Raw genomic sequence first — 141,225 nt, 5'->3', positions numbered from 1 at the left:
ATAGCTATTAGGTTTCCATACATTTTGCAGTGAATTACTAGCGGCATCATGAATGTCCTCTGATATCAGTGGACACACTGTACAAATGTCCTGTACCCAGTGTAATGTAAATGCACATATAAATTGTTTATGCAAACTATTATATAACATAAACCGATCTCAAAACTGACAAGACCTTGGTAAAACAATACATAACACCCAAATTATAATAAAGGATATAATATATTGGGTAAAGTGCAAAAATCCCATTGTATTAATTTATAAACAATTTCTGTTAAGAAGCCTTCTATGGCTTTTGCTCCAAAATGTTAAATATATCATTTTAAATGTATTGGAATAACTAAAATAACTAAAAGGTCTGCAAAAAATGTAAATAGTACACATGCTTGAAAAAAAAAATGCTTTGTTACTGTCCACCACTGACAATATAACAACAAAATCACTCATATATTTTTGCATAGCTTTCTATGGCTAGGTCAGTCAAGCAGTCAACACACAGGCATAACTCAAAATGGTTATGTTTTTGCGAATGTTGAAATGTTTGTCCTAAATGCAAAACTTTAGGTAAGTGAGCATTAATGTTTGGAAGTTACAAAATATTTTGAACCATGTTCACAGCAGCCTTCACATCCCAAGTCAGTCTTCCACTACTGCAGATGGTGGTACATGGAAAACAGACACAACATGAGCAAGGGTGACGAGAATAGTAGCAATGTGTAGGTTACCCACACATGTTGAGACATAGAGCACATACAAGCCACTGACACACACACACACACACACACACACAATCCCCAAATACCATGTATGGCACAAATAATTTATTCTACAAAATACATTCTTGCATTTTAAGATCCCAGAATATAAGGAGTGACCCACACAATAGGTCCAGATGACTGGGATCATTGTGTTGAATGTCTTCCAGTCTTTCAACTTTACTTTGTTAATTTGTAAACATCTGTCGAACAACAGGGCTCATAAATACAGGGCAGGGAATCCCTTTGTGAGTGTTTCCTTCAGTTAAGAGAAGCACTACTGCTGCCCTGCAGTCTGCTAAACAAACATCTCCTACAAGCAGGATAAATCACCTGTGACCGGGCGCTATTAAACCAACACAGGAGTGCAGGTTTACATGACTCTAATGGGCCCTAAGCCCATGCTTCAGATGTTCATTACCCTTAAAGCAGTGGGTTGGGCACTGGTAGCTCAGTGGTTTTCAACTTGTGATTGTAAGGGTGCCAGTTCAATCCCCTCCACTTCCAAGTTACCACTGTTGGGACCCTGAGCAAGACCCTTAACCCTCAATTGCTCAAAGTTGTACTCAGCCATGATTGTTAGTCGCTTTGGATAAAAGCATCAGCTAAATGCCATAAATGTAAATATTAAAGCAACAACATGTGGCTTTTAACAAAGCAGTGGATTCTAGAAACCCGTACAAGGTTCCACCGCTATCTCATGAACACTGGATATTAAGGATATTAACTAAGCATATTAACTAATATTAACATGTTTCTTGAGCTCTCAGAAACTAATACATTAAATAAACCTGAAAAAAGAAAATGGTGCCAAACCATATTTTTGAAGGCCTTTGACTTTTTTTTAATGCCAGTACATTTGGATTTAGATGTTGCTATACAAAACTGGTTGAAATTTTATGCAGAATAGGAAACCAGAGCAGAACTTAATGGTAAACACTATGCATTAGATATAAGATATAAAATGTTTTCCTGAACTAATATTGCAAAAACCTATAAAAAATGTTTTACCTCATTTAAAATAGTAAAATGTAATTGGTTTGGCTTTTTATTATGATTAATTTGAAACTAAAACACTTCATTTAATTAAGTATGGACCATACCACATGTCAGGGTGCTGAGCTACTGAAAGAAGTGAGAAATGAAAGATCACATTAGTAGATGATTAAAACCCCCACTGTGAGCCACCGTGAATGGGTAATGATTGCCTACATTAAAGTCACAAGATTTCATGCCACATGCTTGGTAAACATTTACTCTGTTTAGCATATCCAGGTTGCACCAAAGCTGTGCTTCACTTATTGTTTCAGAGAAACAATCTGACAAGCTGCTGCTTTAGGTATCAATCTCAGTCAGGCTAGTCAGATAAATAAGTTAGAAAATAGAATTATTTAATTCAGCAATTATGGTTCAAATGGACCTATTGTACTACATTCAAAGTAGTGTAGCATTTGTTTTGTTGGTATTTAAAATATGTTGGCTTTAAAAGTCTGTCTATTTGAAACAGAATTGTGCTGTGTGACTGAACACAGCAGTTTCTCACTTAGTGAAACACAAAAAAACAACAACAACAAAAAAAAAAACATCAAGGTTCACATCACATACACTGTGAGCCGAACCAAAGGTTTGCTGAACTAGAACGATTACATCACTAATTACAATCATGTAGGTTGTGTGTTGAACTATGACAGTATCGATGGCTATGTTACATCCCATACATCTTGCCACTGTGTTTGAGAAGACTCACATAAGCAAGCCGCCACTGAATAAGGTAATGCAACACACTATCGTATAGGCAACCCATTCCACTCAACAGCATGGGCTGGGCTGGATTGCTGACGAGAGGCTTATCAGCATTTTAACAACAGGTGTGAGCATACAACAGCAGGTGTGTCTAACTTGACCACTATTTACTGGAATTCCAAGACATATAAAACATTGCAGACAAATGACAACAAGGCATGCTGCATGTGGGATGTGTGCCTCTCTTCCTCCGGTCTTCTGTTCTGATTTAAATGTTTGGCATCCAAGCATTAAAGCTTAGCCAATACAAAGAATACGAGCTATTTTCGCATAGGTAACTTCTGAATCTGAACCATCACTTAGAAGTAAATTTCAAATAAGTGAGGCTTTGCAAATGCAGTGATCAAACAGAGTGAGGCTATCCAGCAGCATCTAGGACTATACAGAGTTCCTGTTCCTGTTTTCCTTAGAATTTGGTCATGTTTTGTTACTAATCCCTAAAAGGTTTATTTTACCTGTGTAACAAAACAACAATTTTATATATATGGGAAGCCAAATACTACTGCACAAGCTGCATACCCATCCTGCCACAAGACAGTTTCTGAGTTACAGGACATGTAGTAATATTGAACACCTCATAATAATCTCCAGCACATGACTCTGCCACATGGTCTGACACTCAACCTGTCAATCAGACCATCAGGAAAGATCCTGCTGTCTTTGCCAATGAGAATTTCTGTGTTGCCTCCAGATTATGGACAGCACATGACACATATAGGACTGACATCTGAAGTCCAATCTAAACAGTCTTTTTGTAGATCAGAATATATAACTAACCAAATGGGGAACAACAAGTGCAACTTCAGCAATAAACACTCACTGTCCCGCTTAAATTCTATTGAGTACTGTAATGTTTCTTAAACATTAAGTAAGAGTACCTTTATTCACTGCATCAAGATATATTCCACGCTCTCTCTTTTTCGCTTAGTGGGTCCTGTTGTTAAAGGGCCAGCGTCCACTAAGCCACTGAGTGGGCCAGCCTCTTGCGCCCCCCCTCACAGTGCAGGGTTGAGAAACTGCTGAATGTGCTTCTAAGGCAAGGAGCACTTCCCCTGTATGCAGCTAAAATGAGATCAATCCTGCATATTTTTGTCCCAGGATTTTCTCACACTGAAAAGGATACTGTACACGTACATTTACACCGATGTGGACACACCACAATTGCAACACTGCAATGCATTCAGTCATATTCAGCTCACAAAAGGCAAAAGTAAAAAAGCCTTCGCACAGCACTACGCTAAAAAAACAATATTCAGCTATCAGCTATTTTTGTAGTTGAAGTGGTAAAGACAAGTACCTGTCTGTATTGCGGCAAGCATTGTACCCCCATGGCGTAGCAAACTTGCGTCTGACAGTGACCACCTCTTGACCCTGATTTGCTTCGCAGCTGTACTTGCAGCAGTTGCCCATTTTTACAGACTCTCCACCTCTGAACCTGCCCCCAGCAGTGCTCAGCGCTCTCCTCCCTTCTCTTGCTCTGAGGCCACCCCACAGTGCCAGAACAGGACACTCGATCCTCTGACTCTGCACTCAGATGCCAATGCAGGAATCTGGGGGGTGGGGTGGGGGAATGGGGGTGTATAGTGCCTGCTCACAGGGGGGATGGAGCCACCACCTCCTGCTGTCCCGCAGCGTGACATTAGCCACCAACTTTATCCGCCTTTCAATCCCTTCCTTTGTGTCTCCATTTCCAGGCAGAGCTGAGTGCATCACAGCACAATACAGCTCACAGTTAGGGGTGGCCAATATGACAGTACGTTAGTGCTATCGCAATATATATGCTTTTCTTAGCATATTGCCAGTATCAGTCCTTCTATAAACACTGACCAAATTAATGTTTCATTAACCAACTAAAGAGATCCTGTAAACGACATACAGCAGTGTCTAAAATTGCTGTTAAAACTATTGCATCCTAACTAGTAGCTGTTGGATATATGTCCCATATACATATTTTCTTTATTCTAGCATTCTATTATTATCTACTATTATTCTATTATTATCTGTTTAACTCTTTTATTTATTCGATGTGATTTTTACATCTTCAATATTTTTTTTTTATTTTGGTAAAGACAGTGAATTTTTTACATATACATACATATAGCATTTTTTCCATAATGTACTACTACACTACTGATTTACTGGTACACCGCACCAGTGTTGAAGCAAACCTCTGAATAACTACATATTGTCACACATTATGAAAATGCTAAAATGACATTATGCTTTTAATACATCATCCACTTGCAGCATCAGTCAGTATTCACCATCAGCACCAGGCATGGAGTACTTAGAATGTTTCTGGATAACCACATAGACGACCATAAGTGTTCCAGTCATGTATATGCATGGAAAAGGACCACATATTCATCTTTGCTCAGCAGATTTTTCAGGCTTTCCAATACAGGGAAGAATAATGTGAGCATGTGTGTGGAGCATGTGGTATAATGCTTTCTTTGTGTCCCATTCTCACAGGTGGTAACAGCAAGAGGAAGCATACACAGAAATGTCTATAAAGGTCTGGATTTGGGGGCAAAATATTGTGCAAAAGATTGAGAAGGCGACAGCTATTGGTAGTGAGGTGAAGGGGACTCACTTTGAAACAGAACAAGGCTATTTACCATCCTTTGAGAATAAGAAATGCTGAATGGATGAAAGAAAATGAAGAGGGCAAGAAAACTCCCATAACAGTCTTATCTCTAAAGCAAGTAATCTTAGGGTTTGGACAGCTCTGACAGTAATAGATCAACTGTATTAGCAGGCCAAAACACAGCTAAAATAGCTGAAAAGCTAGTGACCTTACAGGCGATGGAAAAAGAAATATCTCATATTTATTTCAGCATGTGCTTGCCAAGTGTTCGTGTCTTGTTTGGCAGCATAACCCCAGGATAAAGGGAAATCAAGACTATTCTGACAGTGGGAAAAATCAGTTTAGCTTCAATCACAAGTTGAAGCTGCCATGTCCTGTAAAAGAAACACAAACCCCATAAATCTGCTGTATTGAGACACTCACTTGCACTTCATAAATGCTATTAAACACATGTGGCCTTGTAGGCTAAAAAACAAGAAAAATCCAGATTTCTTTCCCAGGATACTGATGTGTGTCCTGTTCTCAGGGTATATACTGTGAAAATAGAGACAAGTAATTACAAATTATTTTAATATTTGTGCTCAACACAATATCTAAAATTTAGATTGTATAAATGTTTTAATATGTGGAGTATAACAGCTCTGATTTACGAGGCCTTTATTATAGCATTCAGAAAAATGGGAACAAAGTCTCTTACACAGCTCTCATACTCCCTATATGGTAGCAATCAAGTAAAATCCAGCTACTGAGACTTTGCTTATGAAATGAAATGAACAGACAATAGTACTCAGTGGATTTCTCCCACTCACAGCCCACAGAGGCCAGGGCACGCATAAATATGCATGCAGCGCTCTTAGAAGTTAGCTGCAATGATTAAGATGCACTACTATCAAATACAGCATAATGTACATTTCAGATTATTTCATTCTCTCAGACTGGCTGTAACTGGCCTAGCTTTTGAACAGAGGGGTGGTGATGGTTGAGTGCTGTACTTGTGAGGAAACTGCTGACCGTATTAGTATAAAAATACTTTGTATTAAGCGTGCACAATTGATTGTTTGTTAATCTTTTTAAATTGTATGGTGAGAGTATCCTGACCAATGTCATGTTTTGATTAATCATGGCATTAACATGATCCAGCTAAGCAAAATAATACAGCACTATTGAGCCACAACACATCAGGGGCTCAGCAGTGGATATTAATATAGTGAAGACTCCTCATGTATTAAATGTAAACATGTATTACCTCTTTACTGATATACACTGCAGTCTAGGAATTTTGAAGAGTGACCAATTTTATTGTTATGGATCATATCTCCAGCACACGCATATGATCACAAAAAAAAAACAAACAAACAAACAAACATGATTTTTTAAATAAAATTGCTTTAGCCCTTTTTAAGCATAGCCATTTACCAAACCCTTTGTTGTAAAAAACAAAAAAAAACAAAAAAAACATTCTAGCCAGGTAGCCAAAGACCTTACAATATGCTGGGTAACTCTGGCAGACTTGTAATACAGCCATTTTTCTGTTCCACTTTTACTGTGCCCTTTTTGCCCTAATTCATCCCAATTCATGTTCAACATGATTCTAGTGAGGTGAACGACTGGGCCAGTGATGAACTATACACTTTCAGCCCTCACAAACTTCATGGTTGCTTTAGCAGCATGGCTGGGGTCACCGTCTTACTGCAAAGTGAAGCACCATCGGATGAGTCTGGAGATGTTTGAGTGGAACCAGGCAATTAAAATACTTCTGTTTACTTCTGATTTTATCTAGCTCCTGTTACTGCCAAACATGACCAGTAAAAACAAGTGAGCCAGTTTTGCTAACATGTGCACACCAGTATGTTTCACATATGGGATGGTATGCTTTATTCTCCACTTTCATAATATGCAAAATGAACAAAGCTAGTGGTCAATCAATATGCCTAATGCAAATGCTGATATTTAAAGAGCAGGGAGGCTGGTGGTCGATATAACATTGTTATTGTTGTTTTGTTTGTTTATCATCAATTATTATATCGTTTTATACAACCATTTAAAAATAATAACAAATGAGACACACATTTTCTGAACTTAAACGAACATTAATTTAACACTGTTACTGTCTGTATTTTCTACTTGCTTAAGTAGATCTGATCAGCGCACTATCTGAAGTGTACTTATTTAACATTTTTTAAAAATATATCAACTAAATAAAATATCCAGAGGAAATCAAAAATCTAAGCTTTGTTATAAACCTTCAGCCAATGCCAGGAAAACAATCTCAATTATTTCAAAATGGCATTTAATCTGCTGACTAATTAATCGGTTGACCACTATTTCAAGCCACTGAAAGAACAGATGTTGATATAAGTTATTAGCATAAACTTTCCAGTTGGAGTTTGTGCTGTTATTGTCCAAACCCCTTGCCAGGATGATGTCTAAAATGACTTTGAGCATTGTTGCTTAGTAACAGGATTGGATGTCAGTACCCTGGACAATCTGGACATCACCTAAGAGACTGCTGCTGCTAATTGCTACACTATCAAAAGTGGGTTGGGGTATATAATTAGTTCAAACCATTCTTCTGACTTCTAATGCTTGCTTCTCCTGTCAATGCATTAGAATGACCCACAAAGAGAGCTGTTGCCATTTAGAAGAAAACCTTAAACCTAATGGTGAGATAATGATTGTGTTAACAGAAACACTCCCAATCTAGGTGCTCACAGCAGAACACGGCCTGAAGTTGACCCAAAATTCAGACCATGCAAGGGGGTCCAAACAGTGAATCAGTGAGAGCTGCTCACAAAGCTCAAATCTCAGTAAAAATCCAATAAAAATCCATAAAGAGCAAAGAATCCATACATTGAACAAATTTCCTGACAGCACCAAGAAAACTATATATATCTGTCTTAGACTGAACAATTAAATACAGAGCCATGGTAGGAGTCTGTTTCAAGCACAAACTTGGTTTGTTTGTTTTTATCACACAACAAAGCTGCATTTGCTGCTTTCTTCCTTTGCAGTATTTGGCTTGGTTCCACAGTCAAATTGTACAGACATCATAGCAGGACCTGGGACAGCTGGAATTCCTGAAGACTAAAAATATGATACCTCAATTTACACTGCGGTTCAGTCTGACTATTACACAAAATCCTGAGTTTCTAATATTCCTCTAAACAAATCCACCTCATTCTTTAATCCTCTTTCAGCTACAATGAATTCTCTTCTGAAAGAGGAGGAACATCAGCAGCAGGAAGCACCTCACCTAGGAAGACGCTGCTCATTTCAAGGATATCCTCAAGCACTGCACACACAGTAAAAGGTTCACATGTACTTCTCTTTTTGTTGTCTCTCGCCATCTCTTTGTGTTCCCCTTTCTCACTCGCACTCTCCCTCAAACAGGCAATAAGACAAAGTTATTTAGAAATCATAAAGATTTCAGAAGTTTATCTTGCATCATCTGATTTCACAGAAAAGCAGATAAAATGTTTTCTATATCTTAAAATTCGAACTACACTAATGCACCACAAAATGTTCATTTCTGTATTCCCCAGTGAAGAAAACAATTCCCCTTTGATGCCAATTCTAGTTAATTATTAACTAAACCAGAGGATGACTCTGTGGTTTTCTTCCCTAGTGTTAGACAGTATACAGTTGAGTGGGTGAATTTATTATGACATTGGCGCAAATGAACCAATAGAGAGGTGTACAATATATCAACATTCCAGAACAGATCATTTATTTATTAATTGCAGTTTGCTCTGTTTCAAAGATTAATGTGGCCATCTACAATGTGATTCTGTTTCTTGGGATGTGCTTGCTGATTGAACAATGCCTTTCTCTCATTAAAACCACTTCTACCATACCTGACCTGCTTCTGTGGTTAGCGTTACATGACATAGCCAAGCAACATGTTTCCCCTTCTATTCTTCTCACTTGAGTTAACCATTGCCTAAGTTATTTTGCACATAAATGACCTTTGGACCAATATATTATTTCAGTTAGGCCTAAAGTATACCTACACTGATGTTGTCCACAATCATAATGAGTCAATGAATTTTTGCATTCATTTACTGTTACCAACAGTCAATTAGCAATTTAAGCTTTAAGCGTTGACAAAATGCAAATGACAGCACATTAGATCAATTCATTTAACCAATAATACATGATATGCATGCTTCTAGGACTAAACCTGTGTAACTATATGCTTTGTTTGTATCTTTGTATACTTGTATTTATATACATTAAATTTCATTTTTGATCTTGTTCAGGGCATGTTTGTAAATTAAGTATATGTCTCAAGCTGGTTTCCTTTTCATAAAAATTTGGATCATATGCATTGTTTAAAATGTAGATAATCACTGAAATTGTCTTAGTTTCTTTGTTATATTTTATTTAAGATACTACATAAAGTTAACTAATTTTTATCTTTGGATTTTCAGTAGAGACTTATTCAATTATTCAGCCACCACTTCTTTCTGAAAGCCAAAAGATCTCTCCCTCAAAGCTCACAAAACCAATCGCACAATATCAAAATTATAAAATAATTTACTACATTTAGTACAGTTGAAACTTCACTATAATTTACAGAGTGTATTTTCTTTTTCATCTAATTATTCTGTAATCAGTGATCTAAATCTAAAACCTTCAACAGTTTAATTGTCAACATCAAATCCTTAAACAGTACAAGTCATATCATGACCAAAGTGGTTGCAGCTCAGAATTCTCTCTCTCTGTGCGACTTGTCCAAAGAGCAGAATAGCCTGTCAGCCCAATGAAGCCAGTCAAGTCAGTCGAACAGGCACCAGCCAGCATAGAGTGCTTGCAACCAGATAAAGGATAAACAAGGCAATCACTTTTAGCACCACTGCACCCACATCTCTATTCACCTGCTCTAGTAGTGTTGACTCAAACAACTACCTTGTGTAACAGGATGTTTTTGTTTGACCAACAAGAGGAGCACGACTATTCAAAGTATAAACAATATCCTATGTATACCTTTATGTGAACAAGGTCTCCAGGACTATATATGGGAATAGCACTCCATTAACAATCTACATTTGGGTTAAAGAATACTTCCCACAGGTCTTCCTAAGCTATCTACACATAAACTGACTCTTTTAAGGCCAACACCTCTCTATTAAACAACTGGTCTATAGCACAGGGTTCAGTTAATGCCTCAAATAAAGGAAAAATTAAGATCCCAGGCCACCAAACAGACATTCCTGCAATATTTTTTGCTCATTTGTCCAAGGGATTTGAGCATTCTCTGTGATCTAAAGAAGATGAAAACCATCTGTGGTACACCAAGAGATGTAAGGTCTTAAAACACAGGAGCAAATACAAACACACACACACACACACAGAACTCAAAGTAAAGCAGCACAGTGCAATACGAGCATATAGTGTGTCCATAATAAACAACATTGATAGAATCTTTTATAAGAAAGTTGCACTGCAGGTGGAAAGACCCATCTATTCAATGCACAATTAGTAAATGTGCAATTCAAGTTATATGAATATTCTGGGTCTCATTTCATTCACATATTTATGAATAATCTAAGAGAAAACTTCACCTTCATGATGTACTGAAAGATGCACTGAAAACAAACCAATTGAAGACCAGATCACCAAACATTATTTACCATTTAGTACTGAATTAGTCAAACACCAAGTAGCCTATAAATGACCTTGATAGCAAGAATCATAAGCAACCTATAGATTACAAAATTATGAAACTGGAGTTTACATAGGCAAAATACATAGATTATATAAACACTGAAAATCGCGTGACGCTTGCATTGTAATAAACCTAAACGATGGAATCAAATGGGTGTGCACGCCACTGGAACAGAATTTAAAGTACTCTAGAATTAGCTTCTGTCAATGAGAGAAATCGTTTAGCCTACTCCATGTTCCATCTCTAATGACGAGCGAAACAATCTGACCCACAACTAGCCCTCCTATTAACGTTGAGGTAAGCCGTGTTGCGAAGAATAAGGTGACAGGCATCTCATATCGGAGATAGACCAGTGCAAGCCAAGTTCACTTACTCTATAAAGAAACTCGCTCCTTCCTTAGTGAAACCCTCCTCCCAGCCTTTTGGCAGATCTAGCGTAGGGGACAGAAAGGCGTACGTTAAAAAAAAACCCCAAAAAAAACCAAAAAAACTTTTGTTTCGTTATGCCTTACCTAAAGCCGACCAAGACGATACTAACGCTAAACTAGTTCGACAAAACACAATTACCAGACTTTTTCATTTGGACATACCTGAACGTATCATATGTCCAGAATTAACAGGCTCACCGGTCCGTGGGTGAAGCCAAGTAGTGGTGCGTTTTTCATCGCTGGCAGGAAAACAAACCACCTGTTAGCGATGTAAATGCCTCAAACATGTACACACGGAATATGGGCGATGTTTCCACTTTGAAGTGGACAACACATAGTCTACACTCACTCTATGAAAAACACCCTGCCATCTCGACACACCCCGTAGGTCCAATTTTCAGGTAAAGTGTCCCGCCGGAGCGGCGCCGCCATTATTCCAGCGGAAAGTGGTGGTTAGCGCGTATTCCCTCTCTATCCTCCTGGGAACAGTTTCACAGATAGACGCTTCAGAAGAAGGAAATTAAAGGGGAGGGTTACATTCGTCTCTCAGGTTGTCGCTCCGCCGACAGAAAATAAATCAGCACAAACCCTAACAGTCTCGGATCTGGACTGAATTCACACGCCTGACACTTTAAAATATTTTTAAGCAATTGAAACACATCATCCAAACAGTTGTGTATCGTAAACAAACAAACAAAAAAGATTTGCTTAGAAATGCTTAACTAAAACAAACAGCGAGATAGGCAGATACGCGAAAATAGACTTTATAGTCAATTCTGCATTAATCCTAAATCCACATCTATCTCTATTAGGCGTTGATAATTTATCAAAAGGGCCAAGGGATTATCTGTTACTGGAACCTGTGGGGAAGACTTTTTAGAGCAGGCCTTAAAACAGGATAAAACTGATTATTTATAGGGTGATGAGTTAACAGCATTATACTGCCTTTTGAACGTAATATAACATTTGATATATTGTTTTTATTGCTGTAATAAATGCTGTAAATTTACAATATTAATTTAACAGCATGAGGCAGTGTTGCTATACTTTCCTCAATGCTCCTGCAAGCATTTCACTGCGATGTATATTTTTGTGTTTCTCTGGTGATCAGAATTTAAGCAAACCTATAGGCATAGTTTTGCGTGGTTTTTTGGGTGGGGGGTGGGGGAGGGTGCGTTAGTAATTACTGCTCAAACTAATAATATAATATGTTAGGTTTGGAGGTGTGTGTCCCCTAAAGTTGAAATGAAATCTATGCCACTGAGTATACCCATGTACGTATTTTTATTTATTTATTTTTTTGAAATTTAGTTTTACCACCATTCCCAACTATCAAAAAAAAAAAAGAAGAAGAAGAAGAAAGATGCAATTGCTATTGTCTGCTCATTAAAAGTTGCAGTTGCTACTGACCCAACTATAATTTGTTTATTGCTTGTAGGCCTTCATCTCATTGATCTCTCTCGCCTGTTTTTTGCAGGTAAAGGATAAACAATGAGTGAGTGTCATGCACCCATGTAGCATGTAGGTTTACATACAAAGTTTAAACACAAATATTCACAAATACTACGTAAGCAAATGCTCATCTACACAAAAATTAGGGCCAACATTCCACAGCCCATAGATATATAGATTTTGTTTGTTTGTTTGTTTGTTTTTGCTGGACAATTACAGGGTTAATCACATTTCAAGTGAAATGTAACAACATGGTCTTATATGTTTTTCTGGCTCTAAATATACATAGACAGAGAAATGTAGAGAGGTTGGACTGAATAATGAATCCACATGAGAAAGGACTTAGAGTCCTTTATTATGTAATTCAATACATGATAAAGCACCTGTCTAACTCAGCTATAAAGGAGGTCTGACAATCTCAAACTCTTTTATGCAGGAATTTTCAAAGCATTATGAGACAATTACAGATCCAAAAAGACCAAACAGTTAGTACCTGAATTGCAGATGCATCAGACACAGATACTACCAATATGTAATGTGCAAGAGGAACAGTATTCATGAAAATATATGCCAGAGCACAGAGAAGCTATTGTTGTAAGTCAAATCTCACCAACACCAAAATCTCACCAAAGGCTACATGGACATTTAGCAACAGGGCTGTTGCTAAATACCACAAAAGTACAGACTCAGAAATTACAATGAAATTGAACAAGTCCATCAGTGAGGCAGTCTCAACAAAAGCTTTGTAATTCAAATCTCATAAAGCTAGAATCAATGGCAGATTGCTATTTTAAACCACTTATATTCAATTATTTCCAAGGCTAACATATAAATCACATCATGATATAGAACCATATAGCACAGCATGTTTTTTTTTTCCTTCCAAGTCATATTTTCTCTTTTTCCCTACATCTGGATATTTGGAGAAAGTCAAATAATGCAGGTAACCCATAATGTCTGTTGCCAACTGATAAAGTGGCCCTAAACTATTGGACCTACAATGATTTGTGGAGTCATGGCTTTGGAGCCACTAATACTGATGATTGCTCTGTATGTAATGTACACATAACAGCTAAGGAATAGTGAGGCTATTATAGGATCAGATTCACCCTTCCTTGCTCATTGATGAACAAATTCAGGAGTCAGTTGCCTTCCCAGTTCCCAAGCATCATTGCATATTTATGGACCAAGAAAAGCAGATTACCATCTCCAACCCTCAAAGAACTGGAACTTTTGCTTAAGCATACTCAGTTCAAAGCTTGTGTGGCAGAAATCCTAAAAGAATTGAAAGTGATCTTAAGGCAACTAACTGGTGAACCCAGACTGTGAGCATATTTCCCAGAGACTATAAACTGGCCCAGCTGAGAACAGTGTGGTCTGCTGTTGTAGTAAACTGGCCTAGGCTCCATGTGGTTCCCACCCATCAGATCAGCCATAACAAAGCTTCAAAGTACCCAGATCAGTTCTGATCACTCAGGTGTAGTGCAGTTCACATGGCCTGTTGGACTCTCTTGCGGAGGACCATACAACACTGGCAGCTCCTTTCAGCTCATGGGACAGGTTGGAGAGTCAGAGCTGGCACCAGCTCACTGAACAAGGTCCTATCTGAAATAAGAGCTAAACAACAAATCAGTGGTCACCTTGACTCAGTCAGCAGAGTTAGGATATTAGGACATGCATATTTTTTTGTGCAAATGATAAAAGCGCTGAAGGAATTCATGTGTCCATCCTATATGTTTGTGTTCATTTGTGTTTGTCTGACTCTCTATCTTTTCAGGTTGACAAGTTGACAGTTGAGGTTTATGTGTAGGCCTGTTTATGAGTACCTCTGCAGTTCTGAATATCTCGGTAATCCCTGTTAAGTGCCATAATATGATGTGACAGAACATGCCAAAGTCAAGAAGTGATACAATTTCCTGGGCCATATCTAGACTGAAACACACACACACACACACACACACACACATATATATATATATATATATATATATATATATATATATATATATATATATATATAAAAGCAAAAGATGCAGCAATAGAGTGTACAGAAACTGAAAGAGCCTCTGGCAAAGTACATCAGGAATCCTGTATCTGCTCCGGGTATTTGCTCCACCTCCTCACTACTACATCTGGTACAGCCCCTACCCACCCAGCACGCAGTGACTACCACAGCATCCATCACCCTTTGGTGGACCAAAGCTCAGCAACCCCCAGTCACAAGACTAAAACCTTGTTGTGCCTTTATGGCTTTATGGGAAGTTGTGCAGAACATGCAAAACAGATTTGTGTGTCCTCCATCACTTAAAGAAGTGCAGTCTTATGCAGAGCTTGATAGAATTCTATGTCCTTTGCTCTGATTAAGTGCCATGTCTGAATAAATGCTCAATAAAATTAGCAATGTCTACTTTCATCAAGATCAATATATTGTTCTCTTATATGCATATATCTATCGATCAATACATCTAAATTAAAATTTAATATACTTCATACTGCTCAAAAATGTATTCTGAGCTTGGCAGATATATAGACTAGATTTGATGGAACTAGTTACACAGTTATACAAACATCATACAGGCCTCCAAACCAGTGTACATTAGCCCACTGTTTTCTTTTTAAACATACTGCCACCATGAACAATAATGAACAGTTCTGCTGGTTACATTTATAGTAAGATTGGATGATACTATTGATTTCCTTTTTGGTCTGATACTAAGTAGTACCAACGCTAGTATTCAAATACCACTGCTGACACCAATACTTTAAAATGTCTTCTTGTCTACATAAAATGTTGATATTTTGTCATTTGTGCATGCATGCATTCACACACACTCTTTTCCTACTTAATTAGATGATCATAAAACCATGCAATTGTTCAACCATGTTTAATTATATTGTTGTTCCTCATATCCACTATACTAATAAAATATTTTAACATCTTATATCACCAGACAGAATGCTCCTGAATACGGCGTCTCAAAACCAGGGGCGAGGGTAAAATGAGATTATAAGGTAAACATTCAATTTTGTTAAAAATAAACACATTGAATAGATATTTCTTTGAAAGGATTGAATCTCAAATGGATCAGATGTGTCGATACTCGAGTAGGCTATCGATCCCTAGTTTATAGTTTACAAAAAGCAGGCCTTCATAGACAGCACAGTGTTAATATTCCCACATAGTACTTATGTCATTGTAAAAATGAATTGGCCTATGTGTGGGGTATTTCCTCTTAATGCAGTGTGATCCATTTATATGCTTTAAGAGTTTAGCCAAAATGTTTTGTTTCTTATTTACCTCATCTAAGTTCATTTTCCATCAATTTTCAGATCTTTTTGTCACTCAGGGAGATTACAAACTAAATCTGTTCTTGCGCCTTGCTCAAATATGAGAGTTCTACTTGGGGGGAAAAAACATAAGTTATCTAATGCACAATCTATAAAGCAAGAGGCGTGCCGATTGTTATAACAAAGGAAGTATTCTATTATGGCTCCAATGCTTTCATTTACACTGCAGCAATGATACTGGTGGGTGAGGTTGTTCAGAGATGGTAAAAGTTTATGTCTTCACACTGAAATTTATGCCGGTACACGGCCACCTCCAAAGCCATCTTAACTCAGCACTATTTTTTTCCATTCTAAAAAGGGGTTCCATATTTTTACTTAAAAGTAAACATTCGATATGCCATACTCATCGTTTTCTGTGTTCATTTGAATCCAACTCCAAGAAAACTATCACTATCGTTTCTGCTAGTGTTATAAAACTAGAAAACTTTATCAGCTGTGAAAAAGCTGTGAGCTGTCATCTGTTTTTGAAACCTATGGAGAAGGTAAACTGCCAATTACTTTTTAAAAATACGACATTCACCTATAGCAAAATGTTCATTTAATCTATGCTATACAAATGTGTTGTGTCAGGTTAATGACAAGATCACTTTTGCACGTGAACATTATAATCTGAGAAGAACCTGGCTGCCTTTAGGGAATTTAAAGGACTGTTGTGCAGGAGAGACAAAATCCCAAAGCGAGGCCAGTGAACTTTCTATTTGGCAATATAGCACAAGGCTGGATCACACATACAATTGCATTTCCAAGTCTCCACATGCCCAATCTCCCTATCCTCACAGAAAGATTTCAGGGAGCCCAGTCCTTCATCGAAACAGCACAAAGATCAGGATGCAGCCTGACTGCAGGTCTATCACAGGAAGGGTTGCAACCACCAGAGCTGTGACTAATAGCAACATTGGCAGAAGAATATATATCCCAGGATGACCCTAATAAAACACAGAGCCAGCAGTTCACCATCTTGCAAAGCCCTGCAGAGGTCTATTACATCAACACAGGCAGTGAGTAGATACAATCCCTTCCCCTGCAAGACTCAAACTAGTTCAACTGAATGCACAGTCTTTAAAAATACATTACTGAACAAATCTCACATACTGCTTAATGTTCTCTGCTTTTGTATCATACTTTTATTTTCCTTAGCAATATGACTGAAATAACACAAATGATTGAAATAACACAAAAGCGTGGTGAAGAATTATGCTTTATGTCATGCAACAAGGTACCACATGGATACTATTGAAGGTTATAATTTAACTAGTATATTATGTGCATCAATAACTGATAAACACATTCCGCAGATTGGTGACATAGTTACATGAACAAAGTCCACTGAAATCAGTCATGTAAAAGGAACTCATAAATTCTTAAGGACCTGTAAGACAAGCGTTGGTCACATACATTTACACACAAATAATTGGAATCAATGGCGCCCTCTTCTGCAACCTGTACTTCATCACACAAAATTAGAAATATAAGTAGAAACTGCAGATCTAAGATGGTTAAACAGTTCAAGGAAAATTTGTTTATTAATTTCCCCCCAAAACAGATGACATTTATTTGCTAGAAATTGTTATGAATAAAGTCTAAAGGATCCAAATTATATTTAGATTTATAAGTTAATTTTATATTAACTTTTATTTTGAAATGTCTTGAAAATAGTCACAAAGAGAAAAATGAATTAAAAAAATAATTTACAGAATAATCATTTCCCAAATAAATGTGCCATAGCACCTCATAGAATTCAGAGTCTGAAACAAAAAGGTTAACCTTACATATGTTAGTCAATATGGCATAAAATATCGATGAGTAGGTAATGGTTAGGTGTGATTTTATTTACACACAACCAAAGAAACATGTACATAGATTAAGCCTTTGTTGTCTTAAACTAAAAAGGACATTCTATTGATAAAAACACAATGCCAGTGCGTTTGCCTGTGCATATAACAATATGGTCATGCAACTACCATTACAAGCAAGCAAACAAACTACTTATATATCTCTAAAGATTCATGATTCCAGGTAACTGCAGTGTACTGTAGTAAAAGATATAGATATTCTAAATTGTAGTGAAGCACACAAGGTTCCCAGAGACATATTTCACACATATCGGACATATCAGATATATATGGATTGTACTTGTTTTCCATCACATCCTTTAGATGTAGGATCGGATTGAGATCTCAGAAAAATGGAGCCAAAGTCAATACCTTTAACTCTATGTCATGTTCATGAAACCATGCCTGAACAATTTTTGCATAGCAGCAGGGCACTTTATCCACTGCCATTAAAGAATACCTTAGGAATGAAGGCGTGTACTTGGTCTACAGTAAATGTCTAGGTAGGTGTTATGTGTCAAAGTAACATTCACATGAATGCCAGGATCCAAGATTTCCCAGAAGAACATTGCCAAAGGTATGAAATTACCTCTGTCAGCTTGCCTTTTTTCCATAGTGCATCCTGGTGCCATTTCTTCCCCATGAGCACCTGGCCATCCACATGATGTACAAGAGAACGCGATTCATCAGGCCAGGCCGCCTTCTTCCGTTGCTTCATGGTATAGTTCTGATTCTTACTTGCCCAATTGAGGTGCTTTCAGCAGTGGCAGGTCAACATGGGGACTATAACTGGACTGGCCACACAGTCCCATATGCAGTGTGCTCTGACACCTTTCTATCATACGCAGCCATTAACCTTTTCAGCAATTTGTGCTAGTTGATCTTCTGTGTTATCAGACCAGATGGGCTAGCATTCAGTCCCTCAGCCTTGCGTTTCCCAGGTTGGCCCTGCTTGGACTTCTTTTAAAACTACTAACCACTGCATACTGGAAATACTCAAAAGGACCAACTACTTTGGAGGAGCTCTGACCTAGTTGTCTAGACATCACAATTTGGCCTTTGTCAGTTTCTCAGATCCTTACAATTGGATATTTTCAAGAACTGTTTATTTGCTGCCTAATGTTTCCCACCCCTTGACAGGTGCCACCATGATGAGATAATCAATATGTCAGTAGACAATACCAGTGTATATATACACTGATTTAATAAATATTTATATCATATACACGATTATCTCTCATATATATATATATATATATATCTCAAGATGGCTATGCAGAAAAAGAAAGGTTTTTAAATATTATTTTTTCATGCAATTGCAGCCTAGTGGGATAATTGTTGACTATTTCACTGAACAGATGAGTTGCTGGTAGGAGAGGAAGCACCCCCTGTGGGTCCAGAGGGGGTGTCTCAGTTTACCTGCACCACTTTTGTACTGCACTCACAAAGGCTGCTGACTGTCTTATTGCATCAGGCAGTCTGAGCAGTGTAATTGAGACTCCAGAGACCACACCCCCACCCCCCTCCTCAGATTCAGGAATCGGCAGATGAGTAATAGAGGCTGAGTTGACGACCCCCCCCCCCCCCCTTCTGCCCCTGCTGCAATCGCCTGCAATCCTTTCAGCGCCACCAAACGCTATACTCTGTTGCCTGGCGACAAGATGCACTAGCACCACAGCTGCCCTAGGAGGTACGGACTCTGCAACATTCATACACATACTTATGTATACACCAAAAAATTCTTGCTTGTTCTCTGAACAATTACAGATCATAATACAGTTGTGTAAGCCTAACCATGGGATGGACTTGTCCATTTATTATATTCAGGTAAAGCCTTTTTATCACAATGTTTGCAAAGGTAGGCAATGCAACAAAAGGAATTTGTTTGTGTACACATCCCTCCCAGAGAGAAAACTCCACTGGGTTAGTCAGACCATGAATATAGTTTCATAATCAGCCTTAAAGATTGCATACGATGTTGCTTCGCTTTACACCATACAGTATGTGCTTCCACTGAGGTGTTGAGAGTAGATGCTAATTGATTTCTCCTCAGGGGAGAGAGTTTCATCATGCCTTGTTTTTAACCCCTCTCTTACACAGGCTCCTCTCACAGGACTACTCAGCCTACTACATGAAAGTGACGAGCAAAATGTACTATGGAAAGCATACAAATTAAGTGTCAGAAAATGTGGAGTGTAGAAATGGCTTCAAATTTTACAAAACCAATTTTATTTTACTTCCCCACACCCCAACACCAATTGCCTTCCTTTGCAAGTCCATCAAAAACAAACAAACAAACAAAAAAAGTATTCTGTATTGCAAATATTAAAGAAACAACAACAAAAAACCTCTCTACTATATGTTCAATTAACAGTTATGATTAAACAGCTGTCACATTGTCATCATCATTGCTGATCAATAAGGCACTGTAAAGAAAATATTCAAAGGACATACGAGGTTGAAAAAAATGTGTTTGGAACACAGTACTGACGTATGGCTGTTAAGATGGTGGAAAAGTACAGACTAGAAAATTACACATTCCAGTATTTCTGTCAAAGTATTTAGAGTATTTCAGTGTAAAAGTATTGTCAGAACAATTCTTCCAGAAAATTAGGAGATTGAGGAATGGTTATTGTTTAATGTTCTTTGCTGATAGGCTGAGACATTTTTCCTATGTGACAGATTGAAACAGTATCCAATGGCCTGCTCAGCTTCCATAATTCTCCTTTGGAAGCGGTCCCTGTCCCGAGCATACTCCTCCCATGGCCCCTTACGAGATGCTTGAAGGGCATAGGACCAGGCCCACATCTTGTGAACCTGCACAACTGGAGAGAATCTTACCTGGAAGAAACATGGTTAGAGTGAATCACCACCATAAATGCACAAAAATAATATAATTTTTGTGGTTTTCAATAATCATTACCAATTAATATAATATTAATTCAATATGTGTAAAGGGGGAGAGGGTATTATCTGATTAGGAACCATTATGTAACTGCACACTTACTTACAAAGCATAAAACACATTTGCCTTGCTACTGGCCATTATAAAAACAGAGTAGATAAATACTGTAAGCTATAAAAAATTTACATAGTAGCTTTAAGACTTTAATCATAACAGAAGCAATACTTACCTTTTTCACAGAAGCAGTTTCCTTTTTTGAGTTGGCCTCATCTATCTTGTTTATAGGCCTTTTCCAGGGCACTTTTGAGGGCTTCTCCGCAGACAACTGAGGACACTGGTGACTGACAACTACCCTTGACAGCAGAGGGGGCTTTGTGCCTCTGGCAACTGTTGAGTCTCTGGTTATTTTAGACTGCTTATGGCAGTCAGGCTCGTCAGCGTGACCATGTGTGCCATTAACTGCTAGACTGTGGAGAGGAGCTCTGAAATTCAGCGGGTGGTATGGGTCATCATCCAGAGACAGTGACTTCCACAGTGCCTCCTCTTCATCTTCTGAGGAGAAGGCCCCAGTATTTCCTTGTTCACCTGCATCTGAGCATGAAGACACACTGGTTTGCGATGTTGTGTACACAGGACTTTTTTGAGATGCTCTGAAGCCTCTCTGTTGGCCAGCAATTCCACTGGATATACATGCTGTAAAGTGCAGTGGGTGGTATGGATCAGTAGATCTAGTAAGAAGGTCCCAAAGTCTGTCACTTTCCTCTTTGTCTCCTTCTACACAGGAGCTGTCTGAGCCACCCCAGCTTATCTCACTGTCTGAACTCTGTCCTCCCAATTCCTGCCGCCTGTCCTCTATAGGTGAACTGGAGAAATTACAGTAAAGTTCTGTACAAGAATCATCATGCTTTTCAATGTCTTTCTGATAAAGGCTCGACACACATGCAGAAAAAGGAACGGGGCACATGTCCTCTGTATACCTGCGTTCCGAACCTGTAAGCAAATTCCAGTCGAAGCCGTGGTTCCAGCTACAGTGCTCTCCTATATAAAGATCGTCGTTTTCTGAGAGACACTCTGTTGCACGGGACACAAAATCGTCCACCAAAGAGCAACAAAGTTCGTCATTAACCAGACTTGACAGAACGGACCTAGAATGAGAGTTTAGATCAAAAGGATTTGAAAGTGGATTTTGGCCCGCTACCATGACGTTTTTGTTATCAAATAATGAGAGAAAACTGTCGGTGGTGTCTCCGGATCCTGTCGTCATGTGCTGAATGTGTTCTCCGTTGTCGTCCGTAATTCTCAGATGAACTTCAAATCTGAACATTTGAAAGACTGAGGAGCAAATAAAGAAATTGGATTTGAAAAATAAATACATAAATAAAACGTTACTTAATTTAAATTTCAAATGAATAAAATGTATAACAAACTTTAAACAGATGTAACATGCAGCATTCTATCGTCAAAATCTTGCTTACCCGTCATCAAACTGTAACAGATTAACTGAACCAACAGGCGTAAGTGTTCCCACAACACTCCCAGTATCTGTTTTGTCCACGGCAAGAGCATCATCCCGCCGTCCCCGAACCGCTGCATCGCGGTCCTTTCTCTACTCCTCGCTGAACTCGTGACAGTTTCCATCTTAATCGGGCAGCAACAGTCGTCAAGTATTTTGATATTCGTCTCTTGAATCGCGTTCTTCACAGCAACTTGTTTTGTCTTGAATATTCACAAAATACATTTTTCCTCTTAAGAATGTATTAAGAACTCCGAACGAAAACAGCGAAGCTCCTCATGTTTTCTAAATATCCGTGTCCTTAAACCTCGAGATACGCGTTTGAAATGACTCAAACTAAAGGACCACCCTCATATAAACAAATGATTCCCGTTAGTAACGTATGATTGGATCACTGTTGTGTCACTCACGTTTAAAGCCTTCCTCAATTCACAACAAAACCCGCCCATTAACTACACAGTTCACGTTTGTTGTGTTTGTGATTCTGATGACCATGCAATATTTCTATTGCATTTACAGCTGTAAATGCACAGCGGTTCTTTGGGCTGTTACTTCTACTACGTCAAAATAAATAAGAATGCAAAAACAAAGTTTTGAGTTTGAAATTTACTTTTATTTAGTCTAAAAGTTAAGATTTAAGCCACCAAAGCCGAGGCTGTGGAAGATTCGCTGTGGAAAAAAGAAAGGCAATTAGGTATGCAGATAAACAGTGTGCATTCATGAACATTAAAGGCTAAGCAGTAGTAAAAGCTTATTTTTTTCTTTGCATGTAGTAATTAAACTTGTATCTGTTTCTTATTAGTGTGCAACTATAGCTTCAGAGTGTCATAGTGAAAAAAACATGCTTTCATTTGTTCAATGAATTTCAATATATACTTGGAGAAAAAAAAAAATATATATATATATATATATATTTCTTTTTCAAGTATATATTGATATATAAATATATATATATATATATATATATAAATATATATAAATATATATAAATATATATATTTTTTTTTTTCCAAGTATATATTGATATATATATATATATATATATATATATATATATATATATATATATATATTAATATATATATATTAATATATATATATATATATATATATATATATAAATATATATATAAATATATATATAAATATATATATATATTAATATATATATATTTATATATATATTTATATATATATATATATATATTAATATATATATATATATTAATATATATCAATATATATATATCAATATATACTTGAAAAAGAAATATATATATTGATATATATATATTTATATATATGTTGCAAAGTCTAAGTATTTTGAGTTGAAAATCATGACCAATATAAAGTATGCAACATTAATCAGGCCTGTCAAAGCCCCACTGCGTCAGAGACCAAAATCTCTCTCTATACAGCAATACAGCACATCTCCATGGATATGTGATTTTTCTCCACAACATTTAACTGAAAACACCTGGCAACTGGCTGTTGCAGCCTGATATACACTGCCTTGCCAAAAAAAAGGTGACACACTAATATTTCGTTGGACCGCCTTTAGCAGAACGCAATCGCTGTGGTATCATTTCCACAAGATTCTGCAATGTCTCAACAATCATTTCTGTCCAGAGTTGCATAAATTTTTCCCCAAGATCTTGTATTGATGATGTGAGATTTGGACCACTGCGCAAAGTCTTCTCCAGTACATCCCAAAGATTCTCAATGGGGTTCAGGTATAGACTCTGTGGTGGCCAATCCATGTATGAAAATGATGTCTCATGCTCCCTGAACCACTCTTTCACAATTTGAGTCTGATGAATCCTGGCATTGTCATCTTGGAATATGCCTGTGCCATCAGGGAAGAAAAAACCCATTGATGGAAAAACCTGGTCGATCAGTATATTCAGGTAGTCTGACCTCATTCTTTGGGCACATAACATTGCTGAACCCAGACCTGACCAACTGCAGCAACTCCAGATCATAGCACTGTCCCCACAGGCTTGTACGGTAGGCACTAGCCACGATGGGTGCATCACTTTCTTCTTACCCTGATGCGGCCATCACTCTGGAAGGTAAATGTGGACTCATCATACTACATGACTTCCTTCCATTGCTCCAGAGTCCAAACTTTATCCTCCCTAGCAAACTGAAGCCATTTTTGCTGGGTTAGCCTCACTGACAATTTGTTTTCTTAAGGCTACACAGCTGTTTAGTCCCAATCTCTTGACTTCCCTTCGCATTGTGCATGTGGAAATGCTCTTACTTTCACTATTAAACATATCCCTGAGTTCTACTGTTGTTTTTCTACGATTTGATTTCAGCACACAAGTGATCGCCAATCATGATCATTCAGGATTTTTTTCTGACTACATTCCTTCCTCGAAGATGTTTCCCCACTGTCCTTATACTTTTTAATAATGTGTTGGACAGATCTTAAACCAATTTTAGTAGTTTTAGCAATCTCCTTAGATGTTTTCTCTGCTTGATGCATGCCAATAATTTGACATTTGACAATAATTAACATGTATTCAATGACCACTGGATGTGTCTTTCAACATGGCTGTTTAACAAATGAGAAGCTACTTATTGCATCAGTTAGGGTTAAATAACTTGTTGCCATCTGAAAAAAGCACCCATGCAGTAATTATCCAGTGGGAGGCTCTTACCTATTTACTTAGTTAAATCCAGGTGGTGACCTTTTTTTTTTTGGCCAGGCAGTGTATATGTTTTTATATTTTCAGTGGCTTGTTATTTTGCAACTGTGTCTATACATTTTAAATAATTGCAATTAAAAATATGAAAATTGTGTCTGTGGTCATAGAGTCCACACAACAATCACGTTTCAAAAGGCATTCTTTTCAAATACTCCTGTGTAAAATACGTTCCATACTCCAGCAGTGAAGAAATGTCATATGCACCTCCTGAGAAGCTCAGGAGAAACCAAAGTTTAAAAGTACTCACTACTTCCAGTTAGGTGCCAGTACCCTCTTAGTTTTATAATAACGAGCCAACCGGTGGATTCTGCTCTCAACTAGAATCAGGCGGAATTTGGAATCTTTGTCCTGTGAAAAATATAAAGTTGGATCATGTTTTTCTCCAGAGATAGACAAGAGCAATAAGCCAACTCATTCTACTCTCATGTACTTACATTTTTTATTATTATGATCTCCATAACTGGTGACCTGCTTAACCATAACGGCATTGATGGAATCACAGAGCATGTTATTAATATAACTAAACTTCCCCACTTACCACACAGCATTAAACATCACTCACCAACCTTTTACATTATATATAAATTATGCTTACTAATAACTTATCTACTCTTTAACCATATGCTGTGAATTATACATTTTACAGGACATGGCCAATGCAAAACGAAAAAACACTTTTTGTACTGTAAACAATAAACATTACACATAAACTGTACTTGCCAGGCCTGAGATGTAAACCCAAGGTCTACAAGAAACGAGACTATAATACTGACCTTTCTGTTCCTCTCCAGGTGCTTTCTGACAGCGACAGCCTTCTTGATGAGGTGGTAGAGGTCCTCAGGCAGGTCAGGGGCCAGGCCTTTGGACTTCAGGATTCTCAGGATTTTATTGCCAGTAACAAAGCGCACTTGTGCCACACCATGGGAGTCTCTGAGGATCACTCCTACACAAGAAAGTCAGTCACAAAGGACATTACAAGGTACTAATAAAGATCTCTGATCCCAGTTCAATCATTCCCTCATGAGGAAACACCAAAAAAATATATAATTTACCTATCTGGGAAGGGGTCAGGCCCTTTTTGGCCAGCTTAAAGATTTGCTCCTTCACATCATCAGATGTTAGTTTGAGCCACTACAAAGAGAGACATTAGTGAATTAGGTCCAAGCGTTTGAGCAGAACGTCAATCACATGCCAATCTCAGTTCATTAAGAACCTCATAATTTAAATATGACATCTTTGGTGACATTTATCAGCTGTGAATACTTGGCAAATCAATAATTGTTATTGATTGCCGAGTTACTTACTGTAGGTACACTGCGCCTGTATGGCAACGCAGATTGGGACAATCCCTTTCTGTAACACATGCAACGAACAGTTAAACTGCCAGCGAACAGGACGGAAGAGGAGAAACCAACCAGTTCACATTGCAAATATTAAGTACCAAGATGATGTGGCTGGTCCGCTTGCTCAAATATGTGAGAATCTTTAGACATCGCATAGCTGGCTAGGTATGTTGTGTTCTTGCTGGACATTTTGCTTCTGTGGCAGGTAAGCCTAGACTAAGCGAGGCGTCTTGACATACGCTGAACACAAGACTTAATGGGGTCTAAACTAGCTAAGCTAGACCGTTATAGTGCCGAAACGTTAGCAAAAAACTAACCTACTTTCAACACACTATTTCTATATGAAACATTAAGATAAAAACGCTTAAAGTATAAACACAGCTACAAAAGCTTGTTCTCATCTTGTCCCATTTCTACTTCTACTGAATGAAAACTTACCCAGGAGCGTGCATGCGTCCCATGGTTGCACGAAAGGCGGGACCAAAGGCGGAAGTGATAAGATGATGCTCGCGATGAAGCAACCTTCAGAAAATGTAAAAGGCGAAACCAGCATGTTTTATACCAAACATGTTGGACCGTATTCCATTCTTTTCATCCTGATCTATGCTCTCGTTATATTGTCTTAAAAAAAAAGTCTAAGGTAATCTATCACAAGTATAGTTCAAATATTCCCCTCCAAAAATGTCAGCCATGCAGACTAAAGTAGGAGACATTGTTCAAAGACGTTTAATTCGCCTTGTGTGGAAAATGATTACAGTACACACTGATTTATCCAGGTTAAACAACCAATTAACAATAAATAACTGGCCATAATGAACTGAGTTTCTTTTTTTAAACAATTATTAAAAGACAAATCAAGTCTTGTTTGTGGTGTGAGTGATGCTGATCTTTTCTTAAATACTTTACACTTAAAATGTTTCCAGGTAAACTCATGATTCCTTTTAGCTTACTAAGCATCTGAACAGAGAAAGCAGCTTTTAGTCGTTCCTACCCTTCCCTTTTCAAAATATAAAAAGACAGAACAAATAGTTCAAACAATAGTTTACAATTGTGCTGGAAAGGGAGGCAAATCACAGGAACTTTTCTACACTTGAACGAGAGCGATTAATTTAGCACTTCATGATGTATACAAGAACCCTATGCAAGCTGGAAGGACACTCTTTCATTCATATATATAAATGAATGAATGAATGAATGAATGGAGAGAGATAGAACATTGAATCCCAAACAAGGCACCCTGTTTGTTCCCTTAGAAGAAAAAAGTGGTCAAGTCATTTTAGTTCATTTGGCACATGATCAGGGAGGCCTTTACACTCCTATGCCTACCCAGACACCCAAAACCCTTCCAGGCTAATAATGCTTCCTGTTTTTCTTTCTAGAAATGTAGCATATAAAAATGACCCTTAAAAAAAAAAAAAAAAAAAAAAAAAGTGTCAATTTATATATATGTATATAAAACAATATATACTCTTCTATAAAGAAAGCCATTTTGGTCCTCTCATGACAAAATGTACAAAAAAATATTAGCTTTTCTTTTTTAGAGTTCATGCACAAGAAATGTATTGCTTGCAAGGAGTGGATCTTGATTAGTGTTGCTGAGATGGCAGATTTGGCAGGTGAATGGGATGGTATTTGAATGTGATGGTAGGGGTTTGGGTTGTATTAAGTAGTTTGGGTTCAAATTGCCCTTTAACAGTCTCGGATCAAATCTCATTGCTTCCTGTAGAATATGGAAGAAAGTGCATCCAGGAGTCTAGAAGTATGGTACAGCTGTGAGCTTGTACCACTTGACTGTCTCTTGGCTCAGGTCGAAGTCTTTGAGGCTGAGGGTGATGCCACCCAGGTAGCAGTTTTCTCGCAGTGATTCAGCACTGAGCACGCTCAGTTGTAGCTCCCTCTGCTTCAGGGTCTCCTTACTGTAGCCGTTGTACACCAGCTGAGGGCAGAGATACAGCATAGTTATGTGAATTACTTTAGTGGATGGTCACTAAACAGAAATGTTTCTCAGTGGGAATATACGATACTTCAAGTACTATAATGAGCATTATGAAAATATTTTTAGTCTAATTAATTTTCACGCTACTCCCATAACATCTTTATGGCCTTTTGATTAAATAATCCTTGAATACATCAGCATTCATTTTTCACACAATTATTCAACAAATGAGCAATATGTAAAGCTTTGAACACAAAGAAGAGATGTAGTAACCAGAAGTGGCACCTGCACCTTTGCAGTAGTCAGTAACAGCATTTAATGTTATTTTACCCAACAATTAATAAGCCCTCTAGGGAAGTGGTCTCAGTGAATTATTATAGTGACTGGGATAAAGCAGAAAATGTTGACAAAATCCAATAATCCTGATGTAAATTTATAATGCTTGTTTGCAGAATAGTTAAAGTGTAACAATGGTGAGATGATGGTATCAGTGTACAGTGTACAAGAACAATGAGGTGACTGTCAGTGGATACTGGAGAACCAAGTCCAATAGCTGGCAGTACATTACATCATGTAGGACCAAGGACTTCTACTTTTCTTAAAATTCATAAAATCACTACTGGCTGGAGAACATCATCTTATTTCCCCCCCCCCCCAAATACAAGGAAATGTAAATGTTTCTTTAAACAAAATTTTAAGGCCAGACTAACAATGCTTGCCAAGTTAAGCACACTAGGTGAGCTGAATGCATTCCCTGAGACTTGAGTCTCTGATACCAGGCTTACCATCTCATTAAAAGTTGGATTCCTGGTTTTTCTGGATATCTTTGTTTTGCGCTTTGAGGTTTTGTGGGGGTCTGGAAGTAGGTACGTTTTCACATATGGGTTGGGATCTGCTCCATCATCAGATACCTTTGTGGAGGAAGAAACAGAGGACATTATCCAGCACTTAACAGCCATACTACAGTTGTACTGACAGCAATTTCATGAGCTTATTGTGAAAACTTACTAGGTCTTTGATGTGCATGACCATGATGAAGAGTGTACTGTTTCGGTATGAAACAGATAACTTCACCTCACCCTCAACACGTCCTGTAGCAGGGCTGATTGGAGTCACCTCTGTAATAGAATGCAAAACATGAATGATATTTACATCACAGACCCTGTATGGGCAGTGAAGTACCTCATCACTTGTTATACTGAAGCAAAGTGAATGAATTGATCTGGAAAACCCAAGGGCCACGTGCAGCATTGACACACACACAAACTGGCCATCAAATGTAAAGTCAACTGGACATACCTGGTATTTTGGGTATTTCATCTATGCCTTCTGTCTTATCATCTCTTGCAATGGGATGGAAGAATGTGTAGATAAGATCACACTGAAAACAAAAATATAAAACTCAGTGTTACTGTAATTGGCTATATAATTTATATGAATATATATTTAAGTTTCATAAAAAGCGCATAAAATGTAAATGTTCCATGATTAAGAAGAAGCAGTTAGATTATTTTTATTCCTGTCAAAGAGATCAACATTTCATGAGATTTATATGAAAGCATTACAGTGAGGAGATCGTTTGATATCTAGATAGTTTTTCTCCGGAACTGATTCGAGGGGCGGGGAATTTGGGGACTATATAGCACTGAAAAATGATGTAATGGTGGTTTGGCACATTCTAGGCTGACCTGTGTAACTTCTGCTGAATTCCTCATCAGGTTATGTACATAATTGTTCAGTTCAACCTTCCTCTTGGATGCCACATCCTTGATGTGTGTGCGACCCAACACCATTTTGCTGGGGAACCTATGGATAGGGAATAGTGTTATCCAGGGACATATCTGCAGGTGATGCAGGGACAGAGGCCATTTGGCTACAGGCTGTGATGGTGCAGAAGTGAAGGGGCCTGGGACATACCCTGGCAACTTCCACAGAGGGAAGAGGATGGCGAGCTTGTTGTGCAACTCCTGGAACTCATCGAATGTGCGGAAGATGAACTGGGGCTCATTCTGGCCCTCCCTCAGCACCCTGACTACATACGTCTATGGGAGAAGTAGCAGGAGTGTACAGGATGGAAGCCATTCATAACCATTCATAACCATTCTTTATTTCAATGATGACATTCAGACTTAGTTTAACAAGAAATGAGAAATTGTTCAGCAGAGCTCTGGATCTGGAGGGCTGACTCACATAGTGCTTGTCAGGGATGTATCTCTTCTGGAAGGAGAATATGGAGACATCTCGAATCCGACCATCCTGTTTGAGCGAGTATGTGCGAGGAGAGAAGGACAGGATGGGCTCGTCGTTGGATGGCAGGCCAGAGAAACGCAGCTGGGCCAGATTGTGGATGAAGAAATTAAACTTGGTGGCTACGCTGCCGAGACTAGATTCAATCAGCCTGAGGGAGGGAGATGGGGAGGGGTGAGGGGTAGAGGAAGTGTTACACCTGACTTTTAGAAAATAAATTTGTTTGAAAGAAAGTGAGATTAGCTACACTTTACCTGGTGAAGAAAATGGTGGCTTCTGCATCGGTGGTTTGTGGCTGCAGGGCATCGTACACATATTTAAGGTCCTGGACAGTTAGCTCAGGCAGGCCTGACTGAGTCATCTGTTAGTCGTACAGCCGCACAAGTAAATTGTGTTAAATTTCTAAAATCTACTGCAAATACAGCTTGACTGGCTCATGCGGCATCAAGCAAGTCTAGGAATTAACACATTGTAATAAGTGAAAGGCTACTTTGTTGTTTCACTTCTAGTGTCTTGAGGACCTTACCAGTGAGAGCAGGTTGAGGAAGAGTCCCGAGTGTTTGCGGATGAGGTTGTAGGCCTGTGAACACAGGTCCACAAAGAGCTGGAAGCGGCTTGTGGGCCTCTCACCTCCGTTGATGACGTAGGCCATGTCAGAGGTCAAGACAAATGGCGCCCGGTCCCTAGACAGGAAAAGGTCACATCAAGGCACTGACCTAACTCACTCACTCTGAAATGCAATTATGACTCAATTAAATAAATTCCATTTCCCAGAAGTCTCTTGTACCTTTTGAAGCTGCCAATCATCTGTGCGTGGCCAAGAAACTTGCCAAAGTCAATGTGGAACATGTGGCCGGTGGAGCGCAGCATGATGTTGTCGTTGTGGCGGTCGCAGATGCCCAGCAGGTAGGTGGCCACACAGCAGCCTGCGCACGAGTAGATGAAGTTCTCAGAGGCCTGCAGAAAGATGGATAAGGAGGAAATGCCATCAGCTGAACAAAAACCTTCTAAAAAGGATAAGCATTCTGAAAGGTGAGATTAAGGTGCTCCAACATTCAGGTCAGTTGGATAATATTACCACATAAATATTCAGATATGAAAACTTTATTTCTCAACTATTTATAAACTGCTTGCAAACTCCTCCACACTACACTAAAGGGTTTGTATAGAGGAATTGGTCTAGTTTCCGAGGTTACCTTCTCATATTCATCCTCAGCAAGGTTGTACTTGCGAAGCCACTCAGCAAGTGGCTTGTCCTTGAAGGAGCCTGTGACTCCAAACTCCACCTGAATCTTTCTCAGCGTCTCCGACGATGGGACTAGCTCCACCATGCCTGAGAACGGGCACACAAACCAAGTGACTGACAGACCACAGCAGTTGAATGGAGTGACTTGGTGAGGGCTTGGAACAAAATATCCCACTTTGAAAGTACAAATAGTGGGGGGGGGGGGGGGATGTTTATACATTCAGATAGTAAACACAAATAAATAAGGAAATAATACGTTTATATATATAAAAAAAAAAAAAAAAAAAAAAAAAAAAAAAAAAAAAGCCACATATGTACCTTTGTTTTTTCCAGTCGAGATGCATTTGAAGTTGACGATGCGCAGGTCCAGGCCTTCCTGCAGCCAGATCCGATCCATGATCCGAATCAGCTGAAGCGCCAGCATGTCTTGCCTGAGGTCCTCCCCCACCTGTGGGGTGGGGTTTCACAAATTACTTGCTAAGAACTTCTTAAAAAAGCATTAACAGGAGGATCTTAAATCCTTAACAATACAATGAACAAGCAGCACACATTTTCAGCAAAAACACTAAATAGATTTAAAACTTATTCTTTTCCATTTCTGCCACCAGAGGGCAAGTTCCTGACAGTACTGAAGAAATTCACGACTGAACTTGTTTGCTGCCTAGTTTTAGAAATCAGAATGTAGACGAAACAATCGATACTATTCTTTTTTTTTTTTTTTTGGCAGATGGTGAGGTTAAACGAATTAAATGGTCAAATCAAGTTAAAATTGCTTCAGTTTTACCATTTGATATATACATGCTGTGTAAATGCATTAAACTCGAATATGGAGAATGAAAACTAGTGAATAAACAAGATGAAAGTTTCACTACAAATCCAGTCACAATGTAAAGGAATGTACAAGCTCTGCAACAGGGGAAACACCATTGTAAAGTCTGATAGCACAAGGGTTAAAGTAATACAACCCATGTTACTGTGGCTCAAAGGCAGTGGGCCACATCCATGAAACTCCAGCACTCCTCACCTTAAACATGACGCTGAGTTCCTCTCCCAGGGGATCTGCATTGACCAGGGCCAGCTTCATTGGTACAGCATTAGAGTTGAAGAAGGAACAGGCCTAGTTTTAGGACAGGAGAGAGAAAAGAAAGCAGTGCTGTGTGATGGAAGAACCAGAGTCACTTGGGGTGAAATGGGCTACTAAGGTAAATGGTAAGCACTCACCTTAATATTTAGCTCCTTGGCTACAAGACTAGGGCTAAGGGGCAGTCTGCAAGTGTTTCTCTGAAAGAACGATTGCACCCTCTCTAGGCCCTCCTGCAGTACCACCTTTAGCAATGAACACATATGCAAGAGGCATGTGTTAGTGGAGATCTGTGTCATGATTTGCATTAAAGAAATTTGGTTGCCATGCTAATTTTCCACTTCATATTTGCACTGGTTAGGAATCTATAACTGCACTACTGTTAGGAGGCCAGGAAAGAGGATATGGTCATTATTTATTGGGAAAAGTGAAACATTTCTGGGAAATATGAAAAATAGTCTGTGCAGATTAAACACACTTATTACTTGTATACATGTTATTTTGTGAACATTTAAAAACTAATCAATCAATTAAAGCAGGTATATACACAGCATGACTGTAGTGACCTATATTCTAAGCCTAATGTTAAAAACCTTTACTCAAAAATAAAACAGTAACATTGATATATAAACTTTTAACAGGTGTGTTAGGAATATGCCTTATGCTACAGTAATGGTTCTCCTGACGCAACACTACTGAGGTAATGGTGTTTTTAGGCAAAAGAGTTAAAGTACTGAATTAAATATTATCCTGCATTCTCATGGAGTGATCCATGATCTCAATGTAGTGGCATTTGAAGGTCTTTGTACCAGGTGAAGACTGATGTAAAAGAGTTGGAAAGCATAAAAATGTATCTATTCAACCAGAATCTTTAATAATGTCTCCATGGGCATCTGAGGACACGGTGGAGAGAACTTCAAGGCCACTGAACAGAAGCAAGGTGGATTATTATGGTTTATTCTAGCATCATGTAACAGGTGGTACAGGAAATAATATTAATCAATAGTAGGTGGGCAAAATGAAATCAATAAAAAAAAATGTTTTTTTTAAGTAAACCCTTTCCCTGGGATAGAATGGTACCAAATTAATTTGCATAGTGAATATTTTGGACATAAATGGGGGGAACTTCAAAAATTGGAATGTAAAATAGGAGACGCAATTGCATCACTGTGCCAGAAACTGTAGAAACATTTGAGTTCTTTGTGTGATTGTCAGACATTCTCAGGAGTGTGCCACAAATGCATGTTATCTGTAACTTGCAATAAAGAATGGGACCAGCTATTCTCTTCAACTAACTGAAGAGTCTGCATCTTTATTCTGTTTTTGGATTAATAACTAAAACCAGGCAAATTGGGATTTAGGAATGAACCACATGGAGCCCTGCAGCATGCTTGCCCGCGTGTCCTGGGCCGCTGATGTTCCTACCTGACGGCTGGAGCTACTAGCCTGCCGCACCTTCTCAGCCAGGCCTCCCAGCAGCTGCACTAGCTGGGTCTGCTTCTCCAGCGAGGCCCTGAGGCCGGTGCCGCACACACACAACAGTGCCCCAAGCACGGGGCCATAACGCTGACCGAATGCCGGGTCCTGAACTGCGTCCCTCAGCAGCCTGTCAGAACCAACATTTGGGACTTTCAGACCAACTTCTGACATCTCAAAACACACTTTTCTACAGTATCATAAATGGGAATAAACAGTTATAACAGTGGCCCTAAGAACATACCAGTAAAGGTAGTGTGCAATGTTGATGTTCCCTTGTGCCCGGGACAACAAGAACATAACTAAGGAGTTCTTTAGATAGCATTCAAACTTCAGAGCCTATAGGGAACGAAGAGCATTTATAGTCTAACAGAGACAGTAGCAACCATCCAGCAGACACTAGCTTACGTACTTCAAAGTAGAGATGGCAAAGACACAGAAACAACAAATGTCTTTATGAGAACACAGTGACATTTATCATGTATGTACCTGCACAAGCTGAGGCAAGTAGTCAAGCAGCTCATCATCACTACAGCTCTCAATCCAGATCACAGCCATGCTCCGTACCTCTGTATCTGCAAACCTGTATGTGCAAAACATATCTGCCATCTGGCCTAACAATGTAGGGCAAAACTAACAACATAATTAACATTACGTTTAACCTAAACAACAATTTGTCTATATGACTATTGCAGTGTTGACGCAATCTTCGACTGAGATTGTGCAATCATAAGTGGGATGACCATGTCAAGTTGCAGTACAGTTGAAGATACTGAAAGTGCCCTTCTTCCCTTAAATTCATTTTCAAAGATTTAAGCTCCAATCATTATTTACTTCTCATATACTGCTCAGTGTGCTAACAGAGTTGCTCTCAGCTGGAGACATCTGGGGGAAAAGTCTTTGGAATTAATTTACATGCACTGTAAAGATGATGCAACAGAAATAATTTCAAAAATGAGAAATGACATTTAAAAAAAGATTTAGTTTCTCTAGGATGTGAACCATAGAGAGTATGGATAACTCATGGGAAAGACAAGTCACAAGTGTGTGTTGAAAGAAGCAAACTAGAGACATAAATTAAAATGTGAGAAGAGAGACCTAAATAGGGATGCAACAACGAGATGACAGATGGACACTTGGAGATGCACATCATGGAAGGCTAAATTCCAGGGTCCAAGTCTCTGCTCGAGGCTGAGGTACATACTTTGAATCGAGCAGCTCCAGGGCAGCGACCGGGGAGAGCGGCGGCCAGTGGTGCAGTAGCGCGTGGATCTCGCCCATGCTGCCCCAGTCCCAGCTGGGCACACTGGCTAAGATCTTGGGCAGGCTGTGCTCAAGGCTGCGTGCATAGTGCCGGTGGTCCCACAGCAGCTGCCTGTCCACCCGTGTCAGCCTGAGGGAGGGACGAAGAGAGTGACTCCCCCTCCTCACGTGAAGCCTCCGGGCTCTGGCACCACATGGCCAGACAGCCGGAGCTGATTCAGAGAGCAGGTTGCACCTCGTAAATTAGGTCACAAATGTGTAGTCAAGATTGGTGGTTGTTGTTTGCACAGACACACAGACACACAGAGCTTCCCATGCTTTAAAAGCCAGCATTGTTTGACAGTTTTCATTACAATTATGCCGTTTGTTCTACCTCAGACTAATGCTTTATTAACCCAGCACAACATAAAAGACTTCAAAACTCTCCCCCTTCCATGGCAAAGGCCATGTCCTCTGGCTAACTCCACAGAGGGGCTCTGATAAGTGACTGTATATACAATATAGATATCTAACCAATTTGCTCAGTAGCTTTAAATGGGCTTAATACTCTTGCCGTTCCTGCCTTCACCTGCGGAAAATTATGTTCTGAAAAAACAAGAGTTTACTCTCAGAAGCAGACTGAAACTTCAGACTGGAAGAAGAGCTTGAAACTTCAGACTGGACACGCTCCATTTTATTTTCCCCAAGGCATTTAATGAGCTAAACATGCAAAGACAGCTAGCACCATCACTTCCTAACTACATTTACATTTAAGGCATTTAGCTGACGTTTTTTATGCAAAGCGACTTACAATTATGACTGAGTACAATGAGCAATTGACGGTTAAGGGTCTTGCTCAGGGGCCCAACAGTGGAAACTTGGCAGTGGTGGGGCTTGAACAAGCACTACCACCAAATCCACCACTAAAGCTACCACTACCACTAAATCTAAAAACTTTAATTACATATGCTTTCAGTCAGTATTTTACAGCAAATCATGCAAATTTTCAGGTCAACTCCAGCTCCACTGTTCTTAAGGAGCCCTTGGATTCTGAACCAGGGCTCCAAGTGTAACCTTAGGGCATATCGGCATGGCCTTCCCCTGCTGTTTGCATACCCGAAAGCAGACACCCGGCCACAAAGCTTCTCGATCTTTCTCTGGATGTCTGGATCAAGCGTCTCTAGAGTCTGCGGGTCGGGGCAGCTGGCTTCCTGGGGACCTACGTAGAGCACATCCACTGCTGGACTAGGGAAGTCTACCTGTGAGGGGTCATGTGGAAGTTCAGTGGATGCAGCAAAGTGTGAGTGTGAGAGAGCGAGAGCGCGCTGTTAGATTAGTGTGTCATGATCTACCTGCAGTATGATTCTCTCTGTCTGGCTCTTCTTCTTCCCTCCAACTGCTGGTGGCAATGTCTGATGAGACGTACACAAACTCAGCAGCTTAGTCCCTCGAGACAGCACCCTGAAACACAAACATCTGCACTTTGGAACCCAACAGCATTCTAAGCCACTTCACACACAGATGGGAAATAATGACATGCGGCTGCTCCATAAGAGAAATAAATAATTGAAACCAATGAGACATATTTAGTAAATGTTCTATAGGAGTTACTTTATGCCTTACCGCCGGAAATCAAACAGAGGCATGGTAACCTTGCCCAGAAGCTCTGGTCCCTTGCGCTGCCTGTTGGTATCAGGTGAGTTGTTGGCATTTTGGTTAAGAATGCCGTAAAGAGAGAGTGTCAACATGGTCTCCAGTGGTAGCAAGGCCACTGAGATGGGGAAGTTTATCCTGAATGAAAAGGAATGATAGCCCATCATGAGCAGAACTGTTCAAGTTCAAGTTCGGTTTATTCGTCACATACATAGTCATACACAGTATAACTCGCAGTGAAATGGTGCAGAAAAGGTTACAGTCTTATGGGTACATGTATACTACTGTTTTCACCAAATTCAGAAATCTTTCTTTTTTGTTAGCACAGGTCAGCTCACTTACAGTTCATCCCATTTGATGTGGTAGAAGAAGCTCTTATAGGTCCCGACTTTCTTGGACTGGATGGGCTTGAAGAGGTTACGGCCGTTGTGCATCAGGGAACACATCAGGTAATATTTTTCATAACTACATGAAGATGAAAGGGACAAATTACACATCTGCACCTGCTCTGGAATTTTCTCAAATCTCATAATGAAGTGCCACGCTGACTAATACATGGGGATTAGTCAATCATATACAAACCTGCACAAAATTGCTTAAATAATACTGCATGTTATCAAACAGATGGTACAAGCAACAAGAACATATTGCACAGATCGCATACCAACACATACCATGACTGAAATGGCACACCATATTTCTGTAAATTGGCAAGGCTTTTTATAAACCAAAATATATTTAAATAGCATGAGTAACACTGTGAGGAGAAGTACATACACTTGGTATGTTCTCTCTTGATATGGCTTATAAAAATATACCCCGGTGCTAAAACAGGCTTGCCTGGATGAAGCCGCATGGAGAAAGAGTTAGGGGTAAAACTCTCCCAGTGACAAGTTGGCCTTTAATTTGGAGTTCTGGAGACTCTAGCTCCAAACAGTATAAGGCACCGTGACCCTGCATAACAGCCAGATGTGCCACTCTTCAGTCCTGCTCTGTAGCATGGAATGGAAATCAGTGACCGAGTCCATTTCAGCCATAGCAGATATGTGCCACTGTTGACAGGAGGTAAATAAAGTAGGCCAGCAACTGGGTGAGGCTCTGCATTCAGGCTCCTTGTAGTCAGTCAGCAAGGCTTGGAATGAAGTTACAGTTTTTCTTTCTTGGCAGCAAATCTGAGTGGCATTATTATCAATGCAAGTGAACACACATTGAAGTTTTAAGAACAGTCACCTGCAGCTTACCCAAGGGAAAACTATATCTTAAATTTAACATTAATCATTTTCCTAGAAGGCTCACGTTGTATATAACAGTTAAAGTCCATGCTTCTTTACCTGAAGTAAAATCTTTAAAGCATAACAATCTTAGATTTCACAGTGAGAGTTTAAAGTGGTTATAGTAGGTCCACACAATATACTGTTTTTAATTGTTACTGTAATACTGGCCTTTGCAATAATTATCAAAAGGCCAGGATACACAAATTACTGCTCTAACAAATTACTTTTTAGTAGTGCTATGAGAATTCTTACCCTTCCAGATAAATGTTCTGAGGGAGTTTTCATAATTAATGCCATTTACAACTAAAAAAAACAAAGGAAATTTGAACAATTTAGGCAGTCCATCCCTTAGCTATGACAGAAGGATGCACCACTGGCATAGTTTTGCAGTTGTAGATTGACCATGTTGTTAAAGAGAACATAAGTCCCACTGACAGGCTCTTCAACAAGCCATAAAAGATCAACGGCACAAAGATTCAAATGTAATAAATGCAGGATGACCTGGCTTTTTACAAGAATAAACAGTTAAATTTAAACTGAAGAGGAAGACTGAAAAACTTCAAGTGGTAGTCTTCCTCAGCATTTGGAAGCTTGAGGCTCACTCAGAGCAATAGTCCTATCAAATAAATAATATTTCCATCATAACCCGCCCAAAAATCTTCATTCAATGACACTCATATTTCAGGCAAGTGACAAGTCGGAGATGGACACTGGACTCAGGGACTAGAACTCGAGTCGCACTTATGACGTATTCTGAAAAATTCGACTCGACCTGTGTGTAACTCGCGACTGGACTCGTGAAATTGAAGTGGGCCCAAAAAAAACAACAACCCCCCACCCCCCCCCAATATAACCAATTGTTTTGAATACATTTTCTTCTCTCATGTCACGCGAGCGTCTTGTCTGTCAGTACTACGACGGACATGCGCAGTGTTCAGCACTTCAGCACGCGAACTTGAGCTATTAATCATCATCTTCAGGTACAAAGATCAACATAGTCGAAGTGCTACATGTAAGACTACATGAACCATCAAAATAAAGGACACTGATGAAACGAAGTCCAACTTTCTTAGACATCTTAAACACACACACCAAAAGGTTCTTACGGACAGCAAGTTAGTTAGCTAACTACATAGCGAGTTAGTCTGTTTGAATTAAAAAGTATGCTAGCCATCTAGACTGATAGCAAATTATCTACATACTTTCTCTAGTAAGTTCCATAGGTTGCCACCATTATAAGCAGTAGCGAGTTACTAGCTTTTGTATCTAGTTAGCGACATGCTCCATTGCCCTACTGCCATTTTCTTGTTAGATACCGATAGTGTTAAATTTAAATTCAACTTTACATTTCAGGCACTATCCCATGTCTTCGCGATTGAGAAAGCACGTTAGTTTAAGCCACAAGCAACCTCATACGTTCTGGTTGTTCATGCGACTTGAGACACTACTTGAACTTTTATCTAGAGACTCCATACTTGAATCGGACTCATACAAAGTGACACGTGAATATTAGGTTAACATCGCTCATTATTCTGTATTAGCTAAAGCAATAACGTATGTAAATATAGTGTCCTTAATTGTTTTCACCCTTGGAATAGACGAGCCAAAAAAAGGTTATAGAATGTCTTATAATAAAAATATTACAAATTTTAGAGAATTTTTACTTGAGTGAGGTAAAAAAAATTCTTTATCCAATTTAGGGACTAAATATGGTCCCTAAATATGGTTATCCATGGCTCTTATCCAGAGTGACTTACAAAAGTGCTTTGTCATTTACTCATAGAATAAATCCTAGCGAGAGTAGGTTCGAATCTAGTATACCAATGATCTAGAATACTGTAGAAATATAGGGATCAATGCTGATGCCTAGAGGTACAAAATGCATAAAGTCCATCTTAGACAATGATAAGTGCAATAAACAATAAGTGCAAGAGCTTGTCAGACAACATCAGGGTAATAAAAAAAAGACCCTAAATTAAGTACTAGTTCCAGTTAGTCAATATAGGAGCAGGATCAGTGGTCATTTAAATATTCCACGAATAGTTGGGACTTCAGTCTGCGTTTGAAGACTGCAAGGGACTGCTGTCCGGATAGCAAGCGGAAGGTTATTCCACCATCTAGTAGCCAGGACAGAGAATAGTCTGCTTATCTTCCAAAAGACTTGAAGCATGGTATTTCAAGCTGAGCCGTACTTGAGGTTCGAAGTACTCGAGGTATGGATCGGGCTTTGACCATTGACCTCATGTATGGAGGGGCTGGTCCATTTTTGGCTTTGTAGGCAAGCACCAAGAATTTACATGTGATGTGTGCAGCCACTGGAAGCCAATGAAGGGAGTGCAACAGTTGAGTAACGTGAACTTCAGAAGATTGAAGACCAGTCATGTTGCTTCATTCTGGACAAAATGACAACATTTTCCCCCATTTCTAAAAATTAAGGAAAGCAAACCTAATGAAAGTGAAAATCTCCCACAACAACAGGAGTATTTTAGATAGGAACTACAGCGTCCTACCTGCTGACCCACGCAGCAGAAATGTCATGTATGGCAAAGAGCGTGAACTGCACATGCTCAGTAGTGTCAGAGGCCTCCCTGCTCTCTCTCTGCTCTTCTGGGGGATCCTGCTCCACATAGTCAGGAGACGCTGGGCAGAAAGAGCACAGGTAGAGCTTTGCCAGGTCATATACGGCGTCTGTAAGGACGTCCATGCACTCCTCCACTTGCCTTGCATAACCTACAAACAGTGGGTGTTGGTTAGGGACTCTACTAGTCACTTAAAGTTGCAGCATGTGACATTTAATATGATCAACAACTAAATTATGAAACAACTTTAATGTCCTCAGCAATAAAATCCCTTTTAGACATTTTTTAAATTCTATATTACATCAAACATTTAAAAAAAGGTTTCAGCCAAGACATAAGTCAAAAATAATGTTATTGCAACTTTAAACTATGAAATAAAATTTGGTTTAAATGGTTTTGTTCATTGGTGGTGTGCTTACCATTGGCTGAAGTCACAGATTTGGCACCAGCCTGTTAAATAAAGAACAATAAATATACACTCTTTTTATATACATATATATTTTTGAGCTCTGAATGTTTGAAAGCACTGCATAGCACTGTTGTGTTACAGGATCTGACCTCTGGGGAGCGGGTTCTAGGGAGGTTGACCGAATGCTTCAGTCTTTTTACAGCATCAGTGATGGCTGCTGTTTCCACCTTTTCCAACGCAGAGCAAATATTTTTCACTTCCTGGATTACACGATCTACTGTTTTATACTGCGTGCTCTGATTTGAGCGAAAAAAGCAAGAAGAGGAAAACATCGAAGAGAAAGAGAGCTCTTTAGTCAGTCCTTTATACAAATTCATACTTTTGCTATAACACACATGCATGCCAAAACTTATGCAAGCATAACTGGGTACCTCATTCTGCAGGCAAATGTTGACTTGATTGTGATAAGAGTCTAAATATTCAGCAAGGCTCTCTCTGGAGAAAGGAAAATGGTAGAGATTACATGTGAAAGGCATAATGTCAGCAGGCAAGATCAGCAGCTTCAAAGGCTGTTCCTGATGGCCTGGCCTTCAGGAAGCCAGGAGATAAGACAAGGCACATTCCTATTTCTACCTTGTGACTGTCTCCTTAAATGGCCTCTCCAGATGGTCTTGGTATTTCTCCAACTCAATGGAGGATGCATCGTCATCTGCCTGTTGGCACACATGGAGGAAGCACGAGCTCAGGAAGCAGTACTCAAGAAAACCTGAGGGTTATGTGAAACTGTGATCCACTTCAGAACCAAACCCTAAAATCATCCAGTGCTTTTACAGTACTTTCAGAAATTTGCTCTGTAAACTGTTAGAATCCGTAGCCATTCTAAATGTGGCTAGGCAACAGGCCTAGCATTTGTGGAGGAAACACCATCAGCTGGCGCTGTGGCGATGGGGACCATCATTGGTGGGTGCCCAGGCATACCGTGCGGGCCAGGTCTCTCCTGATGGCAGTGTGGGCCAAGAGCTGTAGCTGGATCTCTGTCTCCCACTTCCGGCAGCCCTGCACGTACTCATGGCTGCCCAGGCTATACTTGCTAAGGACGGAAGAGATGAGTCAGGCTGCCGTCAGGGCTGACACATTAACTGAGTGGAAAACCACATGAAGTATACAATTCAGAATGTGATGCACAACATTTAGCCCATCTGAACATTGACTCCTAGCATTCCTGAAGGCTGGAACACACTGCTGTAATGGCCCACTGCTCTCCACAAAGCCACTTCATTGTTCCTTAAGGTTTATTTTTAGATGTACGCTCTGATTCCCTGTATTTAAATGACTGATGTTTGGATTCATCCAACTCTGGAAAGCAACCAGAAACAATACGGAAAAATAAAAGTTGTTTATTTAACGGGGTCAAAAATGAATCAAAATCACACCTGGGTTTGGCCAAGGAGCCTTAGTAAAATACTGACTCATATGACAGCCAAGAATGTTCACCTCTGTTGAGAAGATATGAACTTGATTTTGGCCACTACCAAAGCGTATAGAATACATTTGCTAAGATCTGATGAAGTAAAGAGGGCCAACATTGAAAAAGATCCACAAGGGAATGAGAACATCAAAAGAAAAGCTGATACAGACACACAGACAGACACAGACACACAGACACAGACACAGACACGGAGACGATGCTTTTGATTAAAGAAAGACATTTAATAATTCCTGAAAACTAATAAGGTCTGAAAACTGAGAAATCCTCTCTCCATTACACATATACTTGCAAGTAGGTCAGCCTTAATAAAGAAACTAAAATCTCCCATTGTTTACTCTTTGGTCATGAGGACCGATATAAAAATGTATTTCCATTGGACTAGGCAGCACGTGTATGTGAAAGAACTCGTGTAATACAGATGACTGCACACAATTGGCATCATACAATGCATGCAATGCACTAAAGCACAAAGTGTTGCAAGACATAGGTGGACCAGTTCTAATGTGTTTACTATTACAATGATTATGTACAGAATCTAAGGCAGAATGGGGTATGGAATAGCGCCATAAAACTGCCATTTCGCACCTCCATAATCACTTAAATCAGAAGTAAGGTCACAACTGTAATAGGTCCCTTTGGATAGCTGGAATTAAATGACTTCACAGTGATTCAGGTTATAGGTACTTCCCTTAACACCTCCATAGAACCTGACATGTTCTGCTGCTATTAAATTATGTCAAAAGAAGTTCAGTTTTTTGTGAACAGCTAAAAAATGTCACAAACAACAAGAATTAAGCATTTAGCATTATGAAAATAAGATCAGTCGCAGAAGTGGTGTTTAGTTTTCATTCCTGTTATCCATGATAGTTTTGTTGGACTAGAGGTACATTTTAAAAGGTGTTCTGTTCACAGAAAGAAAAACATAGTTGTTCATTACATTACATACAAAGAAAAGTTAATATGCCATCGTAATTGCACAAAGTAAAAGTAAAATACTGAACTCTTTCAAAAATAATAATAATAATAATAATAATAATAATAATACTTGTAATACTAAATCAATTATCCAACAATATTGATATGGGGCCAATATTATAATAAAGGTGCAATTTGAATAGAAATCCTACCAATTTAGCAATTCAAGGTGCCATCACATTCCCTATTTTATGTTTTACCTGAATTAGCTGATTTTTGTGTGGCTCTCATCTAGCAACAATACCAACAATATTCTGCATAGACACAAGAGAATTTCTTAAAGGCTTGTACACTTTATTTCAAACTCATCTTAGAAATCTATTGTATGACATTTTTAAAATAACAAGTGCAATGTTAATTTAGGAAACCTTCTTTACAGAAAGTCTTAGATCCTATACATTTTCTAATTCAGAATGAATTCTATATCATGAAGTATCCTACAAATATTAATGTGAATCCTACAGTTACCTTATATTACAAGTTCTGAAATTATAACCTGTCCGTTCTTCATAGAGCTGTTCATTTTGTCTTTCCCCTTTCATTTCTGGCTGCTAAAGCCTTGTGAAAGTGAGGGAGGTAGAATGAAGGCAGGGCTTACTTCTGCAGGACCTCATCACGCCCGCACACCTTAAGGACATAGCTGCTGATGTCCACCTGGCTCAAGTCATCATGGACCCAGCAGAGAGCCTGCATGATCAGCAGCTCCACTGGCGAACTCACTATAAAACACGGAGAACACAAGGGAATGACCAGGAGAACAGAAACGAAAGACACAAGGGGTAAAAACATGGTGGATGGACATTGACAGAAAATGATGAAGAAAGAGAGCAAAAAAGTGAAAAAGGAAGTAGAAATGTAGAGAAAAGAAAGGGATGTCACATTCTACACTAAATAAATGCCATCATAAACCATCTAGAAACATTCAGTTCCAGGTTATAAAGTCTGAAGTAGTCATATTAATAGAAAAGAAAATCAATGGAGTAACATAATTCAAGTTTCAAAAGTACTATTTGAACACTAGGTTAACTGTCCCCTAGGGGTTTCTAGAAAGCTGCTTTAAGGCAAAGTCTGTTGTTAAAAACACTATAAATAAATACAATTTAACAGAATTTAATTGTAATCTCCCTGATATTAAATAAACATTTTAATACAATAAAAATATTACACAGTGGCTTTATCATCAGATAACAGTTGATGTCAGGCCCTATTAAAGTGACCGAGTTACCATCGTCTAACACAATAATATAAGCTTGAATACATGATGTAGGTACTGTTCATATTAAATTACAAAGGAACAAATTTGCATCATGGGTTTGGTCCCTTACACTATGTATAAGTAAGCCTTGCAACAAGGTACAAAAAAGAATGCTTTCATTTGATCCTAGAGTCTAACTTATGTTGCTTTATTTCTTCATTTCATTACTCATATGCTGAAAGGGAAGAACTGATGCATAATGTCTTGGCCTAAAAGGACAGTGATCTTAGGTACCAAACTAAACACCTTCTCTAGGGCTCCACTGAAAGCATAACCTTAAAAGAAGGCCAACTTATTCAAGTATAAATGCTTCTCATTAGAGAGAAAAACATACATCCAGGAGACAAATCCAGGAAACAACTGTGGAGGTAAACCACAACTTATGAAATGATCCAAAATGAAACAGGCATTAGAATGCTCCAGCTCTCAAACACTGGACAATAACAAAACCTGGTAGTAATAATGTTCTTCATAGACTAGTGCCCAAGTGTTTCCATGCCACCCCACTGGGCACACCAGGGTGCAGCAATAACAGATCTCAGACCCCTTAGCAGAACACACTTAAAGCCCTGACATTTAATCTGAACTGGGGCAGAGTAGGCTAGGCTTTACCTCACTTTCATTCCTGTCTGCCTGACTCAACCCCTCCCCATCCTCCATCAAAAGGTGTGGAGGACGTGCCCATTATTGGCAAATCTGGTGCAGGTTTGAAAAATTGTGAGATGCTAGTGTACATTGTGGTGGAATGTCGGGTAATGTCTGGGGTTTGGAAACAAAGGGAATTATAAGGGAATCACTATAAGCAGAGCAAGAGGAATCTTGAAATTCACATCTCATATGAGAAACTTCATATTCAATCTGCTGCCAGGAGGCATCTTGCCAGGACACAGCATGGGTGAGCCTATTAGAGCACAAAAGAGCTGACAATTACACAAGTTTCCAACAAAAATCAAAGAAAAAAAAAACCCAAAACAAACAACTAGCTTTGATTTCTTTTTCAACTTTGGTATTTAGTGGTAAGGGAGAGTCTGACAATCTGGAATGGGACTACTGAGACAGTTAATATGGTTCATTCTAAATCTTATTCCACTTATTCACAAGCAAAGCCTGCGTTTTCATGCCAAAGCATGCATGGCGCTGCTACCCAACATTCTCACCTTACACATAGCTAAGCATCTAAAACAAACTTCAAAAACCCAACGAAAAAAAACTCCCTTCCAGACAGAGATTCAGGAAACAAATGTGTAAAAAGTGAAGAAACCCAGTGCTGCAAAATGAGGTGTTTGCAATGGTACAGGACCCCATGGTTCGCGCCCACCATGAGCCATAAGCCTGGAGAATGGAAATTAAATGACAGTGGGTAAGAAACACCAACCCAGCACTACAGAGTATGAGAGAAAGAAACAAGGAAAGGAAAGAAAAATGTGTAGACCATTTTTCATGAAATTCCTCAAAAGAACTGCTCAAAAGAACTGAAGTCTATTATGTTACATGGTGGTGAATGTAAATCAAACAAACATGAGTGCTAGTTTTAGGAGGGGTGATTTAATGGCTCGTGAGCAAGGAACTTCCTTGCACAAAAACGCCAACTGTCTGTGAAGCAAGTCTAGGTCATGAAATGCTTCTTTGCTGGTTTCTGGGCTCATCTGGGACAAAGCAACATCCAGGGACCTAAGCAGCAGCACAGAAATTCCCTAGCACAAAAGGCCCATCTTGACTTTCTGCCAGCACTGAGGTGGCCAGGAACAGCACACAAAAGTGAGAGGCCCAGTGGTCTGCAGAACACCGTCACCTCTCAGAGATACAAACAAGGGCCTCTGCAGCTAGCAGAGAGGCACTTTCATGAAGCTAGTCAGCCAATAAGAAAAAGACATTTGAGCAGTCAAAGGAAAGACAACAGAAACCTAGGATAAAGTATCAGTCTAGGCAGCAGACACACTGTGCCAGCTATGCGAAGAGTGAATGTAATTCTACATTTGAGACTGCTAGTCACATTCAGAGGAGCATTATACTGCTAGCAACTGTCAATGAGTTGTCAGTGTTGACTGTTTTAATGTGAAATAAAGTAATTGTCGTTCTAGCCGGCTTGTGCTGCAGGCTCAGGAAATCTCTAAAGATAACTTTTACCATCACAGGTGAAGGTCACAGGTTGCTGGGATTCAGAAATCTCAATGGAGACTTTCACACTGCTGCTACTGTCCCCTCCCACATCCCGCTGGAAGATCACTGGGCTGAGTACATATCCAGGATTGGTAAAGAGGTCATCATAAGTGAACTTTGACTTCAACCTATAAAGGGAACAGAAAAACAAATTATTAAATAAATAAATAAATAAATAAATAAAAATTCCTTGCGGGTGGAAACGTTTACTTTATTTATGCCTCATACCAAGTGACTGTCAGCCACTAAGATGATGTACAGCACTGTACACATAAGCCAAAGCAATTTCAATAGCAGCAGCCTCACTTCTGCACCCAGAGAAATGGCCTCTATGGACTTCACACTTGTGCGACGACAAATGCAGAGGCTATGGATCTCGCATTTTACACACACTTCCTTCTTCACGTCATATGACTTACTTTGCAATGTCTTCACAGAAAGCTATGACTTCTAGGTTCTGGGCCTCCATTTCCTGTAAAGCGGCGTACTTTGTGAGCACGTTCCCACTCCCCTTACTGACCTGCAAAACAAACATAAAAAGGACATGGGCAAATAAAGACAATTGAATGAGCATGCATAAGACCATGCAAACAGCGTGGAATCATGTTATAAAGAACATGTAAACAGAACCCATAAGAATCTGAAAATTATATTTTAATTATTTGTTAGTTCCTAAACTGTCTGTTATACATAATGTGTAGTGTTTCTTATTCAGGATGTGATGTAATGATAGTTGACAACATCAACAATATAGTATTGAGGGAGACTGTTTTGGATTAAGCAAAGGATATAGAGAAATGTGAGGAATGTCAAAAGGCTTCCTCTAGGAAGGAAATGAGTAATCCTCAAATCAGAAAAGGCTACAAAAGATTCAAGGCTAAGAAACTCAAAATAGCTTTAATGCATTAAAAACACAATTACAAAACCAATTATAATTTCTACATTTTACAGTACAAAATTTCTTCTTTCAGCAGATCAAAGGTAATAACAGATGCTAAATGAAGAAATGTAACCTGCACTAAATGCCTACAGAATCTCAAGTGCTTCATTTTAAAGTACTCCATATGAAAAATATTCTGGTATTGGATACCGTACAATAGAACTGGCAACCGATTTTATTTATTCATTATAGCAATTTTGTGCACATGACAAAACTGTTTATGGAACTTTTAGAAATATGCTAAGCAAGATCCTTGACCCTCAATTGCTCAAGTTGCACGCAGTCATAACTAAGTTACTTTGCATAAAAGTGTGAGCTAAATGCCATAAAAAGATGAGTTTAAAACAAGGCAATGATTATCTAATCTCTCACTCAAGGTTTCGTTACAACTCTGCACTAATGCAAGAGGGAAAGTAAACAATTGACAGCCTATTGATTAAATTATTCAATTTCAAAATGTTAATTGGGCATACTCCGTAAAATAGATGCATATCTCAGTTAAAAATGTATTTCAAAATGTCTAAAAATAAATCAGGGGAGCCAGGTTGAATGTGCTAGATGCAGCTAATCAAATGTATGTATTGTTATCTATAATTTACAGGTGCTATGATTAAATTTGTCAGTAGAGGAGATGCTCATCATCAGCCAGTACTAACACAGATTCAAATGATCCACCTACAAACTCAGCCAGTACCAACACAGACAATGGTTCACATGGCTAATGGGTCAGGTACAAGAGCCCAGGTAGGAAGGGATCAGGTATCAGGTAGGAGGGGCCAAACATGGATCACAGGAAAGGAATGAGGGCCCCTTATGGGGAGTACACACTACTTGATTTTAGCCTAGATTTTACATTTACTGACAGGTTTTAGAGGTCGTGGAGTAAATGACCTCATGTCATAGCCAAATCAGCATTTGCTCAGGGCTCGAAAATAAGCTCTTGATCACTATAAGTGAATTATCCAAAGACGCGATCCAAGAGGCTTGCGGAGTCCAAAAAAATATCTAGCATGCTAAATATCTGGACCCGATAGCGAGTCCAAATCCTGTCATGTGAAAAGCATTGCGTCCAGGTTATGACGGGCAGTGAGAGCAGTTTCAAGCTACAACCAATTAGAACACCAGATACAGAGTGATGGGGGGGGGGGGGGGGGGCAACTTTCAAAGTCAAAGTCATGTAGTGTGTCATGTATGAGGGCCCCTTACATGGCTCACAGGTCAAGTCGCTCTGAATAAGAGCATCTGCCAAATGCTGTAAATGTAAAAATGTAGTAGGGGCCTTACATAGCTCACAGGTCAAGTAAGACGGGTTCTACATTACTCACATGTTAGGTAGGAGGACCCTTGAGCAGAATTTTGCATAGCACGCCATGGAGGTCAAGACTAGGTCTGCACTCTAAGTGGACATTTTCCAAAACAGACAAAAACAGTATTTTAACATAAGGGTCACTTGGCAGTTTCTTTAGTTTTAGTTCATGGTTCTTCCTAACTTTTCTTATTCTTCTTATTCCCAGGACACAAACAGACATGCAACTGCAATTTTCTGCACAGCCTAGAAAAACACCATTTTTGACATGGTTCAAAGGAGCATTGCACACACAGTCTTAACCTTGACATATGATTCCATGTCAAAAATATGCATCAATTTAATGATATCAGTTGATGTTAGCCCTTATAGAGATATCTATACTTGTAAAATTACTGATATGATTAATGTCTCCATATGCATACTGGTATGCGAGAACTATATTGATAGTATTTAAATAGGACTAAATGGGTCAGAACTGAATTTTGAATGTGGGTGTGTTAAGAGCAAAAAATGTGGTAATCCATTGAAATGATGAACTGTTATGTCAAAGGCACACAAACAATTCCCTGCCCCCAACCCTTTTTTTGACTACATTTTATGTCACACCAGTAAAGGAATCTCTAACAGTGAAGGTGTCCCTAGTTAGTATCACTTCGTAGAGCTATTCTGAGCATAATCCATCTTGGAGAAATATCTATTGTTCATTCCATCTTCAAAAGGAATTTAAAAATCTGCAATAGTTTGGCCTAGTCCAAGCAAGAAAAATGTTTAGTATTTAAAGGCCAGCTTTAATAATAAAAATATAAGCAAGATGCTGCCTTTTTTCTCAACTTGTTTGAAAAGGTTTTCATTATTTACAAAAAAGGAAAAAGAAATGTTGGAGATGCATTATGGAAAAGCATTCTGAAATGACAAACACCTATCCAGGACTGTTTATGTAAGATCAATCCAAGTCTGGTTGTTCAGAGCTGAAGCCACAGCCATTACCCCTGAGAAAGAGGAATCATCTTGCGACTTGCACATTCACAAATTATTTTGCTTCCAAGAGGCCTACATAGAATCTCTGCATTCCCATTGACTTCGTTTATTGACATTAAAGGTTTATATGTTGCAAGGCCATGTCCTAGGCCTCTAAAAATGGAAAATAGTATGAACTAGCTCAACAAGTTTATAATCCACAGAAACAACTCATCAGTTACAAAATGCAGAAGGGGAAATGCTTTTTAGTTTTGAGCCATAAGAACGCTAATTGCTAATACCCAATGTGGCAACTTCTTTGCAAAACCACAAGATGGAATGAGTGACCTGCATGCAGCATGAAACTAAGCTACAGACAGACAGCTTTGATCTAGCCACCAGGGCTTTAATTCAGCCAGTGTGGGTGACAGCAGAACTAGAAGCTTAAACTGTGTTTGCATTAACATCTACCCCAGCCACTGGACTAATGTGAAATGTACACATACAATTATCTTGTGGCAACAAAGTTTTAAATGGGTGACATTGTAGCAACAACACTTTTTATAAAAACCAATGTGAAAACTGACACTCTCTGCAGAGTCTCAAAACTGAATATGCATGGAATGTTTGCTTGTAAGGCAGTGGTTTTAGTCAGGTTATTAACTGAACCATGATACAACTGGGTAAACATCACCTCTTTTGCTAAATCACTGAATTTTCCTAAGAAAAAGACTAGTATTAGCACAATATGGTATGCCAAACTCGAACACTAAAAGAAAGAAAAATGCTAGAAGCTTGACCTGCACGATCAGTGTGATTTACAATATATTTAGACAGTGTTACTGAATTTGGCTAACCAAGCTAAGACTGTTCACAGAAACTACAGTTTCCTTTCCAAAGCAAAAGCCTCTTTTCTGGCCTACAGATCCTGGTATGCAACATGGCATTCCAGTTTCCTTTTGATCAAGGGGCAGGACAGAGGGTAGTAACAGTGCAGTCACAGAAGAGCCAGTACTTCCATATACGCACTCTAACCCAGTAGTCTATTTATAGATGTAATGACTAAGTTAATTTATTTGTCTTACATTTTTTCCCAGAGAAGAAGGGCTGATGGCAGCCAGACAGAATAATTGGTTCACATAAAATGACCTCTGACAAAATGCATGGTTAAAAACTGGGCACACAGTTTCAGCAGAGAAAGAATACCTCAGTTACTATGGTTATAAAAAAGACCTCTGAAGAATGACCTCATTGTGTGTGTGCCTCTCACTGTCTATGTGCCGTCTTATATGTTCACCAGCTGTAGGCAAATGTTTATTAGCATGGCAATGTCTCTGTTAAGACATATTCACCAGACATTATAACCGATTAACCAGCCTAATCCCAATCTTGAAAATGACTCAATTTTCTCATTTGCCGTCTGAGTCACAGCCTGCCAGTAATGTCAACAGCAGGCTCAGCTGCACTTCTTTTAATTGGAACAGTAACAAACAGGATTTTGACTCAGGTGCAGTAAGCGGTGAAGTAACTGCACCCATGGCTGCAGTGGAGGTGCGATTAGTTACTCTTTTTGCATGCTCTTTAAAAAGAGAGGCTGCTATGGCAACAAGGAACAGCAGAGTCCTGGTGCTGGCACCTTACTGAAGGGGTGATGGGGAAGATAGTGAGATCACAGATGAAGCGATTGGGGATGTTAATTAGCACAGATTTTTCTACTGAGGAAGCATGTACCCACACGCCCATGCATAGTGCCTGCTAGTGTATAGTGGAAAGGAATGCTAACGCAGTGAGTCAGTGGTAATAACTAGAGCAGTAACAGAATGGTTAAGGTTCTTTCAATCATCCAACACAGACATGGCTTGGAAAATCCAGCCTGGGTTAAAAAGTGTCTACTGCCCAAAGCAGTTTGCACTTTCTCACTGGTTTATTCATGAATGTGATAGCATTTCCTTTCTAAGAGGCCGCTAAGAGGGCACAAATGCTCAGAGTTCTCAGAGAGAAGTGTGAGAACAGTGAATTGTCCTGTTCAAACAGAAAGACAATGAAACAGGAAGTGGGATTTCGGGGAAGTAACGCCCACATGGACTCTCACCCCCTCCTGAAACAGAACTAAAAGGTTCACTCACTCCAAGAAATACTGCTTTATTCATGTCATGGTGTTTCACAAATGCCACTTAAATGTAGGACAAGGAGCAAATAAGACTGAACCAACCTAGAAGCTATCGTCCGTCAACGCTTTTCCGCTTCAAGATGAGGTGCAAGTTTTAAAAATAATGTAAAAATATAAACTTCAAACTATTTTCAAACCAGAGTCAGAGAGACACAATGCAAATGTACTACTGTTTTTTTCCTTAAAAAGAAGAAGTGTTATTACAATATTAACCTTTGCAATACTGGTATCACAAGGCTACAAAAATGAGGCCTTTTGTTCTGGACCAAATATTTTGAGCTCCTGCTATAATTGAGGTATTACAATAAATTACATTTTACACAATCCAACAAGCCAAAATTTTGATTAAAATAACAAAGGGCAATATATTTTGCCATTCAAAGAGTTCAACAGCCAGTTTTAAACATGATGCAAGGCATACAGCCATATGTAGTAATACAACCTCAATGGATTATATCATGCAGCCTTAAATCAAACCCAAGGGATTCAGACAATTGCATCATCTTTCTAAGCGTAATGCAGTTAGTTTTAAATAACTGAAGAAAAAAAAAGGGGGAAAAAAAAACCTCAAGTTCAAATAATTTGGAAATGATATTTAATTCACTAATGCTCATACAAGTTTTATTACTGATTTTCTATTTTTACTTATTTTTATTTAGCTTGTCACAATATTAATTTTTTACTGCCTGCATCCAGAGGGTTGGCCTATGCCTTGAAAGAAGATCAATATATTGTTAGCGCTCCTGAAAAAGAACAAAAACAGGATTTATTAAATATTCCAATTCCAGTTAATCAAAATCAAAAGGCAGATTACCCAAATCATTTTAGGCTTTAGCCCTGCACATTCCTGCTTCTGTGGAAAGTAAAAAACAGGTACAGAATTCTTATAGCAGTACATTACATTAACCTGCATGAAGAAAGAAAATCAAAGACTTGGGCTGTGTTTATATTTGTAGTTCAGTCCCTTTAATCCAGATCATAGCAGGAAAGGACAGACATTTATCATCAAACCAAAAGATAAAACAGTAACCATATGGACATGGTCATACCCTGACTGGACAACTTGTGCGCCATATATCTTGTAAGAATAACTTACAATAATTCCAACCAAGCTTTCAAAACAGTGATCCAACATAAATACACTTGTGGACACCTGGTGATATTTTACCAGTTACAATTCACAAAAAGCCAGTAAAGAGCATAAAGGAAAATACAAGAAATGCCTACACATGTGAAATCACTTCCTCTTTAGTCAACTTGGTGCCTTTGGTTCACACTGTGTTCATACTTCAAAACAAACTCCACTAATTTGTTTGGAAATGGACTGAGACCAACATGCTTGGGGGTCTGGGTCCCCTTAATTGGTGCACAAGAGTTTAAAAGGCACCGTTATCCTTTGCTCTAATGAACCACACTAACAGAGCAATTATACCATGCTACATTTTAATCAAACCAAAAGCTGAACACACCCATAAACCCCTAAGGAACCTGAATCTATGACTTCTAGATAATGTTAAGCAAGTATGCCCATTCTCCACAATTTCTTTGCTTTTGATGCAAACTGGACAGTCCACATTTGGTAAAGCTTGCATACCCCCACCCATCACAAAGCTAATGGCTCTCTTTCCTCTTGCATAATTTATAGCAACATTAAGTATTTATTCTTGAATGGTCTCTTCAATTCTGAGCCAGCCTAATGATAATTTCAAAAGTCAGCATCAGCAGGTTTGAACATGCAGAGATGAACAATCCACAAACCTGATTCTCCCTCCTTGTGACTGGGCATAGGTCTACTTGAGTGGTGTAGTAGTCCTTCCCCCCCCAATTTTACTAAAGACTGAGGTATTGCTGCCTATACATGGATTAAGCATAGTCTTAGCAATTCTTTCAGGTCTACAGTGGTGTGAAAAAGTGTTTGCCCCCTTCCTGACATCTTGTTTTTTTGGCATGTTTGTCACACTTAAATGTTTCAGATCAAACAAATTTAAATATTAGACAAAGCTAACATAAGTAAACACAAAATACAGTTTTTAAATGAAGCTTTTTATTATTAAGGGGGAAAAAAAATCCAAACCTACATGGCCGTGTGATTGCTGCCCCCCATTAAAACAAATTAACTGTGGTTTATCACAGCTTTGGAAAGCTGAGTTCAGTTTCTCTAGCCACACACAGGCCTGATTACTCAATCAAGAAATCATTTAAATATGACCTGCCTGACTAAGTGAAGTAGACCAAAAGATCCTCAAAAGCTAGACAGCACGCTGCGATCCAAAGAAATTCAGAAACAAATGACACAAAGTAATTGAGATCCATCAGTCTGGAAAAGGTTATAAAGCTTTGGGACTGCAGCAAACCACAGTGAGAACCATTATCTACAAATGGCAAAAACATGGAACAGTGGTGAACCTTCCCAGGAGTGGCCGGCCCACCAAAATTACCCCAAGAGCGCAGCGACGACTCATCCAAGAGGTCACAAAAGACCCCACAACAACATCCAAAGAACTGCAGGCCTCACTTGCCTCAGTTAAGGTCAGTGTTCATGACTTCACCATAAGAAAGAGACTGGGCAAAAATGGGCTGCATGGCAGAGTTCCAAGACCAAAACCACCGCTGAGCAAAAAGAACATAAAGGCTCATCTCAGTTTTGCCAGAAAACATCTTGATGATCCCCAAGACTTTTGGGAAAATACTCTGTGGACTGACGAGACAAAAGTTGAACTTTTTGGAAGGTGTATGTCCCATTACATCTGGCATAAAAGTAACAGCATTTCAGAAAAGGAACACCATACCAACAGTAAAATATGGTCTGGGGCCGTTTTGCTGCTTCAGGACCTGGAAGACTTGCTGTGGTAAATTAAACCATAAATTCTGCTGTCTACCAAAAAATCCTGAAGGAGAATGTCCGTCCATCTGTTCGTGACCTCAAGATGAAGCGCACTTGGGTTCTGCAGCCAGACACTGATCCAAAACACCAGCAAGTCCACCAATGGCTTTAGAAAAACAAAACGAAGACTTTGCAGTGACCTAGTCAAAGTCCTGACCTGAATCCGATTGAGATGCTGTAGCATGACCTTAAAAAGGCAGTTCATGCACGAAAACCCTCCAATGTGGCCGAATTAAAACAATTCTGTAGAGATGAGTGGGCCAAAATTCCTCCACAGCACTGTAAAAGACTCATTGACAGTTAGCACAAACCCTTGATTGCAGTTATTGCTGCTAAGGGTGGCCCAATCAATTTCACACAGGGCCATGTAAGTTTTTTTTTGTTTTTTTCCCCCCCCTTAATAATAAAAAGACATTGCATTGGGTTTACTTGTTATCTTTGTCTAATATGTAAATTAATTTGATCTGAAACATTTAAGTGTGACAAACATGCAAAATATATATATATATATATATATATATATATATATATATATATATATATATATATATATATATATATATATATATATAAAAAACTCATCAGGAAGGGGACAACACTTTCACAAGACTGTATGTTTGTGTTTAATCTGTGATTGGGAAACTGGCATATGAAAGACAGTGCCTGAATAAAACCATTTTATTTTACATTTAGAGTAGATTAAAATGTTTTTTTAAACTTCCAAAAGAGCATGATTTCATGCTTACAAAATAAACTGCAATGTACTACTACTACTACTACTACTACAGGAAAGAAATATCCAAAAGCTATTTTAAACTCCTTGCCCTAAAACCATTTAAGATACTATGGAATACCATGAAAAAATACAGTAAGAAAAAGGTTGTTATTGATTTATTGCAGAAGCTGATTAGTTAATTTTTAGTTAAAAACCAGACCTTTTGCTTGACCAAAACAAATCTTTATTGTTGGGGGAGTTTTAGTGGCTATCCAGAGCATTAAATTGGTAGTGGTGCAAGGTTGGATACACTGTCAGGTTGAATAAAATTTTCTATACTGGCAAAGATTCACTGTTATAAAACAGATTGGTCTGATGCGAAGATGTTACATACACACACCTATGGCCACCTCACAATGACTGGATTCTGTATTCATGTCATCTTTCTTTGAAGAAGCCAATTTTTGCTATTGTGTTGCTTAGCAAACGTTGTTAGCAGACTATATTGCCAGGCAAATAAATTCAGTTTATTCTAAATATTGTTAATAATAGTTATATAATTTATAGCACTGACATTCAAGCAATTGAACATGAGAGGGTGCGTCTAATCGCAAACAAAAATCATGCCTACGATTTGGTTGCAGGAACGAGCCAAAGGCCTAATTCTAATGAATTAGCAAGCTTACTAGGCAAGCAATAAACCTGATTAATAAAATACTTCATACTGCAAACAGGAAAAACAAGATACAAAGCTTTTTTGTGCATAATAACCCTAATATAGAAAATTATTTTAATGTTATCAATTTTTTTTTTTAAATCAGGACACATTTCTACTGCTATAATCATCATCATCAACATACACAATAGAACAGAGGTACAGAATTCCACTGCTGACTACCACACCATCAACACCAGTCACAGGTGTGGGCTAGGATACTGCCAGACAGCCCAAACCTAGACAGGAGCAACTGAAGATAAAGGGCCTTGCTCAGAGGCCCAACATTTGCAGCCCGGCAGCGGCGGGGCTCGAACCAATAACCTCCAAATCTCAAGTCAAGTACCCTAAACACCGAGCCACCACTGCCCTCTACTGCTATAATGGTTCTATTCAATTATAAAAGTAGCATTCCATATTAAATGTTTTCCATAAAGATGTGACAGTGAAAATTCTGACCAAATCTGTGTTACCTGAATGAGAGGAGGTTGCTGTCACTGAGTTAGCAGGAAGAGTAGTTCGCATACCTGTTTACTCTGGCTGTGGTGGGAGGAGGTTTCAAGGATGTTAATCGAGTAACTCCTGGTCACTGCCATCCCTGTAGATGCCCTCCTGGGCTGAGCATTTACCACACTCCCAAATGGGTCTTTCTCCTGTGCTTGAGGACTGCTTCTGCCAGCAACCTCAGTCTCATCTCGTAGCACTGCATCCCAGGGGTCCCCTGCATGGGCAGACTCCTCCATTACAGTCCCACCCATTGCACTTGATGCACCTTCCACCTCCACTCTACGCTTGCTGAGAGGGTCCAAATCCAGCCAGTCAAAGCGGCTCATGCTTGGGGGCTCAGGGAGCTGGGGCACAGGCTCCAGGGACTTGACGCTGACAGACTCTGAATCCATACTGGAAGACCTGCCATTCCTCAGGTATTCTGAAGTGCTGGCAATCTTGTCAAAAAGCTTAGCCATTTCGGGGGTCACCACCGGCTGCTGGAAGACCAGAGGACCAGCAGTCTGGATAGGTGTAAATGGGAGGAAGGGGGTCTGATGGGTATGGAGGGGAACAAAAGATGGCATAGCCGGGGAAATGCCATTCTGGAATGAACAGGGAGGTTTGGAATAGGGCATTGAAGGAAATACAGAGTGCTGCTGATGTGTTGGGGTAGGCAAACCAGAACCTGAAGGGGTGGAGAGCGTAGGTGTCCAGAGAAACGGAGTTGAACTGAACGCGTGTACCCCTGGGTACGATGCACTAAGGTTGAAGCCTAATAGAGTCGAGGGCCTGCTCATTTTGTTGGTGCCAAAGTTGTCATCCAGAAGCAGTTTCTCTAGTTCCTCTTTAGTCAGCTTCTCTACATCAATGTCTGCAAATGTGTCTTTCTCTGCCTTCTTCTTGGCCTCTGATTCAGGGAAGACGATAAGGTCTTTCTCTAGCTGGCTGGTGGAGGCTACTCCTGCATTAGCATGTGCTGTTGTGGAGGAAACGGGGGCTAGATGTGTGGGTCTCTTTTCACGCTGCAATTTAGCCAAAGCCTCTTCCTCCATACGCAAAGCCTCCTCTTTGCCCACTGCTCCCTTGGGTCGAGCCACTAGTGGAGAGGCTGGCCTATCCAGCTTATACCCACTGCCACTGGATATCTGAGCCATGGTGTCAGCTTGGACTTGCCATGTACATGGAGGACTACCAACAGTGACACAGGTGGGTTCTAGCAGGAGCTTGTATCTACCACTGGAGTGAGGGAGAAGAAAAGAAGGGGAGAAAGAGAGATAAAATTACTTAACACCAGTTATTCAAATGTCAACAATTGGTGCATACCAAAAATAGTATTTTTAGTGGCAACTGAGATGCAGTACTGAGGTTCTGCATCACCAAACCTAGTCAACAAGGCTCTAGTGGCCTATGAATAAAACATACCATAGCTATATCACAGATGGATATGCAGACTCATACTTACTGCACTGCTAAGTTATTGGACAATATATTAAATAAATATCTTAAATATTAAATAGTCACCAGTTAAAGGTGCCAGTGACAAATGCAGGATTCAGGATTTCTTAGATAAAATGAATTTGGCAACATTTCACTGGAGTGAAACTGGAGAAATGTTATGACAACAAGCAGCTCCCAACCAGTAGAATGCATAAGGCCTAACTGAGCTTAAGGTGGCTGCAAGACTAAGGTTTTCCAGCATTGCTGCATCTTCCCACCATCAATAGCTTAACCCCAGCTACACATTAGATTGTAAATTTCAAATTTCAATCCTATTTATAGGGCATATGTGGAGATAGTCATGAATGAAGAAAAAACAAACAAACAAACAAAAAAAAGATGATAAAGCTAAGCGATAATGTCATTTTAACACCCTTTGCATACCATTTTAATATACCATTTGCAGGATAAATTACATTACCATTTGGGATAAACCATATTATGTCAAATGTTCCCAATTAGATAATGCAGACTCATCTCATCAGAAATCAATACATGCAAGATTGAAGTGTTTCATACAATAGAGTCATGTATGAGGCCAAGGAAAAAAACTTACAGTACACAATACTGTCTATTATTGAGCCAAAGCTACTGACTGATGACCAATCATGTAGGAAATTTAAGTGTCTGTATTAGAAAGAGGCAGTGATTATTGTGTAAGAATTCTGGTCATTGCTATGTTTCAGGAAGCCATCTTAACCCAAAGGGAAATATCTGGTACAACATTCTATGTATGCATTAGCATATAACACACTATCAAAATCATATAAAGCCTTGATGATTCTGTCCCAATCCAACATCACCCTAGTGTCACTGTGGATGAACTAGTTGTGTCATATAGGCCTAGTTTGGTAATTCCACATAAAATGTGGACCAGACTATGCCATATTGACAAACTTGAGTTCACAGTAGAAGAATGAATGTGTTGCTAGAAAGAAACAGCAAAGGTTATTGCCTCTTTACCACATAAAGCAACTTAAAAAGCTATTACAAAGCTGTTCAAAGTACACAAGTCATCTTTATGATGAGAATGAATAACCCATGTCATGCGTATGGCTTTCAAAAAAAGGTTAATGCTGCACCTGTCCTTTATTGCACTGAGCTTAGAAATTGAGTTTTCTACTGCTTCAGCCAAACAAACAAAACAGTGTACTTCCCAAAACCAAGCAAAGCCATCCAAGAAGCACAGTATGCTGCTGCAGTGCCCAAGACAAGGAGCCAGTAGGGCAGAAGATGAACATCCTCTAGACCACAGGCTGCATTTGAAAGAACACAATAACAATACATTAAAAGGGGGAGAACTGATTTTTTATGTACTTGGAAAGTTTCATTCCAATTCAACATAAGCTTGTGGATGAATTAGACCAATACTGCCTGACCTGATTTAAAATGATATAAAATAACCCTAAACCAACAACAAGCCAAAAAACACATTTATGAGAATTTTGTTCTATCAAATTAGTAACCATGAGCCTGATGGTTGTGGGCTGGGGAAAAAGTAACCCTACAACTGTCCAAGGGTGTGAACACTCATACTGCATCCCTATAATCCCACACCACAGAGCCAAAAATAAATAAATAAAAACGTCCTGCAGCAAACTTAATCCAGATACCAAGTTGCCCTCAGTTTAGCTTTCAATTTTATTTCAATAAAGGTAAATTGATAAATTCCTATGCACAATGTGCATTCCAAGCAATGGGCAGATAAATGCACATTAAAAAGGTCCTCCTTTTGCCTGATGGTCATGAGCAATGAGCTGCTTGATTCTGCTAGAACCTGTGACCACAGCGACCCAACAATTTTTTTATAACCTATATAACAAACTGAGCACCAACATTGTTTTCAGGCCAGCTTCCCAGAAACTGGGATTCAACTGAGCCGACACATGTACCAGGCTCTGTTCCAAAACCCGCATGCAAAGTATGCCAGAGACCAGCTCCTCCTATATTCAGATCCTTGAATCAGCACTTTAACAGATAGCTTAAACACACAAATAATGTTTACTTTTTAAAATGTGATTATTATTTGCATAAAATATATTGATAATTCTGAAACAATTAGATTAATACATTAAAACATTTAATTTTACATTCTTATAACAAACACGATGCTGTTCTTTGAACTTTCAAATGTAACCATCCTTTTAAAAAAGTGACGCATAAATATTTCTGATTTTTTAAAATCAAAAGCAGTACAAGAAAGCCTTTCGCTGTAGTTACGTTCACCTGCATATCGTCATCCATGTGCTCGCTAGGATAGCTTACCAAGTAGCTACCGAATTAAGCAAAAATATATAATTCACAAGCGAAATCTACTCAGTTACATGAAGAACAAGACAGACTACAAATCATATATACGTAGATTAACGTGGTGTTATAATATATTGAGCTATAAAATAAAACTGAAAGAACAAAAACAACCAAACACTCACTAGCTTATTTAGCAGGAAAGCTTTTAGGAACCAATTTTACCCACCAAGCAAATAAGATATTACATAGCTAACGCTAGCTTAGCTAACTAAAATGAACAGGTAAAAATGCTAATCAGGGCCAGGGTCATTTTAGACGTAAACATTTAATAAAATGATAGCCGGCAATAAATGTTTCACATTTATAATTATTTGGGCTAGTTTAAGACAACAGACAAATGTAAAAATAATAAATTCCTAGAAAATAAAGTTCCAGACAAACTTTACGCGATATTTGTGCAATGTTTGGGAACGCTAACGTTACACCTCAACTCGCCGACCAAGAAATAACACGACAAGCAAACCGAAACTAAATATACTTAGAAAAAAAGCCTGAAACTTACGATGACCAAGCAAACAGAAGTGAACACACACCTTTCTTTGACAATAATATCAGTGAATAATTAGCAAATCCCACCTTCAAACTATTCGAGCTTTCAAGCTGGACATCTGCCTACGGCTGGAAAATTTGCTCGTACATCTAGCCGTTGACACAACGTCAGTTCCTGTTCGCGTGGGCTGTCTACTTTAACCATGCAACAGCGACTTCACGCGACACAATAATATCGGCGTTTAATAATTGTAGCCAGGATTTAAGATTAATGGATTCATCTTCAGTCACTTTAGGCTCATGTTTAGAACGAATAATTGTTAGTTTATTGTTAGAATGATCTTGTCGGTATTTGAAAGGCATCGAAAACATTAAGGTTCTTGGTGAATTACGTCTTCCAGGGACTTGAAGTGATATATAATTTGCAACTCTGTTGCAAAAGAAGGCCAGCAGAGACTGTGCATCCTGTGGCAGATGAAAGGTTGTCTGTATCAAAAGCTACTCGTTCAGTTACACGCAGATTTCCTAATATATGTCATCACCACCTACATAATAGTCTATGGTGGCTCTGCTACCAAGCACGACATACACAAGTTACGTTGAGCTGTCAGTCCTGCAGAACAACTCAGTGTAGTTAATTTGCCCACTATTCTTATTTTGTTGAAGTCTAGAACCAGACACCAGAGAAAATCATTTCAGTGCAGTTTATTTAAATTCCATTCCCCAGGCAGACGCATCAGTCAAATGAGAGCCAAAACAACAATGCATGTGGCACTGTCATGTTACACTGCTGTTTAAATACTGTAGGTCTATAAAGCTATTTATTGTCTGGCTGCTGAGATTTATGTCAGTATATATGCATATACTGCATCGTCTGTCTGATTGTGAACGTATCTGTATGACAGTATAAACAAATATCCTGATGTCGATGCGGCAGCACAAAGTAAACTGTGAGCTACTGGTCTTTTTGTTTGTTTGTTTGTTTGCTTGCTTGCTTGCTTGTTTTATTTAACACAAAAGTACGGGTCTGCCTACCATATCTTACTTAACCAGGAGACGGGCTATGTTCGTGCATGGATACCGTTAGCCTGTGCAGTACTGTAGTAAAGTCATCAAGCCAATCGAAGAAAAGTGCTCCAGGCCAACAGGGGGCAGTACAGTTCGGTAACGTAATATCAACCAGAACCGAAGTAGACCTGTATGGGTGTTCATTGATCAAAATCAAGATGCTAGTTAGCTAATCTTATTTTTGTGCATGTGTTGCTACTGAATGGTCCTTTAACAATTGTTAAGTTATTTATTGTAAATTGTATTAAATGTTTTTTTAAATCTCGAAATTGTGTGACAGTAACAAAGTTTTCCATTTGTAAAAGTTATATTCGTACATCCCGATAGTTGGAAACGATCCGAAACTTTTCAACTGGAGTTTTGTAGCTAGCTAATATGGCGTAGTTCAGTTGGTCTAATCAGCTGTTTAGCCATGTTTGGAGCATAACCTGGCTATAGCAATTACAGATGCATGCAAGATTACCTTTTGTTAAATGTGTACGTACAGCTTGTCATTCAGTTTGTCATTCTCTTACTTTATGCTGCTGTTTACGCATACTTAAGTAATTTGTAGACTGCCATCAGTGGTCTGTGGGAAATCTTGTTTGTTTTCCTTTGGTAGATTACGAATATGAAATCAGAAATCGCAATTCTATTCCTTGCGTTGTGCTGCGCATCAGGAGACACCGGCCACAAAACGGTCGAGGCGGACCGCTACCCAGGGCACGAACATAACGCAAATGCTTTTCTTGGCTCTGAGGTAGGAATAGACAATGTATCTCGGACCTTTTGTGGAATGTTTAGGAATGTTTTATTCTGTACTCAGTGCGTCTATGCTTTAGCTGCATTTGAAAAGCGCTGCATAAACAACACCAACAAACCTACATTTAAAACCATCCAATTGACAACTGTATTTCGAAAGGTTACTAACAAAAGCTGTATACAGTCTATTGGAAATTATTTGAAGAATGGAAAAGCACAGAATTTTATTTGTATCATTTCAAGGTCTACATAAGTATGGGAAAAGGGATAACAGCCATGATTATGGATGTTGTAATTCTATGTACAACAATAAAACACATTTTAATAAATTTAGAATTGGGCTATATCGGCAAAATGGTAGAAATTAGCCTGGATTCAATTAGTTGCAGCCAGCCACTGCTTTCATTTGAAAAAGCCTGCATCTTCAGTCTGTTCTAACTGAAAGAGAGCGATAAGTAACAATATATGCATTCTAGAGCTTTCTAGCTTCTGTTACAACCCAAAGCACTAAAGACTGGGTGAACTTCAATCAGATTATTCATGAAACAGGGCATCATAGGGAGGCACAACATACACAAGGTACAAGCATAGTCAAGCTGCTGATTTCCAGGTACAGTGGTATCAAGAATGCATGGATTATGGAACATATATGGTGATATTGACCTGATTTATATGAATAAATAAAATTTAGATAGTTTTCGGTATTTGTAGGTTTCATTAACACTCGATATCTCATTGTTTAGGATAAGGATGAAATAAAGAAACTGAGTCCAACTGAGCAGAGGAATAAAATGGTGGAGATAGTTAAGAGAATTGACACTGACTCAGACAAATACCTGACTACAGGTGAGAAAAAATCAAATTGATTGTGATGTGAAATTCATTCAATTTTTAGGGGAAGAGCAAGATATAGAGATTTCAAGAAACTACAAAAAGATCATCTCTAGTGTGTGATAAAGTTCTCTTTCAAAATGCTACAGTCCATTTTTTGTTGCTTTGGCAGAAGAGATCACTTTATGGATACAGAAGGTGTACAGAAGCTATGCAATGGACGATGCAAAGGAACGTTTCCCAGGGTTTGACACAAACGGTGATGGTCTGGTGTCTTGGGATGAATACAACATGGTGATACATGGCCACACTATTGAAGTGGATGAAAAGGCTGTTCTTGAGGACCCAGAAGAAGAATCTCTCAGATTTGTATTTGAGCACTGAATTATTTGATAATTTTCTGATTTTAATTTTCTGATTTTAATTATTTGATGGTTATATTATTTCAACTAACTCTATTCACAGCTTCATTTGAAAGAAAAAAGGCGATTTGACTTTGCTGATGTGGATGGAAACCGAGGCTTGAATCTGCCAGAGTTTCTTGCATTTACACATCCATCCGAAGTAGACCACATGGCTGTAAGTTACTGACACTGCACTGCGTTATAGTGCATTTGCTGCTTCTACTGATCTGAATGATGTATGGTGTTATGTAATTTGCATGGCATCGTTGTTTGTCTCATGCTCAAACATTTGGTTGTGCGCTATTTTCACCTCAGGACTTTACAATTGAAGATGTGTTAAGTGAGTACGATTTGGACAAAGATGCATTTATCAGTCTGAGTGAATTCATTGGAGATCTCCGAGCAAATGGTAAAGGCTAAGCTCCATGAAGAAGCCTTTTTTAGTCTTTTTGCAATGTAATAAAGGATTTAATACTCAGTACTCGTCATGAATAAATAAAAGTATTCATTTTTATTAAACTGAAGTTAGTTCATAGCAGTGCTTTAGCAGCTACTGTCTGTCAGTGTCTGGAAATGGTGAGCTTGCATGGATTTATTTGTCTTGGTTCAAAGAAGGTGATGAGCCCTCACAGTGGGAAATTGAGGAGACGGTTCGCTTTAAAGACCTTTATGACCAGGACAAGGATGGCAAACTGAATCGGGATGAGCAATTGCGGTGGGTTGCTCCCAACAGCTATGGCTCAGCACGAGAAGAGGTCAGTATACAACACCCAAGCCATCAATAATCAAACCTTTTTTGGTTTATTACCAAACACTCCTAATAGATAGGCTATGCTTCCATTCTCCTTTGATAAATAGGCTGTTCATCTAATCAAAGAAATGGATCAGGATGGGGATGCAAAGCTCTCAGAAATGGAGGTTTTGAAGAACCAGGACATTTTTATGAACAGCGAAGTGACAGACTATGGCAGACAACTTCATGTGTCACATGATGAGTTATAATATTTTTTGTCATCGTCACAATTACAATTATTTTTACATGAGAGAAATGTTCATTTGTGAAAATCTTTATAAAACCTGAACTATATTTAGACGTACTAGAAGTATTGTACTGCACTAAATGTTTGAAAGGTATTTCAAGGGGTTATATTACTGTGTCAGGTATGAGGGTTGTATATGGTAACTGTATTTTTCTCCTTAAAGTAATCTATTTGACTCTGAACAGCATGGCAGGTGTGACACTTATCGGCTTTCTATGCCACACTGCACTTCACACCTCTAGATGCTGACAGCTAGCACATAACCTTTAAAAGTTAATCATACCATGACTGCTGATGAATTTCTCAGCAACACAGGCCTAATCCATACTAACATGGGTAAATTGGCACATGCCACACACGTGTTCATCCATTTTGCATTCATCCACAATAAAATAACATGTTCCTCCAAAGAAAGCATATGGTTTCAAATCTGGTCTCAGAAGTGGGTAATTCTGAAAATGCAGCTTTGGTGGTGGTGTTGTGGGTGGGTGAAAAGGAAAAAATGGACTGAAAACACAAAAACTGTTTTTCAATTACCCACAGTTAGTGTGGACTAAACCTCAGTTGTACTGATACAGCCGAACATTTTTTTTGTTTGAACGTGGGAACAAACAAACAAACAAATAGTAAAACATAAAAAAAAAAAAAATGGAGTTGTCCAAGTTTGTTAATTTTAATTTTGTAAAGCATCCCTTCTGTAACATTAATACTTTAATACCTGATATCAAATATAATAATTTCTGTCTATTTTTTTCATCAACAAGCTCTGATGATTGAAGTTAACTGACATGAATAACCTTATCATATTTTTTGTTAACAAACATTATCAACTATACATTTCTACATCCTAAGAAGAAACTCAAGATAAATCTTAAAACTGCAAAAATGTAGCTGTATCTGCACAATAACTATTACTTTGATGATGTAGATGTAATTAACAGAAGTAGTTCTAGTCTTCTACTTCATAAATTGTTCCATGCACAACCCCATATTTCAGTTTCTTGTGGTGCACCATGCACCACAAAACATGGTTCCCCTTTCACAGTTTTCACAGTAAAATATTCTCATAATATTTTTTGTCAACCTTTTTGTTACCCAGTCTATAAAGATTTAGACGGGTCACTTCTCACCACTACTGCTTACACTAAGCAGTAGTGGTGAGAAGTGACCCATCTAAATCTTCATCAGTGGTTATGAGGGGTTTAATGTTTTTAAAAGCCTTGTTTTTATATTTGGTTGCCAGATTATCTTCTGTTATACTCACTAAAATATAAGTGTAAACTATGATTAGTATTGTTGTTTTACATCTTGGGTCATCCAAAAACAAGAAAATGCATAAAATAGACATACTGTGTTTTGTTTTGGGTAGCAATGTTGATGTAGGGTGCAGTATTCTAGGGCTAAAGTATGAAATTCATTAAAAATAATCACCACAATCATGGATGGCTTCCCAGATCATGACAACCATCTGCAGAGTGGAAAGCCTGCATGAAGACCCCACATGCTGCTGGTCTTTACCACTGGAATGGATTTGAATGATTTCACGAATCCTTGAAATGGGGAGGTGCATGTCTCAAAAACCCCTACAATGGTCTATTTCACAGCCTTACATTCATTTACATAAGCCTGGTGTAGGTGCTTCCATTTGGTATAATTTACTGTAATAGACATATTTTACTTTGTGCAGGTTGTGTTGAAGGAAATATCAGTACTTGATGTTGATGGTCTTCTTTTAACTTTATACTTTGGTGAATGCTTGTATAAAAAAAATGAGTGATAAATCATTTATAAAGTCAAAACAGTCAAAGCATTGTGTAACTACCAGGGTGGTGTGAAGAATGGGCTGTAGTGTGGTTTATGGTTGCAGAGGTGTCTGGCAGTTATTTTAAATATCCGAATTACACACAAACTGTGCTATTACCCTGCGTTTTCAGTGCAATTCACTGATACTTAATAAGTTCTAAAAGCCCCACTATTTCAGTCTTGCCCTATCCACAATTCAAAGGTTGAGTGAATCAAGCTGTTATCTTTCCACTACCCTTTCTGTGGTTAGTGACATCATAGAAAAGTTCTTCCTTATTTCAGTCCACAATGCATCACAAATGAAGTGCTGTGAAGTTTCTGGTTTGCTTTGTGTATTTTCCGATGCCTTTTATTACGGAATTTGTACTATAATATTTTTCAGTTAATGCAGAACTGTTTGCAGGGTTTATATTCCTGTTAGTGTTGGTGGAAAAAACCCCTACAAAAATATCCTGAAATTTGGACGAGATGACACAGTTGCAATTCAAAAATGCTTTCTGGGTAAGTGAGCTGGTGTCGTCCTTGCTGCACATCTGTGTGACTTTCAATCTGCATTCATAAAGCTTTATTTATTGATAAGATTTTTTTTTTTTTGGCAGCAACCCACAATAACTACTTTACATTCATCTGATTACATAACTGAGTTTTGATAATTGTTTTGGATACCTTTTATGAGGGACTCTAAGCTACTTTTAACGCATTTCAGCAAGTTCAAATATCTTCACTATACTATTCTCAAGCAGATTGGGGGTTTTGTAACCTAAATGTTTCCTCTGATGTCCATTATTAATTTCAACACTATCAAATGAAACACTCATAAACAGGTAATCCTTTTTATCTGCATAGAAATAGTAATGAAAAGGTGATGGAAAATAATGCTTCACCTTAAATTGCATTTAAGAGTGGCGGGATTCTGATGACATTGTTGGAAGTAGAAAGCACTGATGTTATGTATTGATGATGATGTGGTGAACTGTTGTGCTATCACTGTGATTAAAAAATGGTTTTAAATGCATGACCTAGTTCAGTTGTCAGAGCAGCAATCTTCAGGTCAATATAGAGAGCTTCTTGGTTGATTTGCATCATAGGTCCTGCTTCACAAACATGTTTCAATCGATGTATGAGAGGATGGTCTGTGGTAAAAGCCCACTGTTAGATTTAAAATGAGGACAGCAAGAGGCATACAAAAGCACAGAATCAAACACAGTTATGTGAAAAATTGATGAGATTCAGACATCGTATGACAAGATTAATTGTCTAGTCCACATTTGGAAAAGTATATTTTCCTGTTGACTCCAGTATGAGTAATTCAGCTAAATTCCATAATTGTAAATAAATAACCTCATAACACATGAAGTATAGAAAAAGTAATATTGTGATTTAGAACAATATAATTGTGATAATCAGGATTTAATGATATAATTGTATATTATATCCTCTGGACATGAATTTCCTGCTAAGTGCAAGATTCCCATACAGTTACATGTTCTAGAGATGGTTAGAGAAAACAATTTCTCTTTTGATGCTAGGGCACTGAATTCACCAGTAATGCTGGCTATGAAATCCTCACCCAAAGGCTTTATGATGGTCGGCGGGCTTGCAAGGACATGGAGGAACTTTTGAAAATGAGGTGATGATTCATTCATTCTTTTGACTTCCAAAACAAAATTCTATACCCAGTGGATAATTCTTGGTCAATGGTGGCTTCTGCTCAACCTAGGGCAGTAGCAGAAGAGAAGTATGGAAAGGAGTTGATCACTATTGCACGAAAGGCTGGAGGCCAAAGTGAACTAGGGTGAGTGTACAGAAAGTCAGATATAATTGATAATGCCATAAATAGATGTCCATTGTTTAGCAAGCTGATGTAAATTTAGGCCTGATAGTGTGCAAATAGAATATTTAGGTGAGCTATACCTGTTTATATAAGTAATACCTTTTTATCTCAATTCTTCCTATAGTACTTTAAGAGCATCATTTGACCAGCTGAAAGCACGTGAGTGGCAAAACAATATTTATTGTGATGGCATTCAACTTGGTTTTTATTCTTGAGCTAGCTTCTTCATGGTCATTGATACTGAATTATCATTCTTATTAGAAATCGAGAGCATTGGAAATTTGCACATACACCTCTCTGGGATGTTAAAAGAAGAAGTCAAGCGCATGGAGCAGTTCAGAGAGCGTCAGAAAGAGCAGCGAAAAAAGGTACTTATAATATCTCAGTATGCAGTATAAACTGTACTCAACCAAACAAATCTGCTGCACCTAAACCTTTTTTGCATTTGGAGGGTTGTTTCTCCACACTGAAGAGACTTCTCTATTACCAGCCTTATAAGACCACAGGATTTATTTTTAATTCTCCCCACCCCCCAGTAGTTCTTTCTAGAACAAACTTTGTTTTTAGAGTCCTAGTGTGTTAACATTAATCTAATATGGAAAAAAAAAAAGTAATTATTATTTTTCCAATACCTGTGCTCATAACTACCAATAACTTTAGAATACTAAAAGTTTTATTTGCTTTTTTAAAAACGTTTGTGGCAGTTTGAAGGAATTATGGAAAAAGTTCAGAAGTCCAAAGTATCTCTCTACAAGAAAACTATGGAGGTGAGTCAACATCTGTATGTCCTACACTGTTTTAGTAATTGTCGTGAAATCTGGGTTTACCCTGAAAAAAAAGATAAAAATATTGCCACTTCTAAAAAGGCTTGTTTTCCAATGGTCCCTATGTTTTACATGCAAAGATACATGCTTGTTGACTTTGGTTGTTATGAGCTCAAGGAAATGCTAGTTGAGCTGTGACAATGAGAGAATGAGCAAGCAACAGCACAGGAAGAGGAAGGTGCACTGTAGAGTGATTTAAATCGGGGTGCACAATTTCCATGCAACAGTAAAAATGTGCATGTATGCGGACAGTGGAGGGTGGCTCTTCAAAACTTCATCCAGGAAGTCGCACTTCTCTGCTTGATAAATATATCACACATGCACGCTTACAAACACACACTGTGTTTCACAATGTTAGGCTTCCTTAATTCTCAGGTCTTGTAATTTCCTCAGAATAGACTTCTATTGGGTGTCCTTATTCTTATGTACATTGCACCTCTTGCTTAATATTACTTATTAAAGTTTGGTTTCACAACCTCCTGGATTGTATTTTAATCCACATACTTAAAACACAGTTAGAGATCTTACACAACAATATCCATTAGCATATATCTACATAGCATTGCCCTAGTGCATGGAACAAACTGCTGTATATTGCATAAATTAGTTTTAATCTTTGAATTTTAAAAGAAGCATCTGAATAACACCAATTATGTACTACACTGCAAATGAGTAGGTACCTAGCTGTTTTTCAATGTGGTTTCTTTAAGCCAGAGACATAAGTGGCCCATTTAGCACTTAAGCTCTTTCCTTCTCACAGTCAAAAAGGTCCTATGAGCAGAGGTGCCGAGAAGCAGATGAAGCTGAGCAGGCTGCTGAAAAGATCAACAGTTCCACAGCCACTACCCCCAAACAGGCTGAAAAGGTCAAACACATTTACCTATAGGCTCTGCTATAATCCCTGTTTCTCTAGGGTGTGGCAGAAAGTTCTGAAATATAACCTCAAACATCTGCTAGTCAGGTCTATCTTGCAGCAGAAATCCCTGGAGTTTTTAAGTACAAACAAGCTTTGCATCATGTCCAACTTTGTCATATCCTGTGTAAAAAAAAAAAGATACTTTTCATAGTTTGCAGATGTCTGTTATGATGAGATGCAAAGGGTTGTTTTAAACCTAAATAGTCTGATAAAAAAAACAAACACACATTAAGAATAAATATTAAACATTAAGGAATGCTTTTTTTTTTTGCTGCCCTGCTTGCATTTGCTTTTTAAATCATATGCAAACATGTAGTAACATGTAGCCTGAAATATCTTTCATAATAACTACCCTGGGCCTTTCACAGATACAAACCAAGGCCAAGCAGTGCAGGGAAGCTGCAGGAGAGACAGGTGAGAACACATTATTGTTTGCACTCCAGCCAAATTGTAATACTTTCCTGAATTGTTGTAACACAAGAAAGATCTGAAAGAACACATTTCTAATCAATGGAACATCTCTTGTTATGCTGTAAACATAACAAACAGAGGAAGTAGAGGAAGTAATATCCAGCTAGAATCTCCATATATTACACTGACAAATGAGTTGCTAGAGTTCTTAGAAATGAACTAAATTCAGTGTAACTGGCTTTGATGTACACACCAATGCTTACACTCATGTCAAACATGATCTCTGTTGTTCAGAGAAACAGTACATGTCAAACATCGATCAGCTGGACAAGGTTCGACAGGAATGGGAGACTACACACGAGAGCACATGTGAGGTATTGTTAGACCATTTACACATTTGCATTCACCTGTCAGCTAACACCATTTAGGACAGCCAACACTATTTAGCATCACTAAACCACAAGGAGCACGACATACTTTTTTTTAGCTCCCTCAGTGGTTAAGCTAGTGGTTGACTAGTGATCAAAAAGTTGCCAATTCAAACTCCACCACTGCTTAGTTGCCACTGTTGGGCTCCTGAGCAAGGCCTCAATTGCTGAAGCCCTCAATTGCTGAAGTGGTACTCAGTCAAAAGTGTAAGTCGCTTTGGATAAAAGCGTCAGCTAAATGCCGTAAATGTAAATTAAATGTTTTGCCTATCAGATCATATTAATATTAGCTTTGCTATATCACCGTGCACTGTACATTGTTTAGTGAGCTACTTCAGTATGTGTAAATTTGCTATAATCTTCTCTGTTACAAATACTAATCTATCTCATGAATTGTCTGAAGAAAAAAAAAAGTTTAAAAATAATTTGACCTTGATTCACTGAATATTACATCTCTACCCTATTATACCACCACTAACCCAGGGAGACCACAGCAAATATCGCACCTGTGGCTTCAGGGACATTTGAGGCCTGAGGGCCATTTCTTGTCTGTCAGTTAAGCTCCTCAGCAAGTAAACTTGCTGACTTTTACAGGTCTTTCAACAGCAGGAGGGCGATCGTATCAACATTTTGAGAAATGCTATATGGGTCCATTGTAACCACTTCTCAATGCAGTGTGTCAAAGATGATGAGGTAGGTGCATTCTGTTTTAAACCTATCAAACCAAAATACTATATAAGATTTTGTGTAGATAAATATAAAGTGATCTTTATAGACCTGTATTTTTTTAGTGCTATGAGGAAGTGCGGACAGTACTGGAAGGATGTGACATCGCAACAGACATCAGCAGCTTCGTTGAGATGAAAAGGCTAGGAAATAGTCCACCTGGTTAGTGTCTTAGTAGTGGGCACTGACCTCTGCTTTCATCCAGTATACTACAGAATACAGTCCAGTCTGTGTGCCTCCATTCTATTTCAGATTCAAACGTTTTTAAGTTGGGCAAATGCTGTTAGTTCTATAACGTGTTTTTCTCCATCTGCTCCTCTAGCACCTATCATATTTGAATACTATTATGACCAAGAGCGCTCAGGAGAGAGCAATGGCACAGCCCGCTTTGCAGGAGGGGTGATGAAGAAGTATGTAATCCACTCATGACTTTGAGTCAATAACGTTTTGCTCCAAAATATACATAAGTGAACTCTCCTCAGATGTGTTTCATTAGATTCATGCACATCTATATTTAAAATAAAAAAATGTAGCCTGTTATGCTGGGTTGTTTTTAGGTTTTCGAGTCTCTTGCAAGGCAGTTGCTCCAGTGGTTCCAAAACCACCAATGACTCTTCACAATCATTAGCTCCTTCTGCAGGTATGTTATTTGTGAACATAATTTTGCCAATAAATGACAATGATAGAACATGAAGGGCTCTGTTTTCATGTCACTAATATAATGAATGATGTCTGTGCCCTCCTGTCACTACTCCATTACACTTACCATTTTTGCACGTAATGCTTCTGAATGCACCTGCATGAACATAACAGCTGTATTTTGGATGCTCCCTTATGATTTGACGTAGGATATTGCAACATAAAAATAGAGCTCGTGGTTAGACTTTCTACATCCTACTTACATAATCTGTTGCTACATTCAGGAAAGGTCATGAAAGATTCTGCTATTTTTATATAACAACTGAAGGGAATGTTTTACCTGTGGAAAGGGGGCAGTGATAGCTTAGTGGTTATGGTACTTGACTAGTAATCAGAAGGTTGCTAGTTCAAGCCTCTTAATAATTGAGGCCCTTAACCCGCAATTGCTCAAATAGTACTGAGTCATAATTGTAAGTCGCATTGGACAAAAGTGTCAGCTAAATGCTGTACATGTAATTTAATGATAGAAAAATCCACAAAATGTTAATGAAAGCTCATGAAGACCATTTAGCTGACACTTTTATCCAAATCAACTTTCAATCATAACTGAGTACAACGTGAGCAATTGAGGGTTAAGGGCCTTGGTAAGGGGCCCAACTTGGCAGTGGTAGGGCTTGAACCAACAACCTTCCGATTACAAGCCAAACACCTTAACCACTGAGTTATCACCGACCTCTTCAGGTTTTCACTCCTTATTTGTGGTGGATCCTGAGGATGCCGTTGGTCCACCACAAAGTTTTAACAGAACTCATGATGGTATATACAGGATTCCAATATATTCCAGTGTATTTTAATATAACATTAGAATTCATTTATGCCCCTTTTATGTCTAATTTATAACAGAATCAGATGGACTGTATGCCTCCATTCCTGTGTTTCCAAATAAAACTGACAGCCAGGGGGAGCAGTACCAGGCTCTGTATGACTACACTGCTCAGGTTGGTTGTAGTGTTGTGTGAGATCAGTTCTATAATTTCTTTCAAAATAGCTGTTAGAAAGGTATTTTTCAAAGGGTAGCTGGGCCTAAGTTATGAAGGGACATTTACCAAGAACTCCCAAAAACACATGCAGTGTGTATTTGTATGCTGTTTGAGATTCCTAATTTCAGGAACATTGGATCAGTATTCATTCATTTTAAACAAAAGACAGAAGGCTGAAACATGGACAAACTTACTCAAAGTTCAGACAACATTTTGTAATCCATAAAAAGCATTGAGTATAAAAAAACACTATTGTAGTACTAGTGACGAGTAGTGATTACTGCATGACATCAATTTAGTTTCTCTTTATTAATGACATAACAGAAGCAACAGATGTATTATATCTCTGGCAGATTTGCTGAAAATGTACAGTATATGAGCAAAGAAATGGCTGAATAAAATGTTTTGTGCCTCTCTACAGAATGCAGATGAGCTCTCCATCTCAGTGGGAGAGGTGCTACAGGTGGTGGAGCAGGGTGAAGACGGCTGGTGGACGGTGCAGAAGGACGGCCGGAGTGGCCTCGTTCCTGGTTCCTACCTGAGCCTCACCAAGACATGAAACAAATTCACCACAGAGCTAGACCTCAACAAGGTCCTGCATGGGCTGAAGCACCCTCTAGAGGTGATTAGAACTTGTATTCTTAGTGTGTTTGGATCAGCCTTGAACATTAGCCATGACAAATATCAGCATGAATAAATCTCTGTGGGATCTTATCCTAGACCCTAGACTCCTGTTGTAAGACCCTTTAATAAAACATGGTTGTTTGTAAGTAGATAATTGTACTTTTATTAATGGACATACATTATATTTATTTCCTGACCAAAAGAATGTATTTAAAATGGATAAAAGGTAAAAAATAAAATAAAATAAAGATCCAGATACATGCAGGTCATTATGTGTCCTGAACAACAATGTCATAGGATATTGTAATAATATTTGTAAATTGCATGCATATTTACCATTCTATGTTTAAAAACTGGTGAGGTTATTCTGGTAAGTTAGGTGAGTTTTACATGTTGTTGTTGACGAGGACGACCCACACTACAGTTTTGGGGAGCTGCAATGCAGGAAAATTATGACTATACAATGTATATGTCAGCATGAACATGTAATAGATAGGCAAGTCAGCAGTCATCACTTGGGCATTATTTAGGTCTGTTTGTAATAACACATGATATGAAATAAAATTATTTGTATCTTATACACATATATAGTCAAAGTTGTATACTCCATACAAAATGTTTTATTTACTTACCCCATGCCTACAGGATAGCATGTCATGTTTAAATCTTCCCAGGAATTTGATACAAGCATCGTCACACCCTCTGACCTCATCTATCAGCATTAAAAATTAAAGTATGATGCAGTCAAGCTTAATATATTTTAAAGTGAGCGCTGAAGTTACAGGTGCTTTCTATTGAATTCATCACCCTAAAACGCTTACCCTTTTACCAGACATGGGGACAGAGAAGCTCATATGCCATTATACTTTTATAGATGGGTATGGCCTAACAGTGTCCTATTACTGGCTTTTTTTTTTTTTTTTTTTAATCACAACCTTGTTCAGCCTGGAGATTTTCAGTCTGGAGTATTACTTTAGATAACCCACTGTATGCAAAACCACTGAGACTGTGAAATCTACACACACACTAGCACCAGTTTTAGCATTACTTTCATCTATGCAACCTTGTTCAGCCTAGAGTATTACTTTAGATAACCCACTATATGCAAACCACTGAGACTGTACATACACACAATGGCACCAGTTTTAGCATTACTTTCATCTATGCACTACCAGCCTTTTATTATAGCCAAATACTGAGTCCTTTAGTTATCGATGTCCTGAAATTCCACCTAAGTCAGACTTGGGCTTGGTAATTTTACATCACCCTTCCTGGGAAAGGCCTGACCTTTAACATGGTTCTTTGAAGCTCATTGCCTAGGCTTGCAGCCCTCACAAAAGCCCAACAACAATCATGTCTCTGGATGTCAAGCTGCTTTGTCTAGTTGTGAATCCCAGGGAGTTCCTGAAGAGGATGAGACCAGGGAAGAGCTGGCCTCCAACTCTGCTTCTAGGAGTACTGGTAAAGGGAATACTTCAACCAAAATACTAATTAATGAATGGAAGCTAAGACAAACATTAGCCATATTAACATATTTGCAAGCAGTCATTGATTTCCTAATTAAAGTATTAAGAGCTTACTAATGATGCACAGACTCTGCGTGTTTATTTTTTCAAGTGGAGAAGCATAATTTTGTGAAAAATACACGAATGTCTCCTTCTGATGTCAAAATTACGTTTAATTTTTTAATTCTTCCTCTTAACCTATTTACATTCCTTTCACGCTAATATCGTTCTACATCACTACATGATCTTCAAACCAACTTAAAGATCTACAAACTTGCCAGAATTCTAAACTCCACACAATAAGCAAGGCAGGAGAGAAAAGTAAATGTGATAAAATCATTTAGAACATTAGGTAGTGCATGAATTAAATTGCACAAACCGTTAGTTTTTGTGTAAAAAGAAGACTGAATTTACTGATTCTATTAGTTTACTCTGGTGAGATTGAGACCATTGTACTAGTTCACTGGAAGGCCAGTGGCCTGTCTTACACTGTTAGGGTTTCTGCTGATGGGCGGCATCATAGCTGAGACAGTGATAAGGGAACAAACCTCTTATACATAAGAGTATCCCTTTCCATTTATTCACAAGCACGAACTCAATGACACTTGGTAATAAAATATTCCATAGCCGTACACATAGTGCAAATAAACACATGAGGAAAGAATAAATTCCACATTCTCTTGTTCATACAATAATGCCATGTTTCATGTGAGCCAAAATGCTCAATCTTACACACACGATGCAAGAAAGAAAATTCGCATTAAGAAACAAAGAAAATGTTTGATCACAATTTCTCTATTTGGAGAGAACACATTTAAAATAAAACGTAACAATTTGTACAGAAACACACAAATAAATAAAAATCTATTAATTTTGCTTCACCCATCACCAGGGCACAGAGTGTGCAACCCTGCATAAGTTGTACAGCTGAAAGAGTATAAGCTCAGTGTGTCATTACACACTGACAGAACCCTGAGCCCTGTATGTGTGTGTGTGTGATCGTGTTCCCTTAGTAATTCCTCTTCATGCATATGTCCCTCCACTTATCAGAAGCTCATATGCAGGATCCCGGCCTCTACGGCATAACACAACACATGCACACAGCATCCCAAGCATCTAGACAGAAAACAGGGAAAACATGGGGTTTTATTTTTAGGCATCTTTTTATACATATAGAAAAACTGTTCTGTACTGCTGAGGACAGCCCAAGTGACCCCACCCTCACAAAAAACACACAGGCACCACCATGCTTGGTCAGCAAGGACGCAGAGCATCATGGCGGGAAAAAGCACCTAGAATTCTTTATGATAATTAAACTAACCAATGTCACAAAACAGCAGTATAAGTGACTTCTCCTGGAGATGGTGAGTTACCAACTTCTGTAAATAACTGATGTCAAGTTCATCTTTCCTCATAGCTTGGCCAAATACTGTCCTTCTGAAAGGTCTGTAAATATATAGTGTATTCTATCTTAGCCTGAAAACATGTAAAACCCCAAATAAATCTGTGACAGATAAGTTAAATGTCTTTAGCCATGACCTGATCTGGCTTTGTAAATACTCTATTTGTTCATTAAGAAATGTTTTGAAAAAATTGAAATAATGACTGAAAACAACCAAAATTACTTAAGCTTATATACTGCAACCTAACCCCACAGCCCAGGATACTGACCTGTTTCTTACCATGTTAATAATTTAGACTTGACCCGATCAATTTACATGGAGTAGAACTAATCCTCTAGAATCAATGAACATTATTCACAAACTCTGGACCACATTTAGGTGTGTGTCAATGTAACGGCTCTTTAATGACTCTGGGCTATAGTAGACACAAAATGACTCTCTTCTTGAGGTCAGAACTAAAATAATCAGTTCATGCTGACCATTAGATATTACACAAGGAAAGGGTAAAGAGATAAGTCTGATGTTTTTAAGTTAGAGTAATTGTATTTTTGCCCCAGACATCAAAACAGACTGACATCTCACCTGAATTGCAGCAAATGTCAGCGCAGCCCAAATGACATACATCATGATCTCCTTCAGTTTCTTCACAACCAGAGCTTCACAACCCTAATAATTCAGAATAAACAATTTCTCCAATAAATCTAGCTAATAATGAACATGAAATAATGAACACACACAAAACAACAAGAGAAAACAAACACACACACACACACACACACACACACACACACACACACACACACTCTCTTACCTCAGGGTAGAGGTCTCCTGGGTGGGTGAGGGCACCAGTACAGTTGCTCGCAGTGGGTTTGCAGCAGCTCAGGGGGACGCTGTTGTTCCGAGACTCGTTAAACCAGCGTGTGTTCCTCCAGTCAGAGTAGTTTGTGATTCCACAGCAATGGAGCTTAAACATTAACAGTACACAAACAAATTAATACATTAACAGCATCATGCCAAAGAATGTATGTATGTATGTATGTATCACAGCAGTTCTCTTTTCAGTGAAATGTAAACACCAAACAGTCTCACCTGCCTCTGCACATAGTCAATAGCACGGCTGGGGGCATCACTGTTTGTGCCATTGTATTCATTGTACACCTTCTGGATTGAATGATTGACCTCTTCTTCCACCTAGGAAATGATTGTCTTATGCATTACTACATTTTGCCCTCACACTGAGGCACTCCCAAATGCTCTGCTGTTTTCAACATAGCTTTAATCCCTTTTGTACAGAATAATTATGGATCAACAATGAGAGTATTACTAGTTTAATTTTGTTAACAATCATAATTAAGAATGTCATGAATAACAGACCTGTTGAGACATTCAGTTCACAAAAGATAGCACTGCAACTCCACCTTCAGAAAATAATGACTAGCTTTTGAGCATGACTAACCTTTGCTCTGTAAATATATCCGAGAACCACCACAACCACCTCAGTCACAAACACCAGCATAAGGATGATGACAAACTGGAAGGGAATGATTCAGGAAACAATTTCAACATCCTTTTAGCATTGCTAAAGGTAAGCTTGAGATACATGAACAGGTACGCTAAAACTGTGATTAAGTGCATGAACAAGTATGTGGACAGGGGAACATGGACAGAGCGTTTACTAACCGTGGCTAACCCACAGTGACTCTCCCGGATTGTGGCGCAACATCCAATCAGGCCAATGATGAAAAGGAGAGCGCCGACAGCGATGATGATCACAGCGGGGACCAAGGTGTACACATCCTCAAAGAAGTGATCATAGTCATCATACGTAATGAACACATAGGCACCGACATAGCACAGAATCCCAGCAGCAGCCTGTGGAGAGATGGCATGCGAGAGCCCCACACTAAAAATTAGATGCATGGTATGATTTATGGCTAAAGTTCTATGGTCATAGTATCAGCAGCTGTGTTATACCATCTCCCAATTATATCTTTTCAATAAAAGAAGCTGGGTTCAAAAGCTGCTAAGATATAGTTATTTCATCTTTTTTTCAGGGTAACTGGGTAACAAGCATAACATGCCTCAACTTAGCCTAAAAGGCAGTAGGATAAAAAATGTCCGTAGGATAAATACATTTAATTTTTTTAAAGTCACCAACGCACAGCGCCAACTCTCTACAACTATCAAAAAGTACTGAAAATTAATCATTATCTTTTACCCAAGACGTAACACACGTGAGACCTGTACATTCTCACTCAACAAAACTGATTATTTGGGATCCCACTGCTCATCTTCAAAAAGATGGGATTGCCAGTTGTCCTACTTTTTTTCATCCCTTTGAGTTACCCAGTTTGACCATGAATTTATTTGATTTTATTGCCAACTGAGAGAGCATGATCTCTTCTGTTGGTGGTCTGGATCAACTACGGTCTGAGAAAAATGAGTACACAAAGGAGTATCTAGGCATACTTTTTCCCCCTCGTCTAATTGTAGAAGTGGTAAGACTTAACTACATGAAATGTGCAGGCAAGTTTCTCGTAATACTAGCAAGCTACTCAAATACTCTTCTGATTATCTGATTAAAATAAAAATATAAAAATATTACATTGAATACAAATAAATCACAAATAAATGTATTCGAATCAGAGTGCGATTTAATTTGCCATATATAGAACCATATGCCATATGTATGTTAAGATGCAATAAAGGTGTGTCGTTATATAGTTAGCAGGCTTAGAGAAGACCTTAGCTAAGTAAAAAAGTATCTTCTGTATAATCTCACACAATTGCACCTGCATTAATCTGTTATACTCTGGTTTAAGGGTTAGTAAACAAAGACCATCTGAAAACCACCGGGGTTAAAATAACCTAGCACAACTAGGTTATTTTAGATAGCTAGCTATTCTAGCAAAGTTTTGACAACAGCCGACGATTCACTGGGTGCACGCAATAACGGATATTTCAACAGCATGTTAACGTTTTAGAAAAAAAATAATGCCGCAATCAGCTCTGTTTAGCTATTGTGTCACGGGATGTTAAGTACATTTAACTAGCTAACCATCTATTTGACTGATCCCAGCTAATGGTAGCTGTGAGGAAAAAAATGCTGCGTAGATGCTACCACTTTCGGTACATGCTAGCTAGCTAACCACCAAGCTGACGCATTCAAAATTTAGAGATCGATTTACCTTACCCAGAAAATAAGGTTGAGGAAGACCAGCACAGTCTTTGAAGAAGTAATACCGCACTGACCCATTATGAAATTATGGAACACAATTACGTGACTGTAGCCAATAATCTGGTTGCTATAAACTATAAAATGGCTGGCAATTCCCTGGCGTCCATGCCCTGGTATTCTTGTGTCTGATCCAGTCCTTCTCTGTACCAGCGCTACCAAAGCAGCAGCCTGCTGGATGAGGTCACGAGATACGTTGAGCCTGCTACTTTTTCTGAACATTACATAATGCTACATGGAGTCGCACTGTGATTTTAGCAGAGCTTGACCACTACGGCGTGTCAGTTATTCGCTAAACTAATCGTCCTTGCTAAAATAAGTAAGTACACAACAGTCAAAAAGATAAATATGGTAAGCAAGATCTTTATAATTTTCAAGGTATATAACATTAGTTAAACAAACAGGCAATCAATAAATGCTAATAAATGTTAATAAAAATAAATCAATGATCCAAAACCTAATAATCCACAAATACAACGAGGTAACTGTAAACTAAAATTATACATTAATGTTCCAGGATGACCCAGTTTTGCACTTTATTAATACATAATCAGGACATACCTGTACTTTACTTCAAAATTCAATTTCCTTAAAATGTAGTATTTGGGCACACAAACTTTATGAAACAATGGGTCAAAAACAGAATTTCCAACATTTAAGGAGTCTACAATCGTGGCCATAAGTTTTGAGACTAGCACAAATTTTGGTTTTCACAAAGTTTGCTGCTTCAATTTTTATGGTGGCAATTTGCATTAATTCTAGATTGTAAAGAGTGATCAGTTGAATTGCAATTAAATGCAAAGTCATTCCTTGCCATGAAAATTAATGTAATCACAAAAATCACTGCATTTCAGACCTGCCACAAAATGGCCTGCTGACATCATTTCATTGATCTTTTTGTTAGCTCAGGAGAACGTATTAATGAGGACAAGGCGGCTGATATCACTGTCATGCTGATTAGAAGAGCAGACTGGTTGCTTTAAAAGGGTGGTAGTGGCACCACCCTAATCAGCCATAAGATGGCACCTAATCAGCCATTTACTGTATCATCAAGAACTTCAAGGAGAGGGGTTCAACTGCAGTGAAGAAGGCTTCAGGGTGCACATGAAAGTCAAGCAAGCACCAGGACCATCTCCTAAAGAGGATGCAGCTATGGGATCAGGTTACCTCTAGTGCAGAATTTGCCTAGGAATGGCAGAAGGCAGGTTTGAGTGCATCTTCCCGCACAATAAAGAGAAAGCTTTTGGAGGATGACTTGGTGTCAAGAAGGACAGTAAGGAAGCCACCTCTCTCCTAGAAAAATGTCAAGGACGGCCAGATATTCTGCTGGAAGTATAGGGAGTGGACTGCAGAGGACTGGGGTAAAGTTATTTTCTCTGATGAAACCCCCTTCAGACTGTTTGGGACAACTGGACAAATGATTGACTGGAGAGAAAAAAAGGTGAACGCTACCTGGGTGAACGAGTCCTGTCATGCCAACTGTGAGGCATCTTGAGACCATTCATGTGTGGGGGTTGCTTCTCATGCAACACTGGCATGAATAAGTGATGGTATCAAAACATCCTCCAAGAGCAATTTGGTGATGAACAATACTTTTTCCAGCAAGACAAAGTACCATGTTGCAAGGCAAAAGTGATAACCAAGTGGCTCAGTGAACAGAAAACTGAAATTTTGGGCCAGGAAACTCCCAAGATTTCAATCCCATTAAGAACCTGTGGGCAAACACAGAAACCATGATCAATGCCAAGCACTGATTGGGCAAGAATGGGTTGCTGTCGGTCAATATTTTGCCCAGAAGGTGATCTCTAGTATGCCAAGGGGAAGTCTTGCAGAAGTCTTAAAGAAAGGTCAACACTATTAAGTCTTTGCTTAAACTGTGTAAGTCAATAAAAAGTTAATCTTATGAAATGCTTAATTACTTCACTCTACAATATAAACGTTTGACAAAAGGATCTAAATACAGAGGGCGTAAACATCATTAAAGCCAAAATTTGTCAGTCTCAAAACCTTTGGGCATGACTGTAGACTCAGTCTCAGGGTGACAGGTTGTTTGGTTTGATAAAATGCTACCATGAAGCTGAAGTCCATCCCCCACATTCCTGTATGTGATCAAGGAATGTTGTATGACAATGAGGTCCAGAGCGGTAGCACATGCTCTATTCATCCAGATGGACATGTGGACTGCTCATCAGTAAGCTGACTGCAAATCTGTAGGTTTGGCACAGTCACTAGCGCACAGGAGACCAAAGAGCTTGTGCACCAGTTGCTGGAAACCTTCTGGCACATGAAGGACAAAAGGCAGACCCTCATCTGAAATAAGGAAGTTTTACAATTCAGCTTGGATTAAATTGAGTTATGCACACTTAATCATGGAAACCACACTACTATTTGCACTCACTAAGATATGCTGAATATTTGTAGTGTCTGAAATAACTAGCTGGCTCCATCTTTTGCTAGGCATAAAAAATACTGAATATTTTTTAGCATCTAGTATGGCTTACAAGAGCATTTCCCTGTGGAATGCAGAGGTTGAGGGCTACTTGATGGGCAGTGGAATGGTTGTAGCTTGTCTGTGTGCCACACAGTGCCTCAAGCCTGGCCCACCTCTACTGCCCTAGCCTACTTTTCATTTTTAGTTTGAAAATACTTTTTTCTTTTTTTTTAATCAGTAACAAAACTTTGCATGAGCGTGCAGTTTTCCAAACAGCTTGTGTTGCTTGGGGATGCAGAGTGAATTGAATGAATGGAACTTTACTTTCTAAAGTTAATAACATTCATAGCTGTGTGGTCTTTTAGTAGTAAAATCACGTTCTGGACATGTTGCTAAAACACTAACAGCCATGCAAATTACTCTTTTATGTATCATTTTCTCTTGATGGTCACTAGGAGGCATCAAATACTCACTCATGAAAATGAAAACAACTAAAAAGAAATTGCGCATACAAACGATTTTTTCCCCAATTTTCTTTCATAAATGCTATTTCACGGGTGCCATGAGCTGCACACTTGATTTCCTCTCTGTTTTTATGCCTGTTCACACCCTACGGAATTCCTAAAGCGAACAGGTGCAATGGAATTATAAAAATGGCACTTCAAACCTGTTGTGTTTGTGGAATTGTGGCTGTGGAATTTGGTTCTTTCTTACTCTTCCTAAACGAACTAAGGCATGGTAGATGTTTCGTATTTTATGCAAGGGCTTTTTTAAAAATGTGGGTATAAAAAGGATTCTCACATTTGAGTTTTACTGTGAACAATTGGAAAAAATCATATAGTATATTATAATAGGTGTATCTCATAAGGCATTCATTGAGTGTATGCTCAAGGTAGGTGTTGCTAAGTTTCAAAACTGGGTACACACATGCAGCTATTCAAATTTTAGTCAATAGTTTCTTTTGATCATATTTGATCAAATAATTACTGAATAAAACAATCCATAACACTTTTGCTGGGTTTCACTGGTGTGAGCTACCTATCCATTAATTCAATTATTCATTCATCTCTACCTTTTTTACATTTAATTAACACAATTTTGTCATCTAATAAAGCTTTTATCTTAATTGCTACAAAAAAAGAGTTCTCTGATATTTCAATCAACATGGCATGCTCCCAGTTCCTCCACTGGCCCCAGTCTCACGTGCCTGTCCCTGCTCACATTTCCAGAAGTCTCATGTGATGCTTAAGAGGTGAGAATATCACACCTGTGTTGTTTTATTATTAGATTTAAACAACATACATTAGCAACAAGCACTGACAACAGCTAAAGAAAAACAATGCAATAACAGACTCTTCTTATTTAATTCCTCAATGGTTTCAAGTTTCCTGAGAGGTAGAAGGACCATCTCCTGAAGAAGCAGTATGAATGGGTTATCTCAGCCCTCTTCAGGATGGTGAAGGCAGACAGAGCTGTCCTGACAAACAGAGTTCAGACGTAGTGGTCCACCATCAGCCTTCATCTCCTGATACCTTCTTCACCCAGCTGTTTTGTTTGTTGGTGCCCCACATGGCCATGCAGACTCTTGTGCAGTCAATCTACCATCCTGCAGCCTGTACAAGAAAGCCAGAGGGCGTTTGATCGGCACAGGTTGGAAGAAGGTGGGAGGTTGGTCATAGTTGGTCCTGGAGCTACGGCAACAGACACATGGTGCAGAATTCCATCCAAGCTTTCCCTTGTGATGGAAATTATTACTCGATCATGTATTATCACGTGATTCATATATAATCATGTTAATCCTTTCTCTATGTAATCCTATATGAATAGTTTAGTCTGCACATTCTGTCTTTGTATATTGTGTGAACAAAACGACTGCTGAATCAGCTGCTTCTTGATCTTGCATGTGTCGTGTGACTAATGCTGATAAAGAGGAACTAGCAAACTGTGTCTGTCCTGGTGGAACAGAGCATCCTGGTATGTGCAAAAGTGTTTAGCGCGATAAGGAGCAGGAAACGGGTAAATAGGATAACCGAGCACCCCTCCCTGGGGGATGTGAAGTTTAGATATAAGGAATAGAGTCAGTCTACCCCTTTAGAGCTTTCGCTTTAGAGCATTAGCTCTCACACAGCTGTGTTTTTGTATGTCTTATTTTCTTTATTAAATTATTCTTTTAATCACATCTGACTTGCTGTTTATTCAAAATTCCACCACACCCTACATACAGATGAGTAAATGTACATATAAATTAAAATGATGCCAGTGAAACCCAATGTAAAAAAGTAAACTCATGTTTCTCCATCATGTTTAGAGCACTTTGCCCACAACGACTGTTGACACATATCAGGGAAAGATTTGTGCTCAACACAACCAGTGTAACCTGACAATTGTCCATTACATTATTTCTTTCCTCATTTACACCTTTAATTAAAATTGGATGTCTGAAAATTATTTGCCTCGTTAACCTATTGTGTGATCAGCTGTCATCTTCTGAGGTCTATGCTTTTGAATGTTGAGTCATCCTGACAATGTAGAGTGGTCTTAGCTGTGGAATGTTTCCCACTGGCTTCCCTACCTATAACTCCCCCTCCTAAAGTGTATCAGAGCTGGAGATTTTCCATGACAAATTCTATCTGCTGTGCATGTGCGTTTTAATACATTGTCCTGTGACATGAAGATTGGTAACAGTGCCTCTATGCTGCACCATCAGCTAAAGGAGCAGCCCGACAAGGCCTGGATGAAATATGCAGTGTAGTACCTTGCAGTGTGTCCCTGGTGCTGCAGTACAACATGGGAATGACATAGGCTGTCACAATTCCAAATTTCTTGATTCCTGGTTATGAATGAAGTTACATACTGCCAGCAATATACAGAATAACACTGTTTAGTCCAGACTTTTATTTTGACAGAATTTGATTTATATTGTGAGAAAGACTTGCTAGAATGACAGCTCTGAGTAATGCATATATAGTAACAGTCTCTAAAATTATACTAGTGTATTATATTGGTGTATAGTTGTATAATGTTCCTGTTCCTATTCTGAAACAGATGTATTAGCTTGCTTTTATCTAAGTATACTTATATTTAAATGAGGGCAGGCTCATCGTTATGCTGAATAATTATTGGGCTAGATGATATATCCATCTTCATAAAATGAAACAAAACAAACAAACAAAAAAAGAAAACAGCATATGCTACAGCATATAATATTGACACCAAAAACCATTTGCTAGTATATTTATTTTAATTGCTTTTTAACTATTGATTCACAGTTGCAATAAATAAATAAATAAATAAATAAATAAATAGATAAATAAATAAGGTGGGTGATTGCTGCATTACTTTGCTTCACATAAGTTTCCACTTATTAATGATTTGCAATGTTATTTTTCCACACCCTTTACAACATTTTAATACACAGGATAATACAAACTAGAAACATCACAAAAGGATTGCACTTTATAACTATTAAAGGATATGCATTCACTAGTACTTTTATTTTCATTTTGATATTAACTAGACTACTCTGAGTTTGAGTTTTCACTGTTATCAGGTGAAAGTATTCCTTATTCCTGTTTAATTTCCTTTACAAAAAGAGCTTTTACTTTAGAACAGAATTTATATTCTTAAAATATGCAGAACATAATCTAATTATCTTTAAGAATATTAAGGTTACTACTTTGAGAATAAAAGGCTCAGAGAGATAATCTGCATTGTTACTGTACAGTCTTTTCATTATATCTACTTGAAGAAAGTATTGCACAAATCACTTGCTATAAGCTATAAACCCATGACTTGACTACAATTACAGTTTTAATAATGCATATTATTTAGTTTACTGAGATTTAATATATCTTTTCCTGAGATTTAACAAAACTGAAATCAGCATGTGTGCCCAACAGTTTATCCCAGTGGCTAAAATGGGGAGCAAAGTTAGTATTAGGCTTCTGGTGGTGCACATCATGCTTGCTTGGCCCTCCATAGATGCCAAAGGGAATCAGGCGAGAAGTGGACCATGGGAAGTCATACCCACAGTGGTCTTCCACCGAAACATAGACATGGGCTAACATAAAGGCCCAAGTGGTGAGCAGGTGGCATCTCATCAGCACTGGGTTCAGGGTGGTCCAGAAGCCTACTGTGACCAGCTCCCAGCCCCCAAGGCACTGTGTGGCCAAGGCGAAGGGAGCAGAGTATTCATGGTGGATGGCATGGAAGGTGACATAAAGCCAGCGAACCTTGTGATGCAGGAGGTGCCAGATGAAATACTGCAAGTCGAAAAGCAGGAGGTTTCCTGCCACACCGCCCACAAGCTCCAGTAATGTTGGCGCTTGCTCAGGCAGGGGAATGGGAGGCCTCCACGCCCACTGGGCGACAGCTGCCGGAAACACCAGCAGAATGTGGTTGCGCAGGGTAATGCTGGCGCAGCGGAGGAACATCGTGTGGGTAGGCATCTTGCTTGGCTGAATCTTGTACCGGTAGACAGCTGGCCACCTGTCTCCCATAATGTCGCAGAGCAGGTAGGGTAGGCAAAAAATGAAATAGGATGACACTGAGAGAAATACAGGGAAAAGGGGCGACCTCAGAGTGTCGCAGTGATGGAGCCGCAGGTAGTCCCACAAAGGCTGCAAAATAGAGTCTTGCCTATAGCTTTCCCAAATCAACTCACCAAAATGTGCTAGGCTCATTTTTAAGAATCTGTATACTGCTGGCAAAATAAAAAATTAAATGATGAATGTTCAAAGATGCAGAGTTAAGATCTTTAAAGGTTCCACCATCCAGGGATGTTCAGATGACATTCTTCTAAAATATTTACACCTTCCCCTGTAAATAATAAATTGGTTAAGACTCCAAAACATGAGACCAACGGAAGATGTTTAAACAAAACTTATATATTGCGTTACATTCATGTACATACAGGCCTCGAGAAGAACGTGACTGTTAAGAGTGTTTCAGGGCTGCATGCTCCGTGCATTCGTCTAAATTACTTATTGATCATGCGGCTAGAGAGCGACAAAACTCATTTATGGCCATGTAAACGTTTTGAATATGACAAAATTCCAAGCGGTGTTACAAAATATTTAGAGCAAGACTATTCAGGAGACACATGTCAATTATAATTTAATGTAATTGAATCCGGTAGAATTTGAACCCTATGAACTGTAAGTTTCGGAACATTGCAAGGCAGCGCGCCGTTGAACATAAAAAAATGTTGCGCATCGTTAGAAAGCGTTTGCTTACTGAACGCGGCCCACAACCAGGGTGCAAGGAGGCAGATACGCTGTCATTTGTCTGATGCTGTTGTGGTCGCTTACAACGAACACTCCTAGGTCCGACTAAAAAGCGGAGGGATTCAAACGAGTCTCGGATTTAATCTAACACTGGCTTGAATCTCAAGGTGTAGGAGTATCGTTCGCCACGTAAAAGTTGTGTATATAAATTTCCAGCAGGTGTCAGCATAATACGTTGTACAGTTTGATCTTACGTAGAAAGACGAAGAACAAATAACTCCCTTAAGCTATACATATCCGTGTAGTTCTAGAAGTGTTGAGATCTATTCGCTTTCTAATTTTTTAGATCAGTATTATTAGTAATTATTGTCAAGGCATTTGCACCACCCTATGGTCAGTGAGTGCATCAGTGAGTACAGAGCAGGTTAGTGGATTTCTGTCTCTGTTTCTAGCTATCTGTGTCCACGTACTTTAGACTCAGTAGCTAGTTAGCTAATCTGTCCTAGCTACCAAAATAGCTAAATTATATGTCTTCGCCCTAGCTAGCTAGTTAGCTACATTAGTAACCTTTTAACTAGAAATCTAGCGGTGCGTTAGCTAGTTAGCTAATAATGTATCATTCTGTTCTATAATGTGACATTAGATTCGACTGTTACACTGGCTCTGTTGACATTTTATATCTTACTTTCCCGGAAGCTATAGATGGCCATATTTAAGAAAGTTCTACTTAATAGATTTAGTTCTCTGTTAACTTCATGATACTTTGTTATATTAATTTATGTCTGAGCCAGTCAAGGTTAGTGCTGAGTTATGGTCTGCAGTGATGTATATTATTTCTAAGAATTTATTCTTAAATATCTGGTTAAGAATGGATCCAGAACCCTGTACCAGTTTGATTTATTGGATGTGGAAATATTTTTCCATACGATTAATTATCATCTGTACTCCAGGAATTTATACTCGAAAATAATATTGACATGTTTTTCTTCACTGAAACTGGCAAACAGGTTATTTTTATGTCCTTCATCAGGCTACCCCACCCAACGTCAAGCTTATCTCCAAACCTCGGCCTACTGGGCGTGGAGGTGGTGTGGCTGTAATTTTCAACAATAAAATCAATATTACAGAACTCAGGCCTATATCGGCTACATCTTTTGAATACATGGCTCTAAAACTACCTAGCTCAATAACTACAGTACTACTCTACTGTACACCAAAACCTAATTCATCATTCCTCTCTGAATTATCTGAACTTCTCACACTTATATGTTGGATTTCACCCTACTTGTTGCTAGTCAGTGACTTCAGTATTCATATAATTGATCTAGACTTTTACCTCACAAATGATTTTCTCTCATTTCTTGACTGTTTCCAGCCCATACAACATGTAGATATTCCCACTCATGACAAAGGTCACACTCTTGACTTAGTCTGTTCTTCCTCTTTACCTGTTTTGGATCTCTGTTCTCTACTGTTTCCTCTCTAATCACAGGCTTATTCTGCTCACAGCTCCCCTGACTATTCCTCGTTGCTCTAATCAAAGATGCATCTTCTTCTGTATGACTTGTTCTGTTTATCCCTATTCTTAACCATTCTATTTCTACTGCCTTTCTAGCTGATTCTGCTACCTTTTCTCCTGACAAACATGCTGCCCTACTTAATGCTGCTCTCTGAGTCCCTTAAATCACTAGCCCCGTTAAAATCTAAAAATGAGTCTTATTTCTTCCTCCCCTTGGTATACAGATGCACAGTGCACTACGAAGCAGACTGGTCATCAATTAGAAAGACTCTGTAGGAAGTCTAAGCTATCTGTTCATGTGGAATCTTATAAGCAGCACCTGACAGCTTACAGAGATGCTTTACACACTGCTAAGTCAAACTATTTGTCCAGCCTCATTAACAGTGATAATACAAACTCCATCTCTTGTCAGTCATCAAGCTTAAACCCCCTGACAGCACTGTAGCTGCTACTCCTGCTCTCTGTGATTCATTCTTACACTTCTATGAATCTAAAATGGAAAAAATCAGCAGTTCTCTGGAGCCCTCTGCTGCTAATAACTCTTCCTTTTCCTCTCTGGCTTTCCATTCCCCAGGTGGAAACTCATTCTCTTCTCTTTTTACTTTTCATACTGTTCACTGTTCTCAGTTCTTTCATTGCTTATCTTAATGAAATCTTAAAATGCAACCTGCTCACTTGATCCTCTCCCTACATCTTTAACTAAAGCCCATCTCCCTGCTCTGATCCCTCATCTCACAACTCTTATTAATCAATCACTGCTTATCAGTCAGGTTCCTTCAATCTACAATATTGCTGTGGTCACTTCCATACTCAAACAGCCTGGTTTGGACCCTTCAGCTCTGGATAACTTCTGGCCTATCTCTAATCTTCCTTTTTTGGCTATAGTTCTTGGACAAACTTTTGCCAGTCAGCTATAAAAGTATTTAGAAACCCACAATCTCTTTGAGACATTCCAGTCTGGATTTGACATGGTAAGCCATTCTCTTTCTGTCTAGGCTGTGTAAACTGGGCATTGACTGCTCAGCCCCGGACTGGTTCATGTCATATCTAACTGATAGAAAACAGTTTGTTCCCCTCTCTGGCTATACGTCTTCCACTTCTCTTGTTACTTTAGGGGTTTCTCAAGGATCAGTTCTTGGGCCCCTCTTATTCATTGTGTACATCCTTCTTTTAGGACATCTCTTGCGTTACTTTAACCTTGACTTTCACTGCTATGCAGATGATATCCAGATTTATCTCAGTACTAAATCCCTTTAAAATCCACCTCTTTATCAGTTAGAAACCTGTCTGTCAGAAATCAGGAAATGGATAAAGTGCAATTTTCTCTTGTTAAATAGTGATTGACTGAACTCATGTTACTCTGTTCTAAATCTTATTATAAAAAAAACAGTTCTCTTTCTCTCTCCATTGATGATCCATTGATGATTGTGTCTCGTTCCCCCCTGGATTGAAATATGGTTGTCATCCTAGATTCTATGCTTTCATTTAGTGCCCATATCAACTCTATAGTTAAAACATCTTTTTCCCCCTCTGTGCTCATTGCCAAAATTGGGTCTTCCTTTTCTCAGTCTCATTCACACCTTCATCTCTAGCCACTTGGACTATTGCAACTCTCTTCTGTTTGGCATTAGCTCCTCCTCTGTTCAGACTTCACATGGTTCAGCAGGCTTCTGCCCAGCTTCTCACCCATACTCGCGCTCACCGTCACATTACACCCGTTCTCCAACAGCTTCACTGGCTTCCTGTAAAATACTGTATTCAATTTAAAATGCTCCTATTTACTTACAAAGCCCTAAATAACCTTGCTCCTTCATACCTGTCGGATTTTCTCCTTCCTTACAAACCTACTTGCACAGTCAGAACTTCCTCAGTTGTGTTGCTTACTTTTCCTTCCTCCACCGTACATGGCTATGGTGATCATGCATTTTCTAGATGTGCTCCTTGCCTCTGGAACTCTTTTCTCCCTCTGGTCCAACAGTCTGCAACTCTCTCTATTCAAATCTGTTTTCCCTTGCCTATAATACTTCTCAAACATAAACACCCCTTTCATCAGCTCCTGCCCATGTCCTGTCAGTGCTATTTGTAAATGTTATGTATATTGGACATGTTGTCTTATATGTCTATCAATGTCTTTTTACTGACTATTGTAAGCGTCTGGGTCCTTGTATTTATATAGCACCTTTCAGTGTATTATATTTATTATTAATTCAGCAATATCTTGGACAGAGATGTGAAATTAAAATATTTTGTCAGGTATTGGTAATATAGCCTTGTTGTAAATTGCCTGCAGTTCCAATTGTTAATACTATTACTACTAATAATAGTAGTAGTAGTAATAATATTATTATTATTATTATTATTATTATTATTAACAGCAACTCTAATAATAGTACTTAGCTTCACAAGTTTGATTGTTTCCATAGGCAGCCGATATAGACAGAGTGGAGAACTCTGTCAGAAAAAGAGAACAGGATACAGACAGAGGACAACAGGATGCAGGATGAGTGGAGCGTGGGGCTGGCAGAGGACAGTGGGAGGCAGACCTCACAACCCCCTGCTGGGCCTACACAGCGGCTCTGTCGCTTCTTCTCCCAGGGTCGCCATTGCCAGTATGGGAAGAGGTGTCGCTTCCTTCACCAGAGGACTGTTCCCTCAGCGGCACTGATGGGGCTTGAGAATAGGCCAGAGTCTGGGCCTGGGCACGTAAATAAGGAAAGCCATGCAGACACGTGTTCTTCAGACCCCCAGCTGCAGTCAGTGATGTGTGGTGGTTCTGGGAAGGAGGATTACCTGCGCCTTCCACCTCCGAGGGCCACTCCAAATAGGCAGGTGCGAGTCCAGAGGCCCTGCCGCTACTTCATGTCGGGGTTCTGTGCCATGGAGGAGCGCTGCCGCTTCAGGCATCCACAGTTTTCTTTAGTGGAGGATGGGCCGCCCCCGAAACCCAGGGAGGGGAGCAGTCCTGGGGCTAGACCGTCGGTCAGCCGTCCGCCTGCGGTTCCAGATCAGGTCAGGCTGGCTGATTTAACCGCAGAGACGTCCAAAACTCTCAGGGATATGGAGATCACCCAGCTGATGAAGAGATTCCCCAGCGACAAACTCATAGTGCAGGAGAGAGAAGATGGCCAGCTAACCTACTACCGAGTCACTGTAGAAGCCACTGATCCAGACTGGGTATTTAAATTAAAAACTCATCTGCACTTACAGTACACTCAGTTTTTATGTTAGGGGATAGCAATTAAGACACATTAATGTTCCTTTTCTTGTTTAGAAAATGTTCAGTCAAGAATATCTTGAAATTTTCTTCAGGGAATTTTCCTAATGTGCCCATGGCTGCCACTGGGCCAGATCTTTTTGACTTTTGAGAAGATTTTACCTAATCGAACTTATCTACAATTAAATGTGTTTGTGTTCTAATTTGCCATTAAGTTCTACTGTTCTTTGTAGCCATTTGACCTAAAAGAAATCGACATCATGGTCAGCTTCCCTGACGGGTACCCTCAGGAGGTATGCACTTTTGCTTGAAATTACTTCTTCATTTCTTTGCTTCCTTATTTGTTTAAACCCAAAAACCCTTAATTCAAGTTTCATGTTTTTTTTAAATAGGTGTTTACAATAGATGTTCCTGAGGACCAAAACTTGCCTTCAGTAATGGGGAGGTTAGAGCTTTTTTAAATTCTCCTTTGTTTGGAATAGCGATAACAGTTCTGATTCAAATTAAAAAGGCAGAAGATTCCAGTTGAATGCCTTTCTGCACATGCAGACACGTGCAGCTGGCGTCACAGGATTGGCTGCAGGCCAAGCATGCGACCAATCAGCTGTTGGGGAGGCTGGAGCTGCTGTTCCGGCCGTATCTACGTTGGCTCGACCGCAGCATGGAGAGGCTCTTCACTGAGGGAGCTCGACAGGTGAGATCTACAGATGGATGAGTGACTCATCAGATTAATACTACCCATCTAGAGTCCGTTCAGCCAGTGTTAATCAAAGAGTGACTCTAAAGGTTTGGTGAGTGAGATGAGAGAAAGCTCTTCAGATTCTTAAGACTTGAAACTATGGAGAGGTGATTAACTCAAATACAAGCAATATGTTTTCTTCCTGCAACATGAGGCATAATGAGGAGATGAATTAGACAGTTTGTAATTTGGAAGATTTTTAAATAGCTTTGATAAATGGGAAGCAAAGGCAGAGACAAATAGGTTTTACATTTGGCCATATTTAAACCTCTCCTCTTTGAGACATTGGATTTATTTAAAGCTTTCCTCTAAAGGAAGACATACTTTTTAGAGTAAAATATTTTAATTACTGGCTGAGTTCCACTGTTCAAACACCTACAGAAGCCTGTCAGAAGCACTCTGATTTCTCTTAAACAAAGCGAGTCCCAGCTTGACCATCACCTTCACTGAAGTGCCAGTTCCTAACTCAGGGGTGTAACTGCAGGGTGGTAAAATGTTTGCTGCACACATGTCCTCATTATCTCCAATTTATGAACAAACACATGCTCAATCTGACTCACAGTACCCGTTAAGAGAGTTTATATATAATGAGGTCTAATGAAGTGATATTGAGCTCTGGAAGGGCACTTTACAAATATTATTATTATTATTATTATTATTATTATTATTACTACTACTACTACTACTACTACTACCACCTTTCAAGCTGTATTGTGTTAAATTGTACCACTACTAAAGAAATTTAATAATAATTGAAAATACTACCAATTTCAGAGGGCATTTTTGGAGATAATGGAATGCACTCATTGTTCTGACCTGTACTTCCAGTTGAAAACGGACATTGACCTGGAGAGAGCCGGCATACAGTTTGTCCCTTATGAGCAGCTCCAGGTGGCGCTGTGTAAAACGTCTCTACTTGGGCCTTCATCTGACCATCCTGAGGCCTCACTGTCTGGGCTCCCACTGGTAGTGGGCTCAAAATCAGAGGAGGAGGAGGAAGAAGAAGAAGATGAGAGCGAGCCGCTCAGACTCTGCAGCAGTGAGGGGGGCAAAAGCTTGTCCGTGGAGAACATCAAAACCAGTGCACCTCGCCGTGGCACCGAGGTCAAGCTCTTGGGCTTGAGGCTGGGAGAGGGAACAGCTACTGTGGTGGCAAAACTCATCACTGTTTCCTTGCAGTGCAATAGGTAACTGCTAGGCCTGGCCATCCTCATCGATTTGACACCTACAACCCTGCATGTTGACCTGTATGTTCTTAAACAATTGTATTAGATAGTCTGGGTGACATTTAACCTTGAAGGAAGGCTTTATCCAAAAACACTAATATGGTTGGAGCCATGGCTTGAGAAATGGGGAATGGGGACTCACACTTGGCCCTGCGTGCTAGGTGTAAGGTGACCTCTGACCTGACCCTGAGCGGACAGCTGACATGCACGGCCCAGTGTGAGAAGTGTGGAGCAGGAATCAGAGCTGCGTTCAGACCCAGCATGCTCCACCACTACAGCAATGTGCTGGGTTATCTGGACCTGAACACAGCCGTGCCTGTAGACCTGGTGCTGCAGGACTGCCAGCTGATCATCGGCTGCCTCTCTTGCAACCAAGAGGAAACTCTTCAGGTTGGAAGAGGACCCTCAATTTACACTCTGTTTATTTCAAAGACATATAGTCCGAGTCGCTAGATTCCTAGTGCACATGTACACCTAAGCAGTGTTTTATCTGTACACAAGTACATGGCTCACACATTAGAGATTTTGATTATACATGCAAGAATTTTAGACTATTCTTGGGGTCAACGCATTTTATATCAAGACTGGGTTAATTTGCATGGGAGAATAATACACATCATCTAATAATACAGTTATTTTTTAATTGTTATTATTTAAATTTTGCCTTGATCTCTCTTTCTCTTTGTTTCTGATGTTAGAGTCTGTCCTATGGTCAGAACAAGGAAATAAATTGCCAGCACTGCCACAGCAAACTCAGCATCTTTGTGGAAGCCACATGCTTTCAATACATCCAGCCTAAGGCCAGAAATGAGACAGGTTTAGTGTTTGTTCCTAAAGTTTCACTCCTCATATACATGAACCATTTTATTTATATTTATTTCTTTATAATTTTATGGCAAACGCATCGTGTTCTTGTGTGACCTATCAGTCTAAGACTGATTATGAATAGTGACACTTTTAAAATGACATTGGTAAATAGCATTTTACACATTATTTCTGTATGTACATTTTTAAAAATAGTTTTCAGCTCTATAAAAGTTATAGAGTTTATAGCTGTAACATGTTTGATTGTGCTCATGATGATTGCTTTTAGCTTATGTTGTGTTTTGTTTTGTTTTTTTAATTTTTACAGGACAGCAGGCCTCTTCTCAGTATAGTCAGCATATACGAGATCCTGCAGTTCAGCGAGGAAAGCCTCTTCCTGAGAAAGGTGCCTGCAAGCACTTCAGACAAAGTCACCGTTGGCTAAGGTAAATATTTATTATAATATAATTTAATACTAATATAAAGAGAGATTATTACAAACCATCAATGTTTTATTGTATTTTATGGTCTGGAGTTCTTTCATTATTAAATGATTCCTCTCTGTTTAAGCTTCAGAGATCTCAAGCATTAATTGATTGGTTTAAATATTGGGGCCATTATGATAAGTGACATCTTCACATCAACAATTTTGTGTGATCCTGGATTTTTTGTCTTTACTGCAGCTTCAGTTTTCTCTTGATTTCTAGTGTCAAAGATGAACAGTGACTTTTGGAATGCATTTACTATATAGATTGCAGTGGAATTGAATGGCTGCCACACAGCACTAGAATTTTCATTGCATCTCTAACTGCACAGAAGTTGTTTAAAAAGGCTTGTCATTATGAGTCAATGAAAATTTATAGCCATTTACTCTGACATGTGACAATGTGTGGTATGACTGGGCAAAGGTTTTTTCACTCACAAAATAGCCTCCTGAATGTGTAGGAGTTCTCAGAACTGAAAACAGAGGTCATCTGGTATTAGGACATACCTGTCCTTGCAAATCATTGGGCTCGACCATGTCAAGCCTTTTAGATGGCACTGACAGTGTCCATTTTTCCGTAGTGTTGCTGGCTCAGCCTTGTGTGAGTGATGTAGGGCAATAACACTGAAGCAATCAGGCTTTCTTGATCCACAGGATTGGATTTCCAGAGCTGGCTCAGTTAGAGAGTCATAGGCCTTTTCCGGTAGGCCTTTCAGAAGCAGAATCTTGGGATCAGTGGTTAGGTGGCCTGTCCTTGCTTTTGATGACAATTCTAGATCGCTGGCTATACGATCTATACGATGAAACTTCAGTCTCAGTCAACACAAGAAGACGTGTTTGCTTGATCACAAGTATAGGCTGTGAAGAGTGAATTCCAATTAATACAAACTAAAGATAAGAAATTAAACAAAAACAATCAAAGGAATGAACTAAAGCAACAAGACACTCGAGCTAAGCGAGAGGCTACTAGCTTAGTTTCAGTAAAATCCTGTGGTGAAGCGATTGGATAGTCAGTTTAGTTTCTTTCCTAGTTTCTTGAAGTTACAAACTACTCAGTTTAATATATGTTGTTGAATTGGTTCATATAAGGTTTCTAGTAAACATAGTAAGGAGTGGTTAACAATTTGTTTACACTAAACACGAGGTGAGCAACATGAAAGTGAATTGACTGAGGAATAATGCAAATTAATAATGAACAAGTAATGAAGAGAATAATGAAACAATGGACAATTATTAAATGATGGAAGCAAACATCACAACATTCCACTGCTGGAGGTTGAATGTTTCTTCCTGCCAGGTTCCCGTGCTGTGGCAGGTCTTACCCTTGTGATCTGTGCCATGATGAGGACCAGGATCATCTCATGGAGCTGGCAACTAGGATGATCTGCGGCTACTGTGCTAAAGAGCAGGTGAGCTTGGCAGATTGGATGCTGTTGAAGAGGGTGACCACTACTCTCAGGTGAATGGGTAACAATGGAACAGGACAGTGTTGCAAAGAATTTCAGTCTAAACAGACATATGCATGAGCATGTACTTATTTTTCAACATTTTCAGTACAAAAATGTATATCAATACTAGAGAAAATCAGGCATAAACTAAATTGATCTTTTCTATAAAAGCTTCATGTTTCATTTTTAACACATGAGGGGCAAAAGCATTTATTTCTTACTGTGGTTAACTTCAGAGTTGAGAGGTGGACTTAAGAAATTCTTATTACATATAAATAGTTGCTTATATATGACATATGTACAACCCCACATGCCTGTAATGTATGAAACCAAATGAGTGTGTGTGTGTGTGTGTGTGTGTGTCAGGGGAGGGTCCGATCACCACAAATCAGCTGTTGGGTTTGTCAGCGTACACTGATGGACCATGGGTCATCATGCACTTGCAGGTAGTTTATGATTGTGCTGTGTGCCACTCTCTTACAGCCATACAGCAATGGCAGACCATGTGTGGGCTGTGGAGGGCTGTTGACTAGAGGAAACCACACTAGCCACTGGGAGGGAGGACTGGGCTGCAGAAACAAGACTCAAATGAGCAGGTATACATTACTGACTATACAGTATATACCATCTTCTTCCTCCATCAGTGAAGTTACATCACAATGAATAACCTATACTTCGGATCTGCATGAATGAGTTAGTTTTTGCTACCCAAGCTGTGTCTGAACTGACCATGTCTACACAGGAATGACCGTCAGAAATATAACAGCATATGTAAAACGGTGTCAAATAAAGCAAAGATTGAGAAGAAACAGAAGAAGTAGAAGAAGCAGAAGGGGGGAAAAAAAATCACAGGAATCTAAGCTATCAAAAAAGATGGATGAGTGGGATATTTTTTTCACAGATTTTTAAGTGGAAATGCCATCAACTGTTCTTTCTCACTAAATTTTCTAAATCATTGTAAAGCCATCAGCTAAAATGAATTGTATAGCTTACTGTCCCTGTACCTGGTATTTGTGGTAGGACCTGTAGTCAAAACACAAGTCTATCCACATGAGTCGTACTTGCTGATCTAAGTTTAAGAACATTAAGTCTTCACATTGAAATCTTCAAATTGATTAGTAATGATCTTTATTCACCAGACAAGAACGCGTTAGACTGTGGTTGCAATTTCTGAAGGCAAACACAAAACCAAAGAGTGCAATACAATCTTAATGATACAAGTTAGAATAAAATGATAGCATATGTTCATACAATATTATTGATATCTTGTTACTAATTAAAAATTGTCTTCATAAGTTTGAAAACTGAATCTTCATTTCCTTTTTAATTGAAATACTGAACACTTTATTAATCTTTAGTAAATATACTCATGGCAAACCAATGCAGGTAATGTAGGTCACTTCATATGAGGGATGAAACTCTGATCCTACACAAAAGCATTTGATTGACCCTTCTATACTGTACAAAAAATGTAAACATACTTGGTAATCTGATATTCTGTAAATGTATGAATACAATAAATCCTATAATCTTATGACTGCTATGAGATACATTTTGACATTCAGGTATATGGATATATGCTAGTAAGACTGTCAATAGTATGTACATCTAAAAATAAGTACAACCACAGTTTCAGTGCAAAATGATGCAGACGTTATAGCTACCTTTCCCCGCAAATCGGAGACATTAGCAAGTCAGCAGTGGTAGTTGTTAAAATAAGTGCCTCTTTCAAGAACACAACAGATGGAAACACCATCAGACCATAATATTGCACAAAGCTAGTGGGTGGAATCTTATTTTTACATAATGTTTGCAGGGGGGGGGGGGGGTCCCTCCAAATATGAGTATGGGCTTGTGCTTAAATGGACAACATAAATTAACTTTTTTTTTTTTTTTGCTTCCCAAACTAAAATAGCTGCACCTAAAAGTATTAATTTGTATGTTTTTAAAATATTTCTAATCACAAGGTTTTTACATGTTTATTTTTTTTAACGTGACTGGCAAATTCAGTTTTACATTAATTGTACATCATTCATAAATAGGGTTAATATTCACTTGTGTTCAAAATGTGTACAGACCTGCTTCTAAAATGTACTGTGATTTTTGCCTATATTTGGCCTCAGGAACATCCTGCCAACAGAGGGGAACCCCTTTCCTTGGTACTGCTCTTTCACACTATACATAATGACATGAGTATATTGGAACAAAAATACTATGGGTGAGGGAGAAAGTCTGAAAATATTTGGATTCAGCATTAAAAAATACATAAATGTATTTTTTGTTGTAAGCAAAATCATTGCTGACCAGTGTTATAGTTCCATTATCATACATCATCCTTTAGGAAAAAAGAAACAAATATAAATTCCCAATAATGTATTAAAGGTATTACATATGAGCAAAAAAAAAGGAATACATTTCCCAAAAATGTAAGGGCAATACTGTGACAAGACATGATTATCAAGTTTGTTAGGAGTAAACATTTATACAATTGATTAACATCTCAATGGAAATATACACTGGCAAAACACTGGTCACTGCCTGAGGCAGGTCTGTTGGTAAACTGACTAAAGTAAGTGGTATGGGGTGATGAATACACATTACATCTTCCTTTTCTCTAATTTTGTTATAAAATTCTAATAAAACATTTTCAGTTGTTTTGTATAATGGTTTTTTAATTTATTTATTTAGTCTATTTTTACTTTAGATGTTACCAAGCAGCTATACAGAGCTGTGTGGTGTTTTCCTGAATCAGTGACAAGCAATCCAAATTTGACAGTGCCAAGGAAAAAACAAACAATAAGAACCAAGACTGAAGAAAGGAAACCAATCAATCAATCTTTGGCTGGCTCCAGGAAATAGGAATTGAAAGTTGATTTTATGTGAAAGTCTTAAGAAAAGAAGCTATATGTCTAGGCAGTCAGTATTTACTTTATTTTCATAGAAAACACTTTATAACAATTAATTCAATAATATATCCATGCCCAAACTAACACAGTTAAAAGGAAGAAACCATTTTGTTGTTTGTTTTTTAAAGTTTTGATATCTTGGACACATTTGGCTATCCACTCATTTTTCTTTCAGCATGATCATGACTTCAGACACACAGAAACAGTGAAGACCCACCAAAAATGTACAATTTGGGAAGAAATGGTACCAGAACCTCTTTTAGCAAAACAAACAAAAATATAAAATAAAACCCTAGTGTTGGGCCACTCCAGAAAGTTACAATTAAAGGAGTGGTCCATCTCTTTAGTATAGTGCTTCAAGTCCCACGCTTTAGCTCCCCAAGACTTCACCTTATGTTCATCTTAGATTACCAAATCAAATATTTTACACCCACACGGGCTCCTATTAATGGCACTTATCAGTGCATACTCTTGTTGAGGTACTGTATAAACATGTTTGCTATTTGTCCAATATTCTCTGTAGGATGCATCTTGGTATAACTGATGAACTGCCTTCGAAGCTTCCTCAGTTCAGCCATGTTAAGACTTCTTGTGAGTTCTATGTATTGCAAAGGTTGAGGAAATTATGCAGAAGTCAAAACTAGCATTTAGTTTCAAGATATAATGGTAGCAAAGATTTCAAACCACATTTAAGCAAAAATCTTTATGCATACCCCTTTTGTGATCTAAAATACAGATATACAGCAATGATGTTGGAATGTTATTTGGACTGGATAAGTGTGGTCAGATGTTTGAAAGGAGAAGAAAAGTAGTTAGAACAGAGGGGATTGTACTACCAGAAGGTATCATAAAAGCTGCTGAGGGCAGCTACCTTGGAATCCCACAGGAAATGGGAATGATGACAAGGCCACAAGGAAAGCAGCTACAGCCAAATACCTACAAAAAGTGAGGCAAGTCCTGAGAAGTTAGCTGAATAGGAAGAACAAGATCTGGGCTATGCTCTACCAGTCATCAGATACCCCTCTGGCATAATAAGTTGGACAAAGGGGAGATAGAAGCCACTGATATAAGGACAAAGAAACTCCTCACAATGCATGGAGGGTTTCATACAAAATCCAGCACTACACTAAGTGGAAGGAGGGGGACAGAGGACCAGTGAGTGTCAGAGCCACTATCCAGAATGAAACAACCCAGATTCAGGAGTACACCTGGAAGATGGCCCCAAGTAATGAAGTGCTTAGTGAATACCTCAGACAGCAGAATCCAGAGGAGGATGGGAATGAGGAGGAACAGGAACCATCATGGGAGGATAAACCTCTGCATGGTATGACCAACAGCAAATAGTGTAAGTGACTGATATGGAAAAATCCTACCAATGGCTGGAAAAGGCTGGATTGAACAACATCATGGAGGCACTAATCATGGCAGCACAGGAATAAGCTCTGAATACAAGATCAGTAGAGGCTAGGATATACCACAACAGGCAGGACCCCAGATGGAGGCAGTGCAAAGTTGCTCCTGAGACAATCCAGCACATAACAGGATGCAAGATGGTAGCAGGCAGAGCATATATGGAATGCCATAAACAGGTGGCTGGCTTAGTACATAGAAACATCCGTGCCGAATATGCACTGGAAGTTCCAAGGTCAAAGTAGGATACACCCCCAAAGTTGATGGAGAATGACCATGACAAGATCCTGTGGGACTTCCAGATACAGATAAACAAAATGGTAATGGATAACCAACCAGACCTAGTAGTGATGGATAAATAGCAGAAGAGGGCTGTAGTGATAGATGTAACAATCCCAAGTGATACCAACATCAGGAACAAGGAACACAAAAAGCTTAAGAAATATGAAGTGCTAAGAGAAGAGCTGGAAAAGATGTGGAAGGTGAAAGCAACAGTGGTTAGGCAACAGTAGTAATCTGTGTACTGTAATCCCAAACCGAGAGAATGGCTACATCAGATCTGAGGAACAACATCCAAGAACTTTGCTGTGGGCAGCCAAGATACTATGCAGGACCCTCAAGCTCCCAGGCCTCTGCTAGAAGACCAGAGATTATTTTTTTATGATGGAACCTACAACATAATCTACAACAATTATTGTAGGTGTATATACCTATAATAAAAATAGATGAAAATGTATTCTTTCCCTATAAAACCCAAAGCTGTCTAAAGAAGGTACAAGAAACAACTGGTCTAAATGAATTTCTTTGAACTCATCTATATAAATATATATTTCTAAAGACCACCTTTGCCCCTATACCTTTACCTACTCTAATTGCTACCTAAAGCTATTTAAGGTGGCCACTAAATTAGAAGTCTGTCAAACTGAAATAACATTCTTTGAAGGCCAAATTTATTCCAGACAATCAAACGCAAACCTAGTGACAAAAGGATATCTTTTCTGTAGCTCCTGGGACCATGATGATATCTCCCGGGACACTGGTCTTCTGTGAGTCAAGAACAGCCTAGAAGATTAACCCAAATTGTATACCTGAAGTTGAAACTTGCTAGCTGAAGTGCAAAAGCTATTAAAAGTATAAAACACATCTCAATGCACTGAAACCACACAAAGTGACAAAAAATGAAATGCTGTACCATTAAGACATCTTGGGTAACTTTGTCCAACTCATATAAAAAGTTGGTGGATGACAGTGGTTGCTGCAGAACATAAGAAAATGAAGGACATTCCTCTTTTTGGCTTTTTTGAACCCATATGCAGACATAACTATACTTATATATTTAAGAAGAAAATAAAATGGAGGATTCTTACACTTTGTGTGGACTGGTTAGGTGGTGGTGCTTTTCGTCTGAAAAGAGCATCAGAGATTGCTTCAAATGGAAGTGTGTCCTCTTTCTGAATAGTAAAAAGTGGACTGTCCCACCTATTTCTTGAATCAGGTGCTTCAAATCTCAAAATAAGGGCATCCAGTCTACCACATCAATAGAAACAAAGGAAGTGAACTACTAGATTACAGAGATTTTTAAAAAATATATATTACAAAGGTAGTTGCAATGACTTCAGGATTTGTCATGTCCAGTAAAACACTTTAAAACACATTTGCAGTGACTAAATTTTACACATATTTTCATTATCCAAGAGATAGAAAATACTTATAATAAGATTACAGCCTAAGATATCCCAAGCTTCAGCAAGCAAAATAAGATGGACAAAGCTCTACTTTAAATTCTCTCTCAGCAGAGTATCTTAAACCTCATTGTGGAAGATGCGTGCAAACTCAGGCTTACATTTCCTGGGAATACTGACAATCTTCTCTTTCTTTATTCCACTCTGAGCTCAGCTCAGCTGATGTCAAACAGTAGACCTAAATGATTAGCAACATACATACATGTACACAAATGTAATCTTCTAAATGACAGAGATGTAAATTGTTTTGTCTTGGGTTTCATATAGCCTAACTACGTACCAAACAATGTGGAGTTTGTACATGTTTAATGAGACAAAACAGTTCATATCTGTAACCTGGAAACCACAAGAAATAAAGTTATGTTTGAAAAAATCAGAATAGGAAGGTAAACATGCATGTTATGTATAAGGCACTTACTGAAAATGTTTACCTTTAATATAATTCAAGGAATCCAGAATTACAATGTCATCTTTGTTGAGTTTCCTATTTTCAAAGACATAGGACTTCAAGACTTTAGAGCAAAATTTTAAATATTTTAGATACAATGATTACTCGAATACATAGGTAGCATGCTTAATGGCAAAATACCTCACCTCTCTACTTCAGATCGTAAAGCACCTCTTAGATTCTTTTCACTCTGTGAGTCTGCGTCGAAACAGGTATCACAGGAACGTTTAGCACTGGTTTCTTCAAACTAACGTTAAAAATGCACAATCTGTGCCACAGTTCAGGCTACTCCAGACGGGGGATACAAGCCAAATGCATAGTTACTGCATCCTTAACGTCCAAATACAGCAAATCATTAACGCACCACTATGCAGTTAGCTAGCAGTTAGTTAGCTACAAGCAAACTTTTTTGGCAGCCTGCGCAACCTACCGCATGGGTCCATGCAACAAATAATTAAAATAATTAATTAGCTTTGTTGATAATTATCTTTAAAGTTAGCGGTAGTGGATCTAACTTAACTAACCTCTAACCTAGCCTGTTCTGAAAGGCGAAATCAGCTAACTAACGTAGCGTTATGTTGGTTGGGTTAGCTAGGTTAGCTTGCTTGCTAGGTAGGATAACAATTTGCTGTAATTTCTCACCTGCATAGACAGTGGTTTTGTCAGTTCCCACGATTTCATCTCCAATAATGTGAACGTTCCTGGCTTTATATTTTGTGAAGAAATCTTTTAATTCATGCGCTCGTCGGCTTTTGCCGCTACAAGGATACCCACATAATACAATTAAGGGCATTTTGGGTAAATATCTTCTGTATTAGGGAACGTGTTTGTCACACAAATCGCATGTTTCAATATTATATACCTTGTTGACGCTGACCGGAGATCAGAGAGGAAAGCTGTTTGCATAAACCTATGACACGGAAGTAATCAATAATTACTTGAGTTCCTTCCCTGAATTGGACAGCTGCTTGGTTCACTAGGGGCACTCGCGAGCATCGGAGGGTTTTTTTTGTTTTAGTGACAAATAAACCATAATATAATGTATGTTTTATATGCATGGGAAAGTACAACAAAAAAGCATCTTTAAATATGTATTAAGAAATTCAAAGCAAAAGATGTGATGGTGAAACTATCAAAATTTAGAGGTGAATTTACATTTTAAGGCATTTATCTAAAGCAACTTATAGTTATGACTGAATACAACTGCGGGTTTAGGGACTTGCTCAGGGACCCAACAGTGGTGGTAGGGTATGAACAGGAAAGCTTCCAATTACAAGTCAAGTACCTTAACCACTGAGTTAGCACTGCCCATTGTGCCTTAGGCTATTTAACTGCAAAAGTGTATCATAAATAGTGGAATGTCCAGCGGTGTGTATTTAATTACTAAACCTGTTTAGCACATGTGCAATACAACTGCACAATATTATTTCACACCATGGATTTATCTTATGAAGGTCATATTAGCCTATATGCTGAATCATGTTTATTTGATAAAAAGCCCTAAGCCTTTCACTAATGCAACCCTATAAGCGTTTGCCCTAAATATCATGTATGTGATGTTATCTTATTAACTATGTTCCAGCTAGTCACTAATAACCATCTACATATATTTGTTTCGGTTATACTTAATTTTTACAATTTCTTCTTGACAAATGGAACAGAACTAGTAAAACTGGTATTAGCATGAATAGCTGGATTGAATACCTACTGATACTGCATCCCCTGATTAATCCATTTTAGCAACCAGGATTATAATCAGTAGATGATGTATGCCTCGGGTGATCTATGATCAGGTGATTTGTTACAGGTCTGGGTGATCAGTCTCAAGTGAGTCTTATTTACCTTATATTGTATTTTGTTACATATGTCCATTTAGGTGTGTAGACACCTGCATTTACGTTCAACGATCATAATTAATTATTTACAACTAGGCACACAAATTAAGAAATGCAAAAATATACGCAGCAATAGATAGCGGCAGCATTCACTCAAATTACGTATGTTAGATTACCTGTCTAAATCGGTAGGCTAATTGTAGTAGCAAACTGCAACCATGGGCATCATATTTTCAGTGAATTCGAAAAATATGGAAATTAAATTTCTACATGCAGATGTGTAATAATACATACATACATATATATATATATATATATATATATATATATATATATATATATATATATATATATATATATATATATATATATATAAATTTTATTTTTATTTATTTATTTTTATTTTATTTATTTCTGATATTCTGAAGAGCAAACGCTTTGTGCATCACTTTTTTGGCAAATATAAAACGAAGTTGTGGATGCGTTTATCACAAATGTCCCGGTAGTCTAACGTTTCCTTTCAGCAATGTAGATTTTCAAAAGCTTCACCACAACGTCCTTATCCTGAAAGATAAAGCAAAGAAGAAGAAGAACATATATTGCTGAAATAATTTTAGGCTTACGCTGAGAACAATTAGAGCATTTAATGGGACACAAAGGCATAACTGCAGTCCATTCTAAACCCAAGCTTTGACTACAACAGTCAGAGCATGTGAATTAAGCAGCTTTAATTACCCGATTCGTTGAATCTTGCCTCTCCCGTGGATCTGTCAGCTGAGCCTTTAGCACATTCTGTGCGATCACTTGCTCCAACTCGTCTGTGCTCCGCTCTGCTACCGTCGGTGCCTGAAGATGCTTCATTTTTGACTCATAGGTCGGCTGGGAATCGACAACCTGGCTATCCGAAAAACTCTTCTTACCCATGAAATGTCCTAGAAAATGAAAACAATATATTCCTTGAAAGAAAAAAACTTGCAATCCAGTTTGATAATGGGCATGACTAGCCTATCCTACAGCCTACACGAGCAGCAGTTTGCAAGAATTTCAAAACCACTTGCAAATTAGTTACATTGATTACGATTGATTTAGATGCTTTAATGCTGCCATTAAAATTTAGACCAGCCAGCAACGAGGAAAAAGTCTTAAATGAGTTAGATAGCCTACCGGTTGCCCAAAGATTCCCTCGTGGATTTGCTTTGATTTTGGAAAGTTTGTTTCTTAATTCGTTTAAATCAAGACTGACTGATGTACTTATAGGTATGTATGACGACATTGCTAAGTAGGTCAGCATTAGTCCAAATTTGCAGTTTCCGCCGAAAGATGTTATGGCCATCTTCAAGTTGATCGCAGGTTGCCGTCTAGGTGACAAGAAACTCAACGCTGCATGTTTTTTTTTTCCTCTAGTACCTTTCGCGTATAATTTCATTCCATGGGATGAGACAGTCGAGTTTTATATGAAAGCAGTAGGAGGGCTATCATTTGTGCGCTGAGGTCACAGTTCTGCTGGTTTTGCGCACAAAGGAAGCTGAACTATTTTAAAGCAAATTTCCAGAGATAGAGATGAATCGACCATGGTGTGCCTGCAAATGGATATTAGTGACTTGATGGAAATGAAGTTGAGGTCCTTAAAGCTTAATTACATAGAAAATGTAATATTTCTCAACATGCATTTAGTCTTATGCCAGTAATGATACTGGCACACATATGGCCTCGGTAAAACAAAACAAACAACAACAACAAAAAAAATGGTTTGTAAAATTAAAATTCAAGAACAAAAAACAACAAGATAATTACATTATGTATATATTAACAACAAAGAACATAGTTAAGCATTAGTGTAACATTTGTCATCACAAAGAAAGGTCACTGGTTTAAAATTGACAAAACTTACATAAGGCCTGACTGGAGAGGTAGGTTATTATAAACTGCTAAAATTCTTATAACACTGAATCTGAAGAATAATTTTAACCCAATGTTGTAAGTTGTAATAAAGTTTAAATTATAGACATATACAACCCACTTCAATAAAACTATTAGAATCAGTTTGTAGGTGTAGTTATAAATTGCAAAGCTAAAGTGGGTGTACCTAATAAAATGCAGTGACTGTAAAGCTGCAAAATAGTTTCTTCTAAAAATTGGTGAAAAGTGTATGTAATGCATCCTTAATGACAGTGGGATAAAGAGTGGGCTTAATGTGCTGCAGCCTTCCTCAGGGATCATATGACTTGCAATTGAAAACTACACATTCATCTACATCAATGCATTCCACTAAAGCTCACTGTCAGGATGATCCTTTGCAAGAGTCACTTGCTCTTTGGAGATAAAGGCATTTTTATCCTAAGGAAGAAGTATAATTTGCTCGTTGCTCAAATGGCACCCTCACTTATCAATGGCAGCACCTGCTCCATGCACAAAGCCCATCACAGAAGGTACGTGTGCGGTGAGCAGGTGGGAGAAACCCAATGGAATAGTCAATTTTCTGTGACACTGTGCTTATAACTTTGAGGACAATAGATGTTTCAGTGGATTGAGAATTGAACATATAAATGGGAAAAACTTAACCTATACTTGTCTATCCAGTGATGGCTGTGCTACAAGTTGCCTAGTGATATCTCCAGATCAGTAGTAATCAATAGTTCAGATGTACAAAATGTGTGTTTTTTTTTTACACAGCTTATGCTACTTGTTTTGTGGCTTGGAATGATATTTCCATAAACAAAAGCTCCAAAGAGAGAGCAGCCCTCTCAAACTGAAGGAACAGTTGTGCCATGTGAGGACCAACTTCAGAAATTATAAAGTAAAAAGCAAAGGAAAGTAAAACTAGAAATGCTGTTGTGGAGACAGAATATAAGCTTATTTAATCAGATAAGACTTGTATGAGGACAGTGTCTGACATGTAAATCAGTGATTTCAAACTGAAGTCCTGTACGGTTTACAGCACTGAAGAGCTGTTAGTCTGCTCCACCACACTTGCTTCAACCCAATAGTCCAGGTGTACTGTCAATGAGCCTGGCATTTCTGATCTTAAAAATCTTTTAAAGAAAATTTACTTTCCTCAGACTGCTGAAAATGTATGCAAGTGTGATGAAAACTGCTGTGCACAGCCACATTTACCTTTGACTGTAAAATAAGCAAAGTTGAAATTGTTTTGTGATGGCATCAAAAGAAAGTGATATTCACAAAGTTATTGTTTGGTTCACATTTTTTATTCCATACAAAATTCTGAGTTTTAGAAACAGGTGTGACACGTCTGAATGCCTGATGTAGGTACATCAACAAGACAGAAAGATACATAAGGATGATAACAAATCTGTTTTGGTATGGTATTGCAACTTTACCAAATACAAATATCATTCATGTTATTTTAAACTTTTTTTTAAATCTAGATTGTTGAATTTTCCAGAATTAAAAATTACATTGACCTGTCTTCCAGGTTTTTGCTAGTGTGTGAGGGCTTCACTCCGTGGTTGGCCTTTGTCACGCTGTTGTGGGTGGAGATTTACTCTCTATGCACCAATACAAAGAGTCCCAGCATACACAGAACAGCATACTGTTTCAAAAACAAACCAAAAGTCAGAATACACTTTAAACTTCAAAGACACATTTAAAGACATTTTTATTTGTTTTCCATCAAGAGTGAGCCTACCTTAAACTTAGGGTAGTCATTCATCAAAATTGTAACAATTCCTATGTAAGGCACAAACCTACAGAAATGTTAATATAAACAATAATATGCAAAGAATGTAAGTATATTCATTCACCAAAGTGTATAAAAGTATTGATACAGTGATAATCAATCTGATATGCAGCCCAAGAATAGAGATAATTAAGAGTGGATGGAATGCAGTGAATGAGCTTGCTCTGAGCTGGGACCTACCCTCGGGCTCGGCCCACTACATCTTTCTTCTCCAGCCAGTGCTGTCCCCTCTTGTATAGGCCTCTGTCGTCCACTGAGTTGTTATCACCTTTTGTCAAGAATTTGATATCCCCATTTTCTCTAAAATGAAAAATAATACAATGAAATCTGAGTGTTTCTTCCATCAAAATAAAAAGCGTGTGAAATGACAAAATATTCAAATTCAAATTTTATTTATACAGTGCTTTTTACAACACATGTCACAAAACAGCTTTACAAATGTCCAAGTCCAAGCCCCCAGTGAGCAAGCCAAGGGCGGCAGTGGCAAGGAAAACCTCCCTAGAGCATGAGGAAGAAACCTTGAGAGGAACCAAGATTCGGGGGGTTGGGAACATTGCTCTATGACTTGACGACTTACTTTTCATGTATTTTGAGCACTCTGTGCACAATGGGTATCTCTCTCCCCTCAATCCTGAATACCACAATCTCTCCCACTCTTATTGGATCTTCTACTCGGTTTGTGAGGAAAAGGAGGTCTCCTCTGTGAAATGCAGGCTCCATGCTCCCACTAAATTGCAAAAATGACACAATTATTAAAATGGAACCAGTTGCTCTATTTGAAGCAACTTTAAGGGCCCATTACAACCACTTCTGTTCTATGAAGAGAACAAAGTACATCGATTCATTAATTTACATTTACAGCATTTAGCTGACACTTTTATCCAAAGCGACTTACAATTATGACCGAGTACAACTTGAGCAATTAAGGGTTAAGGGCCTTGCTCAGGGGCCCAGTAGTCGCAACGGTGGTGGAGCTTGAACCAGCAACCTTACGATTAAAAGTCAAGTACCTGAGCTACCACTATCCATTTACATATGTGCAATAGATAATGTCGGGGTAATCAGGACAGCCAACACAACAGGACGAATACGCAGAAATGTGCACTGTATGTTTAAGCAGAAATTTAAAAATGTTCTTACCTGAGAACAACAACAATTGGGCTTTCACTTCCAGTCACAACCATCAGCCCTTTCCATATCATCAAGGCCGAAGACACAATCATCCCAAAATTTAGCACTTGGTAGTACAGCTGAGAAATAAGCATCAGTATCACTCTGGAGGCAGTCTGATGTCAAAGCATGGTCTGCAGCGCAAATACGATAGCTAGCTAGGTACACAACGAACTGCTAACATTTAACAGAGCTGGCTGGCTGATATACACATCTGTAGCATGTTGTATAGCTCTAGCTAGCTATATGAAGAAAACATTAACATTAGTGCGGACTAACGTATCTTAGCTAAGCCTCAATCATCCTGCAGTGAAAATAGTTATTGCGAGCTAACAGGTTAGCTAGCTAGCTAGCTAACTTGTTAATGCTATTGAGGTTTGTGATAACTCATTTGCTTTAACTTTGACCCGTAATCTTCAAACGATTACCGTAAAATGTTTATGCACCTTAGATAAGAGTAGAAACAAAATTGCATTGTGAACCAAATAATATTTATGCGGTAAATACTGAGATGACGTGTTATAAGACATTTGCTTAAGATCATGCTGTGATGACTGCTAGATAGCTGCGCCCGTACGCACCTGACGTTTATTCATTCGCCGAACATCGTCAAGAAAGTCTATGGATAGCATGTTGTCACGTTTTAGCAATATGCAGGTTCAAATATTTACAGTTTATCGGCTGAAATAAAAAAGAAACGTATTTATTAAACGCTATTTTCAAAGAGTACCCGGCAACTTCCTCTTCTGCAGCATCCGGAAGAACCCGAGACGGCTAAGAGAAAACCAAAAAATAAAAGCCTGCAGATAGATACGTTGGGAACAGCGTTTAATTGATCATACATAAAGCTCTGAAAGTTATTGCCAGTGGCTACTAGTGTATCTTTAGATTCAAGTAGTTCTTAAAAAGACATATCAGATTTGTACACAGCTTATTTAGTTAATTTGTAGGTCCATATAATTTAATATCTTAAATGGGACATACATTAGTATTGTGCTGTCTGCAACTGGAGAGAGCGAGAACTTGGAGGTCTGCGAGGATTCCCAAGATGCTGTGCAACAAGTTTAAATGTTAAAAACAGTTGATTTAAGCAACAACGTGTTTAGTTAGCCTATTTTTTTTTCTTCACTATTTTGGTGTTATGGTTGCTGTTTCTGCCATTCTGTTTTAGTTACCTCCCCTCTTTTTTTCTGTCTAGTCAGTTCTATTCTGCTTTGTAGTGTGAGTTGTTGTAGAGAATATGCACTTAAAATAAAAGCTTTAATTATCTATCTATCTATCTATCTATCTATCTATCTATCTATCTATCTATCTATCTATCTATCTATCTATCTATCTATCTATCTGTCTATCTGTCTGTCTGTCTGTCTGTCTGTCTGTCTGTCTGTCTGTTTTTAAAGAGCCCTCCTTTTGATAAAAAATGACATTTTGCAACTCTTTTCTGCCAGACACTACACTGATGCCAGAAGTGGGATGTCACATCTGAGCTTGAGTCAATCAAGAAGCGTACCTATGATCTCTAAGGTGGGTGGTAAATATGGAATCCATGGAAGGGGGTACAGAGCGTTATGACTGCCCCCTTCCAGATAGGTCCAGCCAGTCAAGAGTTAAGGGGCTGGCTGGGGAAGACAAGGAAGGAAACAGCATGGTTTGGTCTGGTAAAAGGGCCTAGCTGATGGATAGGGACAGGGAAGATAGTTGGAATGTATACTCTGCACAGTTGCAAGTTCATTTACCTCAACTTCATAGCTGGATGGCAGTTGTGTCTGGTGCTGGAGGGGAAAGCATTGCATGTGCTTATGTTATCTGCCCCCAGTCAAACACAATAATCTAGCAGCATTGACCACAGCCCTCTAGTGATGTTTCAGGTAGGCAGTGGCAGTGATATCGGTCTGGCAGCAGCTCCTAGAGGGTTGGAGACTGGAGGAAACGTGAATAAGCATGTTGGTTGCTGAGCTTAGTGCAACATTTTGACAGGCATATCTGGAGTTTGAGAAGGCTTCACAGGAGGAATTAACATTGGAACACTTCTTGAACACATTGCTGCTGGAAGAGCTGAGGTGGCACTTACAACTCACCACACCAGCCAGCTTCCAAGCAACTAAGGCAGAGTGCAGAGCTCACCCTCAGCACCAAGGCACAGCAGCAACATACTCCAGAGGAGCTTGAGGAAACGCTAACATGCTGAGTGGCTCCCGAGTGAGTGGTTGCAGGACGAGTAGCTGGCAGAAAATGGGAGTGGGGCTGCCAAGTGAAGGGTGGGCGGCCTCTAGTAAATACAAAGCCTCAACACCAAACCTACGGTCAGGGAGGTGAGCTGCCTTCAAGGACTTTGGATCAAGTGTAGTATAGAAGGGAAACGGCACTGTACAGAATGCATACCATGGCCACACTCAGCCTCCAGAAGGAAACCCTGTGTTTAAAGAGGAGACAAGTAAAACTACCTGTGGTGGCTATTGGAGGTATAGAGGTAGAGAGTTGGGGCATGCAGCATTGGTGGAACTCCAATGGTGGGACACACTACTTGGTCAGAGGCACCACAGTTTTCTGTGGGTGAAGTTGCAAGTGTTCGTTTATGGATCTCAGGGCCATGAGCAGTTCACATGACCAGTTCACATGACCAACCCTCGTCAGCATCAACAACAAAGAAAAGAGCACAGAAGGCAGAATTGGCGAATAAAGAGGAACAAAAAGAAAGATGGCAGCCGTGGGAATCATCCGACTATCAAACAGCCTATGGGCAGCGTTGGTGGTCCTGGCAAATAAAAAGGATAACGTTTCTGTGTGGAAAATAATGGCAGCACAATGCTGTTACTAAGCCCGACTCATATCCACTCCCACGCATCAACAATGCCCTAGTTCAGCTCACTGTATCTGTAGAACAGCTGCACTCGCTCAACACAGCAAAGAGAAGGTTGCATTCACACTAGGCACCAGACTGGCAGTTCAAAGCTATGGCTTTGGGATTGGGTAATGCACTGGTTACATTTAAGCATTTAATAGAACGAATGCTTGCTGGTGTCCAAAGAATTGGTTGTTTGTCTTTCTGGATGATGTAATCCATTCTCCCAGCTTCGACAATGAGCTCATCAGCCTGGAGCAAGTGTCCACGGCTGATAAGTCAACAAGCCGATGGCTGAATCCATGAGAAGTGCCACCTCCTTCAGTGGTGCATGAACTTCCTGGGTTATGTCTTGAGTGGAACTGGAGCAGAAAAACTGACCCAGGTAAAGTGGACATGGTATGGTGATGGCCCACACCACAGAACGTAAACTGAGCTTCTTTGGTTTGAATTTGTATTTCGTGCATGTGTTTGCTGATATAGCAGCACCATTACACAAGCTTACAGCAAAGTGGGCTGTATTTCAGGGAATGAGGAGAATGAGCATGCATTTGCTACTCTCCACACTCAGCTAGGGTGCTATCATCTCCACAGGTGGACACAGATGCCAGTGACGAGGTTATCAGCACTATCCTCTCACAGGTACAAACCAGGCCTCAAATAATTCTAGCCTACTCATGACAGTGTTTGAGCAAGCCAGAGTAAACTTACTGCATGACAAGGAGAGAGATGTTGGATGTACTGGCAGGGCTATGCTGTTTCCATTGCAGCCATCACCTCCTGTGACACTGTGCCCAACACTGTTAGCAGTGTGGAATTCCACTGTGCTCAGGAGAAGAACGTGGAGCTCTCTTGGGTGCGTGTATTGCTCAAATCAGGCCTTAAAACAGAACTGGGCAGATGTAGTGCCTCACCGGCCTACATGTAATCCACATTTGCTGGCTAGGACAACCTCCTGCCACACGCTGCTCTGCTTTATTATGCTGGTACAGCTGTTGTCTGGGCAGCGTGTGTGGCAGTTGCTGGTGCCATGTTTTCTGAGGGTGACTGTGCAGTGCATTGACTGGTCAGCATGGAAAAAGCACTGAAGAGGCTGCATCAGAGATTCTACTGGCCATGCCGTCGTACTGATGTAGAGTTCTATATGCATTGCTATGACAAGTGTACAGCCAAAAAGGGACTGTTGCAGTAATCACATGCCTGCTTCAGTCACTCTGCTCCAGCATGTCCATGCAGAGGCTTGCCATGGACATCCTGGGCCCTTTTCCCATCACTGGCACCAGGAACCGCTGTGTCCTCATGGCCCTGGACCAGAGCGTGCCATGACAGCAAAGCAACTAGTAGTTCTTCTGCTGCTTTGTAGTGACCAAGCAGCTACACAGCTAACAGTGGTGCAACTTTGAATTGCTGGTTAAAGGGGTGATATGTAACTGGCTGGTGGCCAGAAGATTTGGACAACATTGCTCCACCCTAGAGGGACAGACTTATGGAGAATTTTAACTTGACGCTCACCACCCAGCTTGCCATTGTGGCTGCCCCACACCAGTGTGAATGGAGAAACCACTTACCCCTGGTTATGCTGGCATGGTGCGCCACCATGCAGGAGTCAACTGGATTTACTCTTGACATTCTAATGTTCATCCCGTGACCTCGGGACGCTCATGGAGCTTGTATTCAGCTGTCCGCCAGGGACTGACTCGCTGTATACCACCCCGGGCCAGGAGGCAGCGGACACCTCATGGCGTCCTGGCCAAGGCAGTGGGCAGACTGGGACTGTGGCTATGGAGAAGTTGGAGGGTGATGGGCATACCTCAGGGATTTTGGCTGGGCTGTGTGGGTCACTATGACAGATGACGAGATGACAAATGCTGTAAGGCATCCTCTCCATGAGAGAGCAAGGAGAATCATGGTGAGTATTCCCAGGATGCTGTGCACCTCCCCATAGCTTTTAAGTAGGTTAAATTTTACATTAAATTTGTAAAGTTATAAAACTTTGTTTTGGTGCATGCATTTTCCAGTTTGTTGGTGTCACGACTTGCTGTTACTGTCATTGTGGAGTGTTTGTTACCTCTCCTTTTTCTGTTTAGTCTGTTCTATTCTGCTTGCTGTTTTGTGTAAAATGTTTTTAGGGACTACTTGTGATTCAACTAAAAGAGCCTTTAAAATAAGTTTTCTCGACTATTCATCTCCACTGATGCTGCACTATATTAGTGTTTTTTTCCTTTCTGGTGATATTACAGGGACATTGACTATGAAATGTTTTTGTATCTGAATACCCTGATTATGTTCAGTCTTATTGATTAAATAGTAGGGATCTTGCACCACCTTCTTAAAGTACTGAGTGGCAAACACACACACACTGGGGATACTTTAACTGGGTTGTGTCAAGAAAAGTCTGAAAAATCTTATTATAACGAACTGGCAGCAGACAGTTTTAATTAAGACATATTAATCAGTAAATAAAATAAATGAAAAACTATAATAATCTGAAAATAATGTTTATGAAGTCCCAAAGCAACATAAAACATATGTTGAACATATATTGTTTCACAAGTATGATGTCTTAAATCTGAGTACAGTTTTTACCAAGGCCTGTTACTCCATATATGCATTTACAAAAGTGCTAACTCTGATTGTAAGAATGGCTCATTAAATATAAATGCTAGTGAAACTAGTAAATGGAATGAATATTAAAATATATATCCTCTGAGTGCAGATACCTGGATTTACGTGAATACCTTTCTGAAGCACATAATGTGATCTCCAATAGTAATAATACTGATTTCCAGTAACAACACTGACAAATATCCAGTCCCTCAGTCAAAGACGCTTACTGCAACATGAAAAAAACATCACCAAATATGTCCTTTGTTCAGAAGCAGCATTGGGTATAGAACCATAAGCACCACCTGGGATTCTTTCTATGGCTGTTAAAAGGTACTCACTTCCTTTGTAAATTGTCCTGATGACATATTTGGTGACCCTTTAAACGGTCAAAGTGCTGCCTGACTGTCCAGCATATCATTCGAACAGAACATTAAACCCATACACAACATTTCATCTGGACGAGCCAGTGGTGTAATGTACCAAAAATACGTTTGATAGATATGTAGACTGTACCAAAGCACATACATTTTGCTTCACAGTGAAACAAAATTACACAGCTATAATGATAAAGCAAAAATAAATTATGATTATCCACACACATAAGGGGACCATACAAAGAGGTAATGAGATGTGGGGTGGAGACAAGATTAACTGTGTGAACAGAGTTGCATTATTTGATTATGATGATGCAATGGAAATTTTAACTAGCTTATGTTTTCCACAGTTCTTGTACTTGAGATAAATATTTCACTGTAAGGCAACCTGTTTTGATATCACATTTGTTTGCTGCATACACTGTACAGTTAGCAAGCATGTTCATCTTCTACTTGCTCTGACAAATTGCAATGTATAGCAGCTCTTGACTGAAGATGTTCATTAATCAGCCCCGTCCTTCCTCCACAGAATGTACACTTGTTTCTGAAGCCTGAACTTCCATGCCAGAATGAAGAGCACTATCCAAGGTCTTAAGAGCCAAAGTCTCATGGCATGTCTCAGTCAGAAGTTTGGGTGACTCCACTTCACCACACAAGCCAGTTTTTTCTGGTGAAGGAGGTCCACATTGACTATTTCCACATAGGTTCGTTGATACCTCCTTTCCATCTGGCATTTCTGTACCTTCAGGATCTGACAAATCCTCCGTGTTTCCCTTCTGGTCTTCGAGCCCCTTCACTTTGTGCACAATGTAGAGGTGTCTGCTAAGTGCCAGCCTGGACGTAAAACAGAGGCCACAGTGCTTGCACTGGGGTGTGTCACTATCTGTCTTGTGTTGAGGTATATGTTCCTTGAACTGCTCTGGGTCCTCAGTGGTAAGGCCGCAATTGGCACAGCGGAAAAGGGGCTTCAGGCGTTTGGCAGGGCTGGCGTCTGAGACTCCACTGCCTCCTGTATCCTCATGGACCTTCTCTGCAGCTCTCTTAGACCACTACAAATAATAAAGACAACCACTTAGAAATACGCCTCAGGACTCATCTCACTGTACACCAAGTTACTATGATGCTTGGAGCGTTAGAGATTAGAGTATATAGCTAGGCATGAGTTACTTGTGCCTTTTAAATATATTAATGAAAAACAAATTTGCATCAGAATCTACCCTTAGGGGAAAAAGGGTAATGAAAACATTTATAGTTACCATCCCAGTGGCTTTATTTGTCTCTTGAGAATCTAACTTGGTCAGGAGACTGAAGTCTGGGTTCTTTATTCCATGCATCAAGCTGAGGTGGTTCTTTAGCACTGAGTGTTTCGTGAAGGTTATCCTCTCATTTGTGCAAAACCTTCAAGACAGGTACAAGATTAAAACAGTCCAGAGAGCAAACCATATACTAACACTGAATTAGACAGTGTATCAATAAACGAACACTAACATTTTAAAGACTTTTTAAAATATTATAATTTGTCTATATTTAAAAACACAGCTTACTGTAGGTTACTACTTACTACATTACAAAATAAAGGCCCTTTTTGTTAATTATTTTAATTAGCCTCTTGATCTTACCAACATGTATAAACTTTCTTCTTCCCATCATGGTCACTACGAATGTGTCGTCGCAGACTTGTGGAGGAATTGAAGGACCTTTCACACAGCCGGCAAGGATTTCTCTTTACAGACTTTTAAAAACAAAAAAGAATTTAAACCATTGTGTGTAGTTCTGTGTACAAATTGTGAAGTCATTAAAGTTTTTATGAGAATTAGATTACCACAAATGTGAGTTTCTCCCTTAAAATGAATGGAAAATAACAATCCTTACCTTGTCATGAGCAGTCTTCATGTGACTGACATATGTCTCTCTATCTGGCAGCCACAGAAGACATTCTCCACAAGTCCAGCCAGCATTCTTCATACTTAATCCATAAGTCGAATTTCTTGAGGTTGAGCAGTCCCCAGCTACCTTTCCAGCTCCACTGCTGGATTTAGTTAGCTTTGCTTGGTGGTTTGCCGGCACACTATTCAGATGATGTGATACTGGCTCTGCTTCAAGCTTTGCCCCATCCTCTGTTTCACCTCTGATGATTCCTCCATGTGCACTCTGCAGAAAACCCAGAAAAGAATGTATTTTGGCTATGGCAACATAATGTACTAAGCCATTGCAGTGACAAGACAGTGCAAATGCACACATTTAACTGAACAACAAACCCTGAAATGTTGCATCAATGCTAGTTTTTGCAAGAAGTAGGATGTACACTCAGGACATCTGAATATGCTTGTACGCTGATGGAGGTGTTGATACAGTAGTTGTTTCTTCTTAAAAACAGTCTCACAGGAGCACTTGTGTATAAGCCTATAATAGACAAGTGGAATATAACTTTCATTACTGAGAATTAGGTATGAATTGATTATACTGTACTATAGATTAATTTCTGAATAATAGGTCTCTTTTTTCCTCTATCTATCTTTGGTGTAAACTGATGGGGTTTAAATAAAAGGAAATGATAGACCCACTTACTGGTGTGAAGGTTCACTGCCACCATGCTTACTTTTGACATGTATGAGACAACCATCAGATGACTTGAATGCAACAGGACAGATGGTGCACTTATAGAACACCTCACAATGTTTCTCCTCAATGTGCCTCTTTAAGAGAGGAAGTGACGTGAAAAGTGTTTCACAATGCAAGCACCTAAAAAAAACAAACAAACAAAAAAACCCAAAAACAATAAGTAAATACCAAGAAGACGATGTTAAAAAGTACATCACACTTGTAGCTAAACACTCACAAAAGCTTTATGGGTCAATTAGCATTATACAAAAATAAACTGGTCTCAAGCTTGTATTGCTGAAGGCACTGTAAGTATTCTTGTGTTGGTTTGAGTTTGGGTAACTTACGAGTAGCCAACTTTCCGTGCATAATGCAGGCAATTTTCCTTCACATGCTTCTGCAAATCCACAAAGTGACTGAGAGCCCCACATTCAGGGCAGCTGTATGGGGACTTGTGAGTATGGATCCTCTGGTGTGCCCTGAAGCTGCACTTGTTCGGTAGCAACATTGTGCAAACTTTGCACATCTGTTTGGAACAAAATGCCACCACTTAAACGTTTTTGTGGGAGTTACATATCTTTTTTTTCATTTGAGAATAGGTCACAGTTAAATCCAATCTTATAAAAATGTTGTGCTTAATTTGTTCTACTCACCAAACACTCAGAATCTGTGGATGACCTCTGATAGTGACCTGCAAGTGCTGCATAATCCAGCATCTGCTTATTGCACTCTGAGCATTTGAGTCCATGCTGCATGACTTTGTCTGGATACAGAGGCATTGCAGTTAGATTTTTGGATGACTGCACAATGCTTCTCCCTTGAGTCATCTGTGATACAGCTTGCTCAAGCTTGGTAGGCACCAACATCTGGTCAACAGCAATGGGCTTCATGAACAGCTGAGAACACTGCATCATCATGCCTTTGTTCTTGTGATCTCGAGCATGTGCTAGTAGCGCACACCTGTTAAAGAACACAAGGGTTTTTGAGCAGTTGGTGCAGGCCACTTCAATATGGACACTTCGCCTACTGTAATGAAAAGCAAGGCTCTTCTCAAGTCCAAATGAATCGCCACACTCCAGACAGCAGTAGCCATGTGGTGGAAGGTTAATATCACTGTCAGCTGGTGGACTCAAGTTGGGTACATATGTTGCCACAGGGTTAGGGTAATTCAACAGTCTATTTAAAGTGCCAGCAGCAGTATTAGGAATAATGGCACGTGTGTTTGGTGAAGTCTTTTTAACTTGGTGCACTAAAGGTACACTGCTGCACACAGTGGGAGATGACAGCGGGGAATGTCCCTGCCTATGGGTGGCAGACCTTGCTGTAACAGAAGCAGCAACACTGTGTGGTACCAGATTGAGGTTGGCCAAGTGTAAAGCTTTGGGAAGGTAATTTGGATTGGTAGGGCAGCCAGTTTGAGCTGGAGATGCCCTTTTCTGTTTATTTGCTCTCTGAGTTCTTTTCAAACCACAGTTAGTATTCTGGAACTGGGATTTCTTTGACCTCCTAGCTGCTTCGATACTTGATGTGCGACCAAAGAGAGGTGGCTTAGTGTGCTCCTGCTTTCCATTCTCAAAAATGACATTGCTCACAATATCATGGGAATGATACATTGGCAATGTTTTAGAGAATGCATCCTCAAATGAAGACTGAGATGGAGATGATCCAAAGGGTGACTGGAGATCTTCAGTTTCAGAATCTGGAAATATGCTAGTGACAGTTCGTTTGATTTGACCAGAGGAGGTTTTGATTGTCTTTATTCTGACTCTTGGTATGGCTGGGGGTGAGCCAGTAACCAAAGCAGGAGATGCTTTTCCACTGCTGTCACTACATATGCTCACAGGGCTCTCAGGCTGTTTAATTAATCGTTTCACTACCTCAAGAGGGCTCCTTGGGCTCCTTGGTGAAATAGGAACTTTGGGGCTAACCTTCATTGTCTCTTTACGAGTCACTAGCAAGTCCTTTGAATTTATTTGCTCACCAGGATCTTTTTTTACATTCAAACCCACTAATGCATCAGTGCAAGACAGTTTTGAGTTCTGAGTCTTGACACAGGGGGGAGGTGTAGAAGGATTGGTTTCAGGAGTTGGGTATGCATTTGTTCCAACATCAGCAATGCAGTTGTCCATTGTCACGTGGTCACATTTCTTTTCAACTTCTTTTTTGCAGCACTCCAAACTCTCACCTCTGTGTGGTATGGGATCAATACTGGAATTGTTCACAAGTTTAGAGCCAGGGTCTCTTTTATGGAACTTGTCAATCATTCTATATACTTCTGGTTTTCCCTGATTGTCTGACATAGTGGCATCTGCAGATTCAAACAGTGAGTCATTTGGGAAAAATGAATCTCCGTGGTCTGAATGGTCATTAATACCATCGTTCTGCATGTCTTCTGATTCCGGGCTGGATATAGGACTAAAGTCAGACAAAGATTTTGAGAGAGGTGTAACTTTTTCTGTCTTGTAGGTCATAGGAATTTTTTCCAAAAAACTTTCTGAACAGTCCCCATTTAGAGGTGATGTATCCAACATGGTATAATTGCTGTGACTAACAAGATGCCCCTCAAGGGAGCTAGGAGAACTCCTGAAACCATTTTGCAAAAGATGTCCCAACTGAGAGCTTTCTTTCTCCATAAGAGGTTCATAAGAGTCCTGGTGATTAGTGTTCTTAACTATAACGCTGACAGCTGGAGCATCAGATATAGTCACTGGGTGAGGGACTGACATTGTGGCATCCATGCACATTTCTGAGTGCTTAAGGTTGCCCTCTGCTTCATCCTGACTTTCCTGAATGGCCTCTTTAGCATCCAGACTCGTAGCATCAGGGATGTCAAAGGCAGCCAAAAGATCATCGAAATCAGGGGTCTTCATGTCACCCATGATTGATATATTTCAAAAACCTGATAAATTAAAATAGAAACATGTGTGAAAGGTATGCATATTCAATGTTCACAAGAAACCTAAGATTTAGAAATTATTTAAAAAGATTTATTCAAACATTAATCTGAACCTAGAAACACAGTATAAATACGTCTGATATGCTTTTAAAAATGTCATAACTATGATTTAGCTAATTAATTACCATTTGAATCCTGTAGCCAATCTGTGGGGTTTAACTTCTCCATTAGATTTTCCAAGTCCACTATCACCTCTTACCGACGCTTTCAGGTTGATCCATAATAAAGCCAGGAGTTTCAGTGGTGTGCAAACACGATATCCTTTAATCGTTTGTGCCTTAGCATTGTGTCATGGTGTGTCTGCCATATTATTCTTGGAGCTAAATGTAGCTCCAGTGTTGCCTGGATAATTTTATGTATTGGTGGAAAGCCAATTAACATGTATTTGGAAACGACAAATAGCTATATGGATAGCTGTCACAAAACAAGTGAGCTTCATGTGTTAGCTAGGTAGCTAGCTAACAATCAAAATAGCTAAAACTACTCGCTAGCTAACAATCAAAATAGCTAAACCTACTAGCTAGCAATGCTAGCTACCTGGCTCATTTATACTGGCTGCGTTGTTCAGTCAAATACAAGGCAAAACACACGTCCCCAACTAACTTTCGGAAGAAGCTCTCGCAGCTGTAGCTAGTTACCTAGCTAGCTGATAACTTTAGTAATTTAACTACTACAGCTGGCTAATATAGTCAGCTATGCTGACAGTGTTATGGATAGTTATGGCTTACCCAAATGCCCTGTATCTTATTTTCGCCTGTGCGATTAAGAAACTAACCTAACTAGGTTATAATAGCTACGGTCCCAAACTATACGCTGCTTTTTCTATCTTGCCAATTTGTCATGCAGTCTGCTGATTTCCGAGACAATTGTCAAATTAGCTAGCCAACTGACTAGCAAGCAACGGTCGTTGAGGGTTATCAACTGCTAGCCAGCTAGCTAGCTAACGTCTAGCTTGCCTTTTAAAGTAAACCTGACGTATAGTCTCAATTTACTATTTAAGAGTAAGGGATATTTTGTTTAAACAGCATTCGCAAGTCATGCAAGTCAAAGAGCCAGCACCACTTGTCCATATATATTATCATGTGTTCTCTAAAATGCGTGTTGTTTACATTCGTCCGTCGCTCGCTGTTAGCCTGCCACTTCCTGCCTTGGCAGCAAGTTGCAACAGTAGACAAGCAAGCAAACTACACCTACCACTAGGACCCCGTTGCCCAAAGCATAAGCGAGAGCATTACGACAGCTCATCATATAATATATACTCGAATAACAGGGACTAACGTTGTTAAGACGTCACAGGAATGTATGTGTCGGACCAAATTACAATTCCAAAATACTTTTGTTGATAACTGAAAAAAGAAAAGAGTTTCAGTATGACTTCAGCGTCCAAACTTTTGCAAGACGAAATGTAGGCACATCCACATTTATGCCTGACTAAAAACCGACAGAGAAAATTAACAATTAAATTGTTTTTGTGAGAATTGCGGTGTCATTTGGTTGTTGGATAATTTATTAACGATAGAACAAATAAACGTGCCTATAAGAAAACAATGATTGTTTTTAAAGGTTTGCACAAAATATTTTTGTATTTTTATTAAGATAGCTAAATTATTTAAACTGGACAGAAAAAAAGTAACCCTAACTCTAGTATTCTACATTTGGGACATTACTTCTGGCTTCCTTCTTTTTTATTTCTAATTTACATTTTCTGAGTGATAGAACATGTGCAATATGAACACAAAGGGAATTTTCCTTTTCAGTACAGCGCTTGCAAAATGAGGTCTTAAAGATCGCAAATTTCACCTTTTTGAAGCAAGTCATGGCAAGAGGCCCCCTGATGTTTTTGTGTGGGAAAGGGACCTTGAAAAAAACAGCAGACAAGCTAGTGACCAATGACTGTGACATACCCAATGCCAATGTGAGGCCCTCACAGAATCATCTACGACTGTTAAGTTGTTTTATATAGCAAGTGAAGCAGTGGATCGGGAAATGGAATTAAATGCTTTTTAATTCAAATATTTGTACATTGCATATTTGAATTGCTGTTGTTTTGATTCACATTTTGAATAGTATAATTTAGTTTAACATAAACATATATTTACTTTTTTCCCCCCTAATATTCTGTTGTATTAATAAAGCCCAACTTTGATATATATTTTGGATTTTGTATAATTAGGTGATTCCTGCATTTATATACAGAATTAAAGGTGCCATAGAATGAACAATTGTATTTTTTTGTACAAACCTTTTTTGTAAAACAATTAAGCCAATTGACACATCAAATCGTATTTAATGTTTAAGAGTATAAAAATGAAAATAACCGATGAAATTACCTACTTTTCTTTAATTGGTATTTCATGATGGAGTGGTACGTGAATGGCTCCCATGTCTGAATAAAAATGATGATATAACCAGAGGAGAAGAAGAAAAACATCTGCAATTCAAATTAAATTTAGGACAGTCAACTTCACTCCAGGTAACTTCTGAGAAGCATATTACCATCTGCTTTAGCATTAGTATATGTTCATTGTTCTGGCGATTTTGTTCCTAGTGCTCTAGGCCAGATTACCTCAGCCATCACAGGTTCCAAAGAAATATGGGCTAAGTACAGTTTAATTTATGGACGTATAACAACGACACCAGTTACCACAACTGGAACTCGCCCTTCCCCAGCGACTGCCATACACATTCAAACCAAAGTCCTTGAATTAATGAAAAATACTATAGAGGAATCAGTGTTTCTATCTGTTGTTTGAGAGAAACTAATTATTTTAATGTCTCAGATTTGCAGGAAAAGGTAACCTTAATGTCAAAATGTCAGTCAAATTAAAATTACATTTAAATACATAACTGAAAAGAAATGAGAGGATGAATGAATGACTTGAGAGGAAAAGAGATGATAGAACCAGAGGAGAGGAAGAAAAACAGAGAAGTGCTGATTGGAAAACAGAGAAGTGGAGAGACCTAAAAAGGAGAGGAGAGATGAGATGAGGAGGGAGGGCTGGAAAGGACAACATAAGTTGAGAGGTGGAAATGAGCAGAGCAGATGTGCCTGATGCCCACCCAAGTGTACTTGTAAGTAAATAAAAACAAATTTCCAAAATTTCCTTGGTCACAATATCTGGACTTGTCTTCATATATCAATGCATAGATGTCTGTTTATATGATTATGGTTATTCTTTATTAGTCCCTTTTAATAATAATAATAATAATAATAATAATAATAATAATAATTTAATCTTATGAGTTAGTGAATTTCCTGTCCTCTGGGTAGATTTGGTCCCCCCAATGTTCTCTTCATGGCCAGTAGCTTCTGTTGCTAGATCTATGCTTGAATGCCTACAAGCAACTACCATGTTTAATTAAGCATTGCCATTAATAGGGACATGATGTTGATGATGTAGTTTCTGTGTGCTTTGGTTTGTCTCGTTGGATTGTCATCTGGTTGGTTAAGGTAGGCTCTGAGTTCACTTACTTTTGTCTTAGAGTCTGTGAAATTCAAGGCTTGTTGTCTAAACCTAGTTGTTATTTGCTTGTAGCGGTAATTACTCACTACAGGTGTAGTTTCACCCTGACCTTAGGTGTGAATTGAGGGGCGGGCTCAGCACTTACTGAACTGAGTTAAATTAGGATGACTCCACCACAGACACATGTGTCTGTAGCAGTAATCAACATCTGGAGAAGGTTTGGTGGTGTTCTCAATCAGTTCATCTACATCTCACCTATAGGACTTCACAAACTCAGCTAAGTATCTTCTCATATTATCTCGTTCCTTTATTTCATACATCCACAAATCAAGCATTTGAAATGTGCTTCACAATTCCTGTCCACATATCCCACAGATCTCCTCGACGTCATAGACGTCGCAATCTCAGCAACCTCACTGACTCATAACGCTTCACATCATCACATATCGTGGTGGCAGGAGGGCTCTGGAACTGCCAATCTGCTGTCCAGAAAGTTGACTTCATTTCAGCATCAGCATCCCTCCATTTCCTACACTTCCTGGCTCTAACAGAAACATGGATCACCCCTGAGAACTCGGTGATTCCGGCTGCCCTGTCCTTTGCCTTTTCATTTACCCATTCTCCGAGGTGTCTTGGCAGGGGTGGTGGCACAGGTTTACTAATGTCTCGAGAGTGGCATTTCACTCCACTTTCCTTCTCTACACTTTCCATCTCCTCTTTTGAATTTCATGCCATTACAGTGTCTTTCCCCACCAAACTTCTTATCATTGTCATCTACTGCCCTCCAGGTTCCCTAGATCACTTCCTTGATGAGCTCGACATCCTTCTGAGTCAATTCCCCATTGAAGGAAGTCCACTCATTCTCCTTGGTGACTTCAACCTTCCATCAGACAAGCTGCATTCCTCCTGCATCCTTCCACTGTTGACAGCATTTGACCTCACCCTCAACCACTCTCCTCCTACTCACAAAGCAGGCAATGTTCTGGACCAGCTCTTCACCCATACCACCACAACATCGGATATCGCAGTCACCCCTGCCACCTCTCGAACCATCACTTTCTAGCCTTCTCCCTCTCCCTTCCTTCTCTTTCTATCCAGTCCTCTCCAACATGTTCCTCCTCCCTCCATCGCAATCTGCACTCCATAACTCCCTCTTCCCTTACTTCTACTATTTTGTCCACCCTTCCTCACCCTGACTCTCCATCCTCTCTCTCTTTGGATACAGTTACAAATACTTTCATTTCTCCACTTTCCTCATCAATGAATATTCTGTGCCCTCTCTCCTCTAGACCTGCTAAGTCCTCCCCATCTGCCCCCTTGCTAACAGAAACACTTCGCTGCCACAGGAGAAGACTAAGGACTGCAGAGAGGTGGTGGAGGAAATCTCACGTAGATTCAGACCTTAGCTCATACAAGTCTCTCCTTTCCAAGTTCTCACTGGAAGTAACATTTGCAAAGTCATCCTATTACAGAGAGAAATTCGAATCATCATCATCTGATCCATGCAAGCTCTTCACTATTTTTTCTTCTTTCCTTAATCCTCCCCCTCTCCCTCCTTCCTCATCTCTTACTCCGGAGGATTTTATTATCTTCTTTGAGGAGAAGGTTACAGCAATCCGCCAATCCTTTTCCTCTGTTCCCACCCCTCCAACCAATGTGCATTCCCCAACATCCAACTCTCTGACTTCTTTTTCTCCTCTCTCCACAGATGAAATTCTTCAACTCCTGACATCCAGCAATCTGACTACATGTCCGCTAGATCCAATTCTTTCTGCTCTGTTCCAGACAATCGCAAGAGACCTGTTTCCTTTCATCTCTGTCATCAACAACTCCTTATCTTCTGGATACGTGCCTACTGCATTCAAAACCGCCAGGGTGGTACCAATGCTCAAGAAGGCCACACTTGACAGCTCCAGCGTTACCAACTACAGACTGGTATCACTTCTCTCTTTCCTCTCAAAAGACCTTTCAGCAGCCTTAGACACAGTGAACCACAACATTCTTCTCTCTGTTCTTTCCAGGCTTGGTGTGACTGGCTCTGCTTGGAGATGGTTTTGGTCCTATCTGGATGGATGGTCCTATCAGGTGACATGGAGAAGATCCACATCCAAACTGTGTAGACTCTCCACTGGTGTTCCACAAGATTCAGAATTGGGCCTCCTTCTCTTCGTATACTTGTTCTCTTGGTGATGCAATATCTTCTCATGGTTTCTCCTACCACTGCTATGCTGATGACACTCAATTATTTCTTTCTTTTCCACCCTCTGACACGCAGGTCTCCAGACATATCTCGGCATGCTTGACTGACATCACATAATGGATGACAGCCCACCACTTGAAACTCAACCCCAGTAAAATTGAGCTTCTGTTCATCCCAGGTACTCCTAACCCTTACCATGACCTCTCTGTTTCCTTTGAGAACTCCCTGGTATCACCATCCGAAGCTGCCCGTAGCCTGGGTGTAACTTTGGGCAATCAGTTGTCGTTCTCAAGTCATGTTTCTAATCTAACACGGTCTTGCAAATTCCTCCTTTGTAACATATGAAGGATTCGACCTTTTCTTTCGCAGGAAGCTACCCAGGTGCTTGTGCAGTCTCTTGTGATCTCAAAGCTAGACTACTGCAACTTGCTACTGGCTGGTCTTTCTCTAAGAGCCATCAAACCTCTACAACTTGTCCAGAATGCAGCAGCACAACTGGTCTTCTATCTTCCGAAGCTCACACGTTACTCCACTGCTGCGCTCCCTTCATTGGCTCCCTGTAGCTTGCCTACGAAACCAAAAATGGACCAGCGCCTTCATACATGAGGTCAATGGTCAAAGCCCGATCCATACCTCGAGTACTTTGAACCTCAAGTACGGCTTGGCTTGAAATACCTTGCTTCAGGTCTCATGGACGACAAGCATCAAGACTATTTTCTGTCCTGGCTCCAAGATGGTGGAATGAACTCCCACTTGCTGTCCGGACAACAGAGTCCCTTGCAGTCTTCAAACGCAGACTGAAGACCCATCTATTTGTAGAATATTTAAAGGACAACTGACACTGCTCCCATATTGACTTACTAATTTAGTACTTATTGTAGGGCATTGTTTATGTTGTTTAATAATCTCTAGCACTTATTGTTTATAGCACTTATCATTGTTTAAGATATACCTTATATATTTTGCACTTCTAGGTATCAGTATTCATCCCTGTATTCTACAGTATTCTAGTTCATTGGTATGTTTAATTCTAACCTACTGTACTTGGATATATTCTATGAGTAAATGACAAAGCACTTTTGTAAGTCACTCTGGATAAGAGCCTCTGCTAAATGTCATAAATGTAAATGCAAATGAATCTGTTCTTATAGATTTTTAGAGGTTGCCTGCAGTGCAATTCATACTTCCTAATTCACACACTTTCGATATGCTTTCTGCTTAGTGCCTTAGCTTTTATTCACTCTTAAATGTTTTCTATCTTTGCTCCTTTTTCCTTCCTTTTCTTAAGTCAAGTACAAGACTTTTTATTTACAAAATTTGCTCTGCTACAATTATTTAAATGTCATCAACTGCATCACTTTCCAGCTGCCTGGATTGCCATTGGCTAGCGGAAAAGAAGCTGAACTCTGTTCCACAACAGTACTTGGAATCAGTACTGGTACCAAGCACCCAAGACTACTGCAGTTGATCTACATTTTACATTTAGCTGATGCTTTTATTCAAACTGACCAAACACAACTTAAGGGCTAAGGGCCTTGCTCAGGGGCCCAACAATAGCAACCCAGCAGTGGTGGGACTTGAACCAGCAACATACTGATTACTAGTCAAGTACTTTAATCACTGAGCTATCACTGACCTTGCAACAGTCAGAGCTGAAATTTAGCTTCAGTGCCTAGCCTGGTATGAGGTGCTTAAGGAAACAGTGTTCTACAGTACTGCCAAACACCAAACACCACACACTCCTTATTCTAAGCAGAAGCAGCTAAACCAAAGTCAGTAGACCTGCATGTTGCCATGGTCCCAGAGTCAGGAAATCTTTTCCAGACAACCTCAGGGCTGATGATTTATATTCTTTCAAGAAGAAAGTTCTATAAGGCCTTTAATCAAAATGCTCTCTATTGACTGTACATTTTCTTTGCTCATTTTAATTAAGCTCTTTGTTCTGTATACAAAAATGCTATACAAATAAGGTTTATTGTTATTATTATTATTATTATTATTATTATTATTATTATTATTATTATTATTATTATTATTATATTACCAGGGGAATGAATGCTATGGGAAATAAATTTATTAATGCCACCATTACATGTCTGCATAATAGAATTGAATCCTGCCACCCTCCTATCCACATATGAATTGTATCATTGCTACATCAAAGATGAGTAGAACACACATTTGCAAACAGTGAAAGAGCATACTATTGAAGGTAAGATTGTGGTAGTGCGAATAGTGGCTAGTCAGGCTGGTGAGACACACTCCATGGACAAAATATTTGAACTACAGCAGCTCCAACATGCGGCTCTGTCAAGGTAGGCCAGTCATCCAGCAGGAGGGACACACCCACTCCTGCTCAGGATTACACCACACACCTGCCTCGCCCCCAATCACCCATTGATTAACTTGACTCACCTCTTCCTTGTTTCCTTCTTTCATTATTGAAGCCCACAGGTTCCTGATGTCAGCACTGCACATTAGCAGACGAAAGAGCCAGGTGCTTTGCCAGACCTCCACAATGCTTATCCAAGCCAAGTGCCAATTTAGTTTACCTTTGTCACTGCATTGCAGCTAACCATGTTTTTTGATGCAAAATAAAGAGGACTTTATTCCAGTCTCACCTCTCGCTCCCTCTGTGCCGCCACCATCACAGGCTCCCAGAGCTGAAACATAGTTGTGGATGGAGAACAGTGGTAAACTGTGGGAAGACAATACTTGGCGAGGTTCACGGGAGAGTAATTCTGCCAATTTTTAAAAAGTGTACCACGATCCACCTGGATTACTCTATAGGTTTGTATATAAAAGTTAATCTGTAGGTGCTGCATGTACCTGGTGTTACCCTAGACAGACCCTCAGAGTAAAAATGAGACAACTACCTAGACCTATGAAATCATTTTCACAGCTGCAAATGGATTTCATAGGTCCATTACCAAACTGTAGGGGGTAGAAGTATGTAGTAGTAATTATAGACTGGTTCACAAAGTAGGTGTAAACATTCCCAACTTCCCACAACAGCAGCTGATATGGCTAAAGTGTTACTGACAGAAATCCCAAGATAGGCCCTACCACAAACTACTGACTGTAATCAGGGCACACATTTTACAGATTATGAATGTTATGAAAATTGTCTGTACACCATACTTAAAGCTTTCTTATTTATTAAAGAATCTAAAATGCAGTGTTTCCATCCATATGGTTGTTCTCAGACAAAAAACATGTCAAAACAGGTGTATATGTGGCACCTGGTAATGCTCACACAATGTAACACTGAGCTACTGCTCAGGAGGCAGACGCAAGTGTGGAGAAGAGCGAGATTGATTAGGAGGAAATCCAAAATCATGGTCGTTAGGATAGTCCAGGGTCAATTTATCAACACGAAGAGTACGAGGATACGTGATAAACAAAACAAGGGCCAGGATAAATGAACACAAACCAAAAGCACACGAAGGCAAATGGGGTAGCAAGCTATAACAAAGACGCTAGATAGAACTTGGAGAAACATGCATACATTCAGGCACATACAGGTTTTCAGATAGTCAGACATTCAATGAACAGCAGAGACACAGGGCACCAGACAGTGTTTAAATGTATGAACTAATTAACTCAAAATTAAAAACAGGTGAAAGGAATAACAGGCGTGGGAAAACAGATGAGGGGGTGGAGAAAACGTAACCAAGGAACGGAACAACAGATGCGATAGGGAAACCACGGAAACAGGGATGCCAGGAGGGTGGCCATTCGTGACACACAGCCACCAGACTAAAAAAAATCAAACAACAGGTGCCAGACAACTTCTATATATAACAGGGAAATAATTATCCTGTTAGGCTCCGACTCACATGCAGCCAATCACCCACACAACACCAGTCCCTATCAACCAGCCAGAGCTCGCCAAGCTGTCAATCACCAGCCCCTCTAACAATCACAACACTCATGTTGTGTTCCATGTTCCCAGTGACTCATGTTTTGATCAACACATACACCTGCCCCATGCTGCACTCTTTTTATTTAAGTCCACAGCTTCCTCCTGTCCTTGCTTTGCATTAACCAGCTCTCCTCTACTTGTCTAATGAGCCTCAAGGACTACTTTGTCTTCCTCTTGCCTTTTCAACCTTTGTCATTTATGTTCCATTTTTCCCCCAGCTTGCTCCTATTTTTTTGCTCCAACTCTTTGAATTGCCTTTCCCTTGGTCATCATTCCAACATCTCTTGTATGGGACCAAGCTGAGCCCATGTAGCTTGGGGGAACCTGCCTGTTTCTTGAGGAAAATAACATGTTAGAGAAACTTCATTTCTGCCTTTACTGTGGAGGAAGGAGTCCAGCATCCATTTGCGGTAAGAACAAACAACAAGAACTGCATCAACTTCAGACAGGCTCATTGGTTGGTGTTCTCTAGTTTTATCTTCACCATCACCTACTGACCGGATCCAAGAAGGTCAAGGCTGACACCTTCTCATGCTAGTTTGACCCTGAGGTAACACCCACCAGCCTAGAGCCCATCCAGCCAGCTTCCTGCTTCTTGGGAGACAATGGCTGGGACCTTGACCAGGTAATATCACAAGCTAACCCTCATCCTGATTGTCCTCCCAACTGGATGTTTGTTCCAGACCAGTGTCACTCATCACTCATCATGTGGGCTCACACTTTCTTGGGAACAAGACATCTGGGCTTCATGTGCACAGGGCATTCATCCAGCAGAACGTAATCAGGTAGATAACATCATCCCCCCACCTGCGCCAAAAGCAAGGTGCTGTGTACTCCACCTACAGGGAAACTGCTGCCACTGTTGACACCTGAAAGACACTGGAGTCACATCATCATAGACTTCGTTATGGAACTGTTGGTTTTGGAGGGTAATTCTCTTGTTGATCAGTTTTCTGGCTGACATTAGAACACTACAATAACAATATAAACAATAAAAAAATGATATTATTTTGAACAGATAAACAATGAAAGACTATTCTGGGTTAGTAGAAGTCCTAGTCTGAGTTTGATGAGTGCAGATATATCTGATACCCATCTAGCACAAAAATGTCTGAGCAGGATGATGGAGAGGTGGGTAGCAAAGGTGGGAGAGGTAGGCCACATCAGGGGGAGGTGGGAGGAGCCACAGCAGCTGAGACAGATGCAGGCTCAGCAAAAGCATGACACTGGGAGTGTATGTACCTCAGCTGAAAGAGAGGATAGATTATTAGGAATGTTCAAACACTAAAGTGTGTAAATTAGGGATCTATAGTGTGCAATGATGGACTCTGGCACATCTAGCTATGGCACCACAGTGCCAAGGTTAGAACCATAAGGAAACAGACATGAGGGCTCCCAGGAACATCAACACTCTGCAGCTCTCAGTCAATAAACATGAGTGACAAGAGGTGAAGTGACAGCATCATAACATCCCAGTTTACCTCTCAAGGCCCATGAACCCCCAGATCTACAACTTTATCTAAGATGAGAGTTATTAATAAAATGCTGGACAATACAAATAGCCTACCTTTAAATATTGAGGCTGTGCCTGAGTCTCAAAACCTGGCATGAAGGCTATTTTGTATTGTAGGAGCCTTATAGTGTAGCTCTGCTTACCTGAAGGGCAGGACGCACAGACTTCCCCAACAGTGCAAAACATTTATTGACATAAAACACAGATAACGCAAGTGCACTCACATACAATCATGAGGGTGAACATTATTAAACATTTAACACTTAGGATCTACACATAAATACGAAAATGGTGAAAACAAACACAGACATTACTGGCTACAGGCTTTTTACACTAATGACTCACGAGAGACTTAGGTAGCGACAATGACCAACAAAAGGAGCACGCATGGACAGGGGTTTAAATAAACTGTTACGACCCCGTCTAGGCTGTGAGGCTATAACAAGGAAAAAGAAGTACAAGCGGCTAATGTAATGGAAGTTGTGAAAAAAGTGAGCAGCAACAAAACAAACAGAAGCAAAAATGGAAGTTTTTTTCAGTGTATTTTACAGAGGTTATGATTCATAAACAATCATACTGGTGCAAATATCTTCAGGAGTGAACCAAGCCAAAATAACAAACACAACCCACAGTAATTAAATGAAACCACACACTCACTAACCCCTAACACAAAAACAGAGATAAAACCCACACCCAACAAAAATGGCAGTCACTCCCTACCACCAGTGTCCAACACCAAAATACCAAACAACCAATATTTACACAATTTATATATATATATATATATATATATATATATATATATATATATATATATATATATATATATATATATATATATATACAGCTACCGAAGTAGGAGGGGCGACGCGAAAGACGAAGTCCAAAAATAGGGAAAAACAAGTTCATACACAAAACGTCATACAAATTTTTAATCACAGCAAACTCCAAATTAACACACAGTCGCCCCCCACCTCTCTCTTTCTCCCCCCCACACATAGCTGACACAGTTGGCTAGGAAACCCGGCAAGGAACAGGGCAGAGTCTCAGTCAGGGTGGAAATCCTGGCAGTGGAACTGGAACACACACACACACACACACACACACACACACACACATCCATCTTTCCATAACAAAACATATTGACACTTAACAGCAAACCCTGTGCACATGTGTGCAATCCCGGGGGGCGTGGTTACAAAACAGATAAACACAGTACATATGTGGATCCTATAAGCTATAAGTACTTACACAGATATCCAGGAGAAGCATTATTTCTCAGCTCACCCCATTCCTGCTCCTGGATAACCTCCTTAAGGGGTATTTACAGAGAACAGATTAAATGAGATATAAATTTAAAAACACTTATATAAAGAACACATGTAAACACATACTAAATTCACTTCTCTTACCACCATGGCACCCATTCTGCCACCAGGAAAGCCCCCCTATGAGTGAAAAGGTTGGAAATGCACAAATTAGTTTATGAATTGAAAACAACAACAATAACAACATGCACAGAACCTCTGCATATACAGGCATACAGTGCTAAAATATACATGTCCATTCCACCGCTAGAATAGTATTATTTTTAAAAAGGTGTGATTAAATATGTACTTTATAGCCTAGTGAAATATATGGTCTTGTCTGAGAACAATACCGAGTACTAATTCATGCACTCACCCCCATTCCACCAGGAAATCCTCCCTGCAGGAAGTCAGTAGGTTAGTACCAAAATCACATCACAGGCATGTTGTGTTTTGCAACACAGAGAACACAGGAATATACTGCATGTGGAAGTTTGTACACTCACCCCCATACCACCTCCCATTCTGCCCATATCCTCCCTGTTGTAGATGAGAAAAACTCTTAATCTCTTATAATCTTAACTGGTGACAGCCAAGAGAAACAGTTGTGTTGATGCCTAAAGTTATTACAGCACATTTATTTTTCAGCATGATAGTACTGTTTACTGAGTGAGTTTTCAAGGGGAAAAATTTATATATATTGAAGATCACTTTGTCCCAGAAAGCAATATCAGAGTTGAAGTGGAAAGCGATATCGTATCCATTGAATTCACCACACTGCAGATTCACATGAAACCTTCAGAGGGCAGAATAGAGCAATAAATTAGAGACCAACAACGCCAGTACATTATTAGTCATCGTTTAGGATACATTGATTTGTTTTAATAGACATTGCAGTGATCAGATTGAGGGAAACCAAGATAAATACAGTGACCAGACATCTTATAATTGTGGCTTATGAGCCCTTGATGAAACAGGCAGAATGTCAGTTTGGTTGTTCTTTTTCAAAATGTTGGAGTGATACAAACATCCTATCTGCTGCAACATGTAAAACAAACTGGAACATCTTTGCTACCAAGGGCAGTGTTAGCTCAGTGATTAAGGTAGTCAGAAGGTTGCCCGTTCAAGCCCCACTGCTGCCAAGTTGCCACTGATGGGCCCCATTAACTCTCAAATGCTCAAGTTGTACTCAGTCATAACTGTAAGTCTCTTTGGATAAAAACATCAGCTAAATGGCATAAATATATTTGTGCAGGTGTAATAAATACCCTTGTCCATTTTCTTTGTTTCTTCACTACAGGAATTCAATTTTTTATTGAGACAATATGGTGCTAACTTTTAAATCACCCATTCCAGCTCTAAGACCTCCATAGATAGGGCAGACATATGGGATGCTCTAGAGAACACACACACGCACACACGCACGCACACACACACACACACACACACACACACACACACACACACACACACACACACACACACACACACACACACACACACACACACACACACACCTAATAAAGAGAACAATAAAAATGGTTAGGACACCAAGCCTTAGTAAGACATTTACTCACAGGATTCTAGATAGGCTGGTAGCCTGGTGGAGCTATGAAAGCCATGCTGTCCAGATATGGTCAATCTCCCTAGACTAATGGTAGGCAGGAGAAGAAGAGCAGGGTGCAAAGGGCTGGAACAGGGGCAAAAGCATTAGACTGTTCTTATAGCCAGGCAGACTGGGAGGAGTTATCAGTGATTACTTACCCCAAGAGTGGTGCTGTTCATCAAATGCCAGCAACTTTGGTATTTTATGTGTGTTAAATTAAAGTGTTTGTACTTCATGATTGTGTGTTTGGAGTTTCATGTTCTTAATATTTATATTTTGTGCACAACAGAAACCAATGGAAATGATAATGTAGAGTTGTTCAGATGGTTAAAGGAGACATTAAGATGCCAGTTTTCATAGTATGAATGAAATGGTTATTTTAGACATTTTGTTTCTACAGAGTAAATGTCAATCCAGTTAAGATTACTTCTAGGCATGTGTTTGAAATAGATAAACTCACACACTATCTTTTGGCTTGTTTCACTGTAATTATACTGATTGTTGATGCTGTTTGTGATTTAGAGTAGTTGTGTTAATAAATGTATCATTTATTCTTACCAAGTTGTCTGTCTTGATATCATTCAGATTATAGTTGTTGCCAGTGTCATCAAAGAAATCACTGTCATTTAAATCCTTCAGGGATCAAATCATTAATATTATTTTCTTTAGTTAAAAGTTAAATATTGTGATTTTGATTTGAATATTTAAGATTGATTTAATGAGACTGATTAATGTATTGTAAAGGATTAGTAGATGAAACCCCTACATGTGATAATGGAATTGTTTTGGCATTATATGACCTTTTTGAGAAGTAGCTAACCATATTGCTTCTAAGCCCCATGATCAATATTACGACTTTTAAAATGGATTTATGGACAAATGGTGAAGTAAATTCTGCCCAAATCTGCACTGATGATAGCCAAGGACTACTCCTATGAGGTCATGTAATTGTTTTGGCATTATGGTAAATTTGGAGATATTGCTCACCATACTGTCTCTCGCCCCATTAACAATATTGCAATTTTAATATGGATTTATGAACAAATGGCACAGTGAAATACACTGGTGATAGTCAGGGGATCCTACTCATATGTGGTAGTGGAACTGTTTTGGCATTATGGGAAATTTCTGAAAAATACATTTCCAAATTCAGTGTATATGAAATGAGTACATTAATTTGCATAATTTAGTACAAATTTAACATGAATTTATGAAATAGTACAGTGGAAGGCAAGGGCCTTCCTGGTGATAGGCAAGGGATCCTACTCTCATGTAGTAGTAGAACTGTCTTAGCATTATGGTAAATATCTGAGAAATATTTCCAAGCCCATTAAAGACATTAGTATTTTAATATGGATTCTTGAAAAACAAATGGTACAGTAGAATCTTTCCAAATTTGCACTGGTGATAGGCAAAGGCTACCACTCTTGGATGGTAGTAGAACTGTTTTGGCATTATGGGAAAATTCTAAAAAATATGTAACCATACTTTCTCTGAATTAAATAAGCATTTAAACATCATTATAAACACAAGGACTTCAATATAGATTTATTACAAACCACTGCAGTAGAATCTTTTCAAACTTGATCTGATGATAGCCAGGGGCCACCAATCAAATGGCAGTGGAATTTTTCAGCCCGAGTACCCCTTGCCCTGCACATGTGCCACATTTCCCTAGTGATAACCCTTGTTTTAGCTGGCAGTCAAGCTGTATAATAAACTGTTTAAATATATTACTAACTGCGTTTAATGTAATGATGCAAGTAAACTAGTTCAATCAAGTATACTGTATTTTGTCATTTTAAATGTAAAAGTTTGCGTCTACACCAAAGCTCTTCAAAGAAATATGAAAGTCTCTGTTTCTCTTTGCATAGGGTGTGTTTGTTTGTAGTGAGCAGCGAAATACCATAAAATGTGCGCATATAGGTGCATTCGGATTTAAAGCATCCGAACTTGACCATGAATCGTTAAAGTGTGGATAGCTTGATCATGGTTATTAAAATGCGGGAGACTCCTGGAACTTCGAGGAGAAGCGGGATGTCTGCGATGACTGAGGAGACATCATCTGATGTGCTCAACGGCAAGTTTGTTTTAAAAAAGCTTCCAGATGAAAGTTAGAGATAAAGATAAAACTAAAGTTGTATGCACATATTGCAATGATGAAGTATCACAGATGAACAAGTCTGAAGTACCATCTTCAGGCAAAGCACATCTTTGCTGATGTTTGCAAAGATGCTACCAATGAGACAGTTTATAGCTGTGCTTATCAAACTACACCGGCAGAGTGCAGCCATGACAAGTCCATCAACAAAACAACAACAACTAGGCTAACCAATGCAATCGCTAATGTATCTCCATGGACTGCAGGCCCATCAAGATTGTTGAAGACCAAGGGCTTCAAATCATTATCCAAGTCACCTCATGTGACCCATCATAAAAGCCATCCTCAATGACAGCTGTTGTCACAAGAATTCATGAATTGGCTGTCAATGAAAAGGCAAAGAAAGAGAAGCAGTTGACACAAGCTACATGTATTACACTGGAGAACACTGGATATCAGTAATCAACCATAAATAACTCAGTATAAAGGCACACATAATTGATGACAAATGGCAACTGCACTCGTTCGCTTTATCTGTGGTGAAAACAGAGGAAAGGCATTGTGCTGAAGTCAGTGCTAGCCAGTGTCACGGGATGCTCCCCCCGCCCGCCCGCCCGCCCGTCCGCCCGCCCGTCCGCCTGCCACAACTCACGTGGTATGGTCTGCCTCATGCAGAGGGTTTCACCTTGTTTGTAAGCATGCCCTTTGTAAGTGCACGCACCTGTACAGGGTTTAATGTCTTGTCTTTTGTCTATTTAAATCTCTGATAGTGTGTGTACTGTGTTGGTCATTTTGAGTCTGCAGTTGTATGTAAATACTTGTGTGTAGTCTGTATTTAGTTAAATGTATATGTAATGTCTGACATTAATGTTGTGTGTGCCACCGTCATTTGTGTGTGATGTCAATAAATGTCTCACTATATCGAGGGAGTCTGTGCGTCCTGCTCCACGCCCTTCTGCACTCGGGCCAGCAGATTCGTTACAGCCAGGTTCTTGATGCAAAGAGGTGGGAGATAACGGACAAGGTCACCACTATAGGAACAGATAGCGCTTGCAATATGATCCCAGTAGCAAGGAGTCTACTATTCAAGTGTATGCCCTGTGTATCACACATTACAGAGGGTAATATCATGAAAACAGTCCTGAAAACACAGCAGCACTGAAAGTTCATCAAGCTTCTCATGGTCAAGATATATACTATACTATAGTATATAGTATAGTATATACCAATATATATTATACTATACTAACAAGCAATAAATCATTTTGACAGAAGGTGTATACACCTTCTGTCAAAATGATTTATTGCTTGTTTTTGATTGATTGATAGCTGTCAATCACAACCCCCCACCCCTCATCCTCACCCCCACCTCCACATATTTATTATATGATATGACATGATATGACATAACATATCAAATGATATGAAATGTAAAAACACACGATGAGGGTTCTAAGAATTGTTTTATTGACTTTTTAAAAATTCTTTAATTGAGAAATAATCAAGTGATTTGTCACGTCCACAGACCGGAGCATTCCCTGTTTTCCGGGCAACATATTTACTTCCGGGCTTATGTCGGTCTCTATGATTCCTTGTCTCCTCCCCTTAGTCTCCAGCTGTTCTGAGTTTATCCCTGATTGTAGTCTTTTAAAAACCCCATCCCTACGTGTCTTGTTTGTCGGTCACTGTCTTTGTCATAGAGTGTCTTTCATGGTTTCTAGTCAGTTCTTGTTTGTTCTCGATTATTGTGTTTCTAGTTAGATCTTGTTTGTTTTCTGTGCTTAGTTAGTCCTCATTTGTTCTGTGTTTAATTAGATCTCATTTGTTTTCCGTGTTTAGTTACGCTTGCTGTAAGTCCAGGAAGTCTGCCAAGGGTAAGCAAACCTCTTCAGACACTAAGGCAGTCGAGACTCCCGGTAAGTGCTCACAAACTTCTGATCACGCTATCGTTACTGCAAAGGTCTCCAGCAGTGATCATGTTTCTGGCACTGTAGGTGCCACTCAAGAAATGGACAATTGGACTATGGATTCTCGGGCATATTTTCAGGATTTGTTGAACTGTCTGCAAACTGGGCAGCCTTGGTATCTCCCTTCTACTATGGGCCCTCCCAATG

General features: G+C 39.2%; 13 protein-coding genes and 3 long non-coding RNA genes across 23 annotated transcripts in view; 5 read left to right on the top strand and 11 right to left on the bottom strand.

Moving 5' to 3' along the window:
• Nucleotides 1-11,673, bottom strand: part of plekha7a (pleckstrin homology domain containing, family A member 7a) — a 74,180-nt gene extending 62,507 nt beyond the window's left edge. Inside the window, exons 1-3 of the mRNA XM_027008779.2 lie at nt 11,591-11,673; nt 11,404-11,480; nt 11,187-11,244 (exon numbers count right to left, since the gene is read on the bottom strand). Coding sequence (XP_026864580.2) covers nt 11,187-11,244; nt 11,404-11,480; nt 11,591-11,673 — 218 coding nt within the window. The remainder of the gene's footprint in view (nt 1-11,186; nt 11,245-11,403; nt 11,481-11,590) is intronic.
• Nucleotides 11,674-20,118: 8,445 nt separating this feature from the next.
• ppp1r15b (protein phosphatase 1, regulatory subunit 15B) lies at nt 20,119-22,599 on the bottom strand. The gene is made up of 3 exons (XM_027008819.2): nt 22,254-22,599; nt 21,008-22,110; nt 20,119-20,714 (listed from the first exon to the last, which is right to left on the bottom strand). Exons 1-3 carry the CDS (start codon nt 22,414-22,416, stop codon nt 20,484-20,486), a joined length of 1,497 nt encoding a protein of 498 aa, XP_026864620.2. The 5' UTR covers nt 22,417-22,599; the 3' UTR covers nt 20,119-20,483.
• A 283-nt stretch (nt 22,600-22,882) lies between these two features.
• On the bottom strand, nt 22,883-26,848 carry LOC113576613 (40S ribosomal protein S13). The gene is made up of 6 exons (XM_027008815.2): nt 26,787-26,848; nt 26,310-26,358; nt 26,058-26,136; nt 25,779-25,948; nt 25,253-25,353; nt 22,883-22,960 (listed from the first exon to the last, which is right to left on the bottom strand). Exons 1-6 carry the CDS (start codon nt 26,807-26,809, stop codon nt 22,927-22,929), a joined length of 456 nt encoding a protein of 151 aa, XP_026864616.1. The 5' UTR covers nt 26,810-26,848; the 3' UTR covers nt 22,883-22,926.
• Nucleotides 26,849-27,051: 203 nt separating this feature from the next.
• On the bottom strand, nt 27,052-62,007 carry pik3c2a (phosphatidylinositol-4-phosphate 3-kinase, catalytic subunit type 2 alpha). Of its 2 annotated transcripts, none has more exons than XM_027008793.2 (33): nt 61,933-62,007; nt 57,588-58,785; nt 47,790-47,890; nt 47,338-47,498; nt 44,554-44,674; nt 42,470-42,581; nt 42,125-42,204; nt 41,923-41,986; nt 41,641-41,787; nt 41,502-41,532; nt 41,014-41,233; nt 37,572-37,694; nt 37,200-37,367; nt 36,929-37,037; nt 36,693-36,835; nt 35,539-35,727; nt 34,824-34,917; nt 34,579-34,673; nt 34,284-34,464; nt 32,999-33,103; nt 32,802-32,894; nt 32,096-32,225; nt 31,728-31,864; nt 31,319-31,488; nt 31,058-31,214; nt 30,786-30,892; nt 30,475-30,682; nt 30,202-30,326; nt 29,973-30,090; nt 29,584-29,665; nt 29,293-29,402; nt 29,070-29,195; nt 27,052-28,284 (listed from the first exon to the last, which is right to left on the bottom strand). In XM_027008793.2, exons 2-33 carry the CDS (start codon nt 58,701-58,703, stop codon nt 28,102-28,104), a joined length of 5,106 nt encoding a protein of 1,701 aa, XP_026864594.2. In that variant the 5' UTR covers nt 58,704-58,785; nt 61,933-62,007; the 3' UTR covers nt 27,052-28,101. The 2 variants fall into 2 exon arrangements, with proteins under 2 accessions (XP_026864594.2, XP_026864595.2); XM_027008794.2 differs by having other exon boundaries at nt 61,890-61,953.
• A 1,034-nt stretch (nt 62,008-63,041) lies between these two features.
• Nucleotides 63,042-68,747, top strand: rcn2 (reticulocalbin 2). The gene is made up of 8 exons (XM_027008766.2): nt 63,042-63,390; nt 63,515-63,652; nt 64,398-64,500; nt 64,658-64,854; nt 64,951-65,064; nt 65,205-65,298; nt 65,502-65,644; nt 65,748-68,747. The coding sequence occupies exons 1-8, from the start codon at nt 63,361-63,363 to the stop codon at nt 65,889-65,891; spliced, it is 963 nt and encodes a 320-aa protein (XP_026864567.2). The 5' UTR covers nt 63,042-63,360; the 3' UTR covers nt 65,892-68,747.
• Nucleotides 68,145-77,645, top strand: pstpip1a (proline-serine-threonine phosphatase interacting protein 1a). Its single transcript, XM_027008764.2, has 15 exons — nt 68,145-68,233; nt 69,262-69,362; nt 69,453-69,527; nt 69,691-69,725; nt 69,828-69,934; nt 70,271-70,333; nt 71,151-71,255; nt 71,675-71,720; nt 72,012-72,091; nt 72,740-72,838; nt 72,937-73,033; nt 73,194-73,281; nt 73,429-73,511; nt 74,414-74,508; nt 74,972-77,645. Exons 1-15 carry the CDS (start codon nt 68,201-68,203, stop codon nt 75,107-75,109), a joined length of 1,245 nt encoding a protein of 414 aa, XP_026864565.2. The 5' UTR covers nt 68,145-68,200; the 3' UTR covers nt 75,110-77,645.
• tspan3a (tetraspanin 3a) lies at nt 76,835-81,493 on the bottom strand. Its single transcript, XM_027008765.2, has 7 exons — nt 81,276-81,493; nt 79,763-79,954; nt 79,539-79,613; nt 79,172-79,273; nt 78,894-79,046; nt 78,665-78,748; nt 76,835-77,795 (listed from the first exon to the last, which is right to left on the bottom strand). The coding sequence occupies exons 1-7, from the start codon at nt 81,336-81,338 to the stop codon at nt 77,703-77,705; spliced, it is 762 nt and encodes a 253-aa protein (XP_026864566.1). The 5' UTR covers nt 81,339-81,493; the 3' UTR covers nt 76,835-77,702.
• On the top strand, nt 79,584-79,913 carry LOC113576595. Its single transcript, XR_003410534.1, has 2 exons — nt 79,584-79,667; nt 79,779-79,913. It is a non-coding gene; the product is annotated as an uncharacterized LOC113576595 (long non-coding RNA).
• Nucleotides 81,494-87,038: 5,545 nt separating the features above from the next.
• Nucleotides 87,039-89,149, bottom strand: ch25hl1.2 (cholesterol 25-hydroxylase like 1, tandem duplicate 2). 3 transcript variants are annotated; one of them, XM_027008823.2, is made up of 3 exons: nt 88,984-88,996; nt 88,661-88,745; nt 87,039-88,566 (listed from the first exon to the last, which is right to left on the bottom strand). In XM_027008823.2, exon 3 carries the CDS (start codon nt 88,428-88,430, stop codon nt 87,591-87,593), a length of 840 nt encoding a protein of 279 aa, XP_026864624.1. In that variant the 5' UTR covers nt 88,431-88,566; nt 88,661-88,745; nt 88,984-88,996; the 3' UTR covers nt 87,039-87,590. The 3 variants fall into 3 exon arrangements, with proteins under 3 accessions (XP_026864624.1, XP_026864622.1, XP_026864625.1); XM_027008821.2 differs by having other exon boundaries at nt 88,661-89,149; XM_027008824.2 differs by lacking the exon at nt 88,661-88,745 and having other exon boundaries at nt 88,984-89,149.
• Nucleotides 89,150-89,235: 86 nt separating this feature from the next.
• Nucleotides 89,236-99,941, top strand: si:dkey-24l11.2 (uncharacterized protein LOC100034462 homolog). Its single transcript, XM_027008813.2, has 12 exons — nt 89,236-89,397; nt 92,916-93,666; nt 93,940-93,999; nt 94,099-94,151; nt 94,256-94,400; nt 95,274-95,632; nt 95,833-96,061; nt 96,370-96,487; nt 96,804-96,921; nt 98,257-98,368; nt 98,891-99,003; nt 99,150-99,941. The coding sequence occupies exons 2-12, from the start codon at nt 92,986-92,988 to the stop codon at nt 99,226-99,228; spliced, it is 2,067 nt and encodes a 688-aa protein (XP_026864614.2). The 5' UTR covers nt 89,236-89,397; nt 92,916-92,985; the 3' UTR covers nt 99,229-99,941.
• A 1,374-nt stretch (nt 99,942-101,315) lies between these two features.
• Nucleotides 101,316-105,840, bottom strand: kti12 (KTI12 chromatin associated homolog). Its single transcript, XM_027008814.2, has 9 exons — nt 105,556-105,840; nt 105,060-105,111; nt 104,897-104,949; nt 104,746-104,801; nt 104,567-104,643; nt 104,091-104,250; nt 103,916-103,978; nt 103,717-103,785; nt 101,316-101,915 (listed from the first exon to the last, which is right to left on the bottom strand). Exons 1-9 carry the CDS (start codon nt 105,704-105,706, stop codon nt 101,772-101,774), a joined length of 825 nt encoding a protein of 274 aa, XP_026864615.2. The 5' UTR covers nt 105,707-105,840; the 3' UTR covers nt 101,316-101,771.
• Nucleotides 105,841-107,173: 1,333 nt separating this feature from the next.
• Nucleotides 107,174-108,141, bottom strand: nmba (neuromedin Ba). The gene is made up of 3 exons (XM_035525705.1): nt 107,913-108,141; nt 107,484-107,680; nt 107,174-107,312 (listed from the first exon to the last, which is right to left on the bottom strand). The coding sequence occupies exons 1-3, from the start codon at nt 108,079-108,081 to the stop codon at nt 107,256-107,258; spliced, it is 423 nt and encodes a 140-aa protein (XP_035381598.1). The 5' UTR covers nt 108,082-108,141; the 3' UTR covers nt 107,174-107,255.
• A 1,794-nt stretch (nt 108,142-109,935) lies between these two features.
• On the bottom strand, nt 109,936-112,406 carry sec11a (SEC11 homolog A, signal peptidase complex subunit). The gene is made up of 6 exons (XM_027008792.2): nt 112,197-112,406; nt 111,586-111,695; nt 111,023-111,172; nt 110,626-110,745; nt 110,395-110,452; nt 109,936-110,298 (listed from the first exon to the last, which is right to left on the bottom strand). Exons 1-6 carry the CDS (start codon nt 112,245-112,247, stop codon nt 110,248-110,250), a joined length of 540 nt encoding a protein of 179 aa, XP_026864593.1. The 5' UTR covers nt 112,248-112,406; the 3' UTR covers nt 109,936-110,247.
• Nucleotides 111,706-118,046, top strand: LOC113576604. The gene is made up of 3 exons (XR_003410535.2): nt 111,706-111,990; nt 113,064-113,139; nt 117,968-118,046. It is a non-coding gene; the product is annotated as an uncharacterized LOC113576604 (long non-coding RNA).
• znf592 (zinc finger protein 592) lies at nt 116,877-131,516 on the bottom strand. 4 transcript variants are annotated; one of them, XM_027008789.2, is made up of 10 exons: nt 131,489-131,516; nt 131,075-131,322; nt 120,693-122,938; nt 120,387-120,565; nt 120,007-120,180; nt 119,697-119,841; nt 119,311-119,589; nt 119,058-119,170; nt 118,695-118,836; nt 116,877-118,487 (listed from the first exon to the last, which is right to left on the bottom strand). In XM_027008789.2, exons 3-10 carry the CDS (start codon nt 122,916-122,918, stop codon nt 117,945-117,947), a joined length of 3,801 nt encoding a protein of 1,266 aa, XP_026864590.2. In that variant the 5' UTR covers nt 122,919-122,938; nt 131,075-131,322; nt 131,489-131,516; the 3' UTR covers nt 116,877-117,944. The 4 variants fall into 4 exon arrangements, with proteins under 4 accessions (XP_026864590.2, XP_026864592.2, XP_035381030.1 ...); XM_027008791.2 differs by lacking the exon at nt 131,489-131,516 and having other exon boundaries at nt 131,075-131,180; nt 131,281-131,474; XM_035525137.1 differs by lacking the exon at nt 131,489-131,516 and having other exon boundaries at nt 131,075-131,129; nt 131,281-131,328.
• A 3,419-nt stretch (nt 131,517-134,935) lies between these two features.
• LOC118241264 lies at nt 134,936-135,874 on the bottom strand. 2 transcript variants are annotated; one of them, XR_004775945.1, is made up of 4 exons: nt 135,781-135,874; nt 135,510-135,545; nt 135,349-135,409; nt 134,936-135,173 (listed from the first exon to the last, which is right to left on the bottom strand). It is a non-coding gene; the product is annotated as an uncharacterized LOC118241264 (long non-coding RNA). The 2 variants fall into 2 exon arrangements; XR_004775946.1 differs by lacking the exon at nt 135,781-135,874 and adding an exon at nt 135,715-135,750.
• Between the last annotated feature and the right edge of the window lie 5,351 nt (nt 135,875-141,225).

Source organism: Electrophorus electricus, chromosome 4, assembly GCF_013358815.1.
Source record: "Electrophorus electricus isolate fEleEle1 chromosome 4, fEleEle1.pri, whole genome shotgun sequence".
Classification (NCBI taxonomy): domain Eukaryota; kingdom Metazoa; phylum Chordata; class Actinopteri; order Gymnotiformes; family Gymnotidae; genus Electrophorus; species Electrophorus electricus.
This window is presented reverse-complemented; position numbering and strand designations above follow the sequence as displayed.

Bases quoted from the DNA above. Each gene is read 5' to 3' on its own strand.
- ppp1r15b (XM_027008819.2), bottom strand. From the start codon at position 22,416: ATGGAAACTGTCACGAGTTCAGCGAGGAGTAGAGAAAGGACCGCGATG. The intron at 22,111-22,253 runs GTAAGCAAGATT...TTTGCTCCTCAG, and splicing joins CTGTTACAGTTTGATGACGG to TCTTTCAAATGTTCAGATTT. The intron at 20,715-21,007 runs GTAAGTATTGCT...TGTTTCTTCCAG, and splicing joins AAACTGCTTCTGTGAAAAAG to GTAAGATTCTCTCCAGTTGT.
- LOC113576613 (XM_027008815.2), bottom strand. From the start codon at position 26,809: ATGGGACGCATGCACGCTCCTGG. The intron at 25,949-26,057 runs GTAAATTATATA...TTTCTTGTGTAG, and splicing joins CCTGACCCCTTCCCAGATAG to GAGTGATCCTCAGAGACTCC. The intron at 25,354-25,778 runs GTCAGTATTATA...TATTTTTCACAG, and splicing joins ACCTGGAGAGGAACAGAAAG to GACAAAGATTCCAAATTCCG.
- pik3c2a (XM_027008793.2), bottom strand. From the start codon at position 58,703: ATGGCTCAGATATCCAGTGGCAGTGGGTATAAGCTGGATAGGCCAGCC. The intron at 36,836-36,928 runs GTAGATCATGAC...GACCCCTCACAG, and splicing joins CAGAGAGAATCATACTGCAG to GTAGACTTCCCTAGTCCAGC. The intron at 30,683-30,785 runs GTAAAGTGTAGC...TCCCTCCCTCAG, and splicing joins GCCACCATTTTCTTCACCAG to GCTGATTGAATCTAGTCTCG.
- rcn2 (XM_027008766.2), top strand. From the start codon at position 63,361: ATGCATGCAAGATTACCTTTTGTTAAATGT. The intron at 63,391-63,514 runs GTACGTACAGCT...TTCCTTTGGTAG, and splicing joins GATTACCTTTTGTTAAATGT to ATTACGAATATGAAATCAGA. The intron at 65,065-65,204 runs GTAAGTTACTGA...TTTTCACCTCAG, and splicing joins CCGAAGTAGACCACATGGCT to GACTTTACAATTGAAGATGT.
- pstpip1a (XM_027008764.2), top strand. From the start codon at position 68,201: ATGACACAGTTGCAATTCAAAAATGCTTTCTGG. The intron at 73,282-73,428 runs GTATGTAATCCA...GGTTGTTTTTAG, and splicing joins GCAGGAGGGGTGATGAAGAA to GTTTTCGAGTCTCTTGCAAG. The intron at 74,509-74,971 runs GTTGGTTGTAGT...GCCTCTCTACAG, and splicing joins TGTATGACTACACTGCTCAG to AATGCAGATGAGCTCTCCAT.
- tspan3a (XM_027008765.2), bottom strand. From the start codon at position 81,338: ATGGGTCAGTGCGGTATTACTTCTTCAAAGACTGTGCTGGTCTTCCTC. The intron at 79,955-81,275 runs GTAAGGTAAATC...ATCTCTCCACAG, and splicing joins TCCTCAACCTTATTTTCTGG to GCTGCTGCTGGGATTCTGTG. The intron at 79,047-79,171 runs GTGAGACTGTTT...TTAATGTTTAAG, and splicing joins TTGACTATGTGCAGAGGCAG to CTCCATTGCTGTGGAATCAC.
- ch25hl1.2 (XM_027008821.2), bottom strand. From the start codon at position 88,430: ATGAGCCTAGCACATTTTGGTGAGTTGATTTGGGAAAGCTATAGGCAA.
- si:dkey-24l11.2 (XM_027008813.2), top strand. From the start codon at position 92,986: ATGCAGGATGAGTGGAGCGTGGGGCTGGCAGAGGACAGTGGGAGGCAG. The intron at 93,667-93,939 runs GTATTTAAATTA...TGTTCTTTGTAG, and splicing joins AAGCCACTGATCCAGACTGG to CCATTTGACCTAAAAGAAAT. The intron at 94,401-95,273 runs GTGAGATCTACA...CTGTACTTCCAG, and splicing joins TCACTGAGGGAGCTCGACAG to TTGAAAACGGACATTGACCT.
- kti12 (XM_027008814.2), bottom strand. From the start codon at position 105,706: ATGCCCTTAATTGTATTATGTGGGTATCCTTGTAGCGGCAAAAGCCGA. The intron at 104,802-104,896 runs GTAAACATTTTC...TGTGGTTTCCAG, and splicing joins TTCCTTGAATTATATTAAAG to GTTACAGATATGAACTGTTT. The intron at 103,786-103,915 runs GTACAGCATTTC...TTAATCTTCTAG, and splicing joins TTACCCAAGATGTCTTAATG to GCTGTTCTTGACTCACAGAA.
- nmba (XM_035525705.1), bottom strand. From the start codon at position 108,081: ATGGCCATAACATCTTTCGGCGGAAACTGCAAATTTGGACTAATGCTG. The intron at 107,681-107,912 runs GTAGGCTATCTA...TTCATTTTCTAG, and splicing joins AGGGAATCTTTGGGCAACCG to GACATTTCATGGGTAAGAAG. The intron at 107,313-107,483 runs GTAATTAAAGCT...TTTATCTTTCAG, and splicing joins GGCAAGATTCAACGAATCGG to GATAAGGACGTTGTGGTGAA.
- sec11a (XM_027008792.2), bottom strand. From the start codon at position 112,247: ATGCTATCCATAGACTTTCTTGACGATGTTCGGCGAATGAATAAACGT. The intron at 111,173-111,585 runs GTAAGAACATTT...TTTGCAATTTAG, and splicing joins CCAATTGTTGTTGTTCTCAG to TGGGAGCATGGAGCCTGCAT. The intron at 110,453-110,625 runs GTAGGTCCCAGC...ACATTTCTGTAG, and splicing joins GTAGTGGGCCGAGCCCGAGG to GTTTGTGCCTTACATAGGAA.
- znf592 (XM_027008789.2), bottom strand. From the start codon at position 122,918: ATGGGTGACATGAAGACCCCTGATTTCGATGATCTTTTGGCTGCCTTT. The intron at 119,842-120,006 runs GTAAGTGGGTCT...TGTCTATTATAG, and splicing joins GGCAGTGAACCTTCACACCA to GCTTATACACAAGTGCTCCT. The intron at 119,590-119,696 runs GTTTGTTGTTCA...GGTTTTCTGCAG, and splicing joins CATTGATGCAACATTTCAGG to AGTGCACATGGAGGAATCAT.